At 35.4% G+C, this 121,896-nt stretch overlaps 6 protein-coding genes across 6 annotated transcripts in view; 3 read left to right on the top strand and 3 right to left on the bottom strand.

Moving 5' to 3' along the window:
• Positions 1-1,189: 1,189 nt before the first annotated feature.
• Positions 1,190-6,887, top strand: mixl1 (Mix paired-like homeobox). The gene is made up of 3 exons (XM_056480629.1): positions 1,190-1,220; positions 3,299-3,507; positions 6,180-6,887. The coding sequence occupies exons 1-3, from the start codon at positions 1,190-1,192 to the stop codon at positions 6,849-6,851; spliced, it is 912 nt and encodes a 303-aa protein (XP_056336604.1). The 3' UTR covers positions 6,852-6,887.
• A 1,299-nt stretch (positions 6,888-8,186) lies between these two features.
• Positions 8,187-29,891, bottom strand: lin9 (lin-9 DREAM MuvB core complex component). Its single transcript, XM_056481230.1, has 15 exons — positions 29,837-29,891; positions 26,811-26,843; positions 26,619-26,710; positions 23,666-23,770; positions 20,506-20,636; positions 19,301-19,426; positions 18,613-18,770; positions 16,948-17,081; positions 16,701-16,826; positions 14,249-14,350; positions 14,086-14,166; positions 12,290-12,415; positions 12,012-12,194; positions 10,547-10,644; positions 8,187-9,043 (listed from the first exon to the last, which is right to left on the bottom strand). The coding sequence occupies exons 1-15, from the start codon at positions 29,865-29,867 to the stop codon at positions 8,938-8,940; spliced, it is 1,632 nt and encodes a 543-aa protein (XP_056337205.1). The 5' UTR covers positions 29,868-29,891; the 3' UTR covers positions 8,187-8,937.
• A 1,516-nt stretch (positions 29,892-31,407) lies between these two features.
• On the bottom strand, positions 31,408-76,927 carry parp1 (poly (ADP-ribose) polymerase 1). The gene is made up of 23 exons (XM_056481326.1): positions 76,681-76,927; positions 73,145-73,307; positions 72,905-73,020; positions 70,807-71,021; positions 55,880-55,961; positions 54,842-54,958; positions 53,309-53,485; positions 51,865-52,030; positions 50,069-50,209; positions 46,418-46,660; positions 43,726-43,791; positions 43,492-43,624; positions 41,368-41,563; positions 40,528-40,656; positions 40,360-40,443; positions 39,075-39,197; positions 38,790-38,918; positions 38,578-38,676; positions 36,653-36,805; positions 36,364-36,491; positions 34,642-34,699; positions 34,428-34,546; positions 31,408-32,236 (listed from the first exon to the last, which is right to left on the bottom strand). The coding sequence occupies exons 1-23, from the start codon at positions 76,801-76,803 to the stop codon at positions 32,155-32,157; spliced, it is 3,042 nt and encodes a 1,013-aa protein (XP_056337301.1). The 5' UTR covers positions 76,804-76,927; the 3' UTR covers positions 31,408-32,154.
• LOC130247567 (adenosine receptor A2a-like) lies at positions 66,232-67,140 on the top strand. The gene has a single exon (XM_056480857.1). It carries the CDS (start codon positions 66,253-66,255, stop codon positions 67,138-67,140), a length of 888 nt encoding a protein of 295 aa, XP_056336832.1. The 5' UTR covers positions 66,232-66,252.
• Positions 76,928-81,439: 4,512 nt separating the features above from the next.
• On the bottom strand, positions 81,440-107,634 carry si:dkey-206f10.1 (adenylate cyclase type 8). The gene is made up of 18 exons (XM_056481305.1): positions 106,744-107,634; positions 105,680-105,829; positions 103,125-103,255; positions 101,989-102,100; positions 101,769-101,896; positions 99,756-99,914; positions 99,411-99,612; positions 99,125-99,310; positions 96,569-96,669; positions 95,486-95,690; positions 93,128-93,226; positions 88,146-88,318; positions 86,703-86,784; positions 86,437-86,595; positions 85,395-85,541; positions 85,224-85,316; positions 85,002-85,119; positions 81,440-82,112 (listed from the first exon to the last, which is right to left on the bottom strand). Exons 1-18 carry the CDS (start codon positions 107,632-107,634, stop codon positions 81,685-81,687), a joined length of 3,564 nt encoding a protein of 1,187 aa, XP_056337280.1. The 3' UTR covers positions 81,440-81,684.
• A 9,799-nt stretch (positions 107,635-117,433) lies between these two features.
• Positions 117,434-121,896, top strand: part of LOC130213785 (serine/threonine-protein kinase pim-3-like) — a 5,541-nt gene continuing 1,078 nt past the window's right edge. The window contains exons 1-6 of the mRNA XM_056445563.1: positions 117,434-117,569; positions 119,140-119,309; positions 119,868-120,057; positions 120,300-120,374; positions 121,398-121,540; positions 121,834-121,896. The exon at positions 121,834-121,896 is cut by the window's right edge and continues 316 nt beyond it. Coding sequence (XP_056301538.1) covers positions 117,434-117,569; positions 119,140-119,309; positions 119,868-120,057; positions 120,300-120,374; positions 121,398-121,540; positions 121,834-121,896 — 777 coding nt within the window. The remainder of the gene's footprint in view (positions 117,570-119,139; positions 119,310-119,867; positions 120,058-120,299; positions 120,375-121,397; positions 121,541-121,833) is intronic.

Raw genomic sequence — 121,896 nt, 5'->3', positions numbered from 1 at the left:
GACACAATGGCAATTCAAAGTGCTTTACAGGAATAAAAGAAACAAGTATAAGAGAAATAAAAACAAATAATAAAAATGGTAAATAAAATAAAATAAATAAGCATAAAAACAGATAAAATGTGTTATAAAAGAATGAAAAAGAAGAGAAAAACAATAGTGTGATCTGTCAGACGTAGCACAGTGCTCATTCAGTAAATGCGCAGCTAAACGGATGTGTTTTCAGTCTTGATTTGAATGTGCCTAATATTGGAGCACATCTAATCACAATATTAAAATAATTAAAAAGGTTAATAATACTTTCTTTTTCATGGATTTTGTCTTTATCATTGCATAATTAAAATGCCATTTATTTAAATTTTATTTTACAATATAAAATATAGTACAAACAAAATATAATAATAAAAACATTATATTCGTATTTATTTATTAATTATTATTCTTTTATTTATTGTTGCTTTCAACATTACATCAATAGTCAAACTAGTAGTATAAACTTTTTTTTTTGCAAATGTTACTAATAAAAAACTAATAAAAGCTAAATAATGATAATAATTTTACATTTGATATGATTTAATTATGTGTGTATGTGTTATTATATATTAATTTAAAATGTATTTTATGATTACGAAACATATTACATCAATAGTCAAATAGGAAGTCGTATAAAAACTTTTGTGAGCATGTTTTTAACCAATCTAATGTTCTTCTAAGAATGCATTTAATATATAATTAAAAAGATTCAATGAAAGAAACGCTCAGACATGACTATATTTCTCCAGCATGACTCATTATCAGCTCTGTTCAGGTGAGCATCTCCAGTCTGCAGGAAGTGCAAAAGGCTGCGAACTGATCTGAGGAACCGATCAGCTGAACATCTCAAGCCCAACAATACACGTACATGTTTTTTCAAGTCATGTGTATTCGGGTGGAGATCCCATTAAACTCGCACACGAACCTTTTACAGATGCAAATCGCCCTCGAGTGTCCAGAATTCACACCTGCCGCTGTCTTTGATCACCTTGACGGAAGGACGGATGACCAGAGAGAGAGATGTATATAATCCCAGCCGAAGAAAAGGCACTCATTTCAGGCTCAACTTCAGCAGAAGGACAGCAGCACAATGGCAGTCGTGCATGGAAACCTCGGGAATGGACATTTAAAACAATTCCAGCTTTTTCCAAACGCGGATATGGAGAGGAGGACCGGCATGCACACAACAGGTGAGCGATACCGCGGGAAAGTTCACCCAAAAATGAAAATGCCGTCATTTACGCACTATTCGTTTGTTTTAAACCTGTTTGTTTCTTCACAAATGAGGATATTTTGAAGAATGCTGGAAACTTGTAACCTTTGAGAAGAGGAAAAAAACGTACTATTTGTTTTTCTAGGTTACACTATACAAATAACCGCAAAATAGAAATTTTTCGTACTCTGAAAAAAATATTCAAAGTTGATTCCTTGGAATTGCTTAAATAATTTACAACCATTTAAACATTTTATTTAGCCTGAATTTAAACAAACCAATCAAGTTGAACATTACTGAATTTACTTAATTTGTTTAAACTCAACATATAAATTGTTTGCAACAATTTTGCAGCCATATGTTTTCAGTGTATTTTGTGATGCATTTTTTAAAATGTAAAATAAATATAAATTGCTTTTGCATTGCCTTACACTAAAAAAAGCTGCTTTGCTTTATAAAGCTAGTTATTTAAAATGAGCTGAAACAACAAAACTCTTGAGTTTTTGGAGGACAACTTCAGAGTTTTATGTTCATGTTTTATATTCACTTGAGTGTGCAAAAACTAGTAAGCTAACCTAATTCCTTCATGTTGTCCCAACACAAATAGATTGTGTCAAACCCAACATTTTATTTACAGCGTTTGGGACCTTAATCTGTTAACCTTAAAGTTTAATTAAAGTGACTTTTATAAACATTTTTAATAGCTTAAAGTGATATGTTGTCTGGGTTGGTGTTGTAGACTGTAAAAATGCTGGGTTCCACATAATCGATTTGTGTTGGGACAACATGAAGGAATTAAGTTAACTTATTAGTTTTTTTACAAATTTAAGTGAATTAAACCTAAAACAATGAAGTTGTCGCTACAAACAAATTAAGATTTGTGTTTAAGCGCTTTCTAAATAAGTAGTTTGAACAAACAGCAAACGTCATTTGAGTGTATATTACGCTAACAGGTGAGTGTTTACACAGGAAATTTCACCCTAAAATAAAAACTCTGTCATTTACGCACCCTTTGTTTATTAATTTTTATTTTACTTTTTTCCATTTATTTATGCTTCTGGCAGCTCGAGTCTCCCAACAACTGTTAATCTTGGGAAAAAAGTTACTTTTATTGTATATTATGTACAAAAACCTTGTAATAAACTGCCAGTGCATATTTTTTTGTAATGTAACAGACTTACTTCTCTCTATATTATTTCTTATACCTTTAAAAAGTACTAAACTTTACTAGAACTATGTTAATCTGCTTTGACATGATCTTCATTGTGAAAAGCGCTATATATATAAAAAATATGAATTGAATTAAAATGTCAATAAAAGTCACAATGTTAAACTGTAGAGTTGAATTTTCAACATCAAAAGTTCACAGAGCAGAGATCAAGTTCCCATAATGCAATTCATAACCAAAAATAAACGTTAAATACTTGTGAATCACAAAATATGTAACTTTAATCAACACATTAGTTTTACAGTGTACTACATGAGTCAATGGTTACAGTTTTCAGCATCCTTCAAAATGCCTTCCTTTCTGTTCAAAAGAAGAAACATTCATATTTGAGTATAGTAGGCCTAAATGTGTCACGGTGGCACAGTGGGTACCACAATCACCTCACAGCAAAAAGGTCACTGGTTCAAGCCCTGGCTGGGTCAGTTGGCGTTTCTGTGTGGAGTTTGCATGTTCTCCCCGTGTTCGTGTGGGTTTCCTCTAGGTGCTTCGGTTTTCCTCACAAGTCCAAAAACATGTGCTATAGTTGAATTGGGTAAGCTAAATTGTCAGTAGTGTATGAGTGTGAATGGATGTTTCCCAGTGATTGGTTGCAGCTGGAAGGGCATCCTCTGTGTAAAACAGGCTGGATAAGTTGGCGGTTCATTCCGCTGTGGCGACCCCTGATGAATAAAGGGACTAAGCTGAAGAGAAAATAAATGATTAGTAGGCCTAGATAGTGAGTACATTTTCATTGTGGGGTGAACTATACCTTTAGCTGTATTTGAGAGTAACTACAGTATGTATTTAGTTGTCTAATTTAAAGCCTTTTCCTTTTCGTTTCTCTTCAGATTATGCGCTTCAGGACAGGATGAAGTTCCTGAATGGTGCCTCCAGGGCAGACAGCGTTAGTTTGTTTACACACCGCAGAAAACGCACAAACTTCACACAGCAGCAGATTGACGTGCTGGAGAAAGTTTACCAGGACACCAAATACCCTGATATTTATTTACGAGAGAAACTTGAGGCACTCACCGGCTTGCCAGAATCGAGAATTCAGGTGAGATTTCTGTTGACAAAAAGCTTTACGTTGATGTAGATATAAGTTCTTGAATATCTGAGGGCTCAAAAATGTCAAATATTGAGAAAACCACCTCTTTCTTTTAAATCGTGTTGTGTGTAAAGTTCTTAATCCTTTAACTGCCTGCTCTACCAAATGGTGGACCATATTTTGACTGTTTTTAATAATGGTTTACACACACACAGCGGTGTTGGTTCACAAAAAACCCCAAGAAAACCTGTTAAATGAGAATCTGAAATATTTTATGGCATACTGAACAAAATGAAGATGATTTAGATTTAGTATTCATGAATGTTTTATTTAAATTTTTTTAAATTAATTGCTTTACACTATTATTTTTCTGATTGTCATAGTATATATATTAATTCCAGTACTTTTACCATAAATCAACATGCCTACAAATGTGTTGAAAAAAATGCAACTTAGTGACGTTAAGAGTTAAGAAATTAAGAGTTAAGAAATTTAATCCAAAAATGTTTTCTTGGTGGAGCAGGTAAAGGGTTAATAATGCAGAATACTAATCAAACGGTGAGTTATTAAATATTTACACTAAGAATATACACAATGTCTTCATGAACAAGTATTTACCCAATATTCAAAAGAAAAATCAATCATTTTGACATTTAGGATGTATTTTTGGCTACTGCTCAATACTCATGCAACATAAGAATGGTTTATGGTCTGAAGGGTCACGTTTTAATTTGTATTTAAATCAAATGAAACCGGTCACAGAGCTAATAGCTGTCAGACTTTTTTTCTCCATAAAACATAGTTTAAGGACTATTTTGAGAACATTTTATTGACCAGGAAAAGGTTTTTTTGTGTGTGTTTTTTTAACATTTGTCTTAAATTTAGTATACTCTGACTTATTTAGTATACTCTGGTATGTATGGAGGACCAGGAGAGCCGGTTAGAAATAAAATGAAGAATCAAATTATCAATTTAATAATTGAATCATTAAAATGTGTATAAATGAATCAAACTTTAATAAAGCAATAAAACTGCATTTATAAATAACTTTTAAATGTATAAAAAAAATAGACAATTTTATAAATGTTTATTTAATTCATGTTTTAAAACGCTGATCAAACAATAAAAACACACGTGTATGTATGTGTATATATATATATATATATATATATATATATATATATATATTTATTTATTTATTTAAAATGCAATTAAATGCACAATTTAAATGTTTTAAACAGGCATTTGACACATGCTTTTCTCTCTGTCTTTTCTTTTCGTCTGCTACATGCTTTTCTTGAGTTGAAAATAAATTGAGATAAAAATGTCATTGGACAGTCCACACATGGCAGCAACCGATGAACTTTCACCTCAAGTTGAGCTAAACCCTCCCTCACTTGTAAATGCATCACGGTTTCCACCAAAATCAGAAAATGTTTTCAACATTGATGATGATTAGCCTCATTAATAATCCCGGTATTTTAATAATCATATCACATTAAATAATCGCATTAAAATTTACGCTTGAATGAAACATTTGAAAAATCCGCTCATATTTTAAATGTGCAGCATTGAAGAAATATTTCACAGAACTGTGGCTTGTATTTAAAATCCAAATAAAAGTCTTTGTAAGCACGAGACTTCTGTCAAAAATATTGATTTGTTTACGATAATAATAATAATAATAATAATAATAATAATAATAATAATAATAATAATAATAATGACATTTAAAATCTTGACATTTGTTTCTTATGTTGCACAGGTCTATTTTTGACAATAGCCAGAAATACATTGTCAAAATTATGACTCAGAATATTGAGTAGAGATCATATCCCATCAAGATATTTAGGACATGTTCAGCTGTAAACTGACCCTTTTCACAAGACTGTTATGACATGTTTAACAGTCATCATCATCTTAAATACTTCAAAGTTTTTAATATTTAGATTTGTTTTAAAGGTGTGTATATTTATATGTATTTATGTATGTGTTATATTTGCCTCAAATTACAAAAAAAAAAAAAAACTCATGTGAGGCATTTCTAACGCAGCGTCTATGGGACAGGACAGGGCAGCATAATTGACGTTTTTCTCTCTTCTGGCTGTTATCAGTCTCACTATTTTCCCCCTTTTTTCTGAAAGTCTTGAGAACATCATTGAGTTTTTCTTTTATTATTTCAGCAAATAGGATTGTAAACAAATATTTGTATTCTCCAATTCACTGCACTCTAAGTTTCCCCAAATATGATGTCATCTGCTGAGAAACCAGGAAATCTGCAAAGGGTCTATAAATCAACTCAATGTTTAATTGTAAATGTGCATTGCTCAGCGCATCATTTAGTCAACTTTAAAGGTGAATTTCTCAATATTTCGATTCTTTTGAAAACCTCACATTCTTGATTTTTTTTTTGGTTTGCTCAAACCAAATATTGTTCAATCTTAACAAGACCTGCGGCAATGAAAAGCTTATTTATTCAGCTTTCATGTGATGTAGAAATAAAGTTTTGTGGTTCACTTTGACAGAAAAAACTATTATTGAAACCATTCAACTTTTAAATTTTCCTACAAGCAGCTCTGATCGTTTCTCCAGCTATCTTTCTATAAATATTTGTCCTAAGGTTATAGATTTCATTCAAATGGCATCTCATTCCTAAATTAACATCTCCATGTTCTCTTCAGGTTTGGTTCCAGAACCGAAGGGCAAAGTCTCGGCGCCAGGTGGGAGTTCCAATCCCAAACAAGACCAGCGGAAATGTCCTGACCCCCAACAATCTCTTTATGCACCAGTTTACCACACATCAGAACCACAGCGGCCTGGAGAACTTACAAAGGTCAACATTTACAGCAGACAACTTCCATCAGCAGCTCATCAACTCTGCAGAGGAGAAAATCAGCACCATTAAAGGTGACATATACGACCCAACCACCATCCCATGCATGTTCAGCAGAACCCAGGAGAACCCCATCAAAACTGATCACCTGAGTGTGGTGGTCCCGCGCAGTTACACACAGCAGTTCCCGAAGGAACACGAACAGTTCACACATCTAGCAAACCACGCTAAATCAACAATGAAGCAGTTTTTGGTGGAGTACGACAACTTCCCTCCTAACAAGACCATCGGGCCGGAGATGAAGGTGGTCATTCCTCCTCTGCCATCTCAGAGTAACTTCATGATGTCTTCATCATCCCCTAAACACATCACCTGTTCTGTACAAAACATCCCGGTGAAGACACAACCAGAGCTTTTTGCTACTTTTTCTCCAATCAGAGCAAGCGAAGCCGTTGAGTTCTCCGATTCCGACTCTGATTGGGAAATAGACGCCATGTCTGGTTTTAATGGGTTCATTTAATCTTTGAGGAAAAAACAAGTTAAACAGATTGATTCATTGAGAAAAAAAGAGACAATTCTGTTATTAATAACTCGCCTTCATGCTGCTCCAAATCCGAGACCTTCGTTCATCTTCAGAACACACATGAAGATATTCTAGACGAAATCAGAGAGCTCTCTTATCCTCCACTGACATCAACGTTCATTAGATATTCAAAGTATAGCAAAGGAACCAAAACATTCAGTGGTTCAACTGTAATCATATGAAGTAGGGCTGAATATATTGTTCCAGCATCCATATCTCAATATGTGCATCTGCAATAGTCACATAGCAGAATCTGCAATGTGGAACTGGAATTACTACATTTGGAAGCCCTTTTGAGTTGGATCATCATGTGACCAAAACATTAATTGTGTTTTTAGGGCCTGTGACTACGTGAGCATTTGGTTTAAGTCAGTTTAAAGTATCCATGCATAAAAAAATTACATTTCTAACTTTCAGAATGATTAATTGTACATATGTGAAAACAACAGCATTATTGTACATTGGATTATTTAATTGTGTATCTGAATATTGCTAGACTTCCAGAAAATCCTAAAGCACTGCATTTTATTTGTACAGTATTGTTGCTTTACTGCATTTCTCAATATTTATGCAGATGCTTTCCCTTTAAAAAAATCTTCCCAATGTATTTAAAATTAAGAAGTCTTTCCATATAGACCTGTTCATCTCATATGCTGAAATTACAACATCGCAATATCTATGGTAGAAAAAAAAAAAACAACAACTTTGTTTGCCAATGTCTTCTCATCCATCTCAGGTCAGTATGTGTGTTTACTACGCAACCATCCTAATGACCGTAGGCTTGACTTGATGTAGGAAAACAGGCGAACAATGTAGTAAAAAAAAAATTTTTTTTTTTGCCGCTCAAAAGTGTTCATAGAGTTTCATATGAACTACTGAACTCACATGGACAATGTTTTTGGTTCCATTTCTGGACTTTCAACATCTCCGGACCACTGCTGTATTTATAGAGGATGAGAGAGCTCCAGGATTTCATCTAAAATATTTTTAATTGTGTTCTGAAGATGAACTAAAGTCTCGGGGGGGTAAAACAATATGAGGTTGTTAAATAAATAATAAAATGTTCATTTTTGGGTGAACTAGCACAAAGACTTTTATCTGAAGCTTTTAAGAACATCTAACGATTGAAAAAAAAATCCGATATTTATTGTAAATTTCAGATGTTATTGTATATTGTTGTGTGTGATTATTGCACAGTTATGAAGATGGAGACATTGTACATTCCTAATAAAAAAAGAATCTATAAAACATCAAAATACAGACCGAGCCTTTCTGAAGATAATACATTTATTTACAAACGTTGTGTGTCGTGCATGCACTTACAGGTTAAAAAACTCCCGATAAAACGAACGCATTTTAAAAACACACCAGTGGGGTTGATTTATTGTCTTCTATTGACAAGACAGACTGTTTGGGATTATGCAGCTGTCTTGTAAATCAGTTGCTTTGCAAAAATACCAAAATCTGGCATGTCAAAAAATGTCCATGTTACACTATATAGGATTGATTTATTGATATATTTTGAGTGAACTGTACAGATATCTACAATGTACATATTTAAAACAGAACAGTTTAAAACAGACAGAAACGGACCTCTTTTCTCAGGACACTCAAAGTCGAACGCTTTAAAACGAGTAATAAAATGACGCAAAACGTTTTCCCTCAAACGAACTACACCGATAAGAAGTGTCATTCAGCAAACACCCCATTTGGAAACCAGCGATAATAATAATAATAAAGGGGAAACTTGAGCGATTTGAGTGTGAGCAACATCTGAATTGATGTCAAACTGTTACAAAAAACTTCACACTCAACTTTCTTTTTCTGCTAGCTAGTTGAACATTTTCATCCAAGACACTTTGGTGTCTGCGTATGGGATTTGAACACTTTGTGCATGTACAGATATTGAATTCACATTCTGACCTTTCGTAACGTCAAACAGGATGAACACAAAAGAACAGGTGGGGAACTGAAGAGGCGAGTTGCTGTCTGCATTTCTGGGAGATGTGCAAGCTTATTTCAGTCACGTTCTGTTGGTGTTGTTGGCAGAGAAAGCGTGGAGGTTTCCCAGCTGGCTCAGGCCACTCTGTATGTGTGCTACATGGATCTCCACGTTATCCTGAAAACAACTGTAGAAGACGGATTATTGGACAACTTAAAACTGGGACTAGCAGAATTATTAAAGCAGTCATTCTGACCAATCTCATATAAGACGTCATAATATCACGTCATGTTTACATTCAAAGCTTTTACTGAGATATTAAAATAAAGCGTTGAATGTCTGCCATCATGTTTAATCAAGTCATCATGCTAAAATATCTCTCTTTTCTTTTTGGTAATACAGCCTATAAATGTATAGGCTACTATCATTAGACCACCTGATTTTATGTTCAGTTTCACAAGCAAAGGAGAAGGCTTTTTCTTGACACTGAATATGCTGTTTGGAAATACATTTCTGAAGTTAAGTTATGTTTTTGCAAACAGAAAGTTTTGTTTAGCAGGAAGTTGTTAGGCAACAGAGCAAAAGATATATAATGTCATGGGAAAAAGTAGCAGACGCTGAAATGCATGTGCTACAGTAGTTCTAGGTAGAAATAATCAGAACTCTTGTGTTTGGTAATTTTAATAAAATAACAATGTTAGAAGGAATATACACATTTGAAAGCCAGGGAATTATAGATTTGTGCGTTTTATTTTAATAAGGTTATTAAATAGCAAACATTTTTATGATCACAAAACAAGATATTCTGACGAATGTTGAAAAAATAAAAACAAACAGCCACTGACATCCATAATAGGAACAGAAATACCATGAGTGTTTTTTTCCAGCATTCTTCTGTACATCTTCTTTTGTGTTCAACAAAAGAAAGAAACTCAAACACGTTTAGAACAAATGGAGAAAGACTAAATGAGAACATTTTCATTTTTGGGTGAACTATAGCTTTAAATGGAGAGGGCATGACTGAGTTCTTTTACAGGGTTTGTATGGGTGCTGGAAATTCTTGAAAATGCTTGGATATTTTTTAAATCTACTGTTTCCAGGGTAACTGTTTACATGCTTATATTTTGGATAAAGTGATTTGAACTGCTTGAAAATGCAATGCTTTTGTAATAACATTTTACTACATAGGTAGTAATAAACAATTTAATGTATTTATATGAAGTATTTCAATAAAATTCAAATAAATCTCTCTGCTTTTGCATAAAATGAAGACTCTGGAGTCTAAGCATCAGCCTATAGCAAGCTCTGTAGTCTTTTTTTATATCTGTGCCCTTTGACATTAAAGGAACTATAAATTTAAGATGAAAATTCATATTTAAGATGGAAGTAAATGACATTTGATAGAGTAAAGGACAGTAAATCAATTGAGCTTAGGTCAAATATGCCATTCAATTATTTTTCCTTAGAATGCTAATACTGTACTATAGAATACAATAATGATAATAATCTGCTATAATGTGATGAAGTTTGTAAATGTATGAAAGTATGTAAGCTTCCAGAGTTGTAAAGTACTGCAAAAATGCAACTGGAAAGTGCTTAAATTTGACTTTGGAAAGATGTCAGAAGATAGCATCTTCAAACATAATGTAAATGAAAGACGGAAAACAGTAGAAATCGAAAGAATTATTACCTGAGGTTGGAGTCATCTATTGAACTTTTAATGTCATTCAGAGAATCTGTGAGTGATTTGAATTCAAATGAATTCAGGTCTCCTCCTTCAGCCAAACACTGCATCAAATAAGGAGAGAAAATGGATCAGGATTCAGTGTGTTACATGGGGAAATGCTGAACAACGTAACGGAGCAGTTCGATTTAGTGATCAAGCTGCATCATGGAAATCAGATCGTTAAAGTAAATTTAAAAAGAAAATTCACAATTTTTTCATGTTCTGAAAAAGTGACAAACCCACAACTGCACAAATGGAAGAATTATCAAAAAGTAACACAATTTTCCTTTTTTAATTTGTAGAAAAAAGAGAATTCACAGCAATGTTTACATTGAGATGTAAAGTCAATTCAGAGAGTAAAAAAAGCAACAATAGAAAGAAAAAAAAGACACCCAATGAATAAATTCATAGAAGAAAAATATATTTTTTAGATGTAAAGTCCAGGAAAAAAGAAAAATTGTAAGATGTCAGAAAAGTCATGAAATAAATGATGTAAAGTCTCAATTAAAGACAGAAAAAGGAAAAACGTAACTTTAGAATTCCAAAAAAAAAAAAAAAAAAGCTAAAATTGTAGGATGAGTTTTATTTATTTATTTATTTTTATGCAGAGGATGCCATTCCTTTTTTATTATTAGAATATGCAAAAGGTACACAAATTAGGATCATACAAATGAAACATCAGCAAAAAAACAACAAAAAACAAACAACAACAATACAGTCGGCTACTGGCAGTTGTGTGTATATGTACGTGTGTGTGCATGTAAAAGTAACTTGTCGGACAGGTCAGAGTACATACATAAGGGACAATAACAGTCAATAAATGAAGCAAGTATAATGGATATAAATAAAACAAATCGAAAGAAAGCAGTCAGTGGTAAGGAGTGACAACAATGCTTGTAATGTATGATAGTAATAATGACAGCAAAAAGAAAGTAATAATAATTACTAGTAAGTAGTAATAATAACTGACAACAATAATGATAAATCACTACAATGATAAAACTACTCCAAAAAAGTTACTTATGTTACAACTACTAATGCTGCTGCTACTACAGCCACAACCACGACTACTACTACTACTACAATGTCTACTACTACTGATACTTCTACAACGTCTACTACAACTGATACTACTACAACAACGTCTACGACTACTACAGCAATAACTGCTACTACAACATCTACTACTTATGATACTACTACACCGACAACAACTACTACTTCAACAACCCCAGCTACAATCGCTACTACTACAATGACTACTACTACTACTACTAAAATAACTACTACTACATGCCAATAAAGTGGATTGAATTTGAAAAACAATAAAGAAATAAATAAATTTGAAACAGAAAATTAAAGAACGCGAGAAAGAAAGAGAACAGAAAGCAAGAAAGAAGTTGAATTGTTCTGGAGCAGAAAGTGTTACCCTGATCTGCAGGAGCAGCGCTGTGAGGCGAGAGATGAGTTGAGTGAGTTCAGTGTTCTGGACGCGCGGCTCTCCACTCGCTAATGTGTTATTCTGACGCAGGACATCCTGAGACTCCTCTTCACAGCGTCTCCGCAGTTCACTGGGCTGATCTGCAGGCTGCATGCCCTGATCTGGGGCCAGCTGAACACAAAACCATCAAACAACAGTAAGTGGCTTTAAACTTACATCATGCATAGAGAATTTGGTGAATAAACGGGCAGAAGAAACCTCTGTACCTCAAAGCAAAACTGTTGTACTTCATGAAGGACTTTGTTGAGGTCTTTATTGAGCTGTTCCAGGTCCAGTACTGTTGTGGCGTATCTCTTCTGCAAATCCAGCCCGATCGGCATGGAGTACGACTTCTGCAGAGCAACAATGAGGGGGAAAGATTACTTGGTGTACAGCCTTTATTCTACTTATTTTGTGTATATTATGTTTGGAACAGGTCGTGTGACTATGATGACAGAATTTAGATTTTAGGAAGAACTTTCCCTTTAACACAACATTCATTTATTCATTTTCCTTCGGCTTAGTCCCTTTATTTATCAGGGGTCACCACAGTGGAATGAACTGCCGACTTATCTAGCATATGTTTATACAGCAGATGCCCTTCCAGCTGCAACCCAGTACTGGGAAACATTCATACACTCTCATTCACAAACATACAATACAGCCAATTTAGTTTATCCAATTCACCTATAGCACATGTGTTTGGACTGTGGGGGAACTGGAGCACCCGAAGGAAACCCACACAGACACTGGGAGAACATCCATACTCCACACAGAAATGTCAACTGACCCAGCCGGGACTCAAACCAGCAACCTTCTTGCTGTGAGGCAACAGTGCTAACCTTTGAGCAACAGTACTGCCACCTTTAACACAGCATCATTTTCTAATTCCCACACTGCCCGCAGACAGAACATGCACTCATTACCCATGTTAGGGGGAGTTTTAGACTAAATTCAAGCACAAACAAACACAACGAGTATGTGGTAGTTTTGTTGTTGCTCAAGTTTTTGCTAAAGCATTGCAACCAAAAGAGAAGACACATCTTACACACACTGCAAATTCTACATACACACACCAGCACCAAGCCCCTACCTTTACGTCCTTTTCCCCTGCAGATACTGTTTACTAAATATATGACAGTGCCAAATACTGAGCCGGCATATGTGATATAACACTTTTGGCCATTTTTGTGGATTTGTAAAAACTGAGATTTGTGCAAAGAGAAAAACTTTTTGGGTACATCGTTGTCATAAATAGGCCTGTCACGATATCTATTTTTTTGTTGTAGGATATATTACACCAAAATATATTGTGATAAACAATATTATTGCTTTTTTAAGACCATTTATGCCACTCATATAATGCCAGAATGACAATATAATAGCATATACACTCTTCTAAAGAACACACAATTTATTCTGAAGAATATTTCATTTATTTATGGTCATTTTAAAAATGTAATTATTAGGCTCTGAAGTCAGAATGTGAAAACGCATATCCTAAGTATAAATGTTGACAAAAAAAGTGCAAGGTATAAAATAACAGAGGCTGCGATATCTGCCGCCAGATCTATTTTCAGCTGTCAGACACCCACATGAAAATACACTCTAGTAATTTATAATAAATACTATAGTGTGATTTTAACCATACGGACACTGACGCCTCCAATAGAGATAGATGTTGCACAATCAGCTAAAATGTTGCTGGAACTGGTTTTTATGTATGGGCGATATATATTGCATCACCAAAATTAATTGAGCTCATGTCCATGTGTTGTACCATAAGTCGATATGTTGATTATTGTGACAGGCCTAGTCATGAAGTTTAAAGTGATGCCCGTCAGAATCAAATTTCTGAAATTCTATCAACTCTATATAATATCTGATTCTTCCACTCACCAAAACTCTAAATCAGGGTAAAAATGTGTAGTGGATAGAAAAAAATAAATAAAAATCATACCAGCATAATAAAAAAAAAAACGAAAAAAAAAAAAAAAAAAAAACGAGCTCGACAAAATCTCACCAGTTTCTCAGCTTCTGTATTCATCTCCTTTAAATGCTTTATGTGTTCTTTTTTAATCATGAGGATTTTGGACAGGCGAGTCTAGAGGAATAAAACAAAAGTTGAAATTCGGTGTAAAATAAATGGCAAATACATAAGTAACACCAGTGATTGGGATTCTCACCACTTGCACAAGAAACTTGACAGGAAATCCACCCAGAGTCTCTCCATCAGTTCCTGTCAGTTTACTTCTCCAGGGGGACTGACTGAACAGAGGGTCATTATCCTGAGAACAGAGCAAGGAGAGACTATGATTAACTTTCCTAAAGATTTCGGAAAATGATTAAGGAACATCAACATTTTGTGTCAGTGTTCGGCAAAAAGACCCTGAATTTATACTGAACATCATTACAAATCTGTGGGATTGTTTTATTTATTTATACTTAATTCAATTAATTTTAATAAAATTTTATGTGAAATAAAAAAGGGCAGCATGTTGGCGCAGTGGATAGCACAATCGCCTCACAACAAGAAGGTCGCTGGTTTGAGTCCCGGCTGGGACAGTTGGCATTTCTATGTGTGGTTTGCATGTTCTCCCCATGTTCGCGTGGGTTTCCTCCGGGTGCTCTGGTTTCCTCCACAGTCTAAAGACATGTGGTATAGGTGAATTGAATTAGCTAAATTGACTGTAGTGTATGTGAGTGTGTGAAAGAGTGTGTGGGTGTTTCCCAGTGTTGGGTTCTGGCTGGAAGGGCATCCGCTCCGTAAAACGTGCTCGATAAGTTTGCGGTTCATTCTGCTGATTAATAAAGGGACTAACCCGAGAAGAAAATTAATGATTGAAATAAAAAAACTGTAAAGTTAATACAAACTATTATACAAAAACGATTACAGCTAAGTGCATCCTGAAGTTTCAGTTACAACCCAGAATGTTCATTTAAGCATGCAAAGTACACAAATCATAATATCAAACACTGAAATGTATGAATGACCCAATAATAGTCAAAATTACCAATATGACACAGATATGTCTTCAAAGATTGGGTATTTGGTTTCTAAATAAATACATTTTTTATTAATTAACTAGGTCAATTAGATTAATTAGGTGAGTTAGAGTAACTAGGCAAATCATTGTATAATGATGGGTTTGTCCAGTAGACAATCAAAACAAATATTGGATAATCATTTTGACTGTAAAATGGTTTTAAAACAATTAAAATTGCTTTAATTCTAGCCAAAATAAAACAAATAAGACTTTCTCCAGAAGAAAAAATATTATAGGAAATACTGTGAAAAATTCCTTGGCGTGTTAAACATCATTTGGGAAATATTTGAAGAAAATAAAATTTCACTGGAGGCCCCGATTTTGACTCGGCGACAGGTTTTGAGAAATCGCCGACAAATGCCTGAAATCACAGGCAAATCGGTGCTCATTTCCGTGAGTAACAATCACACAGTGTGAACTATCAAAGACGCCATCTGAGAGAATTGCAGATGAATCGCCGACACCTGTCAGATATTTAGCATGCTAAATATCTGAACCTGTCAGCGATTCAAATCATGCCGTGTGAAATATGTTCTGATTGTAAATAACATCGGCGATGACCTACAGCCAATGAGAGAGGAGCATCCACTAGTATGGGTATCTGCAGGCCAGCAGGAGGTTGGGGGAGAAGTTATGGGCTTCTTTTCTGTCTATTTGGACCCAAGAAATGGAGGAAAAACTAGTGTAAACTTGGCAGGAGCACCCATGTCTGTTTGACGTGTCATCTGAGCAATAGCCCAGCCGGGTCAAAAAAGATAAAAGTTGAGGAGAATATATATATATATATATATATATATATATATATATATATATATATACACATCAAAATACAGTGTTGCATTTTCTTAAATTGCATTTAGCACATTCACCGCATAACTTTCATTAGGCTCATTTATTCCTCTCTCAACAGAGTTTGTGGTGTCTGATTGGTTTGATGACATTAATCATATGAGAAACAAAAAAAATCACTGATGTTTTCTGATATTCCAATGCGTAAAAGCACCACTCTTAATAATGAAGCCAAGCGTAGAGAAAGGAGAGAGGCCGCGCCGAACCAACAAACCAGCTAAAGGAACTTTGGCTGACCTCACTGCTCAGTTTACACACATGACTTTCAGTGCATGAATGTGTAGGCACACTATGTATGCAGGTTGATGATAAAAACTGCCTAAATGTTGATTTATGTATTATAACATACTCGGATGACTATGTATCTGTCTCCCCGAAGGATCTCCTCATTGATAAGCATGCTCTTTGAATGTAGAATTTAATTAGGTTATGCACCTGTGTTTATGAATGATCTATGCACCGTTTCTGAACACTGTCTCCCAACACGGTCACAGAGTTGATCGTTATCTATGCATGATGAATATAAAAGCTGAAATGTACAAACAAGCTTTGCGCCTTTTGACTTCTGTATACTGAATGTAGGCCCTTTATTCTCAACCGGGGAAGTAAGGATTTTGTTTCTGCTATTTGTATCTTAGTTTATCTTACTTTTTCACTGGATTTAATTTTATTAATAAAAGTGTATTTTATTACTTTTCTACACTGGAGTGGACATTGAATTCAATTTCCAGAACCAGATTACCATTAAGATGGACTGTGTTGAGCCTGTGTATGACCCCCGAGGAGGGGTCAGGAAGTTTTGGAAACGTGGTGGCCGCTGTTTCTGAGCAAAAGCAGATATGGGCATCGTCTCATGAGGTTCATTACTCTGAGGGAGAAAACACATGATGGTGTTAGCCATTAACCTCAAACGACATTGTTATTGTTTTTGTGAAAATAGTGGATTTATGTCATTGTAATATTTGTGTCTAGACAACAATTTTTCTTACAAGCACTTCGTAGTCAGGAACAGTGTGCGTGCCAAGTCCATTTCTGTCAAAGGTCACGCGATATGTAGCTGCACTGGTATCCACTGCGTCAATCTGACCAGTAAACAAGCCATCATGGACACCCCTAAGACGAGCTGTGTTTTGGAAAATAAAAATGGCATGTTTTGTTTTCGTTAGACATAAGAGACATTTTATTAGACATTAGAGATTTCATTCAGCAAGATGTCATGTTTCTAAACTTATTCTGCTCTAAAACTTGAAGACTTTTAGAAAGAAACAGGCTGTTGCATCCTCGTGTTCTCATGTAACGTCATCGTCAACTGCCAAAAGTTTAGTTCCAATGCTCAAGAGCGGAAGAACAGAGGTCGTGTGAAAGTACCCGGATCAGTTCTTGATATCGAGGATGCACCGATGCAGACTTGAGAGCAGAACTTGCATTGTTCATTGTGGCAGAATAAAGGAGGTGTGAAGCACAGCATTTTAGTATTAAAGCTCAGAGACAAAACTTAAATATCTCAAGAGTTTCCCTAAATGAGACAGTGAAGGTAAACTTTAACATGAAAATCTCAATAAGGGCATGAACACATTAAGGGTGTTTATTTGGTGAAATTCATATTAAAATATGCTTTAGTTGTATTGTGCAAACTACACTCACTAGCCACTTTATTAGGTACACTTGTCCAACTTCTCGTTAACACAAATGTCTAATCAGTCAATCACATGCCAGCAACTCGATGCATTTAGGCATGTAGACATGGTCAAGACGGTCTGCTGCAGTTCAAACTGAGCATCAGAATGGGGAAGAAAGGTGATTTAAGTGACTTTGAACGTGGCATGGTTGTTGGTGCCAGATGGGCTGGTCTGAGTATTTCAGAAACTGCTGATCTACTGGGGTTTTCACGCACAACAATCTCTAGGGTTTACAGAGAATGGTCCAAAAAAGAGAAACTATCCAGTGAGTGACAGTTCTGTGGGTGCAAATGCCTTGTTGATGCCAGAGGTCAGAGGAGAATGGCCAGACTGGTTCGAGCTGATAGAAAGGCAACGGTAACTCAAATAACCACTCGTTACAACCCAGGTATGCAGAAGAGCATCTCTGAACGCACAACATGTCGAACCTTGTGCCACGTCGAATCATGGATGTGCAGCCGACCAATCTGCAGCAACTGCATGATGCTATCATGTCAATATGGACCTAAATCTCTGTGGAATATTTCCAATACCTTGATGAATCTATGACATGAAGGATTAAGGCAGTTTTGAAGGTAAAAGGGGGTCCAACCCGGTACTAGTAAGGTGTACCTAATAAAGTGGCCGGTAAAGGTATATTTGTAATGCTCTTGTGCATGTCATATATATTTATTGAAAAGAAAAATCATTGTATGAATGCTGTAATTTTTTTATAATTTTCCGTTAAAAATGAGTGAAGGTCATGTGACCATCAGGAAGAATGCAGCATCTCAATTTCCACAGGACGCGTTCGGTTCTCGTGGTCTCCTGAGTTCGTTGTTCTGAGGTAACTTGGCAAGATTAGTCTCCACGAGAACACGAGTCCATTCTCTGCATTTTTGGAACTGAGAAACAGCCAGTCTTTTTCAAAGCATCTGTTTCTTATTTGCTGATCATGTTAGATAAAGGCAGATATCAGTGTATAATCAGCCTCACCTGTAACTTTTGTGCCAATGACCAAGGGCAATGGAATCTCATCTGGCAGGTCTTTGCATAGAGACATATCTGTGATTTTCCTCTGCTGCAGGAGACGCATCTTCTGCCTCTTCTGTTTCAGAGCCATTCGCTCTTCAGCAAAGAATGCTGAGGAGCATCTAAATAATAACAACATACAAACATTAAAACACTAGCCCAAGTATTTAAATGCAAGATACTAATAAAGCTTTTTTGGTGACATCTAGATGTGTGAAAAATACACTTGTAAGTGATAAAATATGTACTTTATGAAATACTTTTGGTTTTGTGATATATACATGTATAGAAGCAAAAATAGGATCTGTGAATTGTGAAAGAAATGTATTTGATCATAAACCAAACATTGCTACCATATTTTATGATATTAACATATGCGTACGTTTCAGTGGCATGCATTTTTTATGGTTTCATTTTTTTGTGCCTGCATACATTTTTAAGCATTTAGATGTGAAAGTGTGCACCAATGAACTTTACACTGAAGAAGAGCTCGAAAACATTTTGCACACTTGTACTTTTTTGTATTGTCAGATGATGCATTAATAAAGTTTTTAAGGTGATATAAGGTGATTTAACTTTGTTTTATTCAATATTCTTTATACCCATTTGTTGTAATCACTGTATTAGGTTAGAAACTGAAAAGTTGGTCAACCTTCGAGGTTTGCCCATAAGCCTTCTGATTGTTCCCCATTCAACTCGGGTCAACTTTCTGGTCTTTAGATTGGGAAAAGACTCTTTCAAACAGAGGCAGAAGTCATTGTCCCCTTCAAATAAAGGCCTAAAGAAACAGACAAAAACATTTGACAATTTCAAAAGATCAAATAACATGTCAATACCGCTAATACATGCTATTTGCTAACAATAAAGTGTAATAAGTACATTTACAGGCCCTATTTCCACCTGGTATTAACAATCATTCAAATGCATCTCCTGTGACTGTTTATTCACTGCCCTCCAGGTCTGCGTTGAAGCATATATTTTATTTTGAATATTCACCAAACATGTATGTTATATATTCATATATACAGTTAGGGCCATAAATATTTGGACATCAACACAATTCTAACATTTTTGGCTCTATACACACCAACACAATTCATTTGAAATGAATCAAGCAAGATGTGCTTTAACTGCAGACTGTCAGCTTTAATTTGAGGGAATTTACATCCAAATCAGGTGAACGATGTAAGAATTACAACAGAACTGAAGACAGTTGCTGTATAGGCCTGGCAGAGCACCACCAGGAATGAAACCCACTGTCTGGTGAAGTCTGTGTGTTCCAGACTTAAGGCTCTAGTTGACTGCAAAGGATTTGCAACCAAGTATTAAAAAGTGAAAGTTTGATTTATGATTATTTTTCTGTCCAATTACTTTTGGACTCTTAACAAGTGGGATGCACATATGCAAACTGTTGTAATTCCTACAGGGGTCACCTGATTTGGATGTAAATACTCTCAAATTAAAGCTGACAGTCTGTCATTTCATTTCAAATTGATTGTGTTGGTGTATAGAGCCAAAAATGTTGTGTCGATGTCTAAATATTTATGGACCTAACTGTATATAGTATAATTATCACTATCATTTAGGATGAACTGTTCGGTTATTCAGTCAAAAAGACCATTTAAGGCATATTGTTGTGTATATAACCATTAATAACAATAGTAGAAACACAATGCTACATCAATAATAATAGTAAATGCAACAATAAAAATAATAATAATGACCGCAAAGCTACAATGCATTATTTACAGAAGGGAAACAATGCTCTTAATTTTTAATATTATAAGTTAACTACCACGTATAAAAATGTGACAATTAACATCACACAAAGCAAACAGAGTGATCTGCAAAACATACCTGTCGATATTTGAATAGAACCACTCATAGATGCACCATTTGTGTGCTTTGGGTAGTTTGAGTAGGTTTCTTAGTCTCAGCCCAATTTTTTGTGAAACCCTTTTATCTGGGGTTGTGACGTTTGTAAGTTTCTGCAAGGCAAACATTCAGAATCAGAAAATGCAATTTGACTGATCTTCATGACAGACGGTTCATGTCTCTTTCAGATAAAAAATGTATCCTGTAGGAGAAGGAATTGTTATAATCAATGAGAAGTAGACAAAAATATGGAGGTATCAATGAAAATGTTTTAAATCACAGACATGGAGAGAGTTTAATTGAAGAGTTTAATAAGGTATAGGTTGTTTTCACATGATGTCATTGATGACGTGCAAAATTCAGATGGAGGGCAGGAAGTGATTCTTCCACATAGGAATCACTATCAGAACATTAAAATGTTTATGTTTTATGTTGTTTATAATTGTTTAAATCAGCTAATATAAGAAATGCAGAACAGCTTTTATAGACTACCAAAAGTTTTTGCTCATAAAGGGGGGAAATTAAAAAAAAATCTGACTAAAAAAAACAGAAAAAGGGAGCATGTAATAAACATTTTTTCAATAAATCCATGTGTACAAACTTTTTTGATCACGACAATTCATTTGATAGTTCTAATAAAGATGATATACAGCCCTAGCTATGTTTAAATATGTTAATGTGTTATATAAAAATCAGATACAAACACCACCACACTTATCAAAAATCCAGGAGAATATAAATAATGTACCCTGCCATGTAGTCACTGCAATGGAATCTCCGTCTTGTTTCAGAATAATCCAAGTCTTTACTGGTGTTTTGGTGGAATAAACAACCGTAACGTTAACATCTATATGCAAAGCAGTGGTGAATGTTTGTTGATGGTAAGTTCAGCGACAGAACAAAAAAGAAATGCAACCCTTGCGACAAAACTATACGGTTATTATTGTGGAGCACTTTTCCCCCAAACAAAAAATAAACAACATAAATAATCATGTAGATATGCATCCATGCTTTTGTATGCTTTCATCTGTTATTTCGTGATGACTGGAAGATATCCACATGGGGAAAATACAAAACACTGTAGCATATTAAACTGATAAACTGTAATAAACGCTATAACGTTAGTGTAAACTGTGGTGTATTGTGATAGTGTGAAATTATAGGGTAAAAAACGGAAGCCTATTGAAAAATTAGTTTATTACTACAGTTGTGTTGTACACAGCAACAATAAAATTACTACGACAGTTTAATTAAGTAAATATAGTATGCTTCCAAACATTATAGTATTTACTATAGTACTTTTTCATGTAGCGTAATAGCTTATACAGTATCTACCGCCTTGATGACAGGCAAATATATTTTAGTTCAGTAGAAAACTCTGCCATCTTCATGATGTAAGGATCAGGCCCAACATATGTGGTTATTTTATATTTATATCTCCATTGAAATATGGTATAAATTGCAAAAATACCTACCCTCTATCTGAATTTCGCGTGTCACCAGAACCACATGATTGCAAAAAACCTATTATATCACACCCTCTCAGAAATCACATCATGCTGGAAATGTGTCTATATGCTGGAGAAAATGTGGAAAACAAGATGTGAATCACTATCACATTGTCTGGGACTGCTCTGTTATACAAAACTACTGGAGAGAAATATAAAAAACCTTATAAAATATAATTACATCTGTGACCAAGCCTTTGATTTGATTCATTTTTTGGATGTATACATGAAAAATGATTCGAAAGAGATAAAAATTTAAGAAATATCGTGTTGGTGGCTCTCAAAAAGAGTATTATCAACCAAAAAGGTTGTCCAACCCTAAATGCATAGATGAAATTACAACTAAAATGTATAAAATGGAACAAATTACCGCATTTGTAAAATCTAAAAATGAAACAACTTATTTAATTCTGGAATAAACGGAGCAATTATGCATCATCTCATAAACCTGAACAGTTTGATACAATAGATCTCTCCCTATATGTACATAGTTATTTTCTCTGGAGTTGATTGCTTTTGTAGCAGATCTTATCTTTTTTTTCCCTTTCTTTCTTTTTATTCCTATGTATAACATATGTTTACATGCGAAATCCAAATCCTCTAAAGCACAGGTGTGAATTCCAGTTCCTGGAGGGCGGCAGCTCGGCACAGTTTAGTTTCAACCTTAATTAAACACACCTGAACTAATTGAGTCCTTCAGGCTTGTTTGAATTCTCATGCCCGAACATGTCTGGGATTTTGCTTTCGCTTTCGATGTTAATTGTACTAGTTTTTGCATTACTTTATGCGCAAACTTTGGCTGGTGCATCTCAATCTCTCAGCAGCACCAACACTACTGCAGAGAGAGAGAGAGAGAGAGAGCAGATTTGACCTCTCAGTGGTGCACATAGATAGTAAGAGTAAAATATTGGATCTCTCTTTTTTTTTTTTACTTACATTGAAAAGAAACAATGTGTCATGCAAAAGGAGTTAAGTGCTTAACATTTTTAAAAGTTGTCAATTAGATCCCAGTCCTGTTGTAGACCGCTAGCTAAACTCCATACAGCTTAAATTATAAATAATTATTAAATATTAAGCTGTTGTTACAGTAAAATAAATCCTAGTGTACTTATTGTATTGAAATGAATGAAACCGCTTTGCTTTTAAAGATCTCCTCATGAACATTTATTAAGCAAAAACACTATTTACTTTATATATTATCCCTGCGCTCCTAATGTTCTTTAATATGCTCCTAAATTTTTCAACTTATGAGCGCATGTGCTCCTGAAAAAAGTAAACGTCAAGCCCTGCAGCAGTGACAATTAAACCACACTGATCTGAACTAAACTGAACTTCTGAAAACTGGACTGACACAGTTTCAATTTACTATCATCTTCTATGTTAAGCTGCTTTGACAAAATCTACATTGTAAAAGTGCTATAGAAATAAAGATGAATTTAACTGAGTTTACATGCGCACAGAGAAAAGCATAGATTACTGAAAGAGAAAGCAGATGTACAGTATGTGTGCCTATATTTGTGAGTGTATTCGGATGTATGATCACTAACATGTATCTGATGTAAATCTAATACTATTTAAGAAATAAAAACATAATAATATTTAAAAAAAAAAAAGATCCTGGACTTCTCTCTGACCTGAGGCACAGTGGTAACCCTCTGGCTCCTCCTGGGAGATCTGGAGGCAATCGGCCGCTCCTCATCCTCACATGACAGTCGACTCCTCTTAGAGCTCCGCGTTGGCTGAAGTAAATAACAGACGGGACATATTAAGACACAGTAAACATTAACACTGTTCACACTTGTAATCTGCTCCTCATGGTTTGGGCTGGAGATGTCATGTCATTCGATCGTCATGTGTAGATCAATGAATAATTGTTAATCTCAATGTGTTAGTGACATGACAGAAAGTGTAGATGACACTCAGATCTCAAACATCCTCACACAAAGCAAAATGTTTCACTGTAAAAAAAAAAGGCTAGTAAGATTGTATTCTATCAAGAATTAACTCTTTAATAGAACCACTTCAATGTAATAGCATGGAAGTCAATAGCGCACATTTATTGATGTGTATCCGATTCGTTCATGTTTTTAATAGCGTGTGTGTGTGTGTGTGTGTGCTCAGCCTCAGAGACGAGCAGAGCACAAACCAGTGGCGAGGCTACATAAGGGCCAGGGTGGCACTGGCCCACTCTAACTGAAGGCTGGCCCACGCAGACAAAAATAGTTTTTAACATAGACAATCCTAAATAGAAAGCATGTAATTAATGTAGGGAGAATTATGAATGAAATTTAATATTGATGATTAACAGTGTCCTTTAGTCATTGTTTGTCAATTAAATTTAAATTCCCCTCCATTGCACAAAAATAGAAATGTCCAACTGTTGCTCCACACTTTACTCATATGAGCGCTTTTTTCTTCTTTATTGCTCGAATTAAGGCAGCAGCTCTGAAAACGAAACTGTTCAACTGACTATTCTTATTTGCTGGTCTAGAAAGGAGACTATAAGTAGGCCTAATAAAATGAGTAGTGAGAGAGATATGATAATATAATCGCATTGTTTTCAGTATTAAATAAAAACCTTTATTTGGCAGGTTTTTTATTGTAGCTAACATTTTGGTGATCGTTTGTATTTTACATGTTAACTTGCAAGAAACATGAAAATATTAGCAGCAAAGACATATGTTAATAATTACTTGCAGTTATTACCCTAAACATCAAAACATTATGTAAACGGGCTAAATTTCAATATACTTCTGCCTGCTTCCGTGGGGTTGAAAATTTTGAAGGAATGTCTGTATTTTTGCTTTTACATCTTGAATGATAAAATCTGCATCCTATGACAGTGAATGCTTTAGCACTCTGGATTTACATATACATACACAGACCCAATTAATAAATTACTGCCCCGTCCCTGGAACAAACACACCTAAAGTTATCTTAAGGTGAAGCTTTAATGGTCAAATACATGCAAAAATGTGTCAAAACGTGGCGTTTAGTTTATTCATATTAACCCTTGTTTGTTATGTATTAAATTAACTTACAGAGTTAAGATTGAAAAGACATGTAAATCAGAACTGCACAGCGTTTAAAGTGACAGTGCGTTATAATCCTGCTGCCAAATGTTTTTATCACACTAATCAAACAAAAGACAAAATCACTCACTGCTCTTGACTCAAGGACTCTTGTAGCTTTAATAAGAAACAAATTAAGATATTTCCTGCAGTGAAGATGCACAGTTTGTTTCATATTTTATTAAATTTTTTCCCCTTTTCATAATTGTGAGAACTTTTTGTTTACCTTGTCCCATTTTGCTTCAGTAACAATCTTTAAAGGCGTATTTTATATATAAATGAGCAGTTCCAGCGTTATGGATGTGAGATTTGCAGTGAAAACTAAAACCATAAATTCACATCGAAAGTATACGTTAACATTATATTGAAACATCTGTTTATTTTTCCAGAAAAACTGACCACAGAGATAAAGGACCAGAAAAATATCAATCTGTAAACATGTTTTGTACTTTAAATGAGAAAAAATAAACATGCGTTATGGATGTGACTAAAAAAGTCAGCATGCTTTGTAGAAATTCTGAAAATCAAACTGCTCAAGCCCCCAAAAAATAATGCTAATCAAAAGGACAATAGTCGGCTCTCTATAGCAGTGTTTCCCAACCCTGTTCCTGGAGGCACACCAACAGTACATATTTTGGATGTCTCCCTTTTCTGACCCATTAACTTCAGGTGTTGGAGTCTCTTCTGATGTTATGATAAGTTGATTCAGGTGTGTTTGATTAGGGAGAGGTTGAAAATGTGTACTGTTGGTGTACCTTCAGGAACAGGGTTGGGAAACACTGCTCTATAGAACAACCATGATTGCTTTTATTTTATTTAAGATTTTTGCATTTACAAGGAAAAAGCATCGTTATGGATGTGACATCTCTCTGTTATGAATGTGACTTTGATAAATCAAATCTGATAGTTTGAAAACATTAACAGATATTTTTGAGTACTGTAAAATACTTGCTTACACAAAATACTTAGAAACGGTTTCTGTATTTTGGTAAAAAAAAAAATAATAATAATAATTTTAAATAATTTTTTAGAGGTTTTCACGTTTACTGTGATAGGACAATGGAGATTTAGAGACAGGAAAGCATGGGGAGCAGAGATAGGGGAAGGGTCAGCAAAGGACCTCGAGCCAGGAATCAAACACGGGTCGCTGTAAACACCTAGGTGCCATGTGTCGACGCACTAACCATCAGGCTATTGGCGCAGACTAAAACTTAATTTTTTTCATGGCAAGGTTGACATTTGTATGGAATTGCTCATTTACTTAGTTTTAAATAATCACGATTATAATTATGCCCAAAAAAATCGTGATTACGATTTTTCCCCATAATCAGGCAGCCCTAATTTGAGTTCATATCATCAAATGAACTGCAGTAAAAAAAACACAGCAATCACAGCAGATTACGGTTTAATCAGACTAACCCTGTCTAGTGTGAAGACAGTTTCAGATGTAAAACTGCTACTACTGTAAGCAAACCTGGAGGCACAGCAAAATTATGAGGAATTGATAGCAACTTACCGTTTCCATAGAAACGTAACTGCTCCGTCCCCTTGTGTTCTGAGATTTCGGTAAATTATTCTTCTCATTTAGAGTATTAGACAAGCTTCCTTCTGCAGAAGAGCATAATAACAGTAGGAAATGTTAGAAGACATCTTGTGATAATGTCTAAATGATACTGGCGATGTGTGAGTGTTAGAAACAAAAACTTACCTCTTAAGCTAACAAGTGCTTTAGCTGAAGAGCCTGAAGGCGAAGAGAACAAAAAGTTTGATGTATTACAACACATAAAAGCAACATATGATTAAGAGGTCCAAACAAAAAAAATCTTAAAAATGATTAATGCAACACTGAGGTAAAGTCAGATTATCAGGCGGATTAAAGGTGGTTTTAGCGCATGGTATTATCTATAGTTCAGCTCCAAGGCAATATAAAGTGGTGGTTACACTTGTGTTTTACATTTAAAAAAGCTTAAAAAAAAAAAATAAAAAAAAAATAAGCTTCTTTTATTCATTTTCCTACAGCTAACTCCCTTATTTATCAGGGGTCGCCACAGCAAAATGAACCGCCGACTATTCCAGCATATGTTTTATGCAGTGGATGCCCTTCCAGCTCAGTAATAGGAAGGCTTGAAATGTTTTTTTTTTTTTTTTTTTTTTACTTGGACATCTTAGATAATGAATTTCATAAATACGCTTTAAAAATGTGGTGATCGAGCATTTGCAATTGCTCCTAAACTCCGGAACACTACCAATTCACATTAGGCTTTCCCCCTCTATTTCTATGTTTAAGTCCATTTTGAAGACATATTTTCTCTTTAATACTCCTTGACTACTTTTTATTGCTTTTACTTATTTATTATTTATTTTTACGTTTTATTTTCTTCTCTGTCATTATTATTCCTGTGCACTTTGGTCAACTTTGGCTGTTTTAAAATGTGCTTTATAAATAAATATTGAATTGTATTATTATGTTAATTATTATAATTATACTGTTTTGCATTATACTGTACTTTTTGCACTGTATACTGTTTTGCATCTGCACAACTCGGGATTGCACTACTTGTCATGTGCCCTTAAGTGTAATTGTATCGTTTACAAATTTTAATTTTTACTTATATTTTCAGATTATATGATATGTGTAATTGCATTTATTTTAATTTCTTCTTAAAACTCCTCTTTTTGTATTAATATTATATGTTAGGCAGGCACCAAGGGTCTGAGAGTAACGCAGTATAGATTCTCTGTATGTCCTGTACATGTGGTTGAACTGACAATAGAGCTGACTTTGAGTACTGTAAGAAAAAATACTACTAAAAGTAGATTTAAAAACAAAAATGTAAAGACTACTTTCATTTTTACTACTTCAGTAATAATTGTAAAATAAAACAACCCTAACTGACTTATATACACAGAAGAAAAGCATTTACTTTAATGCTTTAAATAACTTATGTAATAATATATCGAAATATTGGTGAAATAATGGTCTACTTCAACAGGTATTTTTAAGTACAAATTAAATACCAAACTACATTCTGACCTGTACTTATAAAATTATGTGCCATGGAACTAAATTTCATTTAATTTTAGATTGTTTTAAACTTTCTGTTGACAAACAAAATTGAGGTTTGAAAGTAACTGTAAAAATATCAATATTTAAAATGATAAATAAAATGACGCGATGGCGCAGTGGGTAGCACTGTCGCCTGACAGCAAGAAGGTTTCTGGTTTGAGCCTCGGCTGGGTCAGTTGGCATTTCTGTGTGGAGTTTGCATGTTCTCCCCGTGTTTGCGTGGGTTTCCTCCGGGTGCTCCGGTTTCCCGCACAGTCCAAGGACATGCGCTATAGGTGAATTGTGTACGCTAAATTGACTGTGGTGTATGAATGTGAATGAGTGTGTATGGATGTTTCCCAGTGATGTGTGGCAGCTGGAAGGGCATCCACTGCGTAAAACATATGCTGGATAAATTGGCGGTTCATTCCGCTGTGGCAACCCCAGATTAATAAAGGTACTAAGTCGAAAAGAAAATAAATGAATGAATGAAAATTAAATATATCAAAATATTGGTGAAATAATGGTCTTCTTTAACAGGCTTTTTAAGTACAAATTAAATATCATACTACATTCTAACCTGTACTTATAAAATTAAGTGCTATCAAACTAAATTTCGTTTAATTTATATTATATAAATTAATATTTTATATTTATTATTTATATAATATTTATATTTTAAACCATTTGTTGACAAAGAAATGTGGTTTGAAATGAAATGTAAAAACATAAAGATATAAAATTAAAATTAACATGTAAGAGCTGACAGTGATTCCTAAATTGTTCTTGAATAACGACATCATATCATTCTTGATCTTAGCCTGATGAGATAAACTACTGTTACACTTAATGGGATTTTAGTGGTTTATTCCTGATAATCATTGCAAAAATGCATGATAGCCTTTTTTATGCTCAAATATCTATCAGGACATGGTTTATTGTTCAGTGAAAAAAGCTGTAACATACTTTGATTGTTTTGATGCTTGAAATATAGCAAAGCTAGAAATAAATAATAATCTTTCTGCAGTTTTAAGCTGCTCAAATATTAAAAGTAATAATTATCAAGCAAGATAACAGATGACGGATTACGCAATTATCCCCATTAATACAATCAAAACAAAGCTTCTCTATGCATGACCGACATAAAAAAAAAATCACTGTGAATTATTGTGATGAATGAGATAAATCCAGACACAAGTACTGTATCGTACAAAGAGCGCATTTTCACACATGAAGAGCGTCTTTAACATATTAAAAGTATGTATTTATCATAAGGAGAGTGTTTTAGTACACAAACAAACTGACACTGACAAGAACAACAAAACCCAGCAGCTGTCATCGAGTTACGACTCTGTAAATGTATGTAAAGTTAAACCATTTTCGTACCACTGCGAAATATCAAACCAGTAATTAAATTAATTTTGATTATAAAAAAGCACCATAATGAAACTTTAAGGCGAAAATCTCTTCAGGTTCGATATTTATTTATAGTAGTAGGCTCTGAAAGCTAACTGTTAGCTTGTTAGCCTCAGCGCTAATAACTTTGCGTCTATTTTAACACCAGTCACAACAATGAAAGACACGTGAAATGTACGGCGAATAACACGCCTTACAGAGCGTTTTAAACCGCACAAACACTCAGAGGGGGATTTTTTAAGGTTTAGCGAGGAGTTAGTTTTATTACTCACTCTCGTCTAACAGCTGCTCGAGCTCCGCCATCTTGAATTAGCCGCGCCGGTTTTTCAAAGGCCGAGTGCCGAGATGCATTGTGGGACAGAGAGGGCAGTTCAAACACTCCACAGCGCTCGCTAACTAACAAAACATTTTACATTTCATGTGTTTGCTGTACATAAATATGATTCTTACAACAAAGTACGACCCATGTGGTGAATTACATTCATTTGAGAAAGTTTTTAGTTGTTACAAGCCGTACAAAACAAGTTGAAAGATGTCGTCAGGACCAGGCTTCAGCTGTAGTTCAGTGACTCCTATCAAAAACAGGGCCCATTAAGGGATCTCAGGATCACTAACAAACAAAAAGAACATAAGCCAGGTGTAAACGGTATATTTATGTATTAAATATTGTACACACACACACACACACACACACACACACACATATATATATATATATATATATATATATATATATATATATATATATATATATAACTACACTTTTAATAAACAAACACCAAGTTGCATAATGACAAAGTAATTGTACTTAATTTAACATTTCAAAACAAAAATTATATAATAATCATGTTTATTTTGCATGTGATTGTACACATTTCACTACAAATTAGTATATTATTAACATTTTATTTTCTTAACATGTTTAACAAAATTGAGCCATCTGACAGAAATGAGTGTGCTTCAAAATAAAAAAAAATTATATTTCAACTAAACACTGTTATTTTGACATTCCTATTCATTAAGGAATCCTTAAAAATATCCACACGATTCCACAAAATACCAAACCATACAAATGTATTTGACATTATGAAAAAAAGTCTTAATTCATCAAATTAGCAGTGAGAATAATTTCAGGAAAATCATGACTCTAAAGTAATGCTAAAAACTCATGTTTGTTTATTTTTATAGCACTTTGACATTGTAGATTGTGTCAAAGCAGCCCTTAACGTAAAAGTTCTAGTAAATTGAAACTGTGTCAGTCCAGTTTTCAGAGTTGAAGTTCAGTTCAACGTGCTTTAATTTTCACTGCTGAACGTCCAAACATTGAAGAGCAAATCCATCGATGCGCAGCTCTACAAGTCCCAAACTAAGCAAGCCGATGAGTCGACAGTGGCGAGGAATAAAACTTCACCAATTTATGACAGTAAATAAGTAAAACCTCGGGAGAAACCAGGCTCAGTTGGGTATGATCATTTGTCCTCTGGCCAAACTTCTTGTGCAGAGCTGCAGTCTAGGAGCCGGAGGCTGGAGAATGCTGGACGTCTATCGTAGAGAAGCTGCAGGTCTGTGTAGGTCACTGGTGGGTGTTCAGGCGGACCCACAGGATCAATGTGAAGACTCGTCTGTCACTGTTTTGAATCATTGGAATAAATATTTAATAATAAAAAAAGCACACATTACAAAGCAACAATACCTATTTTATTGTGCTTTTTAACCAAAAAAGGTTATTGTTGATTTTTATGTATGATTTTATTTACTTGTATCTTATTGTACTGTATTAAGACATTTTTGCAATCAGATACCCCCACTCCCCCTCCCCGAGAAATAAATCAGCTTCAAGCAGAATAAGCCAAAAACCGTTTTATTTTTGATGCAAAGACATTTGTTGGGAAACTTCTTTTGTCCACAAAAACTGTGAAGAAATTATTACCAAAAACAACAACAAAACTTATTACAGGTACGTGATGACAGCAGCTTCGGTTTTGATAGCCATTTCAAATGGCCCAAGTATGTTTTCATAAGGGACAGTAAACTCAAAAAAGCAAAACTAGGACGGTACATGTTTAACATAGAAAATACTTGTCCATACATTGGCAATTCTAGTAAAAGATTACTCACTTGCAGCAGGCTATATCCTGGCTTACAACATTTTTTTCCTAAAACTGTACATTCTTTTTTGTTTTAAATCGAGAGGGTGAACAAAAACGTAAACACTACACGTGTTACAAGTAACCTGAATCCAGGTTTAGCAAAACTATTAAAGAAAGAAAAGGCCTATGAAACATATGGAAGACTGTCTACCTATCCACTGTTGGTAGCTTATAAAGAAACATTTCACAGAGAAGTCCAATCATGTTTTTTGTAGAAAAGGTGGCCACATTTGCAACAATGCAGTTTGTGATTTGGGTAGAACCACTTAATGTACTCCAAACTAACAGACTAGAGCAATGGGGAATGTGCTGCCAAAGCGCAAGAGAATGGATTTAATCATTTCTAAACCCATGTGCAAACCCAAGTTTGGTTCTTGATGCTAAAGCTGTAACAGTGGTTTCAGTGGCGTCCAAAAGCTTGTCCAGATCTAACCGGCGTCTCACCACAGAGACGTCTGATAGTTGAAGCGGATCTTCAGCAGGTATTTCAGGTTAACCTGAGAAATATCATAAACGATGTACCTGAAGGAAAGCTTGAGTTAAGGGAAAGAGCAAGACAACAAATGCATTAATTAACCCTTTCACAACTGAGCTAAAAATACTCCCACTGACCCCTGCATGTTTTTAATTAATTTATTTTTTTAAATGTGACTACTGGTTTGAACACATCGCTTTTAAAGTCCCCTGAAGTGCTTTGAAATGGGACAGAGTAGCTCCACCCCTTAGTAAAAAAACAGCCAATAGTGTTTAGTTATCACTGCCAGTGAGGGCAGTTGAGATCAAGCTCATCAAGTGAAAAGCAAATGTGAAGCATCTTGAAGAGGGTGGGGCACGTCAGATTCTGGAGAATATTTGATTGGTCAGAAGATTTGATGAGAAACTGAAGTATGAGGTGACATGAAAAATATTGTAGATCCATTTAGGCGGAATTGACAAACTGCAAGCTTTGGATCTTTATATCAGTTTTATTTTTTGTAAACGCAAATTTTGTTCCTGTTTTGGAGCACACTAGCTTATAGATACCCTTTGAAACTAACATCTAAACTTTTTTTATTTTAAGTTCACAGGACCTTTAAAGTTTTCATGGTGACACGTCAAGTTCATAACGTGATGCACCACAGCCCTGCTTATATTGACAAATGCCCTAATTACAGTGTGGAATATCTGATATTCAGATTCTCAAATATGGCTAAGAACACGTATTGTGTAGTTCAAACTAGTAATAGGAGAAATATAGCTTTAGCGTCAGTTCTGTCAGAAAGACCTAATGTCACGTCACGCATTACAATCAGAGCTAACCAATGCCCTCACGACACAAGAAATATAAAAGCTCGTCATTCACAATCCATTTCGTTTGTAGATACCAATGTAGACGCTCAACCACCATCCCGCCCACCACCACCAGGTTGGCCCAGTCTGTGGGGTAGACTCCGCCTCTGCCTTCATCCTCAGACAGACTTGGCTGAATCAACAAGCTTCTGATTAAAGCTACAGACAGGTCCTTCGTCAAATAAATTTATTTGTTCTTCTACATGTTATCTTGTCAAATAATTGTTTTTATTATATCTTTATCCCTGGTCTTCCTGGTAGAAATGAAGCTCTTTAAAGCTTTGCAAAACAACTGAACCAATTGCTTTGCAAAATGATTCATAGCTTTGCAGCACATGAAAAAGTACACGCTAGGGACATCTGGTGGTCAAAACTGTGTAAATACAACAAGAACTCAGATAAAACATGCATTAACATTGACATTTCCAAACAAAATGCACACTTTAAATTAACAGTATAACCTATAAGACTTAAATAATATTATTACGTATTAAGTGTCTGCATAATGTGCATTATTTTATAATAGCAACAATGTTATACTATATAATAATATAATTAACCTAAAATAAACGTTAAAGGTTTGAAAACACTGATTTATAACAAGTACCAAGACTGATCACAGTGGTCAAAGGGTTCAATAAATCTGAGATATACACGACTAGATAAATTTCAGTAAGGATTAGCAAGATTTTTATGTTTTTAAAAGAAGCTTATTCTGCACACCAAGGCCGCATATATAATATATTTAGATATAATATAATAATAATATATTTTAAATAAGCTTTCTTATTGAAAGTAGTTTGAAATATAATTGGCTCCTGTAATTCCGGTTTGTTTTATTCATTAAGGACACAAACTGTTCAAAAGTAAAAGAAAATACGTTTAGAATGGAACAATATAAGTGCTGTTATTTTGAGCCTCCTTTTCAACAAAGACTCAAAAAAACTATAAAATGCATCACGGTTTTAAAGAAACTGAAAAAAAAATGGTTTTCAACATTGATAACTATGAGAACTATTATTAATGATTGAGTACCAATAATAACTGCTCGATATAGAACAGTAAATTAGCATAAAAGAACAATTTCTGAAGGGTTATGCGAGTCTGGTGACGCAGGATAAAATATATTGTACACTACATTCAATTAGGAATTATTTTTATTATTATATTGTTATTTTAAATGTTAATATTTAAAAAACTTTGACCGTTTTTAATGTATTTGTGATCAAATAAAAGCAGCTTTGGTGAGCAGAAAAGGCTTCTTCTAAAAATATATAAAAAATCTTACACATACTAAATGTTTGACCTGCATTGTACATTTTTCTGAAACAGCAGAAGACAGACAGAAAGCAAACAAATGAATATGCAGAAATCAAAAGGATACTCGTTGTAGAGCAGGCTTGTGTCATCAATATTTGTGTTGATGCCTTTGCCCAGAGGAACGTCTACTCCATTCAGAGATACAGTAGCTCTTGGGTCTGGAGCTGTTCTTCCCAAACCTTTAAACAGCAAAAACATTTCAGTCAAGAGAACAAAAAACAAAACAGCATTACAGCTAAAAACAATATCTATTTCCAAATAAACAATAGTCTTACCTTTACACTGTGTTTACCCTTAGGTAGCTTTGTAATGTGTGAGGCTTTCTTCAGTTCATGCCTTTAGAATAGGGGTCAACAAAAAGAATAAGGCGCAATCAGATTTTGAGAGAATACAGCAATGATAAAGAGCCATTTCACAAACGTCTTCCTGAATTGTATTTATGAATTGCCATTTAAATATGTTGTTCCTTTAAAAAAAAAAAAAAAAAAAGTAAACTGAAAAAAAAAAATACAAATAAAAAAGACAAAATAAATAAGAATGTTTTAAATGACTTGAAAGTAAAGACAAAGAATATTACAGTTAACTAAAATAACTTTGGCTATTTAAAATAAATGTTATCTGCAATTAAATAATAAACATTAAAAATTTGTTTGTTATTTCTGCTTGTCCAAAAAGAAAAATCTAAAATGTGCATGTGTGTATACATGTTTAATCTAGATATTTAATTCAACAACGCTAAAGTAACGCTAAAATAATACATTTACAATGTTACAAAATAAATAAATAAAGAGTTTTATATTGTAGAATCTGAAATTTGTGATAACCTAAGTGTGCTTTAAATGAAATCAATTCTATATTATATTATGTTTTTGTATTATTTGTTTTGCATTGATAATTTCAGTTATAGCTATATAATCATTTATAAATCTTAGTTATTCATTTAGTCATCCATTTATTTGATTCACATTCAGGCATGTGATCAGCGGAGGACAAAAAAGAAGGAAGATGAGTTTAAATGTTTATCACTTTAATAGTCACTTAAATAATGTTTAATAGGTTTATAATTGTACCTCAATGTCGGGACAGATCCACACCGCCACTAGATAGCGTCACTAACTCACGTGATGAATAAACTACTAGTCAGTCAACAATTCCAACTGTAAAAATATTAAGTCCAGCTGAACTGAGCAGGCTAATATGCTTTAACATTCCACCCTGTAAAAAGTATCATACACCGCTAAAAAGACTTTAGCCTATCACTTGCACTTTCCTTTGGCGTAGTCCCGCTAATAGGTTTAATTAATTCTAAAATATATTTTTATAAATTGGTACTATCATCTAAACAATTACATGACAATTTCAGGTATTACATTTCAGGTGCTAGGCAGTAGCACTGAATAAATGAAGACATCGGGACAGAGGATAACAAAAGTGCGCCCTGGCTTTATTTACAATGTATATAGAGCGCACTTGGTTGTGACATGCAAATGTAAGCGCAGAAAAAGTGCACAGCCGCACACGCATTCGAAGCAATTTCATAATCTTGTATATTGTCAGCGGCTTCGTCATACGCGCACGTTATAGGACTACACAATACCATTACACCTGAATGACATCCAGAATGAAGCAGTTAATGCTTCATTTTTGTGCACAATGATGAACAATGAAGGTGCAAAATCAGGTCTTCTGCTTTGATGACGATGAACCTCACTGAGAGTAAGTATTGGAAACTCTGCTAAGCTGACATTTCCTGACAAGATCTGGCATCCAGTGCTGGATCTTATTTATCTGGCATGAGGAGTGTGATCTAACAATTTATATATAACTATCTATTTAACAAAATATTCAAGAAAAATCAAATGAAAAGAAAAGTTTCCTGATCAAATCATATCATATTAGGATGATTTCTAAAGGGATCAAGTGACACTAAAGACTGGAATGAAGACATCACAGAAACACAAATGAATTTGACCAGAAATGGCTTCAATAAAATCACTTACATGTTCCCCAGTGCAACCTCTCCTAACAGAATGAGGCCTACAGGATCAGCCTGAGACGTGTGGCAGTAGTTGGCACTCTTCGACACCATATCAGCAAAGTAAACACCTTTGCCAAACATGTAACCCGTCTGCATGAAAGATCACACCACAGTATAGATATCATAAGAGTACAGCAGCCTTTTACAGCACAGAGCATTATAAATCTAGAAGGAAATGGCTCTAATACAGTGATTCATCAATGTATCAATGCATGCAGATATTTCAGACAAAGAGAGAAGAAGAAACTCACCACTGGAGCCTCAGGAGGAGCGATGCGGAGACCCTGAGACATGATACCAGCGTAGTTGGTGGTGCGTGAGCCGTGCCACAGCAGCTGGCGGTTGGGTAACTCTTTGAAGGGCCGATAGCGCTGATACTCGCCCTCCCTCTCGATCTTAAAGATCTATGATGCGCAGTAAATAGAGATAACATTGTGTTATTTGACATCTATGGCTTACTTAATGTACTATAAATGTGAGGAAGTGTGTGAAAAAAAAAGCTTTGAAAATAGGAGAGTTCATTGAAACTGAACAATTTTTTTGTGTTACATTAGATATATCAGGCTCTTATGACTCAAAAAAGTACAATAAGAATATGGACTTGAGGAAACCAAAACTAAACAAGAACTGATGGAAATGCAATGGGGTGTCAAAGATTACATTTTGATTGTAACATTATAACACTACTTGGAAAAAATGCATATACAGTTGAAGACAAGAATGTTCTCTCTTCTTTAAATAATTTTCAATTATTTCCCAAATAATGTTTAAGAGAACAAGGACATTTTTCAGTTTAAAGTCTTATTTCTTTAGTCTGATTGGAATAAACATTTTCAATGGCTGAGGTCAATATTATTTGCCCCTTTATTATATTTTATTGGCTACAGAACAAACCACTGTTGTCCAATGTCTTATTAGCTTAACTTGCCTTGTTAATTAACCCTTTATATTACACTGTAAGCTGAATACTGTGATCTTGCTAAATAACTAGTAAAATATTATTATATACTGTCATCATGGCAAAGACTAAAGAAATTAGTTATTAAAACCATTCACATGATAAAAAGTTATTCTCTCCATTAAACATCACTAGGAAAACATCTAAAAATAAAAATGTAGAAAATCTGAAGAATGTTTCTGCATCTTGTTGAATCTCTATGCCACAAGGTATTTCTAAAGGCAAAAGAGTGTCTAACACGATTGCAGCACATTTTTACAGATAAATTTGAGATCTTTTAAAACCTGATCAACTAAAAATTAATACTCTACATTAGGCATGGAGGACTAGGAGGGCCGGTTAGAATTAAAATGAGGAATAAAATTATCAATTTAGTAATTGAATCATTAAAATGTGTATAAATAAATCACAATTTAAATGAACAAATAATGGACAAATAAATGAACAATTTAAGTTGTGATTTTAAATGTAATTTAATAAAGCAATATCAATGCATTTATAAATAACTTTTAAATGTATAAATAAATAGACAATTTTATAAATGTTTATTTAATTTATATTTTTAAATCGCTCATTAGTCAAACAATAGAAAACTGTATTATTAAATTATTTCCAATGCCTTTGACAAATGCTTTTCTCTCTCTCGATTTGCCACTTGCTTTTCTTTTGCTACATACTTTTCTTAAGTTGAAAATAAATCTTTTAGTTTAAAAATGCCATTGGACAGTCCACACATGGGAACAACCAATCAACTTTTGCCTCAAGTCCAGCTAATCCCTCTCTCTCTTGTAAATGAAATGCGCACTGTCATTGGACAGACAAAACCATAGCTCATTTTTGCAGGAGTTTACATCAGCGAAGCGACTCAAATGTCAGTGCATTATCAACATGTTTGGAGACGGTTTGTGGATGATTTAGTAGCTTTAGCTTATTTCTGTTAAAGAAATTCTCAGCTTGATTATGTCGATGCATTCAGTTCAAGTGGAAAAAGTAAAACTGAAACACCCAAAATTACATAAAACCCCGGAGGAAATGTTAGATAGTCTGGTGACGCAAGGACATTAATCAATCTATCTGCTATAACATGTAAAACAGGATAATGAGGAACATTCAAAACCAACTCATGTAAACACCATAATCACATTAATGTCTTATTCAGATTAAGGGAAAAATTTAGATTACTGATGTCCATGTAAACGTAGTCAGTGTTAATCTCACCTCCTCAACATCCAGTGTGTAGGTGTTGTGAGTAGCAGCATGCGTGTTCTTCACATATTGAAGGATAAGCTGAGCCTCATGTGAAGACTTGTCGATGACCTACAAACAAACAAACAAACAAAAAAAAAAATCAACATCAATCACTACAGCTTGACTTCACTGTGGTAATCATACAGAGTACTTCACAGCTCTTGCAGTCGAAGCCATTTTACCTCAATTTTGGTTTTGAGTTTCTCATAGTTGATGTCAATGGGATCTTTTTCGTTGTTCTCCACTCCTCCTCGAAGCAGGCTGTAGGCCACCTCGATGTCCAAAAGGTTGTCCAGCATCTGCACCTTTTGCTGTTATGGATACACAACAGGCTTGAGTACATAATAATAATAATAATAATAATAGATTCAATTTGAGGCGTCTTTTAAACCACTCAAGTTCACCGTACATAATTATCTCCATAAGGCCTTCGTTGAAACATTTTATGATGGTTACACAAGCCTTACCTGGATGTAATCCACATTACTCAATAGTGGTGGTTTCTTCATGCCAAAGTCGTGAGGTATCAGTGTGTAGAATCGATTGGACAGATCTAAGATGAGGGATTCTGAGGAGCTATCTGCCACAGCCTATAGAAGATAAAGAGCGAAATGAAAAAAGTGAAAAATAAAGGAGATTTTATTTGAACCATAGACTGATGAACTGGCCTTTTCGAACATACAGCTATTGAACAAATTAATAGATTACTTAAAAAGTTTCTCTGGATTTACAATTTAGGTATACATTCAGAGTAAAATGTAATTGTCATTTATTCAGTTTTGTTTGAACTGCTAATGTCATTTCATTTCCAAATTTCTTGAAATAAACAAAATTTAGCATTTATTCTTGTTATTATTTTAGTAAGAGCTTTTATCTTATTATTATTCTGACTTAAAATCTTTTTAGATGTGTTTCTATTCATCTTTAGCCAACACAAACACCAATGTTTTCACTTCAGATGAAAATAAATCGCTATTCGATAAAATAATCTTAATTTTTAAAATAAAGTTATCAGACCGAAAGTTTTATTTCATTATGGTGATGAAACAGAATATCGAGTAGTGGGCTGGGTTTTTATTTTTGCGTTCCTCCTCTCATATTTAACATACAACAAACTAGCGGTTGGAGGGGGATGGCTAAGCATATTTCACCCAATCCAGCAAACTGACATCAACAGAGAAAGACTGCTGCTCAAGAGCAGAAGAATCTTCTTAGGGTTTTTTTGATTAAAGATTACAAAAAAAACGGTGGATTATGCTGCATGGATTAATTGTTTACCTTAAGGGTGTACTCACACTAGGCACAGTTGCCTTGAACCCCCTCAAACTTGCGTCATCGATGATGCGACTGTTTAGTTTAACAGAAGAGAATCGCTCTCGCTCCGTACAATGGGCACGATTTGCGTGCACACTACAGGCATACCACACCAAACCGTGCTGCAAACCACCTCTTCCAACCGGGCCAGGGCTGCCCAACTGAACCGCACCCGGGTGCGATACGGAGCACTCACACTTAAAACGCACCGGGAAATGGGGGACAAACCCGCCTGGGCACTGTTCGGATAGCCTAGTGTGTGTATATCCTAAGACTAGCAATGTGCGCTATGAAAATATACATAGTAAATAATGATTTCACTGTACTCATAGCTAATAAATAAACTAAATCCAGAGAAACTGAATTTCCAGGTAGTCTCGTGTTTTCCCCCATAGCTGAATATATATAAAACTCTGTTTGAACACCACTAAAACTAACCTGCTGGACTTCGCTTAGTAGGGAATAAGCACTCTGGATCTGGCGCTTGCTCAGTTTTCCCAAAGGCATCTTCTGCAAGTCAATCTGTAGGGGAAAATGGCATCCTGTTACAATCATACTTCTTATGACCACAGATTTTATTTTGATATAAAAGGGAAGTGAACAAACCTCAAACTCCACCATGGCTTTCTTCATGCTCTCCACATCGAAGATCATTCGGATGAGGTCTTGCACAGGTTTGTCCAGCTGAGATTTGGCACCTGCGCTTTCAGTCAACTTCTTCACAGCCTCCTCATCCTAAGTAAATGTGTGAAAACGTACAGAACAGTTTTAGGATAATGAACAATGTATTTGGATCCATTTTGGCCAAGAATTAATATATTTCAAGATAATCTCAAAAAAAAAAAAAAAAGTAGAACCAAAAAGAACCGAAGTATGCAAATGTGCTGAAAATAAATCTTTCTTTATAAAAATGTGATTGCACAACCTGTCTATTATTGTATAATCTATGTCTATAAAAAACAAGAGAGATTTGTCCATCTCTCCGACATACCTTCAGATCCCCAATGCTATATTAAGTTTACATGTAGTATCGCGGAGTAACTATAGGTGTTTTAATTATATCTTTATTGCTTAAATCTTCTGTTTAGTTTTACTTATAATTTAAGTTATCTAAAAATAAGAAATATGTCCTTAGAATATATTTAAAATATATATTTTTGTGTTTTGTATGCATCTTCAAGTAGTAAAAATATATCATTTTATAGTTTTGATTAAGTAACTAGCTTTTGTTTTTGTTATTATTTTATCATTATATATTTTTGAAAGCTTTTTTTAATCATGTTGACAGACCCTAATAATACAAATATTCAACAAATATGTACAGCATGCACATTTCTAGCATTACATTTGAAATCAAACTCATAATAGTATACTATACTAGAATATTAGTATAATATAATAACTATTACAACAGTTGTCTAGTTTGATGCTGTTAAACTTTTTTACCTGTCCGTAGTCAATCTCCAGAGGATAAAATTTATTGGGGTACTTTGTGAAGTTGCTGGAGGCCCAGGCATTTCCTGTCTTTTCCTCATACACACCACAGAAATTGTCCATAGCAGAGTTCTTATCGTAAAACTTGTCCAGTTTGTTTCCTCCAATGGTGGTCCCGACTCGACCCCACGATCTAAACACCCAGTACCTAAAAACAACAATGGAAGAAGTCAAGACAAGAGGCCCAATCTTAATAATTAATTAAACGGGTCATGAACTGCATATTTGTTTTGAGGTTTGATTATATTATTGCAAGATTTTTATACCCAAAAGTAGGATCATAATTTAGATGATCTACAATAAGGTTGTAATAGTTCATTTAATGCTTTTACTAACATAGTCAAACAATGAACCAAACATACAGTACTTATTCATCTTTGTTAATTCTAGTTAATTAAACAGTTAATCATTGTTAGTTCATGTTAACTCAACTGAACTAAATTAATTAATGTTAATGGATTAGTAAATGTTGAACTAATAGTATTTTCGGTAACACAATTAAGGTTGTATTAGTTAATTTTAGTTAATGCATTTACTAACATGAACAAACGATGAAAAATGCTTTTACTACAGTATTTGTTAATGTTAGTTAATGAAATACAGTTGTTCATTGTTAGTTCATTTTAACTCATGGTGCATTAACTAATGTTAGCATGCAGAAATTTGGATGCTAATAATGCATTAGTAATGTTGAACTATGATTAATAAATGCCGTACTAGTGTTGTTCATAATTAGTTCCCGATAGTAAATACATTAACTAATGAAAACTTATTGTAAAGTTTGACTGTATTTTCTTTATCCATTTTTAGACCGTATGATAAATAACTAAATATTTAAGACAGATATATAAAACAGACAAAGCAGTTGTGACACAGATATAATAACAACGATAAAAAAACAAAGAAATCTGTAATATTTTGTAATAAAATTTGTAATATTAGGGTGCTTTCATACCTAGGCATTTATTTCGGAACCTGTCTCGTTTGCCCAGTTAGCGTGGTTCGTTTGGCATATGTGAATCCCGCAAACGCTCTCGGATACACACCAAAACAATCGGTCCGAGACCGTCTGAATGAGGTGGTCTCAGCTATATTGAAACAAACTCAGGAGTGGATCAATTGTAGTGAGAAAGCAATACGATCCAACGAACCAGGCTATATCATAGTGTATTATGGCTATGTAATAGGCATTTATACGGCTATACGAATGAGAATTATGAGTAGGGCGGGATGTCATTCCAACTGGCAAATGTGCGAATACAAAAGTGAAAGCATGCTGAAATATTAATGAGAGCTGTTTATCCATTAGGAAAATTGGCCAAAATTACCATCTGATATTTTTTCCATATTTTAGTCTTATAATATTTTGCATTAGGTCTGTTGTTTTGTTCATTTCTGCACTGACACCTCAAAAAAAAAAAAAAAGATCAACATTGATCTGCTTTGTGATCAGACTGCATTCTCCGCTCATCTGTTATTGTTCTCTATAATTTAAGCCTATGATACAGAACTCTAGCCAATAATTTTTTTTTTTAAGATTGATTGATTCAGTAGATAGATTTTTACAACCCTTGACAACTAAAATGAGACCATGTATGAGAAAGTCTTACCTCTCTGATTTATATTTGGTGACTATGTATGTGGGTGTCAAAATTAAAGTACACCTTTTCGCTTATAATGTCATCATAAATTAAAATAAGACAAAAGACAGCTGAGCGGAGTCCATGGGATAAAACCTGAAACTCTGACCAATGTGAGGAGAGATGTGAAAGCAACCTCAAGCTACTTTATTCATTTATATTACTATATTCAAAACGAAATAAAATTCAAAATATAAAAATTTACAAATTACAATGCACAAAGTGCATACAAAATACCAAAAGGTTGTATCATTTAGTTGTACCATATTTTAACACTTTTCTAAGTGAATATGAACAAACATACAAATCTGCAAGGTTTTAAAGCAGGCATTAATTAAAAGGCCTTACTAAAAAGTCTAAGGAATGCATACAAAGTCTGAAATTACTAAAGAAAAGTGAAAAATAGGACTCAATAGGACTCCTTCACAAAGCTCACCGTTTTTGAACATCATCCTCCAGCAGCTGTAGTTTGTAGTAGGAGTTTGTCCCTCTGACGATGTCCACGAGACCCAGTGTGGCGCTGTAAATCTTCCCATTCTGCTCCAGAACATGAGCACAGTTTTCCAGACCTGAGCAATCAAACCGTGATTAGACATCTGCATAAACAGTACATGACTATATATAATATACCGAGTCGCCTGAATGAGATATGGGGGAAAATGTTAATTACCTGAATCTGGATCTACTGCAGCTCCTCCTTTCACTGTCAGCTTCATTTTCTTTGATTTGCTTCCACCTGCAGGAGGAAGAAAACAAGGTTTTTTTTTTAAGCAAGAGGGTAAAATAAGTCATTTTAAGATCAACAAATTATTTTAAAAATGTTAGTGCTTTTCTGAAATCTGTTGTGTATGTATTTATCTTTTAATACCATATCAGTAGCAATGACGATATTCATGGCAACACTTGTAGTAATATTCAATATATAATTTACAATCATATTTATATTTGTTTCTTAATTATTTATTGTATGAATGTTTGTACAAAAAACAAACAAACATACAAATAAGGGCTCTTTTGTATGTCACTAGGAAACGACTGAATCAGCTGACCTGTATTGTGCACGAGATGTGTTGCTGTCGATGTTATAATTGTAATTTTTAATAATATTGTGATATTCATGATTTTTAAAGTCATACAGCTCTGGATAACTTGACACAGCGACCACAAGTCTCTCCTCCATTATTAAAAGTTCGCCGTAGTCACCTTGACAATACAAACACTGCTGTCACCTCAACAGAAATCCAGCAGTGCTCTCATTTGATTGAACAATGAAAAAGATGCGACTGACGTAACACGCTTTTCCCGCTCGAGCACATCGCGCAACGGCAAAACGTGAGGCAACCAGGGCACATAAGCAGCGTGTAAAAACACTTGCGGCCGTTAGTAAACCATTCAACTGATGCCCCTCTCAAAAAGCGCGTTCGCTGTGATCAGCCCCTTATGCAGCGCAAAATCTTAGTATTTTTTTCCTCACTGCCGCACGCCAGAGACCCGGCACTTTAAGCCCTGTTGCTATGTTAACGGTAATGTCTGGTCAACTATATGATCTGGTCCCAATCATATAGCAGATCCATGCAATGTGACTTTTGCAGACTTGCACATTGCAATATCGATGTTGAAATTATAAGTTGTGCAGCTCTAATACAAACAACACTGATAAAAAGTCATATAAGTTTTCAATTTGATCGATGACACCTTTTTTGAAATCTGTTGTTATAATGATTTAAAACAGAATACCATTATAAACCAAAAGATACAAAAAAACGGTTCATTAATTATGATAAAGTCAAATCAATCTTTATTTTGAAATTTTTTTGACATATAATGCATTTTAAAACTAGCAGTGTCTTGTTTAACCTTTCAAATAGCGCTTGTGAAAATAAAATGTCAAAATATAGGTGAAAATTATATTTACATAAATATAAAAAATTAAACATACTTAATCTGTTCTGTTGTATACGAATATATTCAACAGAACAAGTGATCACATTAATATTATTATAATGGAAGAATTAAAATTTTTACATTTGGAATATTAAAAATTGGGGCAAATCTGTAATTATGTAAATCCTAGTACTTTGAATGATAATGAAGCACAAAGATGATGTTTAAGGAGTAAACAGTGTAAATACTATATTAATGTCATTAAATTCTTTTGCTATAAATATGAATGACAAGATTTCTTGCTTTATAAATAGTTGTTACACTGGATAATTGAGTGGATGTCTTCAGTAAATCATTTTAAAACATATGATGGTTATTACTTTTACCTCAGAAAATAATTTACTAAGGAGGACCAAATCTAATGTACAGAAGAAAAGTGAATTGCATTTTTTCCACCCTTAATTATTGCACAATTGAAGTATCATATTGAAGTAAAATGTGTTGCAAATCTAATTTATTGTCTTAAGTTAGTAAAGTATAATTTAATAATTAAATTACATAAATAATTAAATGATTAAAACCTCAACCTTCACCCAAAACTGAATATTCTGTCATCATTTACTCAGCATTCCCTGTCAAAAGCCTGTTTTAGTGTCTTTCTTCTGTTAAAAACAAAGTTATTTTGAAGAATGCTGCAAACCTTAGATCACTGACTTCCATAGTATTTGTTTTTCCTACTGCGAATGGAATGTCATTGGTTACAGGTTTTCAGGATTTTTATAACAGCTTTGAGTTTCTTCTGTTGAACACAAGGTACATTATTTTGAAAAATGTTGAAAACCTGGAACCATTAAGTTTCATAGTATTTGTTTTTCCTACTGTGGAATTCAATGGTTACAGGTTCTCAGGATTTTTCTAAATAGCTTTGAGAATGTTTCTTCTGTTGAATACACAATAAGATATTTTGAAAAATGTTGAAAACCGGTAACCATTGACTTCCATAGTATTTGTTTTTCCTACTGTGGTAGTCTCTGGTTACAGGTTCTCAGGATTTTTTAACAGCTTTGAGTTTCTTTCTTCTGTTGAACACAAAACAAGTTACCTTGAAAAATGCCGAAAACCTGTAATCACCGACTTCCACAGTAGGAAAAGCAAATGCTATGGAAGTCAATGGTTACAGATTTTCAGCATATTTCAAAACAGCTTTGAACTTCTTTCATCTGTTGGAAAAAAAAAAGTTATTTAGAAAAATGCTGCAAACCTGTAACCACTGACTTCCATACCATTTGTTATTCCTACTGCAGAAGTCAATGGTTACAGGTTTCTAACATTATTCGAAACAGTTTATTAAGTGTTTACAACAGAAAAAGAAAACTCTAAAGTTCTGAAACCACTTAAGGGTGAGTAAACGTTTATTTTTGTGTGAACTATCCCTTTGCATCAGTTACTTTATACGTAAATCTGGAGAAACGTCTAACCTTCCTCCTCTTTGACTTTGCCGGTGCTCTTTGAGGAATGAGCTCCGGTAGATTTGGTGGCCGCGGCTGCAGCTGGGGCTTCGACTTTAACTTCAGCGCCCCAGGGGGAGATGGCGTGCAGAGAGATGAGCTCCTGAAGGGCCTTGCCGGACTCCTTGATGTCAGTAAGGAAATCATCGGCCACCACGCGAACACCTGCGTCTCTCACCTCCTCCATCTTCTTACTCATCTTCTCGATCTCCTCTGAGAGACGGCAGGAACAGAGCAGAACATTAATGACGTTTGCAAAACAACAAATACATAAGCTGGAAAAAAAAATCTGAAAGCAAATGAGCATTTCCAGCATTATGGAAGTGACATTTGCACTAAAAACTCAGAAAATGAATTCAAATAGAAAATACATGGTAATTTTATATTGAAACATCTGTTTATAATTTACAAACGTTATGAGATCGGAAAAAATATCAATTTGTAAACATTTTTACAAATTTTTTTATAAGGCAGGGTTGTCAAAATACAATCGATACAAAAAATTTTAAAAACCTCCATTTCCTGCTAACATTTAAGCACTGTTGAGCACACTCTTAAACTCTGCTGATATGCCATTGTGTTCATATGCTCAACAAAAATGACTGTGATTGGCCGTGAAGGTCATCAGTTCACTGAACTCACCGCTGTTTACTGAGTGTAACCACAGATACAGGGACACAGGAGCGTTTTAAAGTCTATTAGCTGACATACGAGCGATCTGCTGATGAATACACTCACTAGCCACTTTATTGGGTTCACCTGTCCAAAGGCTCGTTAACGCAAATTACTAATCAGCCAATCACATGGCAGCAACTTAATGCATTTAGTCATGTAGACATGGTCAAGACGATCTACTGCAGTTCAAGCCGAGCATCAGAATGGGGAAGAAAAGTGATTTAAATGACTTTGAACGTGGCACAGTTGTTGGTGCCAGACTGGTTGGTCTGAGTATTTCAGAAACAGCTGATCTACTGGGATTTTCACGCACAACCATCTCTAGGGTTTGGTTAGAAATAGAGAAAATATCCAGTGAGCGGCAGTTCTGTGGGCACAAATGCCTTGTTGATGCCAGAGGTCAGAGGAGAATAGCCAGACTGGTTCAAGCTGATAGAAAGGCAACAGTAGCTCTGTTTCCATCCACCTATTTGTATGCGCATTTTGGATATGCCCATTAAAAACCAGTTGATAGAAACGCCATGATGCGTATATATTTTAAAAATGCGCATAAAAAACTTATGCGCATAACTGAGTAGGATAAACTTTTTTTCGGTAAGACAAGATGCGCATAAACTACGATGGAAACACTTTTACCGCACAAATTTCAGTATGCGCATTTAAAAAGGTCATGTGATTTTGTGATAAGAGATCATGTGATGCATCAGATTGCATCAGTGGTTCAGGTTGGTGGTGGTGGTGTAATGGTGTGGCGGATATTTTCCTGGCACACTTTGACATAATTATGGCTCGTTTCCACTGACTGGTACGGTACGGTTCGGTTTGGCATGGGTCACCTTTATCAAGCTTGCGTTTCCACTAACAAGGGTACCCTTTTGGTGGGCGTGGTGTATGACAGAAAGTTTCAGTCGACGTCATTCTAGCTCGAGGAAATGTCTACAATAAAGCTGTAGGGGTCACTTACATATCATATGAGAAGCTCTTCTCACAAAACAGATGCTTCATACCAATAAATACTTGTGTAGAAATGTTTCTTACTAACTTTTCAATGAACATGAGGTGATTATAACTGCAGATCAATGACAGTGCGAAACAGCCTACTGTAACGTCTGTAATTATATTAAATAACTAAATAAATGAACATGTATAAACACATAAAGCCCTTTACAGTCTCTGATATGTTCCCAACTACAGAAGAACCACATATAGCAGACATTTCGCCCGTATTTAGGTTCAAAACAACACAAAATATAGCCCACAGTCAGTGAAAACCTCTCATCTGTGTCTGTAATCTTCAGCAGCACATGTAACCTTTGTTAGACATTCCATCATTTCCAGTTCATATTAGTCCAAAATGTGAATATAATAAGTTAGTTATACATGGCATTTTGTTCATGTTTGCTGAAAAATAATGTGCTCTTTTTTTTCTGGCTTCTCCTTTGCTTTTTTCGCGCTTCACTCTCGGGTTTGTCAGTGTCTGACAGGATCGGGGTTCAAAAGCAGGTCAATAATCAAGCGCAGGTTATTATCATCAGCTCAAGAAGTTTTTTATTTCAGATATAATGCTAGACGCGCGTGAGCGCTAGCAAGAAAGCGAAACCGCTTGCGCCTCAGACTGGCTCGTAAAAAACTACGGGGCACAGGGTAAATCTGCTCTTCTTCTTGGCTTTGTGGCTGTTCATCAAGATGATGACAAGGTTTGTTTGAGCCCCGGTCGACCATGGCTCGTTATTATATGTATTTATAATTCCGCTGTAATGTCTCGGCTCGTCGGCTGTGTATTTTAAACATGGCGGGGTTTTTGTTTTCATTCTGGCTTGTTGCTTAAGCGAATGACGTATCTCTGTAAACCAATAGCGTTCAGCTGCGCGTGTGGCTCCGCCTTTTGGTACCCTTTCTCGTGTTTGGTACCCTTTCGAAAGGGTGCCGAAAAAGTGGTACGGTACGCCTTTTGACAGTGGAAACGGCCATAGAAACGTACCAAACCGAACCGTACCACTCAGTGGAAACCGGCCATTAGTACCAATTGAGCATTGTGTCAACGCCCCAGCCTGCCCGAGTATTGTTGCTGACCATGTCCATCCCTTTATACACACTAAGTAAACATCTTCTGATGGCTACTTCCAGCAGGATAACTCGCCATATCAGAAAGTGTGAATCATCTCAAGACTGGTTTCTTGAACTAGTAAAGTGTACCTAATAAAGTGGCCAGTGAGTGTACATATAAATGTATGCCTAATATCAGATGGCCAGAAAGTGATAAAATGTTTTTATAAATGGTTAAAATATTGGTGTCAGTGATGCAGCAAGTCCAGAGATTGTTGTGTACACCATGATTTTATAGAAAATTCACTTTAATGTGTCATGGGACTAAAAAGTGTTCATAAACAAATATTTTCTCAATTCAAATGTGTAGCTGCTTGGACCAGGAAACAATATTTCCTATGCCACGACTTATCAAGCAGATTAGGACCACTTGTAGGAAGCACTTTCATTCAGCCTGTCTATTGTTTTTTTAGTTAGTACAGTAATATTTTACCAAGCATAATTTCACAAACTAAAACCAGACCATTGACCATTAAAACCCTATTCTTTACATTTTAAACCACTTTATGTACAAGCTAATGTATTTAGTCTATTTTTGTGGATTTTGTCTAAATCTACAAGGAGTATAGCCTGTGAGAAAGCAAATTAACGTGTACTCGTGTTTTAAATATTGCTTGTTTCTAGTTTTATAAAAAACAAGAGGAAAAAAGGCTTGTAAAAATCTGGCAAACAGAATCTGTGTGTGTAAAATCGAGATCTGAGCATTATATTGGCCAATATAGGACAGCTAGATTTGCATTATACTGGGCACCGCTTACTTTATTCAGTCTGCACTGTGAACAAAAATTGTGTGTATTTAGCTTGCTGGAGTTTGTGAAAAAGCTGCAGATCATCACTCACTCTTGCTGCTGATGCAGAGTGCAGCTTTGGTGGCCGTGCCTGTGATTTTTCCTCCCAGTTCTTCCACAAATTTCTTCAGATCATCTTTGTTCTTACTGAGCTTTCCCACAGCCAGCAGCTTCATTCCAGTCAGAGGCTTATCTAGAAAATACAAGATGACAAAAAAATACACTATTTATAAAATGAGCATATATCTACACAGTCAATTTTCAGCCCTTCCAAACATAATAAATCTGAAGCTGACGGTTCAGTACATGACCATTATGTCATGACATCACCTGGGTGTCCATACACACTTTTCTACATTCATCTTGCGGTCAGTTTAGATGACTCCGTTCAGTCAAGAAATGTTGCATACTTTAATTTCAGAATTGTATTTCAGTGTTGTTACTGTAAGCTAAAACCATAACAAAAATCTTACTTGTTAACTGAAAGCTGAAATCAAAAATAAAAAACAGGGATGAAATCCTCCCCAGTAAAAAACAAAAACACACTGCAAAAATAGCCTACAATTAAAAATAGATTTGAGATATAAATATAAAGATATAACTACATATTTTCACTATAAAAAATTTTAAATGCAGCATTTCTTTAACTTCAGCAGTTAATTTACACTACTGTTAACTAAAATAAATAAATGTTTTTTATTCATATAAATAAATATGAAATAAAATATTAGAAGTCAATGATTTAATTCGATTTTTTCAAGACATTTTTTAGATCAGATTCAACTTTATTGTCATTAAACATGTACAAGTACAAGGCAACAAAATGCAGTTGAGGTCTATCCAGTAGTGCAATAGCAGCAAGTGTAGGATACAGGTTAAAGTTATAAAGTGCAGTTGTAGAAAAACTATGGTGATATTTACAAATGAATGTATTATGAACATTATATACAGGCTGTATTAGCTATGAACAGAGATTTACAATAGATGAATATATGTACAGGCTGCTATTAATAATAATAATAATAATAAGTGTGCAGATAGATATGAACATAATTACAAATGTAGAAGGGTATTGGTATGTACGCAATTACAAACGTACATGTACAGTGTGTATGCACCATTCAAAATGAACCAATCAGCACAATGTACTGCAATGAATATGTGGAATTTTTAAATGCGTCTAAAATGATTAAACATGATTTTAATAAAAATACTAAATAGTACAAAAGAAAGAAATATATTAATGTTAAAGTACTGAAATGACTATAACTATAAAAACAGCTTTAGCACAAAACACTTTAAAAATATACTAGAAAAAAATTCTAGTTGTAAAGATACAAATAAAATGATTTTTTTGTGAACTATCCTTTATCCTTTGTTTTAAAGCAATTTGTGTTTGTTAACTTAAACAAAATAAGCTTTTGTTAACAAATAAATCTTAAATTAAATAAAAAATAATTGGATGAAATAAAAAACAACTTGAGATAATAGACTGCAAGCTAAAAAAATAAATAAAACCCAAGCTAAAATAACAAAACAAAACAAAAAAAAGAACACTTACTACTACTTACTACTAAAGTGTTATTACTTTAAACAATAATAAAATATGGTTTGAATTTTTTGGTTTAAATAAAATCTAACCTAACCTGGTTTTTAACACAATAATTAAAAGTTCATCTAAAATATTGCATGAAGAATTTTGCTATTACTGTTCATTTATTTATAACAAAATAACAACAATCACGAATAGTATACAAGCAATACAAAATGTATCTAACTTCCAATGATTATTTGCATATGCATCTGCTGTTGATAGATTGATTGAGCATCTGTGTGTGTGTGTCTGACCTGCAGGTGCCTCAGTGAGGTTTTTACTGGCAGTGGACACACTTGAAGCAGCTGAAGTAGTAGAACCAGATGATGGGGTGGCAGCAGCTGGAGGAGCGTCTTTAGGAAACACACGGTCCTGTCGCTTGAACTTAAACTTCTTAAGGAACGAGATTTCACTGAACTCCTGAAGAGGATTAACAGAGTATTTAAACATGTTTATCAGTAATGTCAATATTTATCTTATTCTGAACAAGATGATATAGGGATGAGAATGTCATATTAATTAGCTGATAATGGCTTAAAATGTAAAGATTGGAATCAGCGTGATATTAAAAATAATGCAGATATACCTTGCTGTTAATATGACTTTTTGATTTTGATTTCCAAAGATTTGAGCCCATCATTTAATGTAATTATGTAAAGCCGTGTAAACATTTTTAGTCACTTTTTAATTTCAGTAAAATTATTGAATGATTTGCAGATGTTTATATGACTTAAATGCATTTGGTTTGTCCAGTGTAATTGTGATGTTCATGTCGAATAAACAAATAAAAAAGGTTACGTACAATGCAGATTTTAGTAGATATACTTCATGAAAGACTTGCTTTGTTTACTAAATAAGTGGTTCAAATAATGAGATTTGCATTGAAAACCTTAAATAAAAGTGAAAAAAGTGATTTTTTTTAGTTTTTAGTGACTATACACTCAATTATACGCTTCATAATTATTCCACATAAATATGCAAATTTTGTACTAAATTCTGCACAGAAATGGCAAAAAAAAATGTCCACAGATTTTGTGTGGCCCCAATTGTTCAGGATATAAATATTGAATTTATTAACATAAACAAACATCTTCTCAAATACATTCATGTATACAGAGATTTAAAGTTTTCCTCCCTTATCCCTTTCATGTTCCCGTTGAACATGTTAGAGTACACAGATAAATTAATGAACATCCTTTTTTAATATAAATCCATGTTCACAAGGGGTGTCCCAAACCTGCTCCTGGAGCTCCAGTGTCCTACATAATTTAGTTCCAACCCCAATTAAACACACCTGAAACAGTTAATCAAGCTCTTTCTAAGTATACTTGAAACTTCCTGGCAGGTGTGTTAAAGCAAGTTAGAGCTAAACTATGCAAGACAGCGGGCCACCAGGACTGAGTTTGGGCACCCCTGACATAAAGGTTCTGACCTACAGGGCATGTTAGAATCAGAATAATAAAAGCAAGAGATTAAAATTGTCATAATTTTCCTCAATCTCCACTTATTCCAAATTTCCTTTTCATTTGAACCCAATTAAGGGTTTTAACATTCTTCAAAATATCTTCTTTTTGATCAACAAAAAAAGAAACTTAGAGGTTTGGAAGCACTTGAAGGAGAGTAAATTGTGATCAATTTACATTTTTGAGAGAACTATCAACAAGTGTTGAAATTCACATTACAGACAGGTCTACTGACCTTAGGAGTGACCCAGTCTTTTCGGTCAGGCGTCTGAGTCTTGAATACACATTTAGTCCAAGCAGAGATGTCTCCAGTACAGTAATACGCATCACTTTTAAAAACAAGCTGCCCTTTGCAAGTCTCACAAGGCTTCAGGGACCCAAATGCCATGCAGTCTGATAGGCGATCCACAATCTGTCAATTATAAAGTCACATTATTCATTACAGAAACGACAACTAAAAAGAAAATCTGCATGACTGATCAGTTATGATCCTTTATTAGTTTTTAAATTGTGGACATTATGGAGTCAGTCTCTCCCTTGAAAAAAACAAACAAAAATGTGAAAATAATTCTAATCAAAGACATGGCAAAACCCGTGCATCTCTGAACCACTGTAATGTTTTGTTCCTGAATTAAACTTGTTCTTTTTGTTGTTGTTTTTTTACTAATGAAGTGGGTTAGACGTAGACGTAGACATATCAATGATCCATTCATAAAGACAGTCACTTGCTTAATTTCTAAACGAATCAGGTGTTTTAAACAAATCATTTGACTGAATAATTCACTCATTTAAAGGGATAGTTCACACCAACTAAATTGTCTTTCTTAATTGTTTAAGATGAATTCTTACACTATTTTATAGTTGTGTAAGGGATCACAAATCCCACAGGTCGGATCACATTATGGTTTTTTTAGTCACGGATCAGCCAAAAAGGGGAGGAGACAAATGTAATTTGCTTTCCATTTATTACAAAAACAGTACTGCAAGAAACTTTTGGTTTTAACAAACTGTAATATTATTAAAAATTAAATAAATAAATGATCAGTTGAATAAAAATATTCAGTTCTGTGAAAAATTCACTGTTATTCACTGATTACGCTAAATGTATATATATAACATTATAATTTGTACAACTCAGATTTATTTGTAGTCTCATTTTCAATAAATGATTGCTATTCACTCATAAAACTTCATCGAATCAACCGTGATCCGTTACACCCCAACTATTTTATTCAAAAAAACTTTACTGAATTTTAAGATTATTTTACTATATTATTCATATTCATTTTCTACATTTCTTTATTTTTGCACTAATTTTTATAGAAGTACAGTAAATAACATTACGGCTGAATGTCTGATAATAAAATGTCAGATAATAGAAAGAAGGTTAGTAATATACACAACTGTTTCTACAAATACACACTCAGGTAGCAGTTCAGTACTCGGTAAAGGCCGATACCTTGAGCTCGGGTATCAGAATCATTATTAAGAAGAGGAAAAGGGCATCGTAAAATCCCAAGTAAAAATTGTGACCTACGAACTATCTTCTTCAGACAGGGACTTGCTGCCACCTACTGGTGCTTTTAAGGGTTAATTTATTTTTCTAGGGTTAAACCAGCCAATGAATCGAAACAAAAACGATTTATTAATTTATCACTATCAAAATAAATAAATAAATATAAATAATGAATAAATCAAAATGTTTTAATTACAATTATCAATATTGCATTACCCTTGCCTATACAGTTTTTCTGTATTGCATTCTTACATTTGACTCTCCAGAAGGAACTTCCTGACTGTTAGCAATTAGCAGTTCCTTCATGTCGTTGATGGAGCAGAACTTCTTCAGCTTGTCCTTAATTCCCCAGATCAGCTGGCTTTGATCCTAGAATACATCAAAAAGCATTACCAGCCTGATATACACATATTGGCCACTTTATTAGGTACAACTGCTCGTTAATGCAAATTTCTAATCAGCCAATCACATGGTAGCAACTCAGGCATGTAGACATGGTCAAGACGGATGGCTGTCGTTCAAACCGGGCATCAGAATAGGGAAGAAAGGTGATTTAAGGGACTTTGAATGTGGCATGGTTGTTAGGGCCAGACAGGCTGGTCTGACTATTTCAAAACCTGCTCATCTACTGGGATTTTCATGCACAACCATCTCAAAATTGGACAAAAGAAGATTAGAAAAACGTTGCCTGGTCGAATAAGTCTCGATTTCTGCTGCGACATTCGGATGGTAGGGTCAGAATTTGGCGTCAACAACATGAAAGCATGGATCCATGGTTTCTTGAACATAATATATAATGATAATGAGTTCACTATACTCAAATGGCCCCCACAGTCACCAGAACTCAATCCAATAGAGCACATTTGGGATGTGGTGGAACAGGAGATTCGCATCATGGATGTGCAGCCGACAAATCTGTAGCAAATGCGTGATGGTATTATGTCTGAATGAAGACCCCATTTTGTCTTCAGCAGTGCTGAAGACAAAATGGGGTCCAACCCAGTACTAGTAAGGTGTACCTAATAAAGTGGCCAGTGAGTGCATTTTCTAAAATAAATTTTCTAATATCAGTAGCATTAATCACTGGAAGCAAACCATCTGAATCTCCAGACATCAAATTACTATGAAATGGACAGGTCTCTTCCGGTTACAGACAAATAAGTAATAATAGTAAATAAAATGCGTTCAAATGTGTAGTCATGTAACAAAAATAAAATAAAAACTGTGAAAACTAAATAAGATTTACTTGTTTGGCAATTTGCAAATTTTATCTCAATTCAAAAATCCTACCTTTAGATTTTGCTCTAGTTTTTCATCTTCCTTCTTCTGTTTTTTAGAAACTCCTCCATCTACTTCATCAGCTTTTCTCTTCCTAAGACAGACATACAAAAACTACAAGATTAGATAAATAAATTAGAGAAAACAGCAAAATACATAATCCAATATATCGTTTCTAAATGAGAACATTTAAATATGCTGCAAAACAAACTCAAAGTTTCTTATGCTGAAGGGTCAACAGCAATATTCATTTCTGGAGAATGATGGTAAATTGTATAGCTCAGCAATTATTCATTAGCGTTGTTACTGTTTGCTAAAACTATTACAATTTGCTTTTGTTTAATGTTAAATAAACAGTATATAATTACTTCATTTTCCAGGTAACATTTCTAACACTTTAAATAAGGTCTATGTACTAATTTTACTTAAACCTGAAAAAACAACAACAAAGATATTAGAAACAAGAAGTACATTAAAATTTAACTGTTATACAAGTCTGAGTGCTCATCTGATGAAGCTCAGTTAGATAACTTCTTTCAGTCCCTTAACATTCCCTCAATCGACTCTGAAACTTCTTCCAGGTTGGATGTGCCCTTTTCAGTAGAAGAAGTTAAAAAGGCATTGTCAGCTATGCAGAATGGGAAATGCCCTGGGCCCGATGGATTTCCTACTGAGTTTTTCAAGGCCTTTGCTGATAAGCTTTCTCCACTACTCTTAAATATGTTTAATGACTCCTTAGAATCTGGCACACTACCTCTCACTCTTAGACAGGCCACAATTTCTCTTATTTTAAAGAAAGGAAAGGATCCCCTTTCCTGCAGTAATTATCGCCCCATTTCCCTGTTATGTGTGGATGTTAAAATCCTAGCTAAGATGCTGTCAAAGCGTTTAGAAGATATTTTGCCCTCAATTGTCTCCTCCGATCAAACAGGGTTTGTAAAGGGTAGACATTCTTTCCACAATATTAGACGTTTATTTGATATTTTATACTCTCCCTCTACTTCAATATCCCCAGAATTGGTTATTTCAATGGATGCGGAAAAGGCTTTGATCGCGTGGAGTGGCCTTATTTATTTTACTCATTAAAAAAATTTGGATTTGGCAGTAAGTTTATGTCATGGATTAAACTTCTTTATGCCCTTCCCCTGGCCCGTGTCCGTACCAATAATGATTATTCTGATTATTTCCCTTTGGAGCGTGGCACTCGTCAGGGTTGTCCACTCTCACCCTTACTGTTTGCCATTGCTATTGAGCCACTGGCGATAGCTCTCAGGTCCAGCCATATGAAGGGAATTATTAGAGGAGACTCAGTGCACAAACTGTCCCTTTATGCGGATGATCTTTTACTTTTTGTTTCTGACCCGGACCAATCTATACCTTGTGTGTTGGACCTGCTGAAGGAATTTGGGCTAGTATCAGGATATAAACTAAATTTTCATAAAAGTGAACTTTTGCCTATAAATTCTGCAGCTGAAGCATACCAACTTTCTAAACTCCCATTTAAAATATCACTTGATAATTTTACATATTTGGGCATATGTACAACCAAGAATTACTCAGATCTGTTTAAAAGTAATTTCTCTTTTTTGATGGATAGAGTGTCTGAAGATTTTCATCGTTGGTCTCTGTTGCCCCTATCACTTGCTGGTAAGATAAATTGTATTAAAATGAACATACTGCCCAAGTTTCTTTATCTTTTTCAATGCATACCAATTTTTATTCCAAAACATTTCTTTAATTCCCTTGATAGTGCCATCTCTCATTTTATCTGGAATGGAAAAACTCCTAGAATTTGAAAAGGCATATTACAAAAAAATAAGGAGTTGGGTGGATTAGCATTACCAAATTTCCTGTTTTATTACTGGTCTGCAAATATCCGCAACATGCTATTCTGGCAACTTTCTAATGCTGAACCTCCTGCTTGGTTAAGGATTGAGGAGGCTTCATGTGGCACTCCCTCACTCACTTCTTTTATGCCTACCCATGCCATTTTCACCATCACAGTATTCTAAAAATATTTTAGTTAAAAATTGTCTTAAGATCTGGGTTCAGCTCAGACGTCACTTCAATTTACAGATCACACCTCTTCTATGTCCTGTTCACTCGAACCCTCTTTTTCCTCCCTCGCTTAATGATAAGGCTTTTGTAACATGGGTGAGATGTGGAATTGTTTCTATCAAAGACCTCTACATTGATAATATCTTTGCGTCATTTGAACAACTAACTCAAAAGTATAGTCTACCAAAGTCACAACTTTTCAGATATTTTCAGATTCGGGATTTTGTCCGTAAATACTTTCCCGGTTTCCCTACTATACCACCATCCACCCTGATCGATACCATCTCTAATATTAATCCTGGTCAAAATGGAGCCATCTCTAAAATATACAACTCCTTGCTCACGTCTCATACTTCTACATCTGAAAATTTGCGTTTTATTTGGGCTAGGGATCTTAACATAGACATAAAAGATCTTTGGTCAACAATTTTACAAAAGGTCCATACATCATCTGTATGTGCTCGCCATGGGATTCTACAGTGCAAAGTAGTTCACAGAGTTCACTGGTCTAAGTGTAAACTGGCTCGCATGTTCCCTGCTATTGATCCAACCTGTGACAAATGTCATGCTGAACCTGCAAATCTAGTTCACATGTTTTGGACCTGTCCAGCTCTGTTTCCTTTTTGGGAGTCTGTTTTTGATTCATTTTCAGCAATTACATCTATTAATATTGATCCTTCTCCGTTAATTGGCCTGTTCGGAGTTCTTCCCCCTGACTGTGAGTTACCATTTTATTTTTCTGAATTAATAGCTTTTCTGTCATTATTAGCTAGGCGGTGCATTTTGTTGCAGTGGAAGTCACCTCAACCCCCATCCCATACTCAGTGGATTAAAGATGCCTTATTTTTTGTTAAATTAGAAAAAATTAAACATAGTCTTCGAGGTTCAGTGGTCAAATTTTCTAATATTTGGTTGCCTTTTTTGGAACATGTTAAATCTCTGAGACTTGAGGCAATTACTGTGGAGTGAAGGGTTGCCATTCTTGCATTTTTGTTTTGATCTGTGTTTCCAGTTGAGTATTAGTGCTGCTGATATAGCACAAACATACAACTTTTTCTTGACATAGAACCACAAGTTTTAAGAATGTGCCACCCTCCAGCCTATTTAGTTTAATACACTTTCCTTTTTCTCTCGCTTTTTTTTTTTTTTTTTTTTTTTTTTCTTGTTTTTTTTGTTTATTTTAAAATTTCTTTTCTATTTTTTTTATTTGTTTATTTTATTATTATTGTTTATTTTACTCAATACACCATGCTGTCAACCTCAACGTCTGGTACAGACCTGTTTAAATGCTCAATTTGAAAATTGATTTATGCACATCATATAGTGTTTATGCATGTCATATACTGTGTGTCGCACAATATGAGGGTTATAGTGTGGTTTATTATTATTTTTTTTTTAATCAATGTTGTACTGTTATATATATATTTTTTTCTGTTTGTACTGTTATTGTCTCTTTTTACTTTGTTAACTGTCAAAAAAATCTAATAAATAAATCTTTAAAAAAAAAAAAAAAATTTAACTGAAAAATTCTTTGTGACATTTGATGATTTCGTTTCATAATAACAATTTTTTGTATGAAAAAATAATAGTTTATTGAAGTAAATTATAAATCATTCATTAATTCAAGAAAGAAAAATGATTTATTTTTTTATTTTTTTATACATTGAGTTTTAGGCCCTTTTTACACTAATAGGTTTTAGTTTAAAAAGCACAAGTTGCTACGGTTACGCCTTCTGTCCCAAACTACCCTGGAGTTTTCGAGCCGCGAAAACAGAGCATTTTGGAAATGCTGAAGAGGCCGTTTTTGTTTTAAAACTGCTGCTCTGTGTCAGTGTGGATGGGGGAAAATGGAGACATCTGAAAACCGCGGCGTGGCTGCCGACATTCGCGCTACTTGATTGGGGCTTTTTTTAAATTATCAAGTACACAAAGTTCAGACTTGCATCCTTTCCTTGTAAGTTCAGACTTCACAAGTTTATAACGAACTCCAGAGGAAACATCAGGTAAATCTTCAAACGTAACGGCAGTGTACTTTTATAACATCAAACACCCTGGCTTAACAATATCTTAACAGTAAAATGAAAACATGACAAAGCATAAAGTTTTTTTTTTCATTTTTATATTAACAACTTAAACATAGCAGTCACCAAAAATGTTAAGGCATCATGTACATATTTGTATTACCGTCATCTTCACTGTATGCAAATTCATAACAAAACAGAGCCTAAGAACTGCCTCCTTTCATTTTTATTGAAAAATATAAAACATTAGGCTCACTGTGTGGTTTTGGCAATATGTGCTTAATGTCAGGCTATACGCACACAAATATCAGAGGAAATGCATGCTGAAATATGAAATAGCTGTCTCTTTTGCTGAATATAACCAGCAGTAAGCTATAATTTTAATAATCTAGAACAATTTTTAAAGCATAAAGTACAATAAGTTTATGAAATATAGGAAATAAAAACAAGCAATCGGTCAAATGTGTGGAATCAGTGTACATGGTTACATAAATTAATAGGTATATTAAGTTATCTTCACGCTCAGCCAAAACACATTACCTGATAACAAGTAGGCTACAAGATTCAAAAGACCGACTAGTTAGATATAGCTAGGGCCAGACAGACTCTGAGGACATTTTTTGCTATTTCTGAGAAGAATTTTGTACAAAAAAAATCTGCAGATTTATGAGAAATTGATTTGGGAGTATCATAACTAAAAACATAATATATGAAATTAAAAATTATACTTTTACTTTTATTTAATGTTTACAATGCAAATCCAATTAGATCCACTTATTTGGTAAACAAAGCAAGTCTGTCATATATTTACTAAGACAGACTTTATAAACTGTATTGTAAATGCATCCTATGAACATTTTAATGTTTCTGTTATTATATTACAATAATATTAGTGAAATTAATAAAAAAACTGAATAAATATAAATTTACACACATTTACACAAGTAAATAAATAGACTCGATGGGGAAGAAATCTGCGGATTTCTCCACGCAAATATTCCATGTGGGCCTAGCTATAGGTCTACACAAGATGAATTATAGATCACGTTTAACAACTATAGAGAGATGAGATCCAGCTGCAGATTCGGGATGGACTAGTTGATATCCGGCTGCCCTCAGTCGGGCAGGTGTGATTAGAGCTCCTGCTGACTGCCTGTAGCTCAGACGCAAGAATACGTTGAAGCAGCTATCAGCGCATGCCAGAGCGCATGTGTGGTCACGTGATGTGCGTTTTCAGTGGTGTACTGTGGCTGGAGAGTTTTCCAGAAATGCTAGATGAAACACCAGTGTGGACGTGGATTGTTTTTGCTCTAAAACACCGTTTTAAAATGAAAAGGTATTACTGTAAACGGGGCCTTAGTAATTCTAGTTTATCAGAGTTAAAAAACACAACCAGTGTACACCACAGCTAATCTTTGTGTATGCACAGCTTACGTTAACTCTAGTGCAAACCTCTTAGTGCAAAAATAATTGTTTTTAAAAACTCTGAAGCCAAAACCAGACAAAATGCAACCAATAAATAAATAAAAAATATGATTTTCTCCTCTAGAAATGATGATTTACTCCTGTAAACAAGTGCAGGACAGATTATTCATCACAGAATGAGCGTTTATTTATTCTGAAAACCACTATATTTTTGAACATTTCTATTTAACTTCAATTAGTTATTCAGTGAACGCTGTTAGTCTCATTTAGTTTTCCATTTATTGTAAAATTTCGGTAATGAAAATGTTTTTGACCTATCATTTTAGTCTTTGTTTTCGTTTACTAATATAACCTTGCTCATTAGAAACCTGGGGAAAACAAACAAACAAGCAAATTACATGAAACTCCAGTGGAAATGTGGATAGCCTGCTACAAAATGACGTTAAACTAATTACATGCTATAACATGTAAAACAGGATCATGAAAGGAACATTCAAAAAGCAACTCATGTAAACACTTTAATCATATTATTGTCTTATTCAGATTAAAGTAAATAATTTCATTACTGACGACCATGTAAACGCAGTCTGTGTCAATTTTTCCAACTTGTGGATTTGAGCTAATCCAACAGAGAGAGTGTGGTTGTGTTATAACCCATCAGCACATCTATCAGTGGACCTCATTAGCAGATTATCAGTCCACAGAGTCAGTCATGTCTGGACAGGCTCCTCTATCTAGTGGCCATCATAAAGCCCATCATTAATGAATCACCTCATGACAGACACTTAAGCACATCTCATCTCCAGCTGCATCAATTTCCCCTCCAGAATCTAATTAACACCCATTTGGGTGGTGATAATGGGCACCAGAGGTCAAATCGACGACCCACAGCGGAGAAAAACAAAAACAAGAACATTCCTCCCATTAGAAACGGATGGTTTATAAAAGCCTAGATCACAGTTATGGGTGCAAAGTGACATGGGGAGAGAGAAAATAAATGAATGTAGATGAAACATCTTTGCTAATGTGTGCAAGATCTTTCCTAACAAGATGCACAGCTAGAACAACAAACAACAGCGAGCGACAAGTGAACAACACACAACGGAGATTTGGTAGGTACATCAATATTTACTTTTTAAAAAGACATTTAAGAATTGAATTAAGCTTTTAAAACTTTAACATTAATGTATGTCTGTATATAATTATGCTTATAAATTTTTAAATTACAGCAGGGCTGCACAATATATCGTTTCAGCATCGATATCGCAATGTACGCCTCTGCAAGTCACATCACAGCATCTGCAATGTCGAGCATTCAGGCACACAAAATTATAATGGTTGTAAAATTAAGAAATTGTAACTGTATTTATGTATAAATTCAATGAAGACTATAGTGGGTCATTTCACATTTGATTATACATTCTGCACTGTATACTGTATACTAGACTTTCAGAAATGCATAAAATACTGCTTATTTAGTTTGTATCTTCGCTGTACTGCATTTATCAACGCTTGTGATTGGTTTAGTATATTTTATACAGATGCACTTCCTTACAAAATCATCCTAATCAATTTAAAATGATGAATTCTTACCATATTGAGCCATTTATTTCATTTGGTAATATTATACTCAATATCACAATATGTGTCGCAGAAAAAACTTATATTGCAATGTCATTTTTTTACAATATTTTGAGGCTTAAATTACAGCATATATATGCGTGTGTACTTTCTAAAATATTTCCCAAGTTCTGTTTAACAGAGCAAGGACATTTTTTTCTATAGAGAGTTGCTTATTTTTATTAGATTGCTGGAATGGCAAATCTGCCACTGCGATATCTTGTTTTTTTGCGATATAGGTTGTGACAGGAATACAATTTCCCCAGATGTCTTAAATAGCTCTATTTGGAAAGAAATCATTAGGATTCATTTTCTAAAATAATAAACAAATTGTGACTCCTGTGACTCCACAAACCTCCTGTATTCTCAACTGTTGTACTGATCATCCAGAATCCCTCAACATTGCATATCCGGCGACGTGACTATTGCAGATGCACACATTGTAGTATCGTTGCTGAAACGATATACTGTGCAGCCTTAGTATGCACAAATACAAAACTATTATGCAGCATGTTTTTAAAACGGATTATGACAAAATGTTTGCCAAGCATCAAATCAGCACCTTAGTATGATTTCTGATGGATTATGTGACACTAATGACTATAGTAATGAATCCAAATATGAATTTTAAAATAATTTAAACCTTAACATGAAATTATGAACAAATATTTGAAATGCTAAAATTCATATTTTGCAATACAGATGTTATAATAATACTGTTATGTATGTGTGATCTTTTTATATAGAAATTAAACAATGAAAGAACATTATTAAAGGCATAGTTCACCTAAACTTGTAAATTCACCTTCACCTGTCTAACCTGTTTGTGTTTCGTTTTCTATTGAAACACAAAAGATATTTTGAAGAATGTTGGAAACTTGAAACCAATGACTTCTATAATATTGCTTCCTACTGTGAAAGTCAATGGTTATAGGTTTCTAACATTTTTAAAAATATCTTCTTTTGTGTTCAACTGAAAAAAGAAACTCATAAAGGTATGGATCCACTCGAAGGCGAGTACATTTTTATTTCTGAGAATAAACAGAAATAAAACAATGAAAGAACATTGTTAAAAGGACAGTTCAGCCAAAACTGTAATTCACCCCTCTCTTGTCACAAACCTGTATGTGTTGCTTTATTTTTATGTTGAATGCAAAATATATTTTAAAGAATGTTGGAAACTTGTAACCATTGACTTCTATAGTGTTTGATTTTCCTACAATGAATGCCAATGGTTACAGGTTTCGAACATTCTTCTTTTTTATTCAACAGAAAAGGAAAACTTTTAAAGGTACGGATCCACTAGAAGGCAAGTACATTTTTATTTCTGGATAAACTTTATCTTTAAAGCATTCATTGTGAGTGGGTTGTGTTTATTATCTATATTATGAAATACCTGAACCTGTATCATTAACTAAAACTTTCAGAGAAATAACACTGGATGACATTTCAGAGGAAAACACTGGATGATTCAACCTTTTTGGGAATGTGTTAAGACATTTAGGTGGATGCCTGGGATTTAATATTCCTCTCTCATCCAGGATATGTCTTTCAGGTGATAAAACCGAGGTTCATATTACGAATGATGGGTTCTCCTGTTGGTATAACTATAGCAACATGTGTAATACTGAGCAGCGGGGGTAATGTATTACAAGTTACTTAATGCATTATTAAGTTATGTAATAATTTTACTTTTCTAAGTAATGAGTAAAGCAACACATTACTTTTAAAAATTAAGTAATAATATTTGAGCTAATTTTGTAATAATATTTGAGCAACATGTGTAATACTGAGCAGCATTGGGGGTAATGCATTACAAGTTACTTAATGCATTATTAAGTTATGTAATAATTTCACTTTTCTAAGTAATGAGTAAAGCAACCCATTACTTTTAAAAATTAAGTAATAATATTTGAGCTAACTTTTACTTTAATAGGAGTTACTTTTTAGTTTAATTAATTCACTTTGAAAAACTAAATTCCTGAATTAAAATGAATGTAGTCACTTTGAATCCCACACGCAATGAGAGAAAACAGGAACAGACAGAAAGGAAGATGGAAGGCCAGAGCCTTATATTTCTGCGATGGAAATATTCAGATTATTTTGAACACATGGAAGAAAAGGAAAAGAGGATTATCTGAATAGACAGTTATTTTACTTTTTAATAGGACAAAAAAGTAGAAAAAGTAGCAGACACATTGCTTTAAACTTTCATTAATCTGTATCCGGCATGTATAACCCTGGGGTCAGGAAGGTCTCCAAAGATAACATTATCTTACATTCATTTTGAATGTGTTTTTTAAACAGTAAATGGAGGTTATACAGTGCGATGTTAATTGCAGAGCTCCTCTATATAAAAAGAAGAAGAAATAAAAACCCTGCAAGTTCTGAAAGAGATCAAGCCTCAGCCGGGTCAGAAAAAGTAACACAAAATAAAAACTCCAAACTAACACAACACATTACTTATCATAAAAAGTAAATAAGTAACACAACTAGTTACTTTCCTGGGGAGAAATTCAATATTGTAATGCATTACTTTCTAAAGTAACTTTCTCCAACACTGATACTGAGGTTTTGGAAGGACATTCAATGCCCTACTCTTAAATTATGGATGGAATTCGTGATTGAGAATGTTTTATATGAGAAAAAATGTTAGCCAAAATAAATGGTGATCATAAGGAAGTTGATATATGGGAGAATTTAATTTCTTGACTTAAACTATGAATAGGTCTACTCTGTTGAGCTCGGTAGTAATATCTGTATGATTTGTTGCTGTTTTCCTAATTATTTTTTCAGTATATTTTTCAAAACTGTGAAGAATTTGTATGCATATTGCATAGTACTATATGTTATATTAAGAGGAAACCAATAAAAAAAAGAGGAAAAAACTGGATAAAAAGCAGAGGCAAAAAAAACAAACAAAAAAAATTAATAATATTCATGCAAAACTCAATATCTTGACTTTTCAATTCCCATTTCTCTTCCTCGTGTTTGGTTTTGTGTACCCAGGTCAAAATGAACGACTCTATGGCCAACTTTACTGTCTCTTCAACTCTCCTCTACATCAACACGACTTTAAGAAACGCCACGGCCTACGAAAACAGCACTTTTACGCAGTTCACCAATGCCTTGTCCACCATGTCAACACTTACTCAAGCTAAACTGACCCAAACAACAACTAAGACCACTGTTACAACCACCACACCAACAACAACAGCAGCACCAGAACCAAACATCCTAGAATCAATAAACCTTCCATACATGATAGCCGAGCTCATCATAGCCCTCCTCTCCACCGTTGGCAATCTGCTAGTCTGCGTAGCAGTTGGACTAAACAGGAAGCTCCAAACAGTCACAAACTACTTTCTAGTATCACTAGCGGTGGCGGATATCTGCGTCGGTGCATTGGCGATCCCTTGCGCGATTATGACAGACCTGGGAATCCCTAGGCACAACCTCTACTTGTGTTTACTAATGCTGTCTGTGCTAATCATGCTAACCCAAAGCTCCATCTTTAGCCTGCTGGCAGTTGCTGTAGAGCGTTATGTAGCCATTTTTATGCCTTTCCAATACCATCGGCTCATGACACCCCGAAACGCGGTGCTGATTTTGTGCGTGACTTGGACGCTGGCTTTTCTGATCGGTTTGGTGCCGCTGATGGGTTGGCATAAGCCTCCGCCTGAATCGGGCTACTGTTTCTTTGTGTTTGTGGTGGATATGACCTACATGGTCTACTTTAACTTCTTCGCCTGCGTCTTGGTTCCACTGGTGGTCATGTTTCTCATCTACGCACAGATTTTTGTCACGGTGAAGCGTCAGATGAGGAGGATCGCTGCCGAACGCGGAGGTGCAGGAAACACAGAGGGAACGGCGAAGATGAAGAAAGAGATGAAGATGGCAACTTCACTCTTCTTAGTCCTTTTCCTGTTCACTTCCTGCTGGATTCCACTTCATATTATTAACTGTTTCCTGCTGCTGTGTCCATCGTGTCCCGTTCCTCTACCGCTTTTATTAACAGCTATTATTCTCTCCCATGCTAACTCAGCTGTCAACCCGTTCCTCTACGCATACAAGATGAAGACCTTCAGAAATGCCTTCAAGAGCATCTTTATGTGCTGCAGGGGAATAAGTGATGGAGACGACGCATGATAATGGAGGAAACAGCATGCACTGACCCTGAAAGCTTGGTTTAATGCTAGAGTAAAGACTGAAAAGAACTTTTAATGAAAAAAAAAAACGAGATTGAAAATGAAAGATAAAGAGAGGTTTATATGTAAAAAAAAAAAAACTATTGTATTTTGACAACTTTGTCTTTATATGTCAAAGCACCACTCAATTTAAAATTAAAATGTTATTTTTGGGCAGCACGGTGGCTCAGTGGTCAGCACTTTCGCCTCACAGCATGAAGATCGCTGGTTCGAGTACCAGCTTGGTCAGTTGGCATTTCTGTGTGGAGTCTGCATGTTCTCCCCGTGTTGGTGTGGGTTTCCTCCGGGTGCTCCGGTTTCCCCCACAGTCCAAACACTTGCTCTACAGGTTGAATAAACTAAATTGTCTGTAGTGTATGTGTGTGAATGAGTGTGCATGGATGTTTCCCAGTACTGGGTTGCAGCGGGAAGAGCATCCGCTGTGTGAAAACATATGCTGGATAAGCTGGCGGTTCATTCCACTGTGGCGACCCCTGATGAATAAACGGACTAAGCCAAAGGATAATGAATAAATGAATGTTATTTTTAAAAGGACATCCCAGGGTTGCATGATTTGTGGGGCATTATAAAAAGCTTACGGATTGTTGTGCGATTAATTTTAGTATTTATGAAAATGAATATAATTTAATTTGACAGTAAAATGACAATACAAACTTTTGTCTGTATTACTTTTTTCTAGAGGTGTATTTTTACGATGCACCAAAATCCAGACGTTAGCAATAATATATAAAAACTAAATTATTTAGGAAGAAAATTAAATTTAAGTGTTCAGTGCACAGATTTCACTCTCCCTCCCGCACTAGTCACTGAGGGGTGAAGTGGGGTTTACACTAGACTAGGGGTGGAAGGTTTATAACAAAACCCTAACCATTAAATTTCAGTTCAAGACATGCGTGTATTATTTGGGTCATGCGGCCATGGAGAGCATAAGGTTTTTTGTTTTTTTTTAATTTGGCACAGAAGCAAGTACTTTGCTATCTGGCTATAATATATGCCCTAACAGTGTCTATACTAAAATATTTGAGAATGCTATGACTTTCCCACAGCATTGATAACTGCTCTCTCTCACGTGCAGGCACATTCCAGCTGGGTAAAGCAGTTTGTTACAGTGTGTGACTGTCCACCGCAGTCTATTCTGTCCCATTACGATTTAACTATGTTCATTTATCCAGATTTAAACAGCCTTTTTTTCACAGTTAATGCTGCAAACTCACATGCTTTAGGTTTTATCAGTGTAAAGGCTGATTTATACTTCTGTATCGAGTGATCCCCGTGACCCTCAGTCGAGCATTTATACTTCTGAATGCTGTTTGTGTTGCTCTGCAATAACACTTCTGAAACACTAGCTGGCAGTAGGTGATATTCCTCTGTGTCGAGTTTCTTCACGGTTGTTTGTTTTTCTGAATGCTACCTTAATGTACAAGTAACTAAAACTCGCTCATTCAGTGGCAGGAACCAGCGGACATGCAACAACTTTAATCACAAGGAGCATAATCTGAAGCTCCTTCACAGGACTCAACACTTGTAAACACTCGCTCCATCGGGTTCACAGCTCTCAGCACCGCCAGACTCGTCACAGCTACCAAGCTGACCAAACATAGAGCTTGCGCTGTGTGTCATTGTAACGTGTCATTACATTTTTTGAGGGGTCCGCATCAGCGTCAGCCACGGCAAGGGGTCTGCTACCACACGAAGACTGCACCGGACCATACGTGTGAGCATGACACAGAGGTATAAATCACCCTAAAGATTACAGAGCAAGACACAGCTGAAACTCAATCCTCAAAGAAACTCAAAACTTGCACTCATGTGAGTTTCTCTCTCAACTCACAAATACTGCTTAACATGTTGTGGCGCTGCATAGGCAATAAGGGATGTAAAACAACTTCTAAATAGCCATCTTTAAAAATAGTCATCTAATCTGAGTCTAAAGTGAATGTAAACAATTGTGGAAGAGTGTTTTTAACTGACAGCAGCCTACATAAACAAGCTCTCCTCATTTACATTAATCAACAACAAAACTGAAATTAGAATTAAAGATTGTGGAATTTATTGGTGCTACAATTATAACTTATTACAGATTTACATGGTTTATTTGTTTTTCTCCACTGATTCGTCAATATGGAAGGTCATTATAAAAACAGGAGAAAATAAATTGTAAGTTAGTGTGACTAACTGAGAAAGTTAGTGGCATTAGTGCGATCAGATAATCAATTCTGGAGCCCTGAGGTAGAGTTCTTATGGGGAAACCTGCAACCTGACTTCCACAGTATTTGTTTTTCCTACTATGCAAGTCAATGGTTACAGGTTTTCAGCTTTCTTCAAAATATCTTCTTCTGTGTTCAACAGATGAAAAGAAAATAAGGTTTGGAACCACTTGAGATTATTAAACTGAGTTCATTTTCATTTTTGGATGAACAAATCTTTAGGCAGATTTATGTGCCCTCCAGAAACTTGCGTTCTGTGAATGAACGTCGCCTCGTGGTTCCATCCCTAAGAGGGAAGAAATCACTTACCCGAACTCTCGCATTCAATCTGCCCAGTTGGTGGAATGAACTCCCTAACTACATCAGAACAGCAGAGTCACTTGCTGTCTTCAATAAACGACTAAAAACTCAACTATTTGGTCTCCACTTTCCTTCCTAATCTGTAACTGCCTCTCTGGCTATACCACTAACTGTACTCTCTCTCAAAAAAAAAAATAAATAAATAAATTTCTAATGCTTTGCTTCTTAGACTTTACACACCTGAAACTTGCCTATAGCACTTGTTCACTGCTGCTCTTATAGTTGTGTAAATTGCTTCCTTGTTCTCATTTGTAAGTCGCTTTGGATAAAAGTGTCTGCTAAATGACTAAATGTAAATGTAAATGTAGGGTGATTGAAGGAAAGCTTCAAGCCACAGACCCTCAGGCTGAAGAACACTTGATACACCCCGAACAAACTCTTTCCATACTCCTCACTGCATTCATTCCAGCATAATGTAGCATGCACTGCAGTTTAATTGAACCCTTACTTAAAAACAATACTGCCTACAATAATTATCCACCAATAGTCAAACTATGTGTTCACCTTTTTGACTGTGTACTTGTTTATTTGTACCTACATATGTGTGCACTGTGTGTTTTTCTTTTACATATTGTCTTTTAATTATTTATTGTCAACATTGTTTTAAAGTATGCTGTTGTATTTTGCACTGTCTGAACCTAAGCTTTTCACTCATCATAGCACACGTGCTGCTGCTGTTGATGTGACAAATAAAAGTGATTTGATATGAAGCACTGCACATTCTCTAATTAAATAAATCATCTTGAAATCATCTGCAGCAGACCTTAAAGCCTGTTTGTAGTTTTTCTTTTGTTTTATATGTTATTATCTGCATAATTGTTATGCTGCCTCTTGGACAGGCCGTCATTGTAAATGACAACTGGTTCTCAATTGACTTGCCTGGTTAAATAAATAAATAAATAAATAAAAATAAATAAATAAATAAATAAATAAATAAATAAATATATATATATATATATATATATATATATATATATATATATATATATATATATATATATATATATATATATATATATATAAATAAATCAAAAGCTCACCCTTCGCTCTTCACAGCAGGAAGTCGTTTCTTCAGCTCCTCCTTGTCTTCATCTCGTAGAGCTGCGAAACCTTTGAGCTGGGCAGCGCTGTACTCTGGTTTAAATATCAGTTCCTCACGACGACTCACAAAGCAGCCGGTGTGGTACCAGCGATCGATCAGACCAAGCTGAGGTTTCTCTGGGTCCACAGTCTTCTTCGACACACGGATCTGGTCCTGAAAATCATCAGGAAACAACACAAAATCTTACATCTTTACAACTTGTGCTCAGATAGATCACTTGTAGGGGTGGAACTAGGGCTGCACAATACTTTATATCGTTTCAGCATCAATATCGCAATGTGATCATTTGCAATAGTCACATCACAAGAGTCTGGATTATAATTTATCATTTGCATTTTTGAGGCCTGTGACAGTATGAGGATTTTAAAAGGCATTCAGGCATAAGAAATTATACCACTTGTAACTATATGTTTTATATAACTTTATGTAACGATTCATTTTATTGAATTATTTACACAAAGAAGAATATGCAGTATTACAATTCAATTGCTGTATACCCGAAGACCGCCAGACTTCTCGACAACAATAAAACGCTTGTAAAGAGTTTATTATATTTCATGCAGATGCCCTCACATACAGAACCACTCAATCATTCTAAAATGATCAATTCTTTTCAAATAGAAATATTCAAGTCATTTGGTATTATTGTATTCATATCGCAATATACAGTTGAAGTCAGAATTATTAACCCACCTTTGAACTTTTTTTCTTTTTTCAATAATTCCCAAATTATGTTTACCAGAGCAAGGATATTTTCACAGTATTTCTGATAATATTTTTGCTTCTGGAGAAAGTCTTATTTAATTTGGCTAGAATAAAAGTAGTTTTTAATTTTTTAACACCATTTTAAGGTCAATATTATTAGCCTCTTTAAGCTATATTTTTTTTCGATAGACTACAGAACAAACCATCGTCATACAATAACTTGCCTAATTACCCTAACCTGCCTAGTTAACCTAATTAACCTTTAAATGTCACTTTAAGCTGTATAGAAGTGTCTTAAAATATCTAGTCAAATATTATTTACTGTCATCATGACAAAGATAAAAATAAATCAGTTATTAGAAATGAGTTATTAAAACTATTATGTCTAGAAATGTGTTGGAAAAATCTTTTCTCTGTTAAACAGAAATTGGGGAAAAAAATAAACAGGGGGAGAGAGAGAGAAAAATACTGATAAAGATCGTAACTGAACTGTGCATTAAGACCATGGCTATATTAATCTATGTAAACACACAAACATTTACATTACCATTATAGCAGACACTGTAAAAAGCCCATTCCCAGCCACTAGACTTTTCTGACAGGGTATTCGAGTGTCATTGAGTGACAGATGGAAAAGTATGTTGCGACTATAGGGGAGTTATTATTATTGATTATAGATAGCAAAATTTTGCTGTTTTTTTTTTATATTTTTTTAAAGCATGACGGTAAAATGCAAATGTCATTATGAATGTTCATTCATTTTCTTTTCAGCTTAGTCCTTAATCTGGGGTCGCCACAGTGGAAAGAACCGTCAACTCATCCAGCATATGTTTTACGCAGCGGATGTCCTTCCAGCTGCAACCCATCACTGGGAAACATCCACACACACTCATTCACACAATACTCTACAGACAATTTAGCTTACCCAATTCACCTGTATCACATGTTTTTGGACTTGTGGGGGAAACTGGAGCACCCTGAGGAAACCCATGCAAACACCGGGAGAACATGCAAACTCCACACTGAAATGCCAACTGACCCAGCCTGGGCTCGAACCAGCGACCTACTTGCTGTGAGGTGATTGTCCTACCCACTGCGACACCGTGCTGTGCATTATGACTGTATTAAAACATATGCTTGTGTAGCCATGATTAATAATTTTTGTACCCCATGGTTTCTTGTGTGGTCCTGAATAGTCTCAGTTTCAAGGGCAATCCAGTCTAATTGGGACACCAATTAAGGGGAAGGGCTAAGAGGGAGAATTGGGATTAGGCTTAATCATTCATGCTCCACATCAAAACATTTGCAATCAAGGGCAACACAAAATGCACCTTTTCGATTTTCTGATCGCAGCCCTTGCAGGTGCTTCTGTTGGATTTAGCATACTCCACTGCAAAGTCATTCAGCGTCTTCTCTCCTTTAGCCGCTCCCTTCTGTCCTCCTTTCCCTGTAAAGCAACAAGGATTAGTGAATTAATTTAGGATTTACAGACTTAAGACTAACTGCTCACTAGCCCGTGTAGCAAAGACAATATACCTAAAAGGAAAACATATCTATTTTGAACAAATCACCTCCTGTAGCACCTCCACTCTCAATTGCTGTCTTCACTTTCTCCTGGTCATCCCAGCGGAGGTCAGTAAATCCAGAAATATCAGAGGGAGACTGAACTGCGGCCCGGAGCCAAAAGCAGGAAAAATGGTGCCAGTGAGGGACTTTGCCATCAAACATGGGCGACTGTGGAAGACAACCAAGAAGAAACTTGCTATTTTAGGCGACAACAATAAATAATAATAATAATTCCTTACACTTATATAGCGCTTTTCTGGTCACTTAGGAGGCCATGATGAACAGAAGCCAGTGGGCAAATTTGGCCAGGATGTCAGGGTTAAACCCCTACTCTTGGGATTACATTCTGGGATTTTTAATGATCACAGAGAGTCAGGACCTCGGTTTAACGCCTCATCTGAGATGTATTAAGTCCCAATCAATATAGTGGGGCGTTAGGACACACACAGACCGCAGGATGACCGCCCCCTGCTGGTCTCACTTACACCAGCAACCTAGCTTTCTTATATAGTCTTCCATCCAGGTCCTGACCGGGTGCGACCCTGCTTAGCTTCAGTTGGTGACCATGTGAGAGTTGCAGAGAGCTAGCTGCCTGTAATAATAAAGGAAAAGCCTGCAGTCTGAAATTGAAAGTGCAAATAAAGAGTCACAGCAGTTTGGTTATTTTCGGTCCTTAATGGTTAAATATTTGCACTAAAACAGATCACATATAAATATAGATTATTTATCTGGGAAGTTGTGGACCAGCTGATGGTCAGAGAGTTGGACTTGCAATCCAAAGGTTGCAGGTTTAAGTGCCAGTACCAGCAGGGATTGTTGGGGGGAATATCCCCCTCAATACCATGGCTGAAGTGATTCCCTTGAGCAAGGCAACGAACCCCAATGGCTCCCCAGGTGTGTGTTCACTGGTGTAAGTCGTTTTGGATAAAAAGCATCTGCTAAGTGCATAAATGTAAATCATACAGGGCAATTCTGTCATTATTTACTCGCCTTTATTCCAAACCAGCTCATAAAATTTGTTGTTCTGTTGAGCACAAACGAATGTATTTTGAGGAATGCTAAAAACCATTGATTTCCACAGTATTTTTTAAATTTTATTATGGAAGTGAATGGTTTCCAGCATAATCTATCTATCTATCTATCTATCTATCCATCCATCCATCCATCTACCCACCCACCCATCCATCCATCTATCCATCCATCCATCTACCTACCCATCCATCCATCCATCCATCTGTATTCTTTTGTGCTCAACAAAAAAATTCAAAGGTTTGGAACAATTAAAGGACGAGTAAATATAACAGTTTTCATTTTGGGGTGAACAATACCCTTTAATGATGCTGAAATAGTGTACAAATGTAAACATTGATAAATAAATCATGAAAACCAGCCATATAGTAAGAATTTCTGGAAAAAAAATTTACTTGCACCGAAAAATGAACCGGATTTACTCAATTTAAACTAATTCTGGTCCACTTTATATTAAGTGTCCCTAACTTCTATGTACTTGCATAGTCAAAAAAAAAAAAACATATAAATACAATGTGCTTACTGTGTTCATAATGTATTGCTGGACACTTCTGGTCCTCCTGAGGTGGGATATGGGTAGGTTTAGGGATTGGTTTGGTGGTGCCCGTATGGTTTAAGGTGTAAGCGATGATCAGCAGTGTAATTACAAATGTACTTACAGATGTAATTACATGCAGGTATTTAATCAAGCATAAGTACAATGTAAAAAACATGTATTTACAGAATAAGTACATTGTAAAAATTATTAATTTCAGTGTAAGTACATATTAGTTAAGGCCACTTAATATATAGTGGGACCAACATTTTTACTAGTCTTCACTGAATTGCAATAGTGTAGCTATGTTTATTTAAATGTTTTCTCAAATGAAACCCATTTCCAGCAAACATTGTCCAAATCACACCCTAAAACACACTGTTTTAAGCTTATGTTCATAGGAAATCACTGCTGATCTGCTTCATTTAGTCAAGTATGGTGGTTTACTTTTGTCATAAAAAGTACTCTTACTCATTAAACATTAATTAGGTGAACGTGTAACCTAGTGAATAAAGGTGGTTTCTGAACATATTACTATCTACAGCCGCATAATAAATTAATAATAAGGCGAGGAGTAATGAGAAATTCAGAAATAAATAGACTTGCATAGAAATTAAACAGGATTTTGTCAGTTTAAACATTTTACTGAGCTTAATTACATTGAAATACTGCAGCTTTGGTTATTTTCTTGATGTATTCTCAAATTAAACTGGTTTCCAGCAAATACTATGCAAATCACAGAGCTATATTTAAGCTAATATTCATAGGAAAACACTGCTGATCTACTGCAAGTAAGGCAGTTTACTTTTTTAATTTAAAAAAGTAAACTAAAATAATTGAACATTAATTAGGTGAAAGTGTAACCTAGTAAATACAAGTGGTTTTAGCACATAATACTGTCTATAGCTGCATAATATATCAATAATAAGGTGAGGATTAATGAGAAATTCAGAAATAAATACACGTATATTGAAAATTAACAGGATTTAGTCAATCTTAAAATTTTACTGAGCTTAATTACATTGAAATACTGCAGCTTTGGTTATTTTCTTGATGTATTATCAAATTAAACTGGGGTCCAGCAAATATTGTGCAAATCACAGAGCTGCATTTAAGCGAATATTCATAGGAAAACACTGCTGATCTGCTTCATTCAGTCAAGTATGGTGGTTTACTTTTGTCATAAAAAGTACTCTTACTCATTAAACATTAATTAGGTGAAAGTGTAACCTAGTAAATAAGGTGGTTTTAGCACATATTACTATCTATAGCTGCATAATAAATCAATAAGACGAGGAGTAATGAGAAATTCAGAAATAAATACACAAATATTGAAAATTAACAGGATTTAGTCAATCTAAACATTTTTACTGAGCTTAATTACATTGAAATACTGCAGCTTTGTTTATTTTCTTTTAAATTTAAAATACTGTGCAAATCACACAGCCATATTAAGCTAATATTCATAGGAAATCACTGCTTACCAGCTATATTCGATAACTGAGGGCCATTTAAAGGAATAGTTCACCCAAAAATGAAAATTCTGTCATCGTTAGCTCATTCTTCACTTGTTAAAAACCTATTTGGGTTTCTTTCTCCTGTTAAACACAAAAGAAGACAGTTCAGGAAAAGCTGAAAACCTGTAACCATTGACTTCAATAGTATTTTTCTACAATGGAAGTGAATGGTTACAGGTTATCAGACTTCTTCAGAATAACGTCTTATGTGTTCAACAGAAGAAAAGGGGGTTTAAAAGCATTCACCCTTAAATGCTGTTTAAGGGCACTTGAATATTTGCGTGAACTATACCTTTAAACTCATCTTGGGCCTTTGAAACACATTCATTCATTTATGCAAGTACACTTACTGTATATTTCGCCACGCAAACCTGCAAAACGAAATGTATTTCCACCAAATAATGATGTTTCCATAGCAGTGCTGATTCCAAAAACTTGCACACAACAATAATTCCCTCACCTGCACCATGATGGCCATCCTCAGTGAGTCCTTAGCAATGTTATCTTTGCATTTCTTGCACGAGGCGCGTCCGCTTTTTGCATATTCGGCTTTGTAGAGCTTGTCGTCCTGTGAGTCGGCCATCTCTGCAGATATTTCTGTGAAAAAGAGAAGTTTGCAGACTAGTTCTGGTCAGACAGGCCGACAACTAACGTTGCAGCGCAATGAGGAATAGCGTTCAGTCAGTCCGCGTGCAGAAGCACCCGCGCAGAATACCAGGCCAAAGCTATCGATTCCACATTCCTCTAGTTAGTATGCGCAGACAAAGCTAATCGAACTCAGAGCGAGCTGTCCTCAACACTGAAGAAAATTAATACGGTAAGTTCATAAGTTTCGTGGCTTGTTTTTATTTTTATTTTATTTTTTATTTTTTTATTGAAAGATACAGAATTAACAACAATTAGAGAACTCCAGGGGATGACAACAAACAAGGAAAAAGAAGACAAAGAGAAAAAATAAATAAATAAAAACATGTAAATGTTTGCATACATTAATACACTTAACAGCTTTCTTATTACTCAGATTACAAATAGATTTTATATACAGCTTAAATTCTGACTTCAAAATAATAAATAATGGCTAGCAATCACTGAACTTGCTTTTGTGTATACTGAATTTTGCCAACAGAAGTAATAAATTGATTAAAAAGTACTCTTTGTGTAATGATCTGTTAAATGTAAGGAAACCAAATAAAACATTTTTAAAACAAAGTTGAAAACTGGGCAAAAGACTGATTCTAATAAAAGAGCAGAAATCCAACCAAAAATTAACAACGTATGGGCAACTCCAAAACAAATGATAATATGTTTCTCTATGTAGACCACAAAATGTACTGCATGTATCAATTTCAAAATTAAACCTGCTTGCAAGAAAGTAATTACTGGGATAGTATTTATAAATAAGTTTGAAAGAAATTTCTTTTACTTTATTTGTTACTAAGTATTTATGAGGTAATTTCCAAATTTTGGGCCATAACAAATCATTAGCATAGCTATTCAAGTTATAACATGAGGTCTAGAGACAACATCCCTGTTTCGTGGCTTGTTTACACCCAGGGATGGGCAGAATTTATGATAAAAACATTTCAAATAGGTATTTCAAATACAAAATAGTATATTGTAATTTGTATTTGATGGTGTTTATGAAAATGGATTAATATTTTGTATCAAATACTTTAGTGTCTTGTATTTTTGTATTTGTAAAATACTTTGTGAAAGTCTACATGATGACATCATAAAAATGCGGCCTCTGATTGGTGCTTTCTCAGTTATTTGCCAAGGCTTGAGGTCAGAACAGAAGGTGGTCAATGCTTGGAGTATGGATGGAAATTATGCAGCACACAAAGAAAATAACAGACAAATGGCATGGGTATATTTAGGATAACTCCATTTTTAGAGACATGTTTATGTTGTGCATTGAAGAGTACAATTGCAAAAAACATAATTTAAGTGACTAAGACTGAAGATTTCAGTAGTTTTCAGAAGTCATGTTTATACATTGAGTATTGAAGATTTCAATTGCGAAAAATAAGCATCTACATTTATTTAAATAAATTATATGAGCAAATAATTTAAATAATCTCTTCATATATCACCCTTTTAAAATAAAAGACTGTTAAGAGATGGGGCAATTTCACTAGCCACCCAAGTAAAGAGATGCAGTACTACAGTATGTTCCTCATTATTTACATTACATGTTTTTACAGTGAATAAACATCTTCAAGACAATACTTTCTGTATGAAATTTGTACAAAATGTATACTAAAATCAAAAAGAAACAGGTTTATGAATACCTCCTCATGTTCAGGAGTAGAGGTGAATGAGCTGTAGAGCAGCTGGATTAAACTTGCTCAGAGAAACTGTTACTGTCAAACATTGTTTACATCATTGAGTCACTTTAATGGTGAAGGGATTGATCAAATATGTCCATATTTATGAATAAATGTCATGTTCCCGTGTGAAAGTATTTTGTAGTGTTTTCAAAATACAAAACACAGTATTTTATTTTGATACATTTGTGGCTGCTGTATTTTGTAGTTTATTTTGATACATGTAAAACTGAGGTATTTGGTATTTTATTTTAAAATACATTTCAGTGTATTTTTGCCAATCCCTGTTTACACCATTACACAGTGCTCAGTATAATTGAGTACACCCCATTTTGAAAATGAATATTTTATTAATTTATCAATGAATATAGGTAATATATTTTGGTGCATTTGAACAAAACAGATTAAACAGATTTTTAATAAAATAATATTTTAGTCACCAAACATCTTTAGAAATAGAAAGATAATATGCTTTAATTATTGAGGAATATTGAGGGAATTTACAAACTACAACATTTCAACTAAATTTTATACATTTTTTTGTTTCTCTTGGATTTTGCTCTATAAAATATTTAGTATTTTTTCTAACATATAAATTTGGGCTACTAATTTTGGACCATTTTCGTAAGTTATTTTGTTAGATTAGCTTCAGATTTGGCTTCAGTATGGACTAATCTAATGTATATGCACAAATATAATACTGTAAAGCTTCCTATAGAAAATTTGTGAGAGAGATTTGTGAGGGGTGTACTCAAATATGCTAATCTCAATTTAAAATTATATATATATATATATATATATATATATATATATATATATATATATATATATATATATATATATATATATATATATCCATTAAAACCATTATACATTCATATAAAACATTCAGTCTTTGATCCATATTTCAAAATACAATAGTAACCATGTCTCCTTCAATGACTGTTAATTTTTTTATCCTGTCGTCTAACTAAATGAAGATAATTATATGATACATTATAATCAGTGTTGGGGAAAGATACTTGTAAAGATACTGCATTGCAATATTGAGTTACTCCCCAAAAAAGTTAGTTGTAGGGCTGCACAATATAGTTTCCACATGGATTTTGTTTCTTCATTTTTTTAAATAGAGGAGCTCTGCAATCAACAACACACTGTGTAACCTATACCTTCATTTACTTTAAAAAACAAATCAAAGAATTATTTAAAGATAATGTTATCTTCTGAGAACTTCCTGATCCAAGTCAATTATTAAACTAAAGATAGATGATTAATTAATTCATTATTATATAATTATTATTCAAACTAAAAGTAACCCACATTACATTTTTGTGAAAAGTAACTCAAATATCATGACTTATTTTTTTTAATTAATGCGTTACTTTACTTGTTACTTTGAAAAGTAATATTATTACGTAACTTGCATTAGTTGTAATGCATTACGCCCAACACTAATTAAAATATTCATCATTTTGGTGGCAACAATGGTGTGTTGAACTTTAAAATATAGAATGATTAGGAAATACTTTTAGCAATAATTAAACAGACAAATACAAAAGACAACATCATGTAGAAGCATCTGTCTATTTATATTTAATTTAATCTAACATATATAATAAATATTTTTTTAATTCAGGTTTTTGGATGCTCAACGGTTTTGGCTTTAAAATGTGCACTTTTGGTTAATGAGACATGGAGAAAATGGGTAAAATATATTCTCCCATTAAGACCAGACCTAATATTAAATGTATAGTGAGAAAGATGTGAATTTTAATTTAGTTTATTTTGTGTTTTATTTTTTGTAATGAGAGGAAACATTAATGAAAGATAGCGAGAAGAACAATATCTATTTAAAAAAAAAAATAACATTTAAGATGCTCAAAGTACCATCCTCACAGTTTCATTTGTACATAGTTTAGGGAAAAAGGTAGACTGGGTGCCACAATATGGGTTCAAAAAAGTACACAATTGAATTGTGATTGAAAAGCAGCGGTGGCGCAGTGGGTAGCCTCGGCTGGGTCGGTTGGTATTTCATAGTGTAGTTTGCATGTTCTCCACATGGGTTTCCTCCGGGTGCTCCGGTTTCCCACACAGTCCAAAAACATGTGGTATAGTGGATATGGATAAGCTAAATTGCCTGGAGTGTAAAAAAATGTGGTTTCAGTGCACATTATTATCCATAGTTTAGTCCTGAAGCAAGATAAAAGAGAGGTTACACTAGTACTTTACTTTAGCTTAAAAAATAAAAAAAGAATATAAGCTTTAAATATTATTATAAATTATTTATAACTTTTTATAATATTATATAATAACAATATAAAGTAGTAATAATTATAGAATATTTTTCATTTATTCATTTCCTTTGGCTTAGTCTCTTTATTTATCAGAGGTCGCCACAACAGAATGAACTGCCAATTATTCCAGCAAATGATTTACGCATTAGATGCCCTTCCAGCTGCAACCCACTCCTGGGAAACACCCATACCCACTAACATTCACACACACTCAAACACTGCAGCCAGTTTACTTTACCCAATTCACCTAAAGCGCATGTTATTGGACTAGTGGGGGAAAACGGGGCACCCGGAGGAAACAGATGCCAACACGGGAAGAACATGCATACTCCACAAAGACATGCCAATTGACCAAGCCGAGACTCGAACCAGCAACCTTCTTGCTGTGAGGCAACAGTGCTAACCACTGAGCCACCGTGTCGCCATAATATTTTTACAGTAAAACAAATAAATTAGACATTAAAAATATGTAACATTTCAGTCTATTTTGAGGTAAAAAAACATTTTTATTGATCACAAATCTAATACAGAAGTGACAGTCTGTATCAGTGGTACATATGAGGTATTTTCTGCTGTCATGGCATGGATGAGGAACAATTCTGTAAACTGCATTCACGTGATTATTTGTACACAGTGATGTATAAACCTGTCTTTACTAAATGCATGGCAAGTTGTAGGTTTAGTTTTATTACAAGAGGTCCATAGTGAAAATAATAATACAGTATTTTTAAAAACATGTAGAAAAACACTCATTATTCTAGTTCATGTGTTGATTTCTAAGATATATGAGGTATCCTTTCAAAAGATGAAGGCAGTGTATCCGTCAAGTTAACAGTGAATCCGTCATAACTTTAAGTTGCTAAAGTTGCTGTTTGTCAGAGTGAAACCTCCATTGGTGCCTCTCTGTTTTTCTCTGTGAATGGCTTGTACAAGGCCAAAGACTACCGCAGCAAGGGTTGTTCTCCCAGTGTGTCCGTTCTTCCCTCTGTCTGCAATCCCATTACTTGTCATCAGACGTCTTTTGGTGCTGATGAAGTACGTCCTGACACGTCCCTTTCTCTCACTGACGCCCTTTATGTATATCTCACCGCGCAACTCAAGTACGAAGCCCCAGTCGGCGAGAATATTGCGTGTGGCCTCGGGGACCTGAATTCGTCCGCTGACTCCAGTACTGTCCATCCGACTGGCCAAATTCACTGTCATGCCCCAGATGTCATACTGGGGTTTGGTTGCACCGATGACGCCAGCGACAACAGGGCCATGGGCAATTCCTACGGAGCACATTTAAGTTAATAATACAGCATAGTCAATTAATTAGTATGCAAATTTGACACCCAGTGGTTGAATTAGGTATTGCACACCTGGTTCAAAACAAATGCAAGAGCAGGTTGCCAAATCGAAGACACCAATAGCAGTGTGTCTGTCTGTCGAGCCTGAAGGCTGATTTAAACCTTGTTCTAAATAAAAGCAACGGCACATGAATATTTTCCATACTAAAAGGAGTTTTTGTCCTGAACAACATCTGAAATTGATATTTTAAAAACGGCTTCTATTTGGTGCAGCTTAACAACAGGATAAACTGACAATGATCACCTCAGGTACAGCTCATGTGCTTTATTCAGTGTTAAATGCTAATAATGTGAGTTTGAATGCTATTTTACATGACATTTATTGCCATACTACTGAAAGCAGCAGCAGATAGTTCACCTCAACTCTTGAAAATAAACTAAACCGTTTGAAGTTGAACTTCAGAACTGTAACTGAGTGCAAACCAACACATATCAGTGATTCAGCATGTACATTTAATAATGTTAAAGAGTTTTAATATGTATTAATTAAATTATAAACCTTACCATTTCGTTGAAGTGCAGTGAATGGACTATTCTGTGCTTCTGAAAGGCTGTATTTTAATTTCTGTTGTGTTTTGTCTGGTGCAAACCGCCAAATTGGTTATCACTGCAAATCTCGTCACGTAGCATGTTGTTAGCACACGGAGTTACAATGTAACCTGCTCACCTGATGTTTACTTTTGTAATATTTATATTATTTGCTAATTAATAACCTCATGTGGAACTCTGAATATGCATCTTATTTCTGAGGCAGGCTTCCTTACTGAATGAATGAAATAATTGGTTTTCCACCAAGGCAACCCGAAGAAGTGCTGATATATAATTGGATGAACTAGCATTGGGCTGGTTAAAGGAACCAAAAAAAAAAAAAAACAGACGTTTCGGCATGTATTTTCAAAGCAGACTATCTGACTTCAGCATTGTTTTTCAGATAAACAAGAATGTTCTTAAATATCTGCAAACATTTTATGGTTATTTTATGCTTTAGAAATGTCAAAAACTTACATACAGCACTTTTAAATAGCTGAAAGTTATTTATAGTTGTAGCTATAAATTATAACTACTTTATAGTTAGAAAGAGTAGACAGTGCATTTAGAAAAAAGAGATTGACATTGAAGTCAGAATTTAATAAAAATGTCAACTGTGACAACATACGCCATTGTTGGCTGTTCAGTTTTAGTCGTTATTTTTATTTCTATAGTGTTTTATCGGATGTAAATGAAGTTTAGTGAATGACAATAAAAGTCAGTATAAAAGAAATAAAGACAGCACAGATAGACGGCTGTTCTAATGTAAATGTAATACAATTCCATCATTGAATCAGTTATCTGCACATCAATAACTGTCTGGTTTAGCTCAGCTACTAAATGCGACCTCCAAAGACTATGTCGAATAGTTCGGACTGCTGAGCGAATCACTGGTACAACCCTTCCTACTCCCCAAGAACTGTACTTATTCAGAGCGAGCAGAAGGGCTGCCAAAAATCACTCTGGACCCCTCACACCCAGCACACTGCCTCTTTGAACTTTTACCTTCTGGTTGACGCTACAGAGCACTGCGCACCAGAACAGCCCGACACAGAAACAGTTTCTTCCCTCAGGCAATCCATCTCATGAACACTTGATGATAATATTTGTGGAACCAACATCACTACTTGCTATACACTTTTATACACATATACACTTATTTAACAACACACTTTACATGCCAATTTGCACATAACAGCTGCACATATAACGTTGTATATAGTAATAAACACGTACATACACTTGTCAATCTGTATATTTGCACTCACTACTTACTTCTATTTTTTAAAATATATTTATTATCTGTTCTTTGTCCTGTCTCTGTAATCCTGTTGCACTGTAGAAGCTCTGTCACGAAAACAAATTCCTAGTATGTGTGAACATACCTGGCAATAAAGCTCTTTCTGATTCTGATTCTGAATTGTAGTATAATGTGAAAGCAACACTTTACTGAGGTTTAAGCGATTTAAGGAGAATAGGTGTTTTTGTAAAAATGTAGTATTTATCTTTAAGTAAATCTGTAACTAATACAAAAATACTAGAAAATGTATCATTTCAGGTCAATCCACCATTTTAACAATTCTAGTTCAATTCAATTTAATTCACCTTTATTTCTATAGCGCTTTTACAATGTAGATTGTGTCAAAGCAGCTTCACATAGAAGATCATAGTAAATTGAAACTGTGTCAGTTCAGTTTTAAGTGTTTAAGTTCAGTTCAGTTTAGTTTAGTTCAGTGTGGTTTAATAATCACTACTGAGAGTCCAAACACTGAAGAGTAGTGTTGACCAATTGTTTGAAGTTAATACATTGTCGTGCTTCTTTAGAATTGTTATATGTGCTTTCTGGATTTATTATTTCACAATCACTTACACCAGTGGTTACCAAAATGGGGATTGGATCCCCCTGGGGGGTCACAGTACAATGACAGGGGGTTGGCTTGGTCAATAAATTTGATTAAACTATTAGCATTACTATATTTTATCCATGATCCACAGAAGATAAAAATAGTTAATGGTTACATAAAAAACAACAACATGCAAATGAAAAGCCGTCTGCCTTTGAATAATTTTTTTCATAGCATTGGTGTGCCGAACTGCATCTGGTGTGCAGTGCTATATGTCAACGTACTAACAACTAGGCTATTGGCGCCGACATGAATGGAAGTCTATGGGGCGAAAAGTGCAATGTGATCACAGCTCCTTTGTGATTTTGGACATTTCAAACAAATACAGCACGAGTTTCAGCACTATGCTTGAGCCTCTAAAATAATCATTAGTCATTACCAACGCGTAGTTGAAAATTGTTCAAGGAATGTTTGTTGATCTCCCTCAGGGTTTCTTGCATGGCCAGAGCGAACAGAACCAACTCACTGAGATGATGCCAGTCATTTACAACACGAGACTGTTAAGAATGAAACAGAACAATTATGATACATAGAAACTTCCAAAGTTGAATATAATGAATTAAGCAAGCTAATCAAAATTATTTTTGTTAGCGAGGTTCACCTGTTTATCAGGGGATAGTCCAGATGCTGCCATGTAGCAACTGCCAATGGTTTTGATTTTCTCAATGTCCAAAAAGTATGATTCCTCCAACAGCTTCTCAAAAGAAAACCAGAGCAATGAGGGATTGTTCATGACAAAATAAACATCAGTAAAAATTTGTCAAGGTCCTACCTCATCAAAGTCTGCAATGATCTCATTGAGCAATTTGAGACACTCAACTCCCTCGTGCTTGATCTCCTTCTGCTCATAGTAGTCATTAAAGCCAGCGATGGAGGCAAACATCACTCCCACCTCATCATAGGACTGAGAGTACAGCTCCTGGACAGACACATGAAGATCCATTCTTTATTTTATTTATCAATGGGGAGTCATTTTTATCATTGCTAATAAAGTCTGAACTACATGCCTTTATGTTTGGATCATACACTGAGAAATCAAAATTTCCTTCACAGCCTTTGCAGCTATTCATTGATACTTTTTCAACAACAAGGTGCTGGCATTGCTGGTATTTGAAGGTTATAAACTACAGTTATTAGTAGAGAGATGCTGTAAGAACACAATTTATACATACAGTCTCTCTCTCTCTCTCTCTCTCTCTCTCTCTCTCTCTCTCTCTCTCTCTCTCTCTCTCTCTCTCTCTCTCTCGTGCACAAATTTGAAACAGGAAGTAAAAGGTTTGTAACAATGCCTTTGTTTTTCGGTTTATGTCCACCTTGTGGCTGTTAACGGAATTGCAGCAATCTTGGTTGACTGAAACAAGCATTTTAGATGGTTATATAATTATAAGGACAGGCCTCTTTAAAGGTCTACTTAAGTCTAAAGGTCTAATGGCAAAAAAAAAAAAAAACAGTTCATGAACCCTTTAATAATACCCCAAACTGTCTGACTTGCTGAGGTGTACTATCGAACATTTACTCTCCCTCAAGGTGGTTCCAGATCTTTATGAGTCTGTTAAATAGTAAAGAAGATGTTTTGAAGTAAGCTGAAAACCATAGACTTCCATAGTAGGAAAAACAAATGGAAGTCATCGGTTACAGGTTTCCAGCTTTCTTCAATATATCTTCTTTTGTGTTAAACAGAAGAAAGTCAAACCTGTTTGCGACAGGGAAATGGTGAGTAAATGATAAATTAATTTTCAGTTTTGAGTGAATTATCCCTGTATCTCACAATTAGCATCATCAGTGAGAGGGGTTTAAATGGGACTCAGATGTACCTGGTCATTTCTGTTCCTTTCTAGGAAGTGACGAGCAACGTGTGCTGGTAGGATGTTATGCAGAAGACACTCGTTGTGTTCCCTCAGGTCTCTCATCTCTTGCACTTCCTGCTGAGCTTGCAAACGCCACAGGAAGTCCAGCCGTGTTGTGGCCTCCCACTGAATCAGAGTGAGAGGGAACAAAATAAGGAAAATCCCACAAAAGTATTGATTTATTTCAGATCTTTTTACCCTCAAAGTCAAAACTGAGTACTCAAAATTCATACCCGTCGACCATTGTAGAGTACAGCAATCACAAACATTGCCATCAACAGAACTGAGACTCCTTTTCGTCTAAGGAAGTGAGACCTTGTGTTTAAAAAAAAAAAAAAAATCACTTATAAAAGTATTATTTTGTACATTCTAATAGACATTATTGTGTACTTTCTTGTTTCATCATTGGTGTGGGTGCTCCGGTTTTCCCCATAGTCTAAAGACATGCATCATAAGTGAATTGAATTAACTAAATTGGCCGTAGTGAATGAGTGTGTGTGAATGTGAGAGTGTATGGGGGTTTCTCAGTACCGGGTTGCGGCTGGAAGGGCATCCGGTGTGTAAAACATATGCCGGAATAGTTGGTGGTTCATTTCACTGTGGCGACCCCTGTTAAATAAGGAACTAAGTCGAAGGAAAATTAATGGTTTTAATGTTTTAGATTATTTTGGTGTGTTATGCAAACAACATATTTTCTGCCAACAAAAGTGGTATTTTTAATTAACGTTTAATTTTTCACACTCATTTACTTTCATCAGGACCTGTACAAAAATTAGTTACACTCAGGACCTTCGGGACAAGATTTTCTATTGCAATATTTCATTTCACTGCAACTAAAATGTATTATTTGTTAACAGGTTTCACACATTTTAATTGGCAAGGCTTTAAAAATTTAACCTTTTTTAATATTTTTGCTTTTTTTAGTGCCCCCTTTCCCCAGTTTTCTGCTTTTGAGCAGGCTAAATTAATTAAAATGATGTAATATAATAATTATAATTATATAGTATGGATATCAGAGTTTGTTTTGTACGTATATAATGAATGTGTATGAATGGTATTTAATATGCAAATGTTGTTTCTGGTCATTTATCTCTCCAATACTATAATAACCCCCCAAAAATCAGCTTAGTCTTTAGTATATGCAAAATAATAAATGGTACTGTTTTTAACAAAATCCCAACAGTGGTTTTATGTAAACAAATAAATTTACAGAGATAAAATTTAATTTGATTATTACATGATACACACACCTTTGTCCTCTATGAACCAACATTCATTCATTCATTTTGCTTTGGCTTTGTCTCTATTTCAGAGGTTGCCAGAGTGGAATGAACCACCAACTATTCCAGCTTATGTTTTATGCAGCGGATGCCCTTCCAGCCGTAACCCAGAATTGGGAAACACCCATACATACACACACACTCGTACACTATGGCCAATTTAGTTCATCCATTTCACCTATAGCGCATGTCTTTGAACTATGGGGGAAATTGGAACACCCGGAGGAAACCCACACAAACACAGGGAGAACATGCAAACTCCACACAGAAATGCCAACTGACCCAGCCGGGACTCAAACCAGCAACCTTCTCTACCCACTGAGCCACCGTGCCACCTGGACCAACATGTAAGTTTGTTTCTTAAATTGATGCATGACTGTTAGCACAGATACTCACCTACTTAAATGTTCATGCTCTTGTTGATGTACATACAGCATGTGGAAGGACACTTCGATGAAGTAAGTATAGACGGCCACCACAAACAACAGAATAGTCAACTTCAAGAGAGAGCTCATCCTCAGAAACACAGCGCAGGTCACCATCGAAACCACCCCGCTCAGAACAAAGACCTGTACACAGAAATATCATATGCAGGAAATATAACAATAGGTAGGTCAAGACTAAAGATCATTCGAAAAACATAGTAAGGCTAAAAGTTGTCACGAACCCCATCGATCCAGCCCTTGCAGATTGCTGGAAAACTACAATTCTGCCACTGAACCGAACTACAACTCCCAGAAGTCACTGCTCCAATCACTCCTGCCACAGCTGACAGTCATCTGCACACTGACGGACACACACAGCTGAACTTCATCACTGAATGTTTTCCAGCAATCTGCAAGGGCTAGATCATTCGTGACAAAAGTACTGTAGCTCCTAACTTGATGATTTAGTATAAAATCTTTAAACAACCCAGGCTCATTCTGAAAATGTACCCCTATATACATTTCTGGAGAGTGCCAAATATGTCCCAGGATGTACGTTTCTTTGCAGTTTTTGTTTTCGCGAATCCACCAGAGGCCACAGTGTATGCTTTTTCAGATCTCAAATTTTTCTTGCGAGTGCCATTTGTTCCAGCTCTTCTAGCATAACTGACCCACCCTTCTCCTTCCCTAAACCCAACCAATAGAGTTTTCAAATGCACCGATTGACCAGCGCCCACTCACTTCCCTTGACCCAACCAACAGCTTTAAAAAGCAATGCAGAAAAAGGAAAGCTCTTGCATGATTTTACCACGTTTTCAGATTTTACCACATTCTCACCCAGTTATTTACATGTGCAGAACAGCTCGCTGGGGTATTCACAGACATTTTCAACCTGTCACTTAACCTAGCAACTGTGCCAACATGCTTTAAAACAACCTCTATTGTGCCGGTGCCCAAACACTCCAGCCCAACATGCCTGAATGACTACCGCCCTGTAGCACTCACACCCATCATCATGAAGTGCTTCGAGCGGTTGGTCCTGGCACATCTGAAAGACTCTCTGCCATCCACACTGGACCCACATCAGTTTGCCTACCGTGGCAACAGGAGCACAGAAGATGCCGTCTCCATAGCACTGCACTCTGTCCTCACACACCTGGACAATAAAAACACTTATGCACGAATGCTGTTTGTTGACTTCAGCTCAGCATTCAACACTGTCATACCCTCTAAGCTAATGATCAAACTTAGAGACCTGGATATCAACACGTCTCTCTGCAACTGGGTTATGGACTTTCTGACTAACAGACCTCAGAATGTTAGATCAGGCCACATCTGCTCCACCACCGTCACACTCAACACTGGTGTACCACAGGGCTGCGTACTGAGCCCCTTCCTCTACTCCCTTTTTACCATCGACTGTAGGCCTGTGTACAGATCCAACACCATCATCAAATTTGCAGATGACACCACAGTGATTGGTCTAATCAGCAATAATGATGAGACTGCCTACAGGGAGGAGATACAGCATCTGGCCACTTGGTGCACCGACAATAATGTGCTCCTTAACACCAACAAGACCAAGGAGCTCATTGTGGACTTCAGGAAGGGACGAACAGGCTCGCATGATCCCATCCACATTAATGGGATGGCCGTTGAGCCTGTCTCATCCTTCAAGTTCCTGGGGACCCACATCTCAAAGGACCTTTCCTGGACCACCAACACCTCCAGCCTGGTCAAGAAGGCTCATCAGCGCTTATTCTTCTTGAGGCAACTTAAGAAGAACCAGCTTTCATCAGCCGTCTTGGTGAACTTCTACCGCTGCACAATAGAAAGCATCCTGACCAACTGCGTCACAGTCTGGTATGGAAGCTGCTCTGTTGCTGAGCGTAAGGCACTGCAGCGGGTGGTGAAAACTGCCCAACGCATCACAGGGACAACACTGCCAACCATAGAGGACATCCAGAAGAAACACTGTCTGCGCCGAGCACGCAGTATTCTTAAGGACACCTCTCACCCTGCTCACAGACTGTTTTCTCTCCTGCCTTCCGGCAGGCGCTTCAGGCTCCCCCGGACAAAAACCAGCAGACTGAGGAACAGCTTTTTCCCCAGAGCTGTCTCCCTTTTGAACTCTGCCCCTCACTGACTCTTTTGCCCCCCCAATACACCCCCCACACTCCTCTAACTTATACTCCTCACAATCACTGCACTATTTAACATTTGCACATTTAAAGTTTGCACATATTCATTGCACTGATTCACTTATCTGAACTGGACATACCCACTGCACATGGACATTTGTAATTTGTAATTATGTTTATCTATCTGCACACTCCTGATTATTAATAGCATCCTGTACATATATTCATTTATTGTAAATCTGTTCATAGCTAATACAACCTGTATATAATGTTCATAGTACATCCATCTGTAAATATTACCATAGTTTTTCTATAACTGCACTTTATAACTTATACCTGTATCCTGCACTTGCTGCTATTGCACTGCTGGTTAGACCGAAACTGCATTTCGTTGCCTTGTACTTGTACATGTGTAATGACAATAAAGTTGAATCTAATCTAATCTAAAATCTACTTGTTTATTTTATTTTTTGGCTTCTGATTTTGTCTTACCCGCTTTCTAGAACCGTTCTTCACCGAACTCGAACTTCGTCATTGTGGTCAACTCCTCTCTGCGTCTCAAGTCTGCTAATGTACATGTCGAGCTAACTGGACAAACTGGTAACAGTGGGAAAGCCGTCCATACGAAGGTAAGTGGTCAGCTGGTGAGCCCGAAAAGGAATGGTGTCATACCGCTTTCCGTTTTAAAGACGAAATGCAGCCATACTTAGTTCTGGCTACATAATTCTCCAGAAACGTATATAGGGCTACGTTTTCAGAATGAGCCTGTGTCTTAAAAACAATGGGAGTGCTAAATAGTATGAGTACTAAATATTAGCACTAAAAATAAAATTCAAAATTTTTGAAATGTTAGTGAAGAGAAGTAAAAATGTATGTTAAAATGGCTGTTGCTCCTGATAATCTGCATTAAACAACATTTTATAAAACATCTGATGATGATAATGACCTTTCAAAAAGGTATTGCCTTAATCACATGGGAATTATGAGTGTATAATAGCTTGTAATAATAGTAGTTTGGACATCTATAGACACATTTGTTTCCTCAGACAGTTATTTTGTTTCTTTTCTGCTTGATTTGTTATCATTTTCTGCAGTCTATAGTAGTCTAAATGTTTTTTTGTCGGTCTGACTAATTAATACTGCCCAAATCATGTCAATGATTGCTGAAAATTTCAGCAGCAATAATCAGCAAAATATTATTTTAGTTCAGTGGCATTGCTTACGTTCTGAGCCTCCAATATGGCTGTCTGATGACGCATCAAGAAAACACTCATTATTTATGCTTTTTGCACATTCCAAGGTATGTTATCCCGAGGTAACAACCACTAAATAACACACACTCATCCGGGAACTTCGAATCACCTTGACTGTCTATTTACATCCACATGTCTGCCACGTCATAGTTTTTGACTGCTTGGCGCAGTCTTTTGAATTAATAATATGTAGGTTAGTCTATGCTTTATTCATCTGCTTTAGATTCTGTCAACTTAGAATTTTTGGCAGTATGGTGCCACCTTATGATTTACTAATGCGCAGGTTAGTGTATACTCCATCAGCTGTTTTTGTTTCTATCAGCTTTCTGTCTAATTAAAGTATTGTTAAACTATTATGGTTCAGAACAATGTTTTGTGTCTAATTTTTATGTTTTGTGGCAAGTAGCCATGTAATAAGCAGGATAAAGTCAACCCAGGCTCATTCTGAGAACGTAGTCCCGTAAACGTTTCTGGAGACCACGAAATACGCCCCGGGAGGTACGTATTTTTGCAGTTTTTGTTTTCGCGAATCCGCAAGAGGCCGCTGTGTGCGTTTTTTCCGCGTCTCGAACGTCTCTCTGCCTTAAGCGCCCGCGCCCTTCTCGCGTAAACCCGCCAGAGGCTGCTGTCGAACGACCTTCCGCCTGTCTGCCTGGTTGACAGAATGATTGACCGTGTGACCGGCCAATCGGCTGATCTCCTCCTTCCCTAAACCCAACCAACGACGATTCACAAAAGCCATCCAGAAAAAGAAAAGCCCTCGTCTGATTTTTACCACGTTTTCGGATTTTGACCACATTCTCACCCTGTGATGAACTTGTTCGCTTTATTTTTTGGATTTTTTTTTTGTTTCTTACCTGATTTCTGGAACCGCTCTTCCCTGGACTGGAACCCGGTCATCGTCGTCGCGGTCAGCCCCTCTCTGCGCCTTGAGTCTGCCGACGTACACAAAGAGCTAACCGGACAAACTGGTTGGCGGTGGGAAAGCCCTCCACACGGAGGCGAGCGGCCGGCCGACAAGCGCATTAAAGAAATTCGTCACACCGCCCCGCAGCGTTCGCTTAAAAAAATTAAATGCAGCCATACGTACCCCCGGCTACGTATTTCGCAGTCTCCAGAAACATCCACAGGACTACGTTTTCAGAATGAGCCTGGGTTGGATAAAGTTCATCCAGGATGATTTGTCTTCGCAGAATAAAGCCCTTCAGTCTTATACAACAGCCTGTTGTGCTTTATTCTGCGATAACAACCTCCTGTTTGTACTTTATCCTGCTTATTACATGGCTATTTGCCACAACACCTAAAAAAAATGTTTAAACCTTCATTTGTATATGGCACCATAGTATCATAGATACTGAAATAAATAAATCTCTGACAGAGACTCCTCCCCTCTCCTATCAGCCAATCACTCAACTCCACCCTTATTCCTTACTAAAAAAAATTGTCTCAGGTGTTAGGAGAAAAATCTTAGCTTAAAACGTGTTGTTTTGGAGAACTCTTCGTGTCAAGATCAAATGTTTGTGAATAAGTGCTCTGAACTGTTAATACAGAAGTCTCACCTCTGGATAGGTACAGGCAGTCAGTGGCTTCTGGCTGGCTTTATATCCCTCGGTTTCACGAGTGCTTATTTCTTTCATCTCAGTAGAGTTACACCACATCTGGAAAAGCACAAGCTGAAGAATTATAAAAACAGTAACCAAAATATGAGGGTTTTGGTCAACAGTTTAACTACCAACAATTAAAATATGAAGAGTAACAATGTGTCAGTGTAAACGTAGGCAATGTGTAATCAATTTGACCTTATGAGTAGTAATTTAGCACACAAAACATACTGAACAATATTTGGAAACCAATAACCACTGACATAGTAGGAAAAACAAATCCTATGGAAGTCAATGGTTTAGGGTTTCCAACTTTCTTCATTATATTTTCTTTTGTGTTCAACATTCATTCATTCATTTTCTTTTCGGCTTCGTTCCTTTATTAATCAGGGGTCGCCACAGCGGAATGAACCGCCAACTTATCCAGCATATGTTTTACGCAGTGGATGCCCTTCCAGCCGCAACCCTTCACTGGGAAACATCCATACACACTCATTCACACACACTCATACACTACGGTCAATGTTAGCATACCCAATTCACCTGTACCACATGTCTTTGGACTTGTGGGGGAAACCGGAGCACCCGGTGGAAACCCATGCGAACACGGGGAGAACATGCAAACTCAAACTGGTTTGTAATAAGTAAAGGGTGAGTAAATGATGACAGCATTTTAATTTGGGGTGAACTATCCCTTTACTAAATAAAAAAGATTAACTCTTAATTGCCTAGTTCAAAGCTTTGTGTCTAGATAACCCTCCTAAACATCCAGTGACTTTCAACATTTATACAGTGTTTTTATAAAACGTCTCACAATACTTTAACCTTATCCTTGGTCAAATCAAACTCTATTCCTTCCCAAAAGAAAGATCAGTTACTTTCTAAATATTACCTTGTTTGAGAACGCAGCAGTGCTTGAATCAGCAACTGTTTACACCTTGTATTAAGAATGCATTTCGATTTATCAGATGATAAGTGCACAATTCCTTTTGTCCACCATGATACAGGTGAGTGTATGTGCATGTTTCTGTAGGGTCTTTCTGATGTTTCAATCCATTGTGCATGCGAGAGCAAGACGAGGGACGACAGAGGTAAGGATCCAATTGCTTGTTTAATAAGATTCGTTAAGGCAAATAAGGTCAAAATAGGAGTAGATGGTACATATTGATCCAAAAACGTAGTCAAAAACAGGCATAACGTCGAATTAGGTGGCAAAACAGGATCAAATGCTAAACAAGACTTGAGTCAAAAATATAAACAGGTAAAACAAATTAATGTCAGGCCATGCAACGTACATACATTAAAGTCTTCATACTAAACTATTGCATGTGTGGTGTATAAATAGTCTGAATGATCAGTGGTCAGCTGTGTGTGTCTCATCAGCCTTGATTGGCAGGCAACTGGTGTGTGTGACATGGCCTGATGGGATTTGTAGTTCCTTAACAAGCCATGTGTAGTTCGACAGTGATCTGTCAGGAGTGGATCGCTGGTGATCGTGACATTTATATACTGTATATACAAATAAAAAAAGTAAACTATGATGTACTTATGGTGAGCAGATTTTTACATCATGCAAAAATGGTTAAAATTTCATCCCTGTATGATACTTTGCTTATAATAAAATGATTCGCTGCCCTTAATGATTATTTATGGAATAAAACAACAGAAAACCTATTTTTCACCAGAAAAACTGCACGTTCAGTAGCATTGAGTGCTACTCTTTGAAGATAATAAGCAAGAAGGTTATATATTTTAAAAATGTATCTGTAGTCAAATACTATTTTTTTTTTGTGAAAGAAAAACTAATACTTATTACCTGTTGGATTTCAGGCATTTATTTTGTTTTCTTCATATCGGTAGCACTGAATTATTTTTTAGAGTGAGGAAGCATGAAAGAAGAGCATAAAATGATACAGATAAATACAGTTTCTGCTATGGTAGCTGCAAAACTACTCTGAAGACTAATGAAGTAATGGAAATTACCAAACGGACAAGCGTAAAATCTTCCAGAACCTTAGCATTGTTCACTTGTGATCAAACAACGAAAATGTAAACAGGACCTTACATTTACCAATCCTGAGGATCACTTATAATACCACAATATTCAAAAATGATGTTTGTTTATGCTGACTCTAACTGCAAACTGACAACATTTTACCCGGAAGGCCAGTGTAACAAACATAGTGCTGACACTGACCTTGACCGAAAGTCCCACTGTCTGTGTACAAGTTGTCTCGCAATGTTATGGATGAAATGCCATTGTCACCAATAACATCATTTAAATGTGCACGTTTTTATGCTGAATTCATATCTCACCATGTCAAAGAGGGCCATGCCAAAGTTGATTGCTATAGCTGTGATGGTGAGCAGATTCCGCATGCTGTTGTTTTCATGGATCCAACAGCAGAACTGCTGAAGAACCCCAGGAGAGTGTTTGAACTCTTCAGCCAGGACCATCACAAGCAATAGCAGATATCCCAGCAGGAACAGACAGAACTGCAGCACGGTCCAGTGGTACATCCTGCAGGTAAAAGAAAGAAGAACTGGAAAATGAAGTTTATAATATCGAAGTAGTACATGCTGTAGGAGTGAAAGAAAAACAATTTTATTTGAAGGTGCCATATAATGAAAATCAGAATATAATGAGGCATAGCTGAATAATACGTGCTTAGTACATGAAATGACATAAGGCTCAAACATCACTGTTTCAGTTTTTGTCATATAAATCTAGTGAGTGTAAAAACCTGGTGAAAAAACAGGCTAATTGGAACAAAATACAGACTTTGACAATGCACATGGGATTAATAATATGCATGCCACAGGCTGCATTTGATTGGCCACAACATTTCCAAATTATATTAGAACCATGTTGATTTTTTCCCTTATTTTTAAATGCTTCTAAGCTTGTATTATACTTACTATGTATGCAGAACCATTATTTTGAAAACAGCTTTAGGACAGGCTTTAAGAAATAATTAGCAAAACTAGCTCATCGCATTACAGCTCATAGGGATATATACAGAATATAATTCAATGAGAGGCATAAGGTCTGTTTATCTTTTGGTAGTTTAATAGTCAAATTTACCACTTATGTTTGTAATGAGGCAGCACATTATTATACTCATGTAAACTGCTTAAAATAAGTGTTTAATACCACATAAATAAGCGTTTTTTTTCCAACATGTTGTATCACACAGGTTACTCTGGTGGCATAAATAAAGCTCCCTCACTCCGTTTAGCTAAAATAAACCATTTCTATACCAATTCAGAAAAAAAAGGAATCTCTCTTTGTTCAAATATTTGCCACATATCTTCTATTTAGATATCAGAGAACAATTTAACATATTATGTCAATGCATTCTATGGCACCTTTAAACATTTACTGACTGTGTAACCTACCTGGGCACAGGGATGAGGGCTTGGACGGCCATGAGGAGAAGCAGCATGATGAAGGAGCATACTAGATTGGTCTTAAACATCTCATCCCTTACCTGTGAGAACTGAACCATTGAATAAAATCAAATAAAACAGTCAATTTTTCAATCATTCACTTACTCATTTTCCTTCGGCTTAGTCTCTGATTTATCAATATATACATACATATATATATATACACACACACAACAGTTTTGTCTGGTTTCGAATCTGATTGGCTGATAGCCGTATATTCTGCAATATCAGAACTTGTACAGCCTCTTCACACTTGTGTATTACTCCGCCCTCATGAGTGGCAAGCAGAGGACTACAGTTTGACAAATATTGCCGCTGTTGGACAACATAATGTACTTTTGAGGCTTTTTTATGCGAGAGTGTAGTTATTTTGTAGCAGAGCAAAGACGGTTGACATTGTCCATCCACAAGACCGCATAATAAGCCCTTAGAGGAGAAAAAAAATCAGCGTAAAACTACGCTCAACTACAGCTGATCAAATCATTATTAATCTGGTTAGTGACATTCTAAGTCCATCTCTCTCTTTTGTATGTTGTAGTGCTGTATTTATATCATAGTGTGAAATGGGACTCATCTCAGGAATGTGTGTATTTTGTGTGGGCCACACTTTGTATAACCCTGAGTTACTTTTTGGTCAGCCATCTTTGTTTCTCATGCGTCTCTTGTTTTCCTTACTGCAAACTAGTTCAGTAAAAACATAGAAAGAAAAAATGCCTACATGTTTAGCGTTTTTTCTTATCGCAAACACAACAGTTATCTGGTAAGTTTATTGTGCTGCTTTGATTTTTTTCAGTGTTAATTATTGTGATATCCTGATTGCAACAGAGAAATACTGGGAAATCTCTGTAGACTGATGGCATTTCATTCTGTTCAGCCTTAAAATCTTAAAATGTCAGCAAAAATTTTGTGAAACGTTTGTGAAGTAGCAGTGGTTTCTGCTGTTCTAACGTCAGCTGTAGATGTGAAGGAATGGAGGAAGAAAATAATTCCTCATACAAAAGGGTTTTTAGACTGTCGTGTTTGATTTTCTTTTCATATACACGATCATACCGCCGAACTGTTGTATAGATGCAATATCACATGAGTAGTGGTGCGATGTGGCTGTATATCGTCACAGGCGGGACACTAGCACGCCTCCCACCAGTGCCAATATACAGCCCCATCGCACCACTACTCATGTGATATTGCTCAAATATATATATATATATATATATATATATATATATATATATATATATATATATATAATTATTTTTTTTTTTTCATATCACATTCCTGATTTGAAAAATCAAAGAGGGGCTAATAATTCTGACTTCAACTGTATGTGTATATATATATATATATATATATATATATATATATATATATATATATATATATATATATATATATATATATATATATATATGTGTGTGAGCAATATCACACGAGTAGCAGTGCGATATGGCTGTCTATCAGCACTGGTGGGAGGCATGCGTTGGCTTGAGGCCGTAGGCCGAGTGCCTTAGCTTCCCACCAGTGCTGATATATATGTGCTGATAATAAGTCAGAATTATTAGACCCCCCTTTTTTTTTTTTCTTAAATATTTCGCTGAGCAAGGAAATTTTCACAGTATGTCTGATAATATTTTTTCTTCTGGAGAAAGTCTTATTTGTTTTATTTTGGCTAGAATAAATGCAGTTTTTAATTTTCTTAAATCCATTTTAAGGTCAAACTTATTTTTTCGATAGTCTGCTGGTCAAGCCATCATTATACAATAACTTGCCTAATTACCCTAACCTGCCTAGTTAACCTAATTAAGCCTTTAAATGTCACTTTAAGCTGTATAAAAGTGTCTTGAAAAATATCTAGTCAAATATTCTGTACTGTCATCATGGCAAAGATAAAATAAATCAGTTATTAGAAATGAGTTATTAAAACTATTATGTTTAGAAATGTGTTGAATTTTTTTCCCCTCTGTTAAACAGAAATTAGAGAAAAAATAAAACGGGGGGCTAATAATTCTGACTTCAACTGTACATATATTATAATAAGGAATATAAGTGTCCTGTATGGGATTTTTTTGGGGAGGGAAATGGTACATTTGACATCAAAAAAGCCAAACGCTTAGTTTTTTTAACTATAGCTATTTATTAATATATCTACACTGTTACTGTTAAGATACTAGGTTCATCACAACTCATTCATTTCATGTTGTCACAACACAAATCAATTAGGGTAACTTAATTAGTGTTCTTTTATGAGTGTACATTAGCCTACTTCAATGGACTAAAATTAAACATTAAATCAATACATTAAAGTTAGAACTGCCTTTGTAGCAACTTTCTACATATATGTATAAAGATGGTATGCTTTTGGTCAGGCAGATTAAATGTCCACTCGAATAAAAAAAAAAACGAACATAGATTTTAGTTGTGAATCAGTCTTAACCACCCTATTCCAGTCTATTTTTGACCCAAAAAGGCTTGTATTGACTACACAAAAGTAATCTTCAGATTGTGTACCTTTTCCTCAATGTGTGCATCCTTAAAAACCAGCGTGACTGGAGTGATGTGCTCCTGACGCATGCGTTCACTGCTGCGGAGATCGATGGCATGCTCTATCCTCTTGTTGATTTCCTTGGACATGGATCTGCATGCTGAGGATGTAGGCAGTTGAGTGTAAGATCCATTGGAGAAGGAGGCCAAGATCTGCAATGTTGAATAGACGTTTAATAGAGAACGAAACCCAATATATGAGACTGGAAATCACCAGCAGACAGATTTGATCAATGATGTCACTAATTGTCACCTCTTTGTTCCAGGGGCGGTTGTTATGCCGAGTTTTTGGATGATCTACTTCAATTTCATTGAGATCCTCCTCCTTGTGGCAAATAAGGAAAGTATCAATGTTGTGTTTACGTAGGAACTCGTTGCGTTCATATCCGCGCCCATCTTCAGTTTGAAAGCTCCCGTCTAGGCAGTCCAGAGTGGCACGTGAAATATGTATGCGTCTGTTGATGAAATAGACAAAACAAACAGAGTGTTTCACATAAAAGCCGCTTCTTAGTGTTGAAGCTGTTTAAATCACAAGCAATGTAATGTAACACTGGGATGTCTATATAATGTGTGCAAATGTGAAGTTTTGTTTGCTCACCCAGGGATCCCACCAGCTTCGAGCATGTTGGCAATGCCCACATCCCAGGACCACACATCAAACTGCCATTTTTGTAGTCCCAGAACCCCACAAAGAACAGAGCCGGTGTGAATCCCAATCCGCATATCCATGTCAAAGTTCTGCTGTTTCCTTAAAGATCTGAAAATATACAAATAAGCTTATAAAGATAGAAAACTAAGCCTAACGTTACACTTAGCTTAAAGACATAGTTCACCCAAAAAATACTTTACTTATTCATTCAAATTGGTTTGAGTGTGTATTTATTGAATACCAAGGATGATATGCTGAGGAAAGTTGCGGAAAACAGCCATTGACGTCCATAGTATGTTTTGCACCTATTATGGATGTGAATGGCTTTTTTTCCCCCTTAACAATTATTCTGAATATCTTGTTTTGTGTTTAACAGATCCAATTGAGTGTGGGTAAATGGTGAGGACATTTCCTTAAGTCAAAGATATACATAGGACAACAAATTTTGCAACCAATATTTTTTCCACTTTATGCAGTGCTAGTCATTTCTGACATTCACTTCTACAATGAAGATCAAAATTAGAGAATCTACAATTTCCTAAATTTCAAGGTCACTGCTTAGTTTTATTTATTGTTATCATAACAGGAGCATTTTAAAGCATATTTCTGGAGTTTCACATACTATAAAGCACAGAAAAATATAATGATACATTAGAAAAAGATCACTGATCAAATTTAGAGAACACTTTCAGATCCTATGAGCTATTGGTTTTAATCTAGAGAATCTCATTGGATGATTGGTTCAGCTGGAATTACTCGCCAGTTCAGCACTGAACAGGATTAGGATCTGTCTCAGCATACAGTGTCTTGACATTTAAGAGAATTTGCACTGAAAGCCCACTCTGATCAGTGATGAAAACAAGTTTCATTTATTTGGGTTCGATGGGAAAAAATATGATGATGAAAGTCTTAATCCAAATTGTGTGCAGAAGTCAGATAAGGTGGAGATGAACTGGTTGAGTTCATTTAAAGCTACACAGAAATGCAAATGTTTAACAGAAATTCAGCATCATGTGGTTTCTTCACTGCATTCATTAACCAATCAGCCAGCAATTTTTATGTACAATCAAAAAATGATGTTTGCTGTTTGTTCAAAATACTTATTTAAAATAAGCTAAATCAACATAATTCTTGAAATTTTTGGGGAAAACTTAATTGTTTCTTGTTTAATCCACTTAAATAGTATAAATTAACAAGTGTACTCCTTTATGTTGCCCAAACACAAATCGATTGTATGGAACACAGCATTTTAACAGTGTAGGACAATATACCCTATCGCAATGAGTAAAGCAGTTTCCTAATGCTGAAAACATAACAAAATGGTCAGCTCATAGTCCTGACCTGAACCTGATTAAAAATCTGGAAAATCCGTAGTGACAAAAATATAGCTATAAACCAGGGGTGCTAAACCCTGCTCCTGGAGAGCTACCTTCCTGCAGAGTTCAGCTCCAACCCTGATCAAACACACCTGAACCAATTAATTAGGACCTGAACAGCACTGGATAATTACCGGCAGGTGTGTTTTATATGAGTTGCAACTGAAATCTGCAGAAAGGTTTTCAGGAACAGGGTCTCCAGGAAAAGGGTTGGTCAATCCGGCTATAAACCCACTACAGTCATCAAACTGAGGAAGAATATGAAGAGTGGAGCAAGATAAGAGACTAGTGATGTGCTGAAGTCAAGGGCCCCTAAACTTAATACAAATTTTTGAATGGTGTAACCTTATACCATATAAGCAAATATTAGTTGCCATTATTGTTCTCTAATTTTGATCACAATATAAGGGGTATTGATTATTTTATGTAAAGCCACAGGCAAAATTTCTTTAACGTTGAACAATAAAAATGACATTTTAATCATTATAAAATGAAATGTTAAAAAAATGTTCACTAATTTTGACCTTCAGTGTACCAGAAACTCTCTGAACTCATTGGTTCCACAGGGAATGACACTGTGTTGTACCGCATGGTGCTGATCATCGCTAGTCCCATTTCCACACAGCAGCGCGCATGTGCTAGCTGAGGCTCTGGCACCCCAGATACACAGTAGTAACAGTCCCCTAAGATTTTTATTCGCAAGCAGTCATATTCCTAAAAAGACATTGTAAATATCAGCTCAACAATTTAGAAATGTGTATCATAATATCTGAAATTGATTTAAAATAATAAATCTGAAAGCTTACCTCAGCTAGCCGATCAAAACGTCCAAAGAGCTCATTTAGCAAGCGCACTAACTCCTGAGCTGACATGTTCATGGATAACAGTGTGAAGCCCTTTATATCAGCAAAAAGGATACTGGGAAGAAAAGATTAAGACATGTTACAGTGAGAAATTTGTATTTTAAGTAAACGTGGTTAGGCGTTTGAGCTACGGTTAAGCAGACCCGAGGTCAAATCCCACCTGGACCAGTTTTTTTAAATATATTATTACTTTGCTTAGAAACGGTCAACAAAACTTATTTTAGCCACCACCAAAACCGTTATAGTACAATAATTAATATGAAGAGTTACTATTTCCAATAATTTCCTTCTAATCTACTCCAAGACCAATCAGTTATGAATTGCATCTTTCCATAAGGACTAAACTGCACATTATATTTCCAGTAGAATGGAAGTGTTAAGGGCGTCACCTCAAGGTTCAGTATTAGGCTCGTTGCTTTATTGTTTGCTTACAAATGTTTTACTAAATTCTTGTTGACCAGATGTCGAATTTCAACAATGCTGTTGATATAATGCCAATATGACAATATCTGCTAAAACATGTATGAATGTTTCATCTCCCATTTAAAAATGATCAAATGGAGAAAAATATCAAAGTGGCTCCACAAAAATCAGCTCACTTCAAATGCGAAAAACTAACAAACAACAGTTTACATGCATTTTTTCTAACAGCAAAAAAAACACACACACACTGGGCACACAGCAAATGAAAACAGTAGGATTAAGTATGGTACAGAACCACAGGATGACAATAAGCTTTTTTTCTGGAAAGGGCTCCAAACTCTGGAGCATTTTACCAACTGAGATTAAAATAGTGCATATAACGTTTTTTACACCACTGATTAAGCACAAACTAATTCTAAATATTTATTTATTTGTATTCAGGGTCTCCCAAAATTTAGATGTGTATATGCAAAGGAATGTGTTATTTGAGTAGAAGAAGAGAAAAATTAAAGGAAGTAATTCTCTCTCATTCCCTCTTTCTCTCTCTAAAAAGCTTTCTTCGGAAACAGAGATTCAAATTAGCAGACTATTCTCTGTGTATAATGCATATTTTCTACGGTTCACAATCACATGTCCTGTTAAAGGCTATGAAATACCTGACATCTTTGTACTGATGGATATATACTTTATGAAACTGCTGCGGATCAAGCTCATCATCCATTGAAGTCATATCAGAAATCATCTCCAAGGCAACAAAGCGGGGCAGGATTGACAGCACCAAACGTTCCTGAGGAAGGAACAAGAAAACATATTGTAACTGAACCAACTTTCACAAATTCTAGACATGTGATTTGTTAAAGGGTATATTATGAAATGCCTTATTAAATTAATTTGAACCATTCTGTGAGGTCCATTTAAAATGTAATGTAATAATAATAATAACAAAACATCATTTAGAAATAATACGCAATTTTCTGTTCTGTTTTGATGACATTCATTAGAACACACCATTCGAATAGGAGGATTTTAAAGTCTGCATGAAATCACAGCTCCAGCAACAATATTATTTACCATGACCCTATTACCATTAGGTTCCTATGAGGAAATGATGTGCAAAAAGAAAGCCCTGCTTCCTGTAATGAAATAAAAGTCTTCACATCTTCCGGTTCATGTGGACTTTAAACTCAAAACTCCCACTGGTGTGTGATTGGCTCACAGTTTGGTATGTAGGTGTATGATATGGAAGTACTGACCCTTTCCTTAAGAAAACAATCCTATAAAATTTCTTCATATTTTGGAGGTTGGTTGAGAAGAAATTTAATGTTTTAATTTAACTATGTCGCTTTTATTTATATGTATCTTGAATCCCCCAACAACAGCTTTGTAACCCTTAACAGAACTTTGAATGGCAGCATCTGATCAAACGTAAATGCTTATGAATGTTAATAATATTGTATTTGGTGACCTTGGTATGTTCATTGTTTGTTCTTTTGTTTTTATGTTGCCATTTGAAAGTGTTTTTTGGTCTGTTTTGTTTGAAAAATGAAAAAAATTTAATATAAAAAATAAAACAAAACCCAGCAAGGATTTTATGTTTTTAAAAGATGTCTAATAGATGTCTAATAGAAGGCTAAATTTGGGCTGTCAGTGAAAATCATATAGACGTCTGAGAATAGGCCAAAGTAGACTAGTTTTCAAATAAACAGAAATGAATGACTACACATATAAAGTCTGTCTAATCTGTCTATTTGGTGACTAGTCTACTTTTGGGCTACTCTTAGATGTCTATTTTATGTATAGTTTAGCCTTGTTTTAGCAAAGCTGTATACGTTAAGCCCCGTTTACACTAATACGTTTTAGTTTTAAAAGACGTTTTAGAGTGAAAACAATCCGTGTCCACACTGGCGTTTCATCTAGCATTTCTGAACAACTCTCCGTCCACACTACACTGCTGTAAACGCACATCACGTGACCACACACACACTCTGGCATGCACTGCAGTGTGCTTTGAGCACATCCACCCAAATGAGAGCTGTGCACATCAGACTGTTCATCAAGGATCTAACCTCACTATATTTGTTAAACGTGATATTTAATTCATTTTGTTGTTTATATTTAATGATGTATTCCCCGACATTGGTCTTTTAAATCTATTACTTGTTCTCAGGTAACGTGTTTTGGCTGAGCGCAAAGATAAGTTAGGTTAATATAGTAATCAATAGCTATGTTTCATCCACCTATTTTTATGCACATTTTGGATATGCGCATAAAAAACGGTTGATGGAAACGCCAAGACGCGCATAAATTTTGAAAATGTGCATAAAAAACTTATGCGCATAACTGAGTAGGATAAACTTTTTATTCGATAAGAAAAGATGGCCATAAACTCTGATGGAAACACTTTTACTGCACGAATTTCAGTATGCGTGTTAAAAAAGGTCATGTGATTTTGTTATAAGAGATCATGTGATGAGGAAAATGTGCGTAAATGGACAAACCAGCAAGCTGAGCATATGTAAAACATCTGAATTGTTGTTTTGGTCATTCTAAAACACCTTACCGTTTAAGTATTAGTGTTGTATTAATGACCTCCAGAATCAAAGAGCGTCTGTGCGTTTTGAAACTTTATATCCTTAATCTTGTATCTTGAATTTTACTTCCTGATACGCCTCACTCTGGAACTTCATTATAAATAAGTTCATCCACTCTCTCACAATATTGAGATAAAAAGTAAGACAATAAAAAGATTGTTTTCAGATCCCAAATTTCTCTTGCGAGAGCCATTCGCGCCTGCTGTTCTCACATAAATCCAACAGAGGCCGCTGTCAACTGACTGACGAACCAACTGACCGATCAAACCCCCTTGGTCACGGTCAACTTCTCTCTGCGTCTTAAGTCCACCAACGTACATGGCGAGCTACTGGGCAAACTGGTAACAGCGGAAAAAGAGGTCCACACAGAGGTAAGTGGTCAGCTGGTAAGGGCAAAAAGATGAAATGCAGCCATACGTAGCTCTGGCTACATAATTCATGCTTTCAAAAAATGTATACTGGCGTATGTTTTCACAATGAGCCTCTTTTGCTATTTGTGTTGGGTCAACATGAAGAAACATTTTTTACAGTGTATTTTTTTCTCAGTTCATGATTCCTTTAACAATACTAGACAAAGATTCTGGAATTCAGGCCGACATACAGACTTTAAATTCTCTTACCTGTCTCTGGTTTTCTGTTTCTAGTTTCATGCGACCTTCGATGCAGCGTCGTGTCTCCAGAAAGGCTTGTCTCTGTGACCGGTCAGTCAGGTAATGGATGAACAGCCCTGCAACATTCATACTCGTGTACAATAATGCCTTGGCGAGAAGCTAAAAAAGATAAACACAATTGAGAACTGTTAACAGGCAAGGAAATGTATCTTACTATGGATACTGCAGATAGATTGAACCAAAAAATAACAAATGTCTCGGTTGTAGTCTAAATATTTAAAAAATTCTTAAATCAAGTAGCATTATCCAGACAAGCAGACAAATGTTGTCTTGTTTTCAAGTAATAATAAGTCAAAATTAAGTTTTTTCCCATAACAAAATAAAATAATCTGCCAATGGGGCAAGCAAAATAATCTTGTTTTTATTTTGAGATAAGATTATTTTGCTTACCCCATTGGCAAATAGATATTTTGGACTAAAAAAAAGACAAAGAAATCTAAGTGTGAAAGGCATTATTGCAGTATAGAGCAATTTCCCAACCCTGTTCCTAAAGACACACCAACAGTACACATTTTCAAGCTCTTCCTAATCAAACACACCTGAATCAACTCATCAGAATATTAAAAGAGACTCCAAAACCTAAAATGTATGGGTGAGATAAGGGAGACATCCAAAATATGTACTGTTGGTGTGCCTCCAGGAGCAAGGTTGGGAAACACTGGTATGGTATAGGTGTGTTATTTAATTCAAGCATGTTTTTTTAAGAAATTACTTAATAATTAGCTTTGCGAACACTATATTTTTTTTGCTATTACTGTTGTGGTTGTTTTGTTTATAAATTGAATAAGTACTTTTATTGGTTTAGGCCTTTACCATCTGATAAAGGGACTACTGATTAAAACTATCCATAATATAATAAGAGGGATAATATGGGCACATTTACATTCTTTAGTAATGTTAATTAATGTACTTTATTTGTAATTATTGTAATTATGTAATTAATGTAATTAATGTAATAATTGTTCCTTGTTGTGAAAGAAAAAAAATTTAATCACACATTCATTCATCTCTACCTTTCGGAAAAGTCCCACTTCACTGATGTGACGAATGGTCTCCGCTGTGAGGTGCAGTATGGAGGTGAGTGTGCCAGCTCCGATCGCCCAGAGCAGTGGCAGTGGCAGAAGAGTATATGTGGCAAACAAAGTAAACAGAACATACCAAGACTGGTCTCTTTCCAAGCCATACGCCAGCCCACCCAATACCTGAGCAGTCTGAGACAGCCAGCTAGCCATACCAGCGTAATGCAACCATTTTGGGGAATGTGAGCGTTTACAGGTTAGTACCAAAACACATAGGGCAATCGCGCAAGCCATGAAGAACCCTGTAAACCAGCTCATCAGTATGTCCGATCTGTCCGGTGCCAAGGCCAGGTAGAGCAAAAACAAGTGCAGTTTGGCAGCTGCATCAATAATGTTTGTGACGACCAATGAGGTTCTTCTAGTGTGCGAGGAATGGCGCTGGTAGAGCTTTTCCAGGTCTTTGGATTTGAAAATGTGTCTCAATGTTGGCACATGCACTCCATGGATGATGTGGCCCCAGTGCACAAAAAAGTCAGCATCACTGATGTAGTCCACAGATGTCCCAGTCTGTGTACTGGACGAACTACTACGCTCCCCAAAAAAGGACGGATGAACTCTGGCGACTGAGGAACGACGTTTGGTCATCCCCCGTGATGCTTTACTGCGTATCTGTTTGTTGATTTCCTCAATATAGGCATCGGTAACATGAATTTTTCGGGCCGGCTCCACACCAAACTGCTCCCTCAACCCTCGTTGGCTGATGATGTGTTTCACTGCATTCTGCCACAGCAGTTGTTTGCGCCGCAGGCCTGGTGACATTGGATTCGGTATGCAAGATGGTGGCTGCATCTTGTGGACATCAGTTGTCTCGTTAAATGTTACCATTGCCACACCACTGGCTTATCTTACCAGCACTACCCATGAGATCGGGACTCGATGAATCTCCCTTTCCCAGAGGAGTTTAGGTGGCCCATTAAGGGTCATCCACAGCTGAATAGAATAGAAATAGAAAAGGTGAATTACAGCACTTCATAAAGTATATATTTACTCCATAGCTAAAACACATAGCTGCTTCTAGAATTGACATAACAAGTAAATGTAAAAAGATTTTTAAGGCGTCTTTCTATACCAGGGGTTGGCAACCCGAGGCCTTCAAGCCATATCCAGCTCTTTATCTTCCCTGATGTGGCTACTAAATTATATGTAAATACATAGTTTATATATACACAGTAGTCAACATTTGAGATAGATCAAAACCTTTCATCAGAATTGTCATAAAACGAATCAACAACACCCATTCCTGTCTTAGGAAAATTTTGAAAAACTTTTTTTAACCCAGGCTCATTGTGGATACGTACACCTATATACATTTCAGGAGAGTGCGAAGTACGTCCCAGGAGCTACGATTTTTTTTTTGCAGTTTTTGCAAATCTACCAGAGACAACTGTGTATGCTTTTTCAGATCTCAAATTCAGACTTACAGACTGACTGACAGATCGCCCCACCCACTCCCTTCCCTAAACCCAACTGAGTGTTCAGTTATTAGAAGTGAGTTATTAAAACTATTATGTTTAGAAATGTGTTAGAAAAATCTTTTCTCCGTTAAACAGAAAATGGGGAAAAAAATAAACAGGAGGCTAATAATTTTGACTTCAACTGTATATATATATATATATATATATATATATATATATATATATATATATATATATATATATATATATATATATATATATATATATATATATATATATGATGGTGTCAACAATGCTTAAGATGCATTGTTGACACCATCAGACCGAAGTGAACCTGTGATGTCACCCTGCACTTTAATAGAGACTGCCAGATTTAGCACTGAGCTCCATAATACTGTTAGCTGCTATAAACAATCCTTTTCTGTCCGGCTCTATCTCGCCGTACACAACCCATCCCACACCTGTGATCCCAACTTAAACCAGCTCTTCCTAAGAAAGCATAGATCAGTTTACAGATTTCAAAGGTAAACAGAAGCTGTCAAAGAAAGAGATCTTTTTTGCAATTATGACTTTGACGAATACAGTGAAAGGGTTTTGTTTAAATCAACAAAGCAGATAATAAATTAAAAGCAAAATTCTAGATCGATATCCAGTAATTATATGTATATACATACAGTCAAGCCAGACATTATTCATACTCCTGGCAAATTCTGACTGCCACTGTTTGTTGGGGTAAATAAAGACTGAGAAATATCTTTTTTCCACAATGATTCCTCTTGTACATCGTCTTATTATCTTTTGGGAGAAGCCTGTGTCATTTCCAGTCAAAAATACTCAATAACTTGCTGGTTGAAAATAATTAACTTTAAGCCAGAGTTTGCCAGGAGTGTGAATAATATCTACAAAATATACATACTGTATATTTTACTATAATAAAACAAACAACTACAAAATTGAAATCTGCACATTACCAAATAAGATAATCCTTACTGTTACAAAACCAACCATTTCATACTGGCTGTGTTTCAAGCATGAAGCAATGTAACAGAAGGAAAATAAAACTCAATTAGCTTACCTGTGAGTCAATAAACTGTCCGACGCTTCTTTGTACATGTTGCTGTTCTTTCCTAAATCCACTTGTTCAACTCCATCTAAGAGTCTCTCCTTTAATTCCTTTCATCGTGGTTGTAATGCACAGCACCTGTAGTTAAACGCAAATGAAGATAGGTGTAGATCCCTATAAACACAATCTATTTTCCAAATCGACGATGACAATCTACACTGACTTCGGTTGAGAGAAGAACATGTTTTGTCTGATTCATTGAGCTGAGAAACGATCAACAGATTGCCACGCCGAAAGCGAGATGGAAGCTCAAGTTGCCTCAATAGGATTACTTACTCAGCACTCATGCCCTGGCTACTCAAAGCATCCATCACTGACGTCACATGAGCCACAGCACAGAAGACCTGAGCTAACAAGGGGGCTAAAGTTCAGAGCCTTAACAACACGTCTGAGAGATTTCTGCTCACAAGTCTAAAAAAATAACTTTAATACTTGTCTTGAGGGATCTCAACACCTAAACCTAAGTACTGTATACATTTATTTTGCTAAGGAAACACGAGATAAAATTCTATGGATGAGATAACACGAGGTCTTTGTTTTATCACAATTAATGCAGCTATGCAGAGAAAATTCTGCATGAATAAGTATAGAAATCATGAAACACAACATGTTATTATTGTATAGGAGACAAACAATGTATATTACTGTGTTTGCAAGCATAGAACACAAAATAAATGGATACTTATATAAAATCACTCATGCATTTTTGGAAACTATTTATATTTTGTAATAAAGATGAAATTGAGGTTGGAGACGGGAGTAAAAGATTGCAAAAGAAAGCGTCTGACTGGCTGAACTGAGCTGGGCAGGTCAGTAGGATCAGGTAATGTTGGCTTTAAGCTGGATAAAGTGCTTGAGACAGAATTTACTAATTGTGCACTATGCACATGACCACGAACAGTGACCTGATGAGAGGAAAGTCTTGGGATCTCGCATGAGAAAATCAAGACATAATCCTAACTAAAAGCACAATTCAACTCGAATAAGCTAAGAAAAACAGAGGAGATACTATGATACAGTGAAAAAAATAATACTTTGAACCAACTTAAAAAATTACTGTAATTTGTTAAAGCTATTTTTTCTGTGTGCTTTTTTTAAAAGTATAATTTAATTTTGGTTCAAACTTTCAAATGTAATTTATTCTAAATTAAAAATACTTATCATGGTTCGCAAAAAAAAAGATACACTATACAGCTATTAGATAGTTTACTATACAGCTATTAGATAGTTTACTATACAGCTATTAGATAGTTTACTATACAGCTATTAGATAGTTTACTATACAGCTATTAGATAGTTTACTATACAGCTATTAGATAGTTTACTATACAGCTATTAGATAGTTTACTATACAGCTATTAGATTGTTTACTATACAGCTATTAGATAGTTTTTTAAACTTCTTTTTTACGCTAAGATCAAAGTATAATTTTGCTTTGGACCAACTTAAAATAAAGAAGAAAGTGATTTGTTGCAGATAAATGTATAAATTTCTCTCTAAATTATAGTTTTGACTTGGTTGAAACAGAATTTTTAAAAAATTTTATATTAATAAAATTGATTTATTCTGCCCAAGGAAAAAAATGCATTGATTAAGGTAAAATGTTGCTTAATAGATGATGAATTAATTGAACTACTTTGGTTTAACATAAAATCTAAATAAAATATTGTACTTTGGAATAAACTGTAATAAATATGAGTACATTTAATAAATAAATAAATTGGCGACGCAGTGGCGCAGTAGGTTGTGCTGAAGGTGTGGAGTTTGCATGTTCTCGCTGCATTCGCGTGGGTTTCCTCCGGGTGCTTCGGTTTCCCCCACAGTCCAAAGACGTGGTACAGGTGAATTAGGAAGGCTAAATTGTCCGTAGTGTATGAGTGTGAGTGTGTATGGATGTTTCCCAGAGATGGGTTGCGGCTGGAAGGGCACCCGCTGCGTGAAACATGTGCTGGAAAAGTTGGCGGTTCATTCCGCTGTGGCGACCCCGGATTAATAAAGGGACTAAGCCGACAAGAAAATGAATGAATGAAATAAATAAATAAATATTTTGCTTTTTCAGCATATATTTTATGCAGCGGATGCCGTTCCAGCTGCAACCTTTACTGGGTACTGGGAAACAACCAAACAGTCTCGCATTCACACACGCACTCACACTACAGCCAATTTTGCTTACCCAATTCATCTATACGGCATGTGTTTGAACTGTGGGGGAAACCCACGCGGACATGCAAACTCCACACAGAAATGCCAGCTGACCCAGCCAGGAGACCACTGAGCCACCATGCCACCTATTAAATAAATGTATTAAATAAACTAACATATGTAACGTAGGCTATGCTATTACTAGTTATTTTATTTTCAAGATCTGAGGTATACTATTTGTTGCTGCATTCTGTATGACTATAAATGTCAATTATACATAACTTGTCAACATAAAACTATCCCCTCAAAGCAAGAAGGTCGCTGGTTCGAGTCCCTGCTGCGTCAGTTGGCATTTCTGTGTGGAGTTTGCATGCTCTGTCTGTGTTTGTGTGAGTTTCCTCCAGGTGCTCCGGTTTCCCCCACACTTTAAAGACGCGTGGTGTAGTTGTATTGAATAAACTAAATTGCCTGTATATGTGTGTGTATGGATGTTTTCCAGTACTGGGTTGCAGCTGGAAGGGCATCTGTTGTGTAAAACATGTTCTGGGTAGGTTGGGGGTTTATTCCGACCCCTGATGAATAAAGGGACTAAGCCGAAAGAAAATGAATAAATGAATGAATAACATAACAATATAATGTTAATATAACAATAATATTACGTGAAATATAATTCCTCCATTTTTGATGCTTTAATTAAACTTGTAAACAAATATTGCAGAAATATTCCCTCCAGACATTACGTTTTGTCATTACTGTAAATAAAGATACTTAAATCCATAAACCCTAATCATTTCAAGTACACTGTACTCTTTTCTAGTGAACCCTTCAGTGAAGTATGTGAATAAGTGATGTTTTATAAACAAATTTAGGGAGGAGCACGCGCAGAAGTTTCAGTATCAAATACGTCATTGACAATTATTCTATTATCCAATCAGTTCTTGACCAAACCCTTATATATACCAAAGCTGTCTTACCTGCAGCATCTTACGACTTTAGCATCCCTCCACCACCCCGTCACCTCACCTCTTAAGCATTACAATCCCGGGGGGGGGGGGGGGGGGGCGGGCTAGATACTTCGCTCGAATCCCTATTCCTCTCTGTTTCCTGATAAGAGGAATAACTCGAGTTTGGGTGTCTTCCCCGAGCTCAGAGCCCTCTCCCCGGACAGCACGCCAAATACGCTTTATTCTGAAACTATTGCAAGTGTGAACTCGTGAATGTCTACAGTGAATAATGTCTACAATCATAGCTTTGCACAATCTCTATTCTGAAAAAAAAAAAATTCATTGGATTAACAATTTTTTAAGATAAGTGGTTGCAAACAATTTATTTGGGCTGGATTTAAACAAACAAGTAAAATTTAGTAATGTTCAACTTAATTTGTTTGCTTAAATTCAGCCCATAAAAATGTTTGCAACCAAATACCTTGAAAAAAATTAGGAAATCCAACGAATAATCTTTTTTCAGTGTATTGTAATGCATTTGTTTCCCAGAGATGGGCTGCGGCTGGAAAGGCATCCGCTGCGTAAAACATGTAATGGATAAGTTGGTGGTTCATTCCACTGTGGCGACCCCGGATTAATAAAGGGACTAAGCCGAAAAGAAAATGAATGAATGTAATGCATTTGACACTCAAATTATTACCTAATTTGAAGTAAAAAGTTGCTACATGGTCGAATCGCTTAAAAAATAACTTTAATACTTGTCATGAGGGATTTCAACACCTAAACCTAAGTACTGTATACATTTAGTTTGCTAAGGAAACACAAGATAAAATTCTATGGATGAGATAACACGAGGTCTTTGTTTTATCACAATTACTGCATGAAAATTCAGCATGAATAAGTATAGAAATGATGAATGATTTTTTCGTTATTGGGAATATATGAGATTTTACTGTGGTTTATGGTGGGTTCTACAGTGACTTAATCAGCATTAGCAATGGTAGCTTGGCTCTAATGGGATTCCCAGAGCTCACTAATCAGTTAATACACACATGATTCAATCCAGTTCTCCTTAAACAGACGCAGATCTATCCTGAGCCCTACGTGCTTCCAGGCATCCAGCTAAGGCTTCAAAACTGCTATTTCCGACCCTGGCAAAACCCTATCTGTGTTAAACTTAGTAGTTACTTTTCTTGTGCACAAGAAGAGCCAACCATGGGAGTGGACTTGCCAAAAGATTTATGTAAAATGTAGGCTAGAAACGCATCTTAAAGCGATAGTTCACCCAAAAATAAACATTTCCGCATAATTTCCTCATACTCAAGATATTCTAAAGAACGCTGGAAAAAAATCAGCTTTTGAGCCATAGTAAGAACAAAAAATACTATAGAAGTCAATGGCTGATTTTTCCCAACATTCTTCAGAGTATCTTGTTCTGTGTTCAACAGAAGAAAGAAACCTAAACAGGTTTGGAACAAGTAGAGGATGAATAAATGATGACAGAAAGTCCTGGGTAAACAACCCATTTAAGATATTGAGTTATGTTTATTAAAGTAGGATATAATTGCAAGCTGTGACTTTTATTGACCTTATTCTGCAATACAAAGGTGTGCTTGAATTTGCGAATGTTTTAAAACTTTCAATTCATTTGCCCATGGAAGAAATGACTAGGAATAATAAACAAACTTTTTGCTCTACGAACACGTGTGTTCATGACTGTACATAAAAAAAATAGAATAATATAATATAAAAACATTAGTTTGCAACATCAAGCAGCATATCAAGCTGTTTTTAACATCTAAGAATCAATGGAAGTCAATAAGACCTGAGCCAAAAATATTTGCAGCCAACTGGACATGAACAATAACGTCAATAAGTTGACCAAAAGTGATCAAACCATGAGTTATTTTATATATATATATATATATATATATATATATATATATATATATATATATATTAAAACAGAAAATTCTGTCATCATTTGCTCACCTTTCATTTGTTTCACACTATGGAAATCATGGTTTATAGCTTTCTTCAAAACATCATGATACTTATGGAAGAAAATAGTGAGTAAATGTTCATTTTTGGGTAAATGATCGCTTCTAATATTAGTGGTTCAATTGCATATTTGCTGAAATTAAGTGTAAACAGAATAATACATTTTTATTTACTAAAACATGGAAAGCATAAGATAAAGGTTAAATAGTCCATTACCTCCTAATGTACAGTACATCAAGTCAACTCAATGCATGATACTTGGACCCAGGTAACTGATGCTATGGACAGAAGTGGACTGAAGGTAACAGTAGACTGCAGGCAGAGGAAGGAGAAGAGAGGTTAAGTTGGGCAATGGCGATTTAAGGTTAAGGAGAGTATTAGCTCTGCTAAAAACACCAACTGGATCCTGGCCAGTATAAACACAGAAACATTACAAGGTTCAGCAGCAGATCAGTCAGTGCAGGTTATAACCCACAACGTCGCTTTTAAATATACTGAATTTATTTTGGTTTTAAATGTAATGGAAGAACTAACAAAAACACCATCAAACCTTTGATGATTGAATATAGAAGAAGACTAAACGTGCCTCTGTATAACTTGCCCAGATTTAACATGCTGCCATCATGTGGTTGTTTCAGCTGTGCTTGGCACTGCTTTGCATCACTTAATGAGGCTACGACTTCAACTTAATATACATACATATATACTTATACATACTTACACACACACATATATATATCTCCAGTTGAAGTCAAAATTATTTCCCAAATTATGTTTAACAGAGCAAGGAAATTTTCACAGTATGCCTGATAATATTCTTTCTTCTGGAGAAAGTCTACTGGAGAACGCAGTTTTTAATTTTTCAAACACCATTTTAAGGTCAAAATTATTAACTTTTTAACCATTTTTTTTTCAATAATCTACAGAACAAACCATCATTATACAATAACTTGCCTAATTACCCTAACTTGCCTAGTTAACCTAGTTAAGCCTTTAAATTACATTTATTACAGTGTATGAGAAATTTGTTTTCGTGACAGAAGTTTCCACAGAGCAACAGAATGAGTGACAGGACAAAACAGACAATAAATAAGTGAATAGAGAATAAAAATAAATAATTTGATAATTACAGTATATTGCTATATACAATATTATACATATATCTATATGATGTGCACATTGAAACATTATCTATGTGTGTTGTTCAATAAATAAGTGTATGTGTGTATAAATATTGTTGTTCTTCCACAATTATTATCAAGTGTTCATGAGAAAGAATTCAACAAGCCCTGTTAAAGGCATAGCTTATCCAAAAATAAAATCCTGTCATCATTTACTCACTCTTCACTTGTTTCAAACTTAACCATTGACTTTTCCCACTATGGAAGTCAATAAAAAATAAAAATAAAACTCTGTCTTTAACATGATCCCTGTAATGAATATCCAAAACAGCTCTCAACAAACATGCAAGTATAAGCTCTCTACTTACTTGTACCAGGAGGTTTGTTCCTTTCTCAGTCGCATCACATTCTCTATATTTCCTCTGCATCCTGTTAAACCAAAAACAGCCATATTTAATATTATTAAAGTGACTTACAGACACTCAGACATGTGCAGAGATAAACCCCTAAGTGGTTTGTATTCTCATTCCCTAAATTTTCACTCCAGCATGAGAAATTGATACGAGTGAGGAAAAAATAAGAGAAAAAAAAGAAAAAGCATTTTATTTTTTTATTAAAAGCATTAATTTATATTCATTTTACACCATTCCTTAGAACATCTTGGTCCTTACCTCCAGGACACTGACCAAAACCACACAAATATAATGTTTACATCATTTAAACACTTTAATACTACTTATAGTACTGTTAATAAATGCTATTATATGCGTTTTATATTATATAAATGGGAAAAATACGTGTTTTTATTATTAAACACACACACACATAAACATAATATATAAATATACACTTTTATACACACACATAAACATAATATATATATATATATATATATATATATATATATATATATATATATATATATATATATATATATATATATATATATATATATATATTCTTTGTTGTCAAATAACAGGGCAACTTTTTACTAATAATAATAATAGAAATAATTTATAAAGCCAAACAGAAATTTGCACACGTTTTTTTGTGTCCTTTTTGCTGGTGTGGAGCCAAGTACAAGTGAATGGGTAACCAGTTTTGGACACGGCTAGTGTTTTTATTATTATTCCGTCATAAACGGATTACTTTATTGCATGAATCAGATTATTCACTCAGCAAGACATGACGCCATTTCATTACCTCAGGATTATCTTACTACTTCTGTATTTGCAGTGTATTTGGAACGATGAGGCAAGTGTAAATCTAGTAATCTTAATGGTATATACTATAATATCTCGTGTTTAATGTATATTATAAAAGCGCTTATCGTCAATAACACATTTGAAGTACAAAAATAAATGCTAAGACAAATTTTACCAGTAAATGTACTTAAATCCACCCTGATTAAAAAAACTAATCCTTGGTTCACCAAACGACCAGTATTGATTCATTGAAGAGGAAATATTTACGAGTCAAAGATTTCCTGAAAAATCCGTTTTATTTTGCTCAAAAACACCCGTGAAGGAAACAAACAACCGCTAACTAGTGTATTTTTCAACTCAGAGAAACTCCGCCCACAGCGCAAACTGCCCAATCAGTATCAGCTGACTGTGGAATTTTGGAACGCGTTCGAATTATTACGACACACATAACCTCTTACAATCCATATTTCGCCATTGCTCTTTTTTGACAAGTATCTAGTGAGTTGTACAAAGTTTGCTTTGAATAATTTGCTTTTCTCATATTGTCAATTGATAGCGTACGGTTTATTAAGTCTTACTCTGATAAACGAGCTTTACTTACAGTAAATTTCAGTATTTATTGTAGGTTTTTTGTTACATTTCTCATATTTAAGTGTACGGAAATTAAACCAACATGTTATTTACCGTACTCGGAGTTATTGCTCTCTTCCTGAGAGAAAGAAACATCAATTCCACCGTCTCAGGTCAAGATGAAAGATTCGACCGTCAAGGAGAATTGGTCACGGTACCCCCCGTGACCAACAGTGATGGTAAATAATGTTGTGTGTTATAAGAACATGGAGCTCATTTTGTATACTGGAGTCTGTGTAGGGCTCTACTTATTTTACCTTACTGTAAAAATTATTTACAAAAACCAAAATGAATAATAATACAGGCCTAATGAAAACTGCTCTACACAGGGGTGTCAAACATACGTCACACAAACGTGTTTAATATGCCAACAATAATATAAAATAATGGTTTTTGTCTTGTTTTTAGTCCAGATATCTCAAAATTCTTAAATCAAAAATCTTTTTTCTATACAAGCAAAACTATTGTCTGGTTTTCTGAAATAATGAGTCAAGATTAAGTTATTTTTCCCGTAAAACAAGCAAAATAATCTTCCAATAGAGAAAGAAAAATAATGTTTTAAAATACATTTTACTTCCCCTCTGGCAGATTATTTAGCTTGTTTTAAGGAAAATTTTGACATATTTCTGAAAACAAGACAAGTAAGATTTTTACTAGATTTGGAACAGAAACAAGACAAAAAATAAGTAAAGTATTTTTGCTTTGCATGAAGTTTTTCAATAATGCATTCGTAATGCGTAAAGACAAAATCATTTTCTCTGTTTCAAGATGGAAGGGTTAGTTCACCCAAAACTGCAAATTCTGTAATTTATTACTCACCCTCACGTCACTCCAAACACCTGAGACCTTCTTTCATCTTCTGAACACAAATGAAGCACTATTCACTGATAAAACCCCTGGATGCCTGTGCATGGCTTCCTCTGTTTTTTTTGGATGTTTTTGGTACCTTTCTGGCCTCTGAATGAGTCTGGCCCCTTGGTATCTATGGAGGATGAAGGAGCTCTAAGATTTCACCTAAAACATCTTAATTTGTGTTATGAAAATGAACAGAAATATTGTCTACTGCCATACAAAATTAATAAATAAAATATTAAACCCTCAATGTGATTTGAGTTCGACACCCCTGTTAGATCTCTTGTCTCTCTACTTGTAAATTTTAGTCCTAAACCACTAAATCCTTTAGAAATATGTCCTAAAACACAATGCAGTGGTTTTAATGGATAACAAATGGTGATATTTAATGTTTTAATGGTATTTGTAGTGGAAAACATGAAACCCTTTCTCATAGTTTTTAGTTGTTTTTACCAAGCTTAGGGTTATTTTATTTATTGTTATATGATACAAAATATAACAGCTATAAGTTCATATTGACAAGTATTTATACAAAACAAATCATTAATTGCAAAGTGAATTTGATTATGAACAGTAATTTGATCATGTGACATTTTTTTAATTTAATGACATAATAGGCCTACCTAAAGGAAGATCTCAATATCCAGCATCTAACCATGAACTTAACAATAAATATATGGATGACCTGATTATATATACATTCAGCAACTCAATTAAAATCACTATGCTGGTCACAGAACATCCTTGCATGTGCACACACTAACCAACAACTAATTGTAGAAAGAAATGACCTTAAAAGTCACTTCATAATTAACAGCATTTGTTCATATCAATAATAAACACTGGATAATTATTATTTAACTAAAATCTTTTGTTTCATATTATTCCTTCCTTTAGGTCGAGAAATCGGTGACTGGTGTGAAGATTCATCTTTGCATCTGGAGGAACAGATCAATGTTCAGACTGAGGAACCATCACTGGAGGAACCTGTTGATGGTCAGAGTGAAGAACAATCACTGGTAGAGCCTGTCAGTGTTCACGGTGAAGAACAATCACTGGTAGAGCCTGTCAGTGTTCACGGTGAAGAACAATCACTGGTAGAGCCTGACAGTGTTCACGGTGAAGAACAATCACTGGTAGAGCCTGACAGTGTTCACAGTGAAGAACAATCACTGGTAGAGCCTGACAGTGTTCACGGTGAAGAACAATCACTGGTAGAGCCTGACAGTGTTTACAGTGAGGACTCGGCCATCTCCTCCAGCAGTGATGATGTTCCTCCAAACCTTTTCTACGCTGAGTCCAGCAGTAGTGATGACTTCCCTCAAGAGATTTACTCAGCCGGATTCAACTGTAGTAGTGAGCTCACAGCCAGCTCCTACAGCAGCTTCTTCTCTGCTGAGTCCGGCTGTGGTGAAGACGCCTCTACAGATTTTCTGTCTGCTGAGTCCGGCTGTGGTGACGACGCCTCTACAGATTTTCTGTCCGCTGAGTCCGGCTGTGGTGAAGACGCCTCTACAGATTTTCTGTCCGCTGAGTCCGGCTGTGGTGAAGACGCCTCTACAGATTTTCTGTCTGCTGAGTCCGGCTGTGGTGATGACCCCCCTCCAAATGTGGTCTCTGCTGAGCCTGGCTCTAGTCATGAAGACCCCCCAAATGTGGTCTCTGCTGAGCCCGGCTCTAGTCATGAAGACCCTCCAAATGTGGTCTCTGCTAAGCCCGGCTGTAGTCATGATGACCCTCCAAATGTGGTCTCTGCTAAGCCCGGCTGTAGTCATGATGACCCTCCAAATGTGGTCTCTCCTAAGCCCGGCTGTAGTTATGACCCCTCTCCAAATGTGGTCTCTCCTAAGCCCGGCTGTAGTTATGACCCCCCTCCAAATGTGGTCTCTCCTAAGCCAGGCTATAGTCATGACCCCCCTCCAAATGTGGTCTCTGCTGAGCCTGGCTGTAGTTATGATGACCCTCCAAATGTGGTCTCTGCTAAGCCCGGCTGTAGTCATGATGACCCTCCAAATGTGGTCTCTCCTAAGCTCGGCTGTAAAGATGACGTCACTCAGGTGCAACCTGTCAGACAGAGGGCGCTGTTCCACCTCAGCCAGAAGAGCAGAAGGATAAAGACACACAGATCATTGGTAAGTTTACTATCATGACACCCCAGTCACCCAACACACATGCATATTTTAATAGTGTTTGTATGACTTTTATGCTTTAAATTGGCTTTAATACACATTTTGTTCAGGGATAGCCGATGACTGAGATGGAAAATATATATAAATCATAAAAATGAATGAATGAATGAATCCTTTGAAATGAATGCAAGACCAAGGTGCAGTGAAGGACTGTGGCCATCCAGAGGCAGAGATATATACACATATATACATATATCTATGATCGGGAGTTTACCTGGTTGTCAGTATGCAATTTTTTTTTTAAATAACAAAAATGATAATTTTACATCACTTTTCTACATCGATGCATCAGTGACCGCACGGGCATTACTGACAAAGAGTGTGTTTGTATGCATGGAAATGTATCATACTCCCTCCCTGTTAAATTCGATCTAATCCGTGTCCTGAAACACAACCCCTCTACCACTTTCACTTCTCATTCTACAGGAGGGTGCGATTTGTTTGTGAATGAATCTCTGTTATGAACGACTCGTTCTCTTAGCTGACAAAGATACAAGTTTCTGGCACCGCAGCATCTTGTTGTCATATTTCATTTACATTGTTTGCTGATTTTATTCAACAAAACTAGCATAAGCCTAGAATTTAGTGCAAGTTGGTGCTACTTTGCCTTATGGTCAGTGCAGTCAGTGCATAACATAGAAAAAAAACCCCGTAAAAACGAAATATTACCTATGAAATGTTTTGCCTTTGTGCTTTGTTTTCTTTGTTTGCTCGTTACTACACCTGTATGCAATGCAAGTCCAGCATCTTCAGATTGGCTTTAGTCTTGACTAGTGTGGTTGAATGAGATTTGTGGCGGCGCTATTGACGCATGCTCAGGGTCCATATGCGTTATCTAGTGTATATACCTGTATCTATGGTTGATTCCACTGTGGTGACCCCTGATGGAGCAGGTAGTTTTACACGAAGGTAGCACTGTCACTAATTCACAAATGTTATTAACTTCTCTTCTTTCTCTTTTCACAGAGATCAACTCACAGCGCTATGAAATTGGCGCTAAGCTAGGCAAAGGAGGCTTTGGAGTCGTTTTGGCAGGGACCCGTTTAGAAGACGGCCTTCCGGTGGCTTTAAAAATGTCCGATTTCAAGGAAAAGCGATTCATCCGTGTTGTAAGTAGTCTGTGCTCTTTGCTCCAATTAACTGTGTCTATTTTAAACATGTCATATTAAAGATGCTGTATGTAAGTTTTTGACTCTTCTAAAGCACAAAAATACCATAATATGTTTGCAGATATTTTAGAAACATGCTAAGTAAACAAAAGTCAGTTATTCTCCTTTGAAATTGTTTGTCTATGTTTTGCTCTCTATAACCTGCCTACTGGTTTTTATGATAGACTTCTCTTACAGTTTTAACAGGATATAATTTTTCCATCAAATGATCTTAACAACTGTCTTTCTTCTAGGATGATTTTGACCAGCCACTTCCATCGGAGATTGCTCTGCACTTTCTTGCCTCTAAAGACCCC

The sequence above is a fragment of the Danio aesculapii genome, chromosome 20, assembly GCF_903798145.1.
Source record: "Danio aesculapii chromosome 20, fDanAes4.1, whole genome shotgun sequence".
Lineage (NCBI taxonomy): Eukaryota > Metazoa > Chordata > Actinopteri > Cypriniformes > Danionidae > Danio > Danio aesculapii.
The sequence above is the reverse complement of the archived record's forward strand: the minus strand, read 5'-3'. Positions and strand labels throughout refer to the sequence as shown.

Excerpts from the sequence above, each read along its gene's own strand:
- mixl1 (XM_056480629.1), top strand. The coding sequence starts at position 1,190 with ATGGAGAGGAGGACCGGCATGCACACAACAG. Across the intron at positions 1,221-3,298 it reads GACCGGCATGCACACAACAG|ATTATGCGCTTCAGGACAGG; the intron begins GTGAGCGATACC and ends GTTTCTCTTCAG. Across the intron at positions 3,508-6,179 it reads TGCCAGAATCGAGAATTCAG|GTTTGGTTCCAGAACCGAAG; the intron begins GTGAGATTTCTG and ends TGTTCTCTTCAG.
- lin9 (XM_056481230.1), bottom strand. The coding sequence starts at position 29,867 with ATGGCGGAGCTCGAGCAGCTGTTAGACGAGA. Across the intron at positions 23,771-26,618 it reads GTTACGTTTCTATGGAAACG|CCAACGCGGAGCTCTAAGAG; the intron begins GTAAGTTGCTAT and ends TATTTACTTCAG. Across the intron at positions 12,416-14,085 it reads ATACAGAAGCTGAGAAACTG|AAGTCGTACTCCATGCCGAT; the intron begins GTGAGATTTTGT and ends GTTGCTCTGCAG.
- LOC130247567 (XM_056480857.1), top strand. The coding sequence starts at position 66,253 with ATGATAGCCGAGCTCATCATAGCCCTCCTCTCCACCGTTGGCAATCTG.
- parp1 (XM_056481326.1), bottom strand. The coding sequence starts at position 76,803 with ATGGCCGACTCACAGGACGACAAGCTCTACAAAGCCGAATATGCAAAA. Across the intron at positions 50,210-51,864 it reads CCTCACTGAGGCACCTGCAG|ATAAGCCTCTGACTGGAATG; the intron begins GTCAGACACACA and ends TGTATTTTCTAG. Across the intron at positions 36,806-38,577 it reads ACACACTGGATGTTGAGGAG|ATCTTTAAGATCGAGAGGGA; the intron begins GTGAGATTAACA and ends TGCGCATCATAG.
- si:dkey-206f10.1 (XM_056481305.1), bottom strand. The coding sequence starts at position 107,634 with ATGGTAACATTTAACGAGACAACTGATGTCCACAAGATGCAGCCACCA. Across the intron at positions 99,311-99,410 it reads ACCGCCCCTGGAACAAAGAG|ATCTTGGCCTCCTTCTCCAA; the intron begins GTGACAATTAGT and ends TCAACATTGCAG. Across the intron at positions 86,596-86,702 it reads TACTCTACAATGGTCGACGG|TGGGAGGCCACAACACGGCT; the intron begins GTATGAATTTTG and ends ACTCTGATTCAG.